Source organism: Abramis brama, assembly GCF_963993115.1.
Source record: "Abramis brama genome assembly, chromosome: 6".
Taxonomy (NCBI): Eukaryota; Metazoa; Chordata; class Actinopteri; order Cypriniformes; family Leuciscidae; genus Abramis; species Abramis brama.
This window is the reverse complement of record NC_139968.1, coordinates 26536416-26679423: the sequence shown is the minus strand read 5'-3', so window position 1 is coordinate 26679423 and position 143008 is coordinate 26536416. Positions and strand designations below refer to the sequence as shown.

Below are 143008 nucleotides of genomic sequence, written 5' to 3'. Positions count from 1 at the left end.
TGAATTGGGACGCAGCACCAAAAGGAAAAAAATGGACAGTAGCCTTTTGATATAGCGGCCCTTGTGGCAACAATGAGAATGCAATAACTACTTGCATTGCATAATGAATTGTACTCTGAAATATTTTTGGATGCAATTAAGCTTGAAATATAGCTTTGCGTTTGCGTAGAGTATGTTACGGGCATAGCAGAAACAAAACAGAAGTTTATAAGAACTGACCTGCTCTCAAAGGTGACCTCCGTAGAAAAACTGGAATCAACTTGAGTTTTAACCTGCAAAAAAGGATTTGTTTTTGCTGGCACCACAAAATTAATTAATTAATTAATTGAGCTGTAACACAAACCCACCTGTGGGATGACCTCACAGGCTGAGCTGTAAACATCATAGCATCTCTGGGTAAGTGTAGAATCCACAGGAGTTAATATCTCTTTGGTAATAAAAGCTTTTTCTATAGTTATATCTGAAAGGGAGATGGAAAGCAAAAAGTTATTCTTGTCACGTAAGTTTTATTCACACAGTAAACAAATTCGATGTGGTGATGATGAAAATGAATAGTGATGATTTGATTTGTTTGTTTGTTCAGTCAATATATGGTGTATCATCATTGGTTGATACGGTAATGATGCAAGTGTCATCAAACAAAATATTAAATAAAAAAATGTAATCACACACAAAAAAAGACTACAGTAGTCTTAGAAGTCAGTAGACTACTGTAGTCTTATTCTAGACTACAATTTTATTCCATATATACACACACACGTTTAAATCATATTTTAGAGAGTGCATAACACTGAATATTTAGAAGTCGTCGGCAGAAATGGAAAGTATCAAAATCACCCGAGGCTGTTGCTTAGTAACTAACACTCTAGAGACAAATATGGAGATCATATGCTTTATCAATCAGGCCCAATCGGTATTAGAGCAACAACTGCAAATTAACCACCACAAAATCAACGTTTAGGCTAGTTTGAAACTGCAAAGCAAAGAAAATGGATGCCCATTTTATTGATTTAAAGCAAAGTTATGAGAAAAATCTGGGAGGAATGCTGATGAAATTAGATTTTATTTTTTGCAGAAATTGGCACACCAAATCTCCAAAACATAATTATGACCGGCAGAGCTGTCTGCAAGTCAGGAGTAACTGAACAGAAATGTAAATTAAATAAGATTTAGATCACTTGTGCAAAGAAAACTGGGCAAAGAAAAAAAAATTAGATTCAGATTGATCATTTGCAATCATTACGTAATGAAGAAACCATGTAAATGCAGATTAATAACAAACAGCTGAAATATTAAAAAGTATAATAATGTTGTAGGAAATTTGTGATGCCAAAACAGAGAAATAATGTCTCATGATGTTCAACGTCAGTTTTACATAATGTCATGCAATCAGAGGGACGTTTTTTATTTTTAAAGGTGAAGTGTGTAATTTTTTCATGTCACTACTATCTCCTCTCACATCTTTATACGCATTTAAAACAAGTTTGGGCCGGGACTACTTGTTAATCTGACCAATGACAGATGGGAGTGTTTGAGAATTTAGTTTGAAATGACACACTTCACTTTTAACTCTATGTTTGTGTTTCCCCCCCTCGTCCCAGCAGCGCGATACATACATGATTACCTTGACTGGAGCAGGTGGAACGGGACAGAGAGGGGGAGGAAGAGGAGGGTGGCGCGAGAGAGGACGAGGAGGACTGTGGCCCGCCGGCGGCCTGCCCCGGGACGTCACTCACCTGACAACAATAACATCAGGCTTTGCTTTAGCGGAAAGCACAACCAAGACCAATGGAGGTCAATGTAAAGGGTGCGAGCAATCATAAACGTCTTAACGTTTTACAACATGTCCAAACCAGAACGACAAGCGATACATCGCATTCATGTTAATCTGAGTTTTTGAGTAGCTCCACCCACACAGAAATCTCACTGGTCCAAATCCTGCTCCATATCAAACATCAAATATCTTCTGATCTCGAAACATGAAGGCCTCAGAATAATACTGAGTTCATGTTATTTCGGAAATACCGTAATTACATTTTTTCAGGTTTAATTTTCTAAAAGCTCTTGATTTTTTTTGACGAAATATAAAAACAACCAAAACTGCAGCCGTTCAACAGAAAAAGATAGTCAGAGGGGACACATTTTACATGCTATTTTATTATAGACAAATTTCCCTGATGTACTTTCTAAGTTCTTAAATTTAAAGAAAACAAATGTAATATTTAAATAGTTTAAAACAATATTTAAATTATTACAATTATTTAAAATTATATTTAAATTGTTTAAATTAAATTATTTTAAACAAATAAAATAAATCCTGAGACACAGAACTGCCAATTCTTTACAAACTGAACAGCTCTAATGTAATTTTAATGTCATTAAAATTACGGTAATTCCGAGACATGAGCGCAACATAATATTACAATAGCATATGCAAAAGTAGATGCATTGACAACAACCACATTTATTTCATGTCTTTATAATATAGCAGGACTGCAGTCAAGTCTAGTGGAGATGATATCCAGTCACTATCAGAGTCTGGCCAGGCGGAGGCGCCACAACTCGTGTCATTCTCTTCACTGGATAATTTGTGTTATGCAATAGATGCTGACACAAAAATGCATCAATGCGAGCATATAAAGCCAGACACTGAATCATCTTTTTCTTGAATTCTCATGAATGGATATCAAGGTTTAGCCCGATTCACACCTAAAAAGATTGTTTGAGAATAATAATGTGTCACACTCAGTTGAAAGAAAGCCATCAGCACACGCCTTAAACAGTAATTACATCAGAAAACCCTTAATCTGGCAGATGAAACAGTGGTTTGCATAAGAGCCTATTACATAACCGTTTTATTTAGGAAAGCTTTTAGTTTTTTAAACATCTTTCAATGTTTTTATTATGTTTTGTAAAATGTTCCTAATGAACAACATCAAAACCATCTATTAATAATAAAGGCCAATAGTAATAATAATAATTGTATAATTATAATGAGGATAATAAAAATAACATTATTTATTATTATACTTAAAAAGTACTAAAAAAGGAATTTTCCTACTAAACAAAACTAAAGCAAAACAGTCTAATAATAAATATCAAAATAATAATAAGGTAAATAGTAATAAATTATAATGGTATAATTATTATTATTATTATTATTATAATGAAAAAAGTACTAAAAGGAATATTACTACTAAACAAAATCAAAACAGTCTAATAAATGTTAAAATAAAAATAAATAATAATGTAATATAATAAAATTAACAATAAATAATTATTATCATCATGAAATAGTATTAAAATTAATTTCCCTATTAAACAAAAGCAAAACAGTCTAATAATAAATGTTAAAATAATATTAATGTTAAATAATAATAATAATGTATAAGACAATGAGTAGAGCAAAACAGTCTAATAATACATGTTAATAATAATAATAATAATGTTAAATAAATATAAATGTTATAATAATAATAAATAATAATTATTATTATTATTATTATGATGATTATGAAATAGTGCTTTTCCTACTAAAAAGCAAAACATTTAAATAATAATTAACTTTAAAAGTAAATAATAATGTTGATAATAATAATCTGTTTAATTAATATTTGCATACAAAACAAGTATAAAATACCTTTTTGTCACTGTTTGCCATTCGGTCTTTGGCCACTTTGGCTTTCTGAATGGCTTTCAGCACCTCCACGGTGTCGAGCTCTTTCTCTGTGGTGGTCGTACCGTCCAAACACACCTGCGCGACAAACGTGAATTACATTTCTCTATCCTTTAAAAACAAATGTCCTGAAAACCACCTCATTAATGTAATATGACACTCTTCCTTCAAAGCGTAACAATGATGAGGAGCTCCATACCTCAGAGGCCCTGTCGCAGAACTGGGCCAGAACTTTAGTCCTGTAATCTGGGATGATGCACATGGGGTTTTCAGCTAGAGTCAGTTTCTCCAGACAGGGAAGAGTGCTGATGTGTTTAATTTCATCCAGCTATGCAAAACAAGAAAGAGAGAATTATATCGAGCAAATAATTGCGTCAACAAAATTAAATTTCACGAAAGTCAGTGCAAATAATAAACTACCTGAGCTAATTTATTCCTGTTTAAGTCCAAATTAACCAAGGAGTAAAGTTTACTGAGACCGGAGAGCGTCTCCAGCTGATTCCCAGCCAGATTCAAAGTCTTGACATTCCCGAGTTTAGTGTGAATGCACTCCAGGACGGTGAGTTTGTTGAAGGACAGATCCAGGTGAACCAGGTTGTACAAATGCTGCATTGAAAAATGTAGAAATAAATACATAGGCTTATTTAAACCACACTATCTTTGCATATTAAGACATTATTTTGAGACAACACACCTGGAGGTTTTCCACGAGAGACAACTCATTATGGCTGAGGTCAAGAAATTCCACTTCAGGAATCAGTTTCTACAACAACAATAAAGACCAGGAAAAGCACAACTTTTATAATCAACAAGGAAATAACTGGTATTTATTTCATATAAGGTAAGCCAGCTCACCACAGACTCATCGATGCAGCGTATGAAGTTTCGGCTCATGTCCAGAGTGGTGAGCATCTTCCACGTGGGAATGATCGCCGTCACGGGACAGTCCGTATCCACACCCTCAGGTTCCCAATGCGCAAATTCAGACGCTTCAGGAACTAAGATTTCCTGTCGGAGGAGGAGCGTACATTGTCATTCGCACAACTTTCAGTGGCAGTGAACAGGTTGAGAAGCTTGGTTGGTTTTGAGACATTTTTTGGTCTTTTAAAAAAGCAAAACAATTAAGTCAAAAACTAAAAACGTTGCAACCTTTAAACGTAGGGGTGGGCGATATGACCAAATTCTTTTTTTCATGATACGAGACATTTTATTTGATGATAACGATATATATCACGATATGTTATCTCATTTCTGTTATTAAAAATAAGGAAAAAAGAAGCAAATTACAAACATTAGGACAAATACAATATAAAAAATAAAAAAAATTTAAATTAAGTTTTTCAGGTACAATAGGTTAATGTAATTATACTGATACACATCCAGTTTACACCCTACAGTTTACTTTCACTTAAAGGGATAGTTCACCCAAAAATCTCACCCTGAACCCATCCTAGGTGTATATGACATTCTTCTTTCAGACAAATACAATCGGAGTTATTAAAGAATGTCCTGGCTCTTCCAAGCCTTATACTGGGAGTGAACAGATATTTTTTTGAAAGTCCATTAAAGCGCATCCAACCGTGATATGTCATACATCTAGGATGGCTTCAGGGTGAGTAAATCATGGGCTAATTTTCATTTTTGGGTGAACTATCCCTTCGTTTACATGAAAACTCCACACAATGGTCATTTTGACATAATTGCGTGTGTATTCGACCAATCAAGTGCAGTAAGATGTGAAAGAGAACTGAATTACCGATCGCATGCTGAGAGACGGGGGTTTCTGTGCATCAAGTTCTTTTTCACTGCTTATTGTGCTTTATAACACTTTTTAACATCGAGCACGTCCCAAGTTCACAATCGCCTTCTGAGAGAGGCAGCTTTCTGTGCACGCACCGCACAAAGTTCCTTTTCAGGATATACTGCGCTTAGAACTCTTTTTAACATCAAGCACGACCTGCTTTTTATATTCTCATTCATGCTTTTCATCGCTCTGAAGTGCCAGTAGTGCTATGTATTTGCATACCGCGATACACAATATAGCAAAATCTCTAACGATAGACATTTTATACCATGGAAGTGATATCGCCATACCGCCCAGCCCTATTTTATCGGACCCTAAAACCATCCATTTTTGTTATTAGAGAAGCTCTACTGCATTTTGAGATTCCAAAACCTAAGTTATAATCTAACGCAACGACAGAAGCATCTAAAGTACCGTCATACTGCTGGCTGAGAGGTGTATGCTGAGCGTGGCCAGCGTGGGCTTGAGGGAAGGCAGACCTTTTAACTGTCCGGCATCGCAATCACTGATCTGAAAATAAAATAGAAAAAAAAAAAGTGTTAGAAACATCATCCATCGCAGACTCTCGATTTAACACAAAACGCAAACTTGAGTGTCTTCACCTCGATCTGGAGCAGCGCCTTAAAGATGGACAGGTCAAACGGAAGGCTCTGCTCCTCAATGTTACTCGTCCCCACCGCTTTTTTCATTCCAGGGACCTGCGTTTGAAGATTTTATGTATAGCTTTTAGTTATTCTTGTAATGTGCAAAAACCAATACGGCGATTTGATATATTTATACAGTTAGATGATTTAACGTAACATTTCTTTACTTGAAACAAAATGACATGCCCAAGTGTGCGCACACCTCCTGAAAAGTGAAGCCAAACCCTTTCGATCGCCCTCTGGTGGCTGGCTGCAGTACAGGTCATAAGCCTGTTCATTTTCCTCTCCATGTGTTCAAATGGGACACGAGCCACACTAAAAAAATCCCATTACACTTCAAATCATTTTTTTCTCTCATTTTAGGTAGTTCTTATCACACTGGCGTATGTTCAAGTGTTTGTTTTTCCAATAAGTTTGGTTTTAGTTAGTTATTTGAAGCTATAAAAATGCAGTGTGGGCGGACCTTAATAGTGCAGGGCTCTGAATGACATAATCGGCAATGACCATTTCTGGGATATTTTGGCTTCATTTTTCTAGAGTGGAAGGAAGCAGAGATGGTCTGTTTTTATAGTCTATGGTCATGCATGATTAGGACACGCTGTTAGTGAAGATTCAGCACACACAGGCCTCAAAATAATATGGAATTCCTGCTATTTCAGAAACACTGTAAAATTTAAATTTTTGTCTAATAAAATAAATAAAATCTCTTTTCCTCACTTTTCCTAATTGAAAGTGATAAAATAACCCAAACTGCAGTGGTGCAACAGTTCAATCAAGTCAGAAATTTATATATTATTATTCATATTATTTTATCATTTTAAATCATATATATATATTAAAAAAATAAATAAATAAATAAGTCAACAAAGCACTGAAACGTTATAATGTACGTAAAATACATGTTCATAAAAAGATGGATAATTTTAATATTTAAACCTGTTACAATCAAAGAGTAAACAAAAAATATGGACAATAATTTAAGTATAAGCATAAACACAATAATTATCTGTATTGGAGATTTAATAACATTTTTAAATAATAATAATAATAATAATAATAAAAGAAGTACACTATATATTATACAAACACGCATGCACACACACACACATATTTTATATATATGCTGCGCATGTATAAAATGTAATCAATAATAATAATAAATGTGTGTATACTGTATATAAAATTTATATAATAAATTTATCAGCGAATCCATACTGACATATCGGGTACCAAGGAATCATACTTTCAGTAAAGTGACAGACTCAGACCTTGAGGTACTTGAGGCGGCAGGTGAAGTCCAGGATGTGCCCGAGGTCGGCCTTGGCGTCTCCGTTGGCACAGGTGGGCTTGGCGAGTTTCAGCTGCTGCGTGACGGCGTACAGCTGGAGGGGTCTGAGAAAAAACACCTGGCCCGCTGCCAACAACTGCTCACCTGGGAGAAGAGACACAACCACCATATTTCATAGAGAATACTGGAATGCATACATGATGATAAAACTGATCATATTATGTGTAAATAAATATTTTAAAATGGGATTTGTTGAACATGCAAAAATATTTTAGTCATTTATCAGCTACTATGCGCCAATATAGTCTCTTTTTTTTGCATTTCTTCATCATCGGTAGAAAATATGTAATATGATAATAAGGTTTTATCTTTTCCAATTAAAAAGCCTTTTTTTCTATACCAGGTTGCAAGACTATAGATGTCGAATGCAAAAGTCTAATTCGGAGCTTTATTATAAAATTACAGATTTTAAATACTGCCAGTTATATCAGTTATCAGTCAATACATTTAATTCTGTACATTTCAAGCATGTAATAACTGGCTATTGAAATAAAGTAACAGACCGTTATGAAAGAGCTCTTCAGCCAGGGCAGCAGCGATTCCATTGATTTCCTGAAAATAAGGAAGTTTTTGTCAAAACTGGAAATCTAATGTCACGTCATTGAGCTTTAATGACTGGCATATGCTTCTCCAACTCATTTCCTGAAAGATCTCGCCGGAGGAATGCAGAAACCACTTCAATTTCCTCCTTACAGCTTTTTTTTTTTTCTTCTAAATATTCTGAGAAAATGCCTTGAAACACTTTTGTGTGCACAAATAAGGGTTATTATAGTTAACTAAAAAAAAAAAAAAAAAAAAAATACATTACATTAAATAAAATGAACGGTATCTGAAATTAAAATAAAAAAAACCTTTAACTTACTTTATTTCAGCTATTTGCCAAGGCAACATTTTTAATTTTTATTTAGTTTGATATTCTAAATTGATATACTAAAACAACATAATATAAAACTGAAATAAAAATTATATAAAAGGCTAATAAAAATGACAAAACAACACAAGATTACTAAAACTTCAACTAAAATTAAAAGGAAAACAGAAAATATAAAAATAAAACCTATTTTAAAAAATATTAATAACTATAATATTATCTGAACTCAACAGTATGGAAGCTTGTTTCCGTCACAGAATCAAATTTTTGCAGGATATAAACTGGCAATTCTGAAAAAAGTCAGAATTGTGAGATAATTCTGACTTTTTTCTCGCAATTGCGAGTTTATATGGTGCAATTATGGCTTTTTTTCTCAGAATTGTTAGATATAAAGACACAATTATAAGAAAAAAAGTCATAATTGTGAGATAAGCTGCAATTAGCCTACCCTTTTAATAATCTGTTTATATCTCACAATTCTGAGACAAAAGTAAAAATAATGAGATATAAACTCAGAACTGCAAGATATTTCAGAACTGCCAGTTTATATCCCGCAATTCTGACTTTTTTCTCTCAGAATTGTGAGATATCAACAAAAAAACTAAATTGTGAGATATAAACTTTTTTTATTTTTTCATTCCATAAAGGAAAACAAGCTTCCATAGAACGATGCTAAAATAACTCAGGCACAAATCCAACAAAAGTGCCAATCGAGAACAAATGCATTTCTCCTGTGCAAAACAACTCAGTCCGGTCATATGCCTCTCCCAGACAAAAGCCGCTCAGAGATCAATATCAATACCACTACTGTCAGCGGGAAAACATCGCTTAAGGCCAGATAACAGGCCCTGCTGTTCTGAGAACCATTTACGGCTGAGATGAGAGAATGCAGAGACTGATCTTTACTGGATGTGAAGGCAACAGAGCAAGAGTTGCATGCAATTGTTTCGGATGGATTACACACAAACTCCAGTTAATATGTAACTGGCATGTGACAGATATGAAGCACAGGAATCTTCTGTTTACAGTCTTGTAATTACATGAGCGCAATCTCTCGCTTCTTATCAAACACAAAGCACATAAAAACTTACATATAAGTGAAAATGCAAGAAGTTAGACAGGACTTTGGGAGTTGCCGCAGGGAATCTGCTGAGGAGTGTTTGGAGATAAACTTCCAGCTCCTTTTGTCGCTTCTCAACGAGGCTTTTGGAGTTTTTGCCGATTATCTTCTTGGGCGGCAGCAGATGTTTATCGATCTTCTTCTCCACAGTGAGCTGAGGTCAACAACATTTAATCAGTTTTATCAGTCACTCCTGTGAACTATGAGCACAATGTCAATATCTGAGGTCTGATCTATGGTTTTAGGAACGTGCCTGCGGAACTCACTTTTTCGTGCAAATCGTGAAAGTCGCTGTAACGATGTTTGACAGTCCAACTGTGATCTCCAACATTCACCTCTATAATGTAAACCTGAGGGGGTTTAGAAAATACATTTGTATTTGTTTTACATAAAATGAAATTGTTAATTAATATTGCTCATTAATGCGTTTTAAACACTGCAAACCAACCAACGCCTCTCCAGTTTGTCAAAGACTCATAATAACTCATATTGTATTTTATGCAAATGAGCATGCAAATCCTTAAAGTGGCCTTTGACACTGTACGAACCGCTATTTTTATTAATTATCAACATTCCTATTAACAATTAAACACAGGATTCCACTAAACACTGATCAATTACTCCTTTAGTCCTATAATGACATCTTATGCAAATCATTAAATGTTAATTATAAATAACATCCGCTCTTACGCAACACACATTGTTTTCTTAAACGCCTGTTGTATTTTATACGTTACACAAATCCTACTTTAATCTAATCTAAATATACTTATATCCAACAAAACTAACAATATAAATCATTTTCACTTATTTCATTCGCAAATCGTCATCATAAACATGAATATGCACTGAACAGCCGACCCAAATAAAACCCGTCAGACTGACCGTGTAATTGTCCACCAGCTCGGATCCCACGATGCGGACGCGTTTCTCCGGGCTTTGCTCTGACAGATGCGGCGCGTCCATCTTCACTTCAGCCCCAGTTTGAGCGCGGCGCGATGAAAAATGCAAGCCTAGCTGTCATGTAGCGCCTCCATCTTTGTTGTGGTTTAACCGAAACAAAGCTCCTCCTACTCGTATTTCTCACAGGCCGCGGCGCTCACACACAGAGAGAGCTTTATCGCCCCCTATCGCATGAGGCTGTTACTACTAAAATGATGCATTACATCGTCAGCAGAACTCAAATAAATATCAATATGATTTCAGTGATCTTTAGGGTGAATTCAGTGAGATTCCCCTATTTACTTTACGATGTACCCACTAACATATAAAGTAATGGGCTTATATTTAATACATATAATGAACAATTCATTTATGTTTCTTTGTATCTTATTTTATATCAGCGTAAAGTAATATTATGATAGATATTAATATCAAACACTGTACATAAAACATACGGTGATGAGTTGTGTTTCAATAACAATCCCAAAAACCCTGCAATTTCATTATGAACCCCTAGGGGTTTCAGAGACAAGGAATAGGTTGTCAGTGACTTGTCACCAATAATACATAAAAAAAATACATACAATCTAAATAAATAATCATAAAGAACTCCTATAGTATGAATTGTAAGAACTCTGTTACAATTCTGTTAATCGAATAATTTGATTGATTCTTCATATTTATGTATATAAATTAATTTATTTTTTAAAAAAAGGTAAAGTATTATTTTTAATAATATAAAATATAACAATATACAATTTATAATATAATACCTATTAATAGTTTAGCTACCATTATTTCAAGAAAGAAAACTAACACAATCACTGTTGCACAAATTATTTATTATTAATAAAACTTATTATGACATAGGCCTATATAAATACATTTTATTTACTTATTAAAGGTATTCAGCTCACATTTAGAAATCCAGCAACAAAGAAGGACTGGTAAGGCTAAGTTTACTGAGATCCCAAACATTTTTGGTTCCCAGAACGTTCTTATTTGTTCTATCTATCTATCTATCTATCTATCTATCTATCTATCTATCTAAAACAAACTATATTATACTCCTATCTCCGTTTCATTCATCCATCCGGCTGTCTGTCTGTCTGTCTTTTCCCTGAAGTTCACTCACTCACTCGTGTAATCACTGATGCATTGAATGCATTCACTCGTTCATTTATTTATTTATTCATGTCAGGCTGAAGGCAACCATCTTTTTCTCGGTTCGTCGAGCTCGATGTGGGTTTAATACAGAAAATCAGTGCTTTAATCCTCCACTAACGTTTAAGGAAGTGCCTTTTCCTCCTCTTTGTTTGTTATTCAAAGGTTTGACGAGGCTGGTCGAATGGAAGAAAAAAAGTGTGTGTTTGTTTGCGCCGTTAGGTCAGAAACTAAGCATTTTAGTGATTGTCCCTACTACAAAATAGTAAGTAATTGTTCAGGCGGTTCACTCATTTTAGACTCTCGATTAAACAATAAATGCCACATCGATGGAAAATCTTAGTCATATGGATAAATAAACAGAAAATGTGTTCATATGCATACATATAGTGCATTTCTTATCCTAATAAGGAAAACGAGAGTGCGTTTTCGTGAATAGCCTAAAAGAGAACTGAGAAACAAACATAACGACTAAAAAGAGAACTACTCGTTCATACGACAGCCATTAGTTTGTTGTCCTCACATCTTTCACATACATCACGTATACGCTCTCTTTGTCGTTATGACGTTTCTCAACTGATCTAGGGGCAGATTAGCGTTCTTGTCAAGACGCGGATTGACAGCAAAAACTGACCCTGGAACAGCAGCTGCGAAGACGCCCAGGGAAGGAGCAAACCATTCCGATCGCGGAGGGGGAAAATTTTCGGAATACGAAATGACGGCGTTGTCGACACTCTTCACGTAAAAATAGATGTTGTTTTAAAATATTGAAAATAGAAGAATAAATTAGCATATATAGGATGCTGTTAGATAAAATTATAAGCATATTTGAAATAATTTACCTCAAGAAAGAATGAAACGCCCCTATGCCTTCGATGGGGTTTGAAGCGCCCCAACACTATAAATATCACACCAGACGCTGATTTCTGTAGATGTCAACTGTCATTTCGAGACAAGAGCTAGTCAGGTACGGGCAGAAAACGTAGTTTGTTGGCATTTAACCAAAAGTAAAACAAACTACAAACATATTTTTTACACTCTTTAGACATTTAAACAACGAATTTGCTTTTAATCTGAGGCAAAAAAGACACTGGTTACTCGGAAAAGCTGAGGAGGGGTGTGACTGATCTCAGATCAGAGCCACACGCGAGTCAAGCTGCCTATACAGAGGGCACTGCGCCAGGCTATGTGCCATCTAAAGCCAGTGACAAAGAAAAAATCGGAAAAGAAAGTAAAAAGGTAGACGACTGAGGGGGTGATTCGTGTAGAAAGGCACGAGTAACCAAAACCCCTAATCAAGGAGAAGAAACAGCCTTTGTTGCCCTCCAGATTATGTGAGAGCGTCCTACAGCTGATGCTAGACACTGAGAAAATGTGTGGAAGGGGCATGATATGCCAATTGGAGGTCTACGGCAACAGACCTTCCATCAAGGAGACGGAAAAACACAAGAGCGAGTTGAGGAGAAGCAATGGAGGTGGTAAACACAAGTGGCACAAATGGGGAAGGAGGCCAGGAAGAAAGGCGCACTGTCCAGAAATGCGCAGAAATCGTGCGAGACCGTCTCGGTGGTCTACCACTGTGGTCTCATTGCGTCCTGCCAATGTTCAAGGCAACCGAGCACCTGGCATGAGGGCGCCCAGGAACACCAACCAGTTCCTCATGCATGAGAAATATCAGATGATGCATATGCGATCGGACTCAGTTGGCACAGACAGCGGGTCCGACTGCGAAATGGACTTTGCGGATATGGACTCGTACCTTGGTGTGCTGGAAAACGCTAGAGGCGCACTGTTGGACAGTCCAGATCTGCCTTCACCACCCACATTTTACGCACGTCAGATGAAGCAATGCCAGCCGTTTCCCTTCTTCGGCTTCGATCAAGAGGATAGCATGCAGTATTTCCCATCAGAAGACGACGTGATGCAAAGCGAAGGCTTCATGCAAAGGGACTTCAAAGAATTCTGTGACACTGTGGCACCATGTATTTAGACACCTGCCACAGGTAACACGTTTACATCATCACTACGGTGGTTTCTGAACTGTTTTTCACAACTTAATCTGTCGATTGCAATGTGACAAGACATTGTTTTGTTTGTTTGTTCTGTGATGTATTATGACTGGTCTGTTTTGGGGGGGGGAGAAAAGGGTCCAAAGTAGGAGTGAGACCAGCCAGCCAATCACCATCAAGATCATTTGATCACTCATGACAAACATAGCAGCGGTTTGTACTGCAAAACTAAACCCTATGTGAATGTTTTTTTCATAATAAATTGTCATTTTGCTACACATTGTCTATATTTTTTTATTCACTGTTTACATTTTGGATACGTTTTGCTCAATGAATAATAACCTGCAAATATCAGAATGACTTGTCTAAGATGATTATTCACAATTTGCATCGTTTACAGTTGCATTGTTGAAACCGAACAACATTTTACAGAATGGCATTATCCAAATATTTTGGGGTCATGAAAGGAGACGCATGACAGAAATACGATGCCTGCGTAACATTTAAGAAGCACCTTTTCTTCTTTCCAGCACACACATACACACCCTGCTGTACATCAGTACTGGCTCTTGAAGATCTGACACAAGAACAATAGCAATGCTCATGAGACAAGGTGTGTGTGCAAAAGAGCCTCTATATAACCGTATAATCTGCGTCACTAATTGGGTTTCCATCCTGGAGCACACAATGAGACCTATTATCATCTTTAGTCTTGTGTATGTGTTAATAAGGAAATTTAAAGCCTTGCTAGTCAATAAAAATGCAAAAAGGTTCAATAAAAAGGCTCAGATGAAATCTTTCTCATGAATAGACCCCGAGTGTTTTGATCAACAGCGGTTCAGCCCCTTTCCTGCACAGCTTGCCAACTGCATGTCAGATAATTGTGGTGCAACTTCTTCCAGCCAAACCTACAGGATTGTGTGTTCAATCCCCCGACTCCATTTCTAGCCCTTTAACTGCCGATAAAAGAAATAAACACTTCACTAAGATGGGAAAAGAGACTTTCAAATGGATTTTAGGAGTGTTTCGGGTAGTTGACATGGCAGGAGTGTCTTGAGTCTAAAACCATTTTTAAATAAATTATTTTACTTGCAATTTTTATGACCTCATCATTTATACATAATATTTCTTAAAAAAACATAATGTATATTTGGCATAAAGGAAATTGAGGATCATGAAGAGGTTTTTTTTATATTTTGTAATTATTTTCATGACAAACAAATTTTTATCTCATTATCGCATTTTGGATGTTGTAATTTTGCTTTTTTTGGTAATTTAATTTAAATGAAAAATAAATATGCCTACAATGGTTTTATTTCAATTTGCATAAATAAAAGACAGTATAACAAATATTATATCAAAATATATATAAATATTTTTATGTTTCACTAGTATCCATTACTTTATCCATTACAGTAATGAGAATTTGAGGAAATGTGTTTAACTGTCATGAAAATAATGCAAATTTAAAAAAAAAATACTCGGTCCTAAAACAGGCTGCATTTTCCTTAAGCAAAATAGAGAAGCGAAATATAACTTCGTTTTTGTAATGAAATGTGGCATGGGCATGTTTTTGACAGGTATCCACAGATTTACTCTTGTAAATTAATAAAAATGGAAATTTGGTGACCAGTTGCAGCTTCTAAAAATGCACTCTTAAACATTAATATCAATTTGAATCTAAACATTGATGCAAGAAAACTTTCTCAAGGCATTAAATAAAACTTTTAAATCTATTTTTCTATTCAAACACACACACATTAACCAACTAGTTCGAGATTAAAAATGCCTTATGCCAGGAACAAGATTTCAGGGGCGTTCATGTTGAATGAGGCAAAGCTGCGCCCTTTGACCAGAGCTTAAGGTGTTCAGATCAAATGTGTCTTGTGGTTCATCAAGGTTGGCTGAGGAGTTAATCAGTAAACAAAGTGGTTTAACATCCAACTCATTTTGTCAAATAAATATGATATAACATTTAGAGGATGCTCCCACACTGTAAACGGACAGGTTACATGCCTCGGCAGTGTCTTGCATAATCTTTATAATTTGTGTATAATTGTTATGACCTCATATTGGTTTTATGACCTCATACTGATTCAGAACCTACATGGAATACTTTTAAAAGTTAATGAAAAAAGATTCTTTCAGGCCATAAACATTCTGTCAATGCCATTTTAGATAACCGTTCTGAAAAGGAAGTATAGAATTCTGATACACTCTGAAATAAGGAAGATTCTGATCTGATTCAGAAGATCTTGATCATGTGATAATGAGATAGGAGGAGGAGGGGAAGACGGGATGACGACTGCTAAAAGTCAAGCAGAGCTAGAACTTTAGTAAACATACGTGATGTCAAACCTGGCCCTCCATGCATGCCTTGTTCTCCTTTTCTTTATCTTTCATAAAAGTATTTAATATTCATATAGTGAAATACCTAATAAAGTAAAAAATTACCCTTACCATAATACCTGCTTCTCTATTGTGCCAGATTTCTCACATTATAAAAAAAAAGCCTTTGTAAACTTAGGAAACTTTGTAAAAATCTTTTATCAACTTTATTTTTTAAAGTGCCATTATTATGCTATTTGAAAGGTTCCTAATTTTGTTTTTATGGTCTCCTTCAAAAGGTTTACATGCATCAAAGGTCAAAAAACACTTTAATTTTCTCATAATATACATTGCAGCATGCACCTCACGTCTGAAAACGGTTAGTTGTCTCTAAACCCCTCCTCCCGAAAACCTACTCTACTCTGATTGGTCAGATGGCCCAGTCTTTTGTGATTGGTCTACTCTTCTCTGATTGGTCAGATGGCCCAGTCTGTTGTGATTGGTCTACTCTTCTCTGATTGGTCAGATGGCCCAGTCTTTTGTGATTGGTCTACTCTTCTCTGATTGGTCAGATGGCCCAGTCTGTTGTGATTGGTCTACTCTTCTCTGATTGGTCAGATGGCCCAGTCTGTTGCGATTGGTCTACTCTTCTCTGATTGGTCAGATGGCCCAGTCTTTTGTGATTGGTCTACTCTTCTCTGATTGGTCAGATGGCCCAGTCTGTTGTGATTGGTCTACTCTGCTCTGATTGGTCAGATGGCCCAGTCTTTTGTGATTAGTCTACTCTTCTCTGATTGGTCAGATGGCCCAGGCTGTTGTGATTGGTCTACTCTTCTCTGATTGGTCAGATGGCCCAGTCTGTTGTGATTGGTCTACTCTGCTCTGATTGGTCAGACGGCCCAGTCTGTTGTGATTCGTCGACCGCTTGCAGCAGGAGTCGGAAACTAAACGCCATTATATATCTGAATTTCAGCTCCGGATCTTCCTCAGCAATTGTACACATTGAACAGTAACGATGGCATCGTTCTTTCCATATCAATTGCAGCTTAAATTCTCCTAATTTTGAAGTGCAGCAAAGTGGATTCGCAGCACTGAAAACAGCGTCTTCTCGACATGTTGACAACACAAATCAAACTCCTCCTGGCCTCAGCTACAACTACAGAGTTTGAGGACGGGTCAAAGTAGATGTTGTTCATGGGCAAGCAAATGAAAACCAAAGGCTGGCATTATTAAAAAAATTAAATATTATTACGTACATTATTATGTACGTAATAGGTATGTAACAGGAACTGAGACTGGAATTGCTGATGACTCATTTCAGCAGTTCAGAATCGATTCTTTCTTTTAGAAGACAATAACTTGTCTTTGATCTTTAAAACTTTGCAGAACTTTTATATTCACAAACAGCTTTACACACTGCATCATTCGCTTCCAGTTCTGTTAGCTATACAAAAACAGTCCTTTATGCTGCTTGATATTGCAAAATGGTATTTGTTATCATATTATTTAATCCTTTGTCGTAATTATAAACATACTGGTTTGTAGTGCAAACAGTTTAACTGCACTTGGCATGTCTCATTGAAATCTATATAGCCTAAGTTTATCTGAAATTTGTCACTGGCAAAATATATCGTTTGTGTTTAAAATCATTGGGGCAAAAAACATTAAAAGCAAAATAAGCAAATACAAATTGTACTTTGGTTGCTATTGTTAATTATAGATCATTCCATCAGCGGTTTGGACAGGGGAATGCAAAAAAATCTGTACAGGCAAATACTACAGTGAAAACTGAAAAACTTTACATGGATTCTTACATTAAAAATAAATATGCGCTATACCTTTAAATGTCCAAGAGCCCGATAACAGTTGAGGGCTGGTGTGGATGTGTGTGTTTTGTGGGGGATGGGTTCCTCTCAAAGGCCTTTGCAATAGAAACAAATCTGTGACCCATGTTGAAAACTTTAGGTGCAAGTGGCGCACAATAATGCCCACTGTAAAAAACTATGTTCTTATTTACTATTTTGTCTTGTTTTTCTATTGCACTTATCTAAAAAAAGATATGACATCTTGAGAAGAAACATTACTTAAGAAATAAGTCTTGTTTTCTGAAAAATGTATGAAAACATTAACTAATTAGACTGAAAATATACTGAGTTAGAAAATCCTTTTTTGCAGTGTCCTTTTCTTATGACATGTCATGACATGCAAGACCAAGAAGGCATGTCAGCTTGACTCACAACTGTTTGACCTGCTCAGCAAGTTATCAATACTTCACACAACTAGCATATTGTCAGGTTGTGGAGTGTTTTAACCACACCAAAAGTTGTCAGCCTGAAACATCCTGTGTGCACAAAGCACTTTAGCAAGAAGGTTAGCAAGTTTAGCTACAGTAGCTAGACTTATTTTCTAGAGTAAATGATTATATGGTTGTGTAGAGATGAAAAGTTCTTGATTTAAGCAATAAGGTACATATTTATGGATAAAGAGTGTAGCTAGCAACTCTTTTAGCTGTGATTATGCTCACATATAGCATAGCCTCAAATGCTATAGTGCTAACGGCTAAAAATGTATCTCGAATGCACTGTGGTCACACTAAGATAGAAGTGTCTGTCAAATACATGTATGTAGTTGTAAATGTGGACTATTTTAGCTCAACAACGTCCACGCAGCGCAAACCAAGATCTGATTTTCTAAAATAGCAACAAATGCAGCATTGAGCAAACAGCAGATAAGGTGAAGGCACGACCCACAGACTGTGAATGCGAGTCCGTTCCCTTCCCCCGCTGCTAAAGAGACTGCGAGCAGGATTATTCAGCGAGATAATTATATAAGAGAGCACTCAATCCCAATCGACTCTCTCCCTCCCGCTGACTAGCTCTCTTCCTCTCGCACGTAGCTTAATCTCCTAACAGGCCCAAAGGCTGCACTTCATGTTTTACGCCCCCTCCTTTTCCCTCTATATCCTCTCCTCTCCTTCACAGATGTCTCTAACAATAAAGGGCCTCCTACATCTAATATAGAGCAAAGCATGCACCACAAACAGCCCTGTTTCATGCGGATGATCGTCTCTGTCAGCCTGAAGTGGTTTGAGCACTGGGGTTTGTTTGATCAACCTGTTTTTGTCAAAAATGCAGCAGCTTTTGAAAGCAAAATGTGTTTTTTCACTGTCAAAGATGAAGAAATTGTTGACCTTTGGGCATCCTCTCGGTTTAGGATGAATACTGATTAAGAAATATACGACTTCTGATAAAACATGTATCCAAGAACATATCCTTTATACATTACATCAGGACTGGTTTTCCTGATTCATCATTACTTTTACACTCCAAGAAAAAAATCCGTGGAAAAAACGTCCTGTCAGAAAATTACCATCTAGTTCTTTATGGACATTTCCTTCAACCTTAAAACCCAGTGCAATGCACAAATCAATATACCAATAAAACACCTGTGAAAAAATCAATACAGAAAATTCCTTCATTATAACTGTACCTGGGTTGTATTTTTTACAAACATTTTTAGAATGTATACTATTTTTGTATTTTTTTGAGTTAGCTTTTACTTTCATATTTTCAGTTTTCATTTTAATTGTAATTAAATGTGTTTGTCATTTTATTACTTTTTTATTTCAGTTTTAGTAATATTAACTAAACTTCTAATTCATTTCAGTTAGCCTAATTGCCAAGGCAACATTTCTAATTTTCTTTAAGTTCAAGTTTTTCCTTTTTCATTATTTTATTGTATTAAATTTTATTTAAATAGAATTTTTATTTTATTTCAGTCAACGAAACAATCAGTAACAATGCCCTGAAGGCAACACTGCCATTTTGGATTCTCCCTCAGTGATTTTCTTCCCAGCTGCAGTTGACGTCATTTTATGGATATTGTGATTCTCACTTCTATAAATGAACCGCTAAGATTCTTAGGAAACAATCTGACGGCATGAACGGAATGTTAGGTGAATCCTCAATATTTTCAGGTGTTTTCCTATAGACAGTGTTAATTGAAGCATCACTGGTTCTCATATTTAGTTTGATTTACTCTAAACCATATCTAGATATAACTGTAGTGCACATTACTGCTTACTAACTGGTTTTAATGTGAATAGTTTCACTATAGGTGTTTGTGTGGTTCCTGGATATTTTAGGCATTTTCTAAATGACTCATCTGTAATTTCTTCCACAGGAAACAGATGCTTCATGATGATCATCGTAATTATTTAAAGTCAAACAAAAGAGTAAAAATTATGATGGTGTCTGCACAGTAAATTGGCATAAATTTAAGTGCATTTTAAATGCTCACAAACCAGCTGCTTAAAACGTGTACAGTAAAAGTTTACAACCCACACATAACCTAAGACTGAAGTTTTAAAGTAACATTTTCAGCTTTTCTGTTAGTGTGCAACAAGTTCCAGCGCACAGCGACACACCCCTTAACTAACTATAAGCCCTTGAGTAAATAAACCTCAGCTTGCAGCAACAAGCATATTGGAATGCTGCTAATTTTAGTGCCAGTCGACACCACCCACTTTCCCTCTTTTTATACATTTCCCCCCATATTTAATTTTTGTGCCAAAATGGTTTGTGTAAAACTAAGGAGGGTTGAGAGAGAGAGAGATTTTGATTTCTCTCAGTGCATAAACAGACTCTGTGTACATTCTTGCTGTCACACACTAACATGATTAGCTACAGCAACAGCCAATCAGAGAGCAAGTAGCCTTTGAAATGGCCGTTGAAGATATTAGCCCCATCCTATCATGGAAGACGCTGATGTTATCTGAGCCCCTACGCTGGTTGTGAACAGTAATAGTTATAGATCCAAACAAGTCCTCTTTGAGAAGTTGGTGGGCAGGACAGGGTGGGATTTGAGGAACAGAGGGAGGAGTGTTTGGGGGGAAAACACACAAGACCTTAAAGTATGGAAAAGTACAGACTTTTGAGAGTTTTTTCTCAGAGTAAATGCAATCTCAGAGGATCATTGCAAAGTCTTGCGCAAAAGCATCTGTTGCTGCAGGCTAACATACTTTCATTCCAGCAAGGCTAAAGCTAACATTTTAGGGGGTTTACCTGTAAGAAACTCAAACATCTACTTAATTTCATGTTTATATAAAACATAAAGTCAAAAGCAGCTCAATGTATGTGTAAAACCTCTCAGTTTACACTTGCAGGCATGTGTGTCTGTGTGTCATTTGGGGGAAGGGCTGTTATTCTAGTCAGGCACAGGCTAGTCACGTGACAGTCTTTTTGAGCTGGCTAGCGCACTGTAACCGTGGAAGTTATTCTCACTATGATTGGAATTTACAAAGTAAAGTGTAAATATTTCAAACCATCGCGCATTCTGGTTCCTTCCCACTCAGAAATAAGCCTCCCTTTGTAATAAAAACCTCCAGCATTCATTCATATCAGTCAAACAGCTTGCTAATCTTTTCTAACAGAAGTTAACTGGTGTGAAAACAAGAAAGAGACTTTAAAATGAACTTGACTGTGTTGAATTAATGTTTAAATGGAGAATGAATAGGCTAAGAGTTGTTGGTTTACCACCCCTTCATTCACATTGTATTAGCATTTACAGTTAGCAACCCAAAGTGCCTGGGACTATAAATGTGAGATCAGATCTTAAAAATATAGAACCAAAAAATGTTTATAGCCTGATGTCACTGGAGAATGATTTTAACTTACACAAAGAACTGTATTTGCTAGCTCTTTAGAAAACCATATAGGCAGGCTACTGCTGCTTTAAAGGACACATAAACCAAAATGCTAATCAGAGGAACCTGTATGTGACATCAAGAGCTTGACAATCTCCACAGAATCATATAGCAACTCAAGAACCTTATATTTTCATACAGTCATGAATGATTTTTCAGATCATGTGTTTTGTTGACGGATGTGCTACTTTATAACGGGTTAAAAAAAATTCCAACAAACATATATTGAAGGATGAAATCAAGCAATAATTAGACACCAGAAAATCACAGACTTTTTGTGGGCTCTTTTGAAACACACTGGCGACATCATGCTAACTAGCACATTCAACATCTTTCAACATGCTAAAAATCACTCAAACATCAGTAACACTTTACACAGGTCCCATTTTCTAGCATTAGTTAATGCATTAACTAACATAAAATAACAATGAGCAGTATATTTTTAGCATTTATGAACCTTTGTTAATAATAGGTAACAAACTCTGGATTAAAGTGTTAGTAAATTGAGATTACCATTAACTAAGATTAATAATACAAAAATTAACCATGGTTTTACTACATATAAAACCAAAAAAACATGGTTATTGTAGTTAAACCATGGTAACGACAAATTAACCAGGTTCACTAACCATAGTTTAACCATGGTTTTTGTAGTAAAACTGTGGATAAACAAATGGTAAACAGTCAAAAAAACATCAACTAAGATTAATAATACAAAAATTTACCATGGTTTTAATACAAATAAAAACAAAAAAACATGGTTACTACTATAAAACCATGGTTATTTTTTCTAAATATTACTCATTCTTAGTTTATTTAACTAATGATAATAATATGAAAGCTTTTGGTAAAGTTTTACCAAAACATCTTGGCGTCATGACAGTACCACTTTATTTTCTCTAGAAAGTCCCCAAGTTAATACGTGTTATAAAGATTGATGGCCAAAAAAAGGACATATAAGTTCTTAAGCAAAACAAAATGGCAGTTTCAGGGGACTTATGTCACTGCAGAACAGCTGCTCCATTCCTTCATGAGCTATAGACACCAGCTGTGATGTCACAGTGAAATTGGAAACCGCAGCGTCCTGTTTATGCACTGAACACAGTGTTCACGTCTATAGTTCAGACCTGCGGATGTGCCGAAATTCCTATAGAGATCAAAACCACTGTCAATCAAACACAAAGTCAATGGAACAATGATATTCGTGAATACACACTCACTAGCAGGACAGAGCCAAACGGTTCCTCTAGATTTATTAAGGGTTTCATCAGCAGACGAAAATAAGAGTGTGAGATGTTTGCACTTCAACGTTTCATTCTTGGCCTTCGCACAGACTGACGTTAAACACCTTCCAGTGCCAACTGACCTGAACTTGTGTAACTAAAGAGTGTGACATGCTATAATTCACCCACAAACACTATTCTAATTTAAATGAACTGCAATAAAGCAAAAAGTGATTACAAACGGAAAAAAGAGACCGTTTACAACACCTATAGTTATATATATATATTACTTGTACACATATGCAAAGTTTAACCCAAATTATTACGATTAAAGAATCCTTTAATCAAATAAAGAAATCTTAAAGGCCCTTTTGCACAAGTTAGTGGAAACTGCTTGAGTCTGCAGATAAGGGTAAGAATAAACACTAGGGGTCAAATATCACTATCATTAGCCAAAATGGTAACTAAGACAAGGCCGAAGAGTTTTCTCAGTCACCTTCACACATACAAACAGGCCTTTTCCCCCACATGTAAAATGCAGCTAATGAACAATACTTCCTGAGAAACTAGATGCAAGAATGCCTTTAACCACAAAAAAGTTTCCTATCATTTCATTAAACATTTGTATGATCTTCAGGGCAGAGCGTACAAAATGATCTTGCGGCACGAGCAAACATGAAAAGCACAAAAGTTGTTTTTTGACAAAACAACTCCGTGGGCTGATTCTGCGGTTTGGAGAAAGTGAGTGAGGAATGAAAACAAACACTGAAGCCTGCTTCATGAACGTATCATCACACCACCCTCTAGTGGTGCAAACCAACATTTATTCAATCGAAAACATGTTTCAATCGTACAAAGGGAATATGCATTAGATGCTGTTAATCTGAAGAATAAATTACAGCTTTTAAACAGAATATGAATGGGTGCAACAACGTCTTTGAAAACCTGTTTTCCGTAAGAATTGTTCAGGTCTTCAGCGACGGCCTCTGCCGTCTTTTGGCATCTCTGTGTTTCTTGCGACACTCCTGTTGGGGGGGAAAAACAGCTGTAACTTCATGTCATAAATAAAAACCGCTCAACAAATATCAGTACTTTCAAATGTCAAACAACCATTTTAAAATATGGTAAACTAGGAGCCCACACTCTTTTTCAAGCTAAGAGACTGCACATAAAATGTTGCATTTTAATAATATGCACATATTATTAATAATAACAATATGTACATACTATATTCTAATGCATTTTAATGTCATTTACATGTGCATTTACATTTTACTTAACATAGTTTAATGTGGGAGGGACAAGGACACATTTAGCTTTGTTTGAAGTGAAATAAAAAATGTATATTATTAATTTTTTCCATATGAATCACTTATACAAATCAAGTACATCTCTGAGTGACGTCCTCTTCTCTTCCCAGGCTTCCCTCTGGTCTCCAAGTTTTCCACTTCTATAGAACATTCCCGGCCCCTCTGATGAAAAAATAAAAAAAGTTTTGCACAAAAGGTACATCGATTTAAAAAAAACATAAAAACCCATTTTAATTTACCCCCACACACACAGGCATGAATAATCCATCAAATATGCTGTTGTTATAGTTGTTAAATGTTAATATAATATAGCTGTTAATGTTTAATTGATCATGAACATCTTAAGTTGTCAGGATTATAAATGAACCCTTTAATAAAGAAAAACAGTTTAATTCTCACCTTTTAACCGTTCGTCATCTTGATGGAAAAAGAAAAACCTCTTTTTTGATGGTGTTGGTTCTCTGCACAAAATATAAATGAAAGTTCAAAACTTTAATCAAAAATATCGATATTTTGTATCGATATACTGTATGAAAACCTTAGCTTTTTTCTTGTTTGATTAGAGACCTTGAAAGAGAGCGAGATCTTCTATATTTGTACTTCATTTAATGTTTAAGTATTTGATGTTGTAGTTCTACAAGGCAAATATTTGAAAAGATTAACAAACAGATACAAATTTTAATCATAATATAATTACTCAGTGATTTTGCTGGAAGCGGATTGGTCCTCCTCAACCTCATCCATGCCTTCCTCGTCTGAACTGCTATCCTGGAAACGAGGGTCCACTTGCCAAGAGAACTTGGCTCCTTTTAACTTCTCTATTTTGTACTCGTCTGATTGGCCAGAAAATAGTCATTTTATACTTGAACATGAAACTGTTAAATGTTGTATAATGTAAAAGTGATTCCAGAACAATAAAAAAGAAGCTGCATAAATAAACACAAACAGCAATCCTGAACGAAAACGATTGATAAACCAATGTTTTCGCAAAATCCAATAATCTAGCGATAATAAAACTAGATGAAACGATGTAAATGATCAATGCACCTGTCTTAGTCGCCGTCTCCGCAGCGGCGTCCTCGCCAAAGAAGGAGAACTTGAATCCGCCTGATGTGTCTTCATAGGCTTCAACATTAGAAGTGAAGGAAACTTCCATTGGCGTCATTATATCTTCAGTCTCTTCTGCCTCTTTGTCCCATGAAACCGTCTCCTTCTCCTCCAGGTTTTCTTTGGACATCCCGAAGACCTCCTTCAAATCCGCCGCCACCTCAAAGTAAATGTCCTTAGACACCTCAGGGAGTTTTTCAGCCTCTTCACGTTTCTTTCGTCTTGCCGCTTTGCTGTACGACCCCAAAAACGCAAATGTTAAATGACGCCTTGAGGAGCAAAGTTAACTAAAATAGTGTTCATAATATAATACCTTTCTTTCTTCGGCTGCTCGATCTTGGACTCAAAAGCGGCGTGTTCCTCTTGTGTTGGGTCGTAATGCAGGCTCGAAACATCTCTGCAAAGACAAACAAGGTACATAAACTCTTTAAAAAACATTTGAAGAAAAAAATGTGTGCAGAAATAACATCTGAATACAGTCATACTTGAATGTCTTGCTCTTTTTGGTGTTTTGCGGTTGTATGCTTGTGTTTAAAATGCTCTGGAGGATGTCTAGACTTTTCTTTTTCTCTTCAAGAAGTTCTTTTTCTGCATCTTTTTCTGGAGCCGTGGCATCTGAAGTTTAACAGATTGAAACCGTTGAATAATTCTTGCATCAACCACATTTAGGTCCAAGAACATACTCAAATAAATCACAAATCACAAGTTACCTTTTTCTTCAGTCTCATCGTCGCTTTCCAGAAATCTCGAATCGATCTGGAATCTCGAATCTGTTCCGAATCTAGCCTGCAGCTTCATGAGCTGAAAACAAATGAAGAAAGATGAATGAGAATTCAAACGAACTAAACAAAATCTCTCTATCCTGAAAGAGAGTCTTAATCCAAACCTTCTGTCCAGCTTTGCCCTCAAACTGAGGCTTTATCTGGAAACGATCATCCTCAGCACCATCATCCTCATCTTCACTGTTAAACAGCTTGTTGCAACCTGGCTTTTTGTTCTCCTGAAGAATTATGATGAAAATAAACACAAAGAGCATGAAGAACAACTCAAAGAGTTCAACTTCTAATTGCAATCTTGGTCCATATTTGCCTTTTCTTTTGATGTGGACGCTTGTTGATCATCGGGTTCAGAATCATCCTCAAAAAGGCTTTTTTTCTGGCTTGTTGGTTGCTCTTCTGATTTGTTTGTGGTTTTGTCCTCTTCTTCATCAGAATCAAACACAATGTGTTTGCCTTTGTTCGCTTCCACCTTGTCCTGAAAAAGATCATGTTAGAGTAAGTGGCACTAAAAGACAAGTTTTCAAAGAAAATGACTTTAAAATTAGGGATGCAATGATATTAATATTCAGGCCAGTCAAACATTTATGAAATCAATTAACAAAAAAGTACAAAAGCTAAAAACAAAAGAAAAAAAATCTGCACACTACTGAAGCTTGAAAAACACTTTTTTTTTTTTCTCACACAACTTTCCAGTCAAACAATGTTTGTAAGCTGATGAAGGTCATGTGATCAAAAAATCTTTAATTTTTTTACAATTATTATAATGTTTCGCAAACTTTAATACTGAGCAGGAATTCTCTTTTTTTCTTCTGTATAATTAATTCATGAATATTGTAAAATAAGAAATGGCCAATATTAAAATGACATACTATTTTGTGTGAATAAATTAAAATAAAAGACTAAAAATTAAAATGAATCATTTTAAAATTTACATGTGAATTTAGACATCACAACATTATAATGTACAATATGAAAAATGAAAAAGAGAGAGAGGGGAGGGGATAGCCACAGGGCTATCTGCAAAATTAAAAAATAAAATAAAATCTAAAATAGACCAATAACCAATATGGTACAGATGCATAGGGAATTCCTTAAAATTCTGCCTTTTCCTCATATAAACCATATTCAGACGATGTAAGTACAGAGTACAAGCTGTATGGACTAGTTTTATACAATAGTTCTACTCACCACGCTGGAAAGAGCCCCCTGAATGAGTTTCTTCTGCTGTTCGGTCTCTTTCTGTCGTTGCTCCAGCGCTGCAAGACGTTTCTGGTTGTCCTTCTGTTGTTTCTGAGCATCTATGACAGTTGCGTGAAGAACTGTTGGATGCGGCTCAACTTTCTCCTGAACTTTCTTTGAAACGACTGGTTTGGAATCCTTTGGCTGAGGTCTGGACTTCTCCTCATCATCACTAGTCTCCGATTCCTCACTAGAAGAGTCACTACTGCAGGATCTGGAGGGATTCGTCTTCTTGGGCTTGATGTTTGAGTTAACCGTCTTCAGTTTGGTTTCAGGGTTGGTTCTTATTGATGGTGTCACTGAGGACGTTTTAGAAGTGATGACTTCAGACCTATCTTCATTATCTTCCTCCTCGCTGCTCTCTGAGTCACTACTGGAGGATCTGGAGGGATTCGTCTTCTTGGGTTTGACTGGGGTGTTTGAGTTGTTAGAGCTAACAGTCTTCAGTTTGGTTTCAGGGATGGTACCTACCGACTGTGTCACTGGAGATTTTAAGGTGACGACTTCAGCACTTTCGCCGTCTTCTTCGCTGGTTTCCGATTCTTCACTAGAAGAATCATCTTCTGATGATTGGTTCTCAAGTTTCTTTGAGGTTGATTGTACCTTTAAATTGGACAGCTTTTGTTGAGATGGACGGGTTGAAGACTGTGGTTGACTCGCATCTTCTGAAACGCTCCGTTCTTTCAGGTCTTTCTTTTCGTAATTCAGGTCTTGTTTGAGTCTTTTAGGAGATTCACAGTCAATACTCTGAGCGACTCTTTTCAAGATGGGCTCTGGACCTCCAAAGAGATCCTTTGTTCCAATGAAAGCTGGAAGAGATACTTTGGTCACCGGATTCTTACTTTCTTTGTCAGGGGTGTAGCCTTTAAAAAGCGAATCTAGAATATCTTCAGGGTTAATACCTCTTCTTTTGAGTGGTGCACTTGGGGTCTTGATTTCTTCTTTGGGTTCTTCTACACTTTCATCATCTGAAATCACCTCTGTGTTTTTAGCTAGCTGCTCCAAGTCTGCTAGGGAGAGCTCTAAGCGGCAGCATTTCCCCATCATGGCTTCATATTCAGAATCTATGCTAACATCATCATCAGATACCTCGTCGCTACCACCGTCAGATTCAGACGAAGATTTGTTTTTACTGGATTTTGTTGGGGAATCTTGGTCAACTTGTGTTTTTTGGGTCTTTCTCTGGGTTAGTATTTCATCAGTGTCCGCTGAATCGTAATCCTCATCCTCTTTTGAAGTAGTTAGTAGCGATTTTTCACCATCTTGTTCCGCTGTGCCCCAGAAAGCATTAGATTTAACAACAAAATCATCTCCCACCACCTCCAGGTTGTCATCGTCATCCTCTGCAGAGGTTTGTTTTGGGTTCCTCGAATGTTCTTGAGAAACCAACATCCTGATTTCATCTTCAGAGTCAGCATCACTGTTCAAAACACAAACTGGCTTTTTAACAACAGGTCTTTGTTTTCCTGAGAGTCCGTTTTGTTGGATCACCGCTTTTTTCTCGTTTCCAATGGCAGCCGCATTAATTCTATTGCTCTGAGCCACATTGCTAAGAAATGAACTCAAGTCTACTTTAGATCTTTTGGGACACGGTTTCTGCTTTGGAAACTCTCCTCTCCTTTTCTTACTGATTTCATCATCTCCACCTTCCATCTCCCATGTCAGCTTGGACACTGATGTGACGTCGTCCGCAGTCTCCAGTCTCTTTATGTTATGGCAGTGTTTGGATGGATCATACTTGAAGATGTACTCAAGAGTTAAGGGAAGATTATGAACTATTCGGAAACCATGACATTTTGTTCTGTATTATGATCCCAGATCTACAACTTTGAAAAAAGATGACACTGCACTAAAAAAACAAAACAATATGAGCAGACAAGAAAAAGTGAAGATGACATAAAAAAAGAAAAAAAAAGAAATCCACTTTTCAATGCAAAAATGTAGCTTGGAAATTGCAGCTGCTGTTTATAGATTATGGACTTCAAAAAAAGTTTTTAGCAACCAAAACAAGCAACAAGCAAAAGGGCACTTCTACACATGCAAGCATATCTGCAGTTTTTAAGTAAATCTTCCTTAAAACCAATAGAATAGTAACACAAAGGATATTTTGCTTTTTCCTTTACATTTGAGATTCAGGACAGGAAGGACCCTTCCAAATTTACTCACAACCCAATCCTGGAAGAGTGGAGAAACACAAAACCAATGTTAAATCAGCATCAGGACATTTTTACAACTTGACGAATGTTCCTAGCTAAAGAAAATTATGGACACAGACCTTATGCCCAGGAATTTCTGTCCCTGGAACAGCAGCTTTCATGTGGAAATTTTCAACACCGGCTGCTTTAAGTGAGTCTACTAATTTATCCTGAGGGATGATCTTTGGGGTATTGGTCTTTTCAACCATTTGCTGTCGTTCTTCAGCAAGTCTGACAAAAGAAAAGTAGATTTAAAGTCTATGATTGGATCATTATTGCATTGATTATTATGTTTCTAGCATGTTTTATGTTTGGCATCAGTTCTTCCAACCTTAAGTGACAGAGTGTGTAGCTTTTAATTTCTTAAACAACCATGTAGGAAGACATGTCATGGCCATATTCCAGGATGACAATGTCAAGATTCATCAGGCTCAAATTGTGAAAGAATGGTTTGAAGAGAGCATGAAGAATAATTTTCACACATGAAATGGCATCTCTGAGTCCAGACCTTAAATGCTGTAATGTTATTTCCATCAAGAGGTGCATCAGTTTTTGGTCAAGATCTTGAATTTACAATGCAAGAGTCCAGCACTCTGTAAAGTCTCCTCCAGCACATCCCAAAGGCTTTCAAAGAATTTAAGGTCTAGACTCAATTCATGTGTGAAAGTGATTCTTCACGCGCCCTCCCAACCATTCTTTCACAAATTGAGCCTGATGCATCTTGACATTGTCATCTTGGAATATGGCCATGATGTGTCTTCCTACATGGTTGTTTAAGAAACTAAAAGCTACACACTCCATCAATTATAGTTAGAAGAGCTGTTGCCAAACATATAACATGCCAGAAACTGCAATAATGATCCAATCATAGACTCTTAAGCATCTGCCTATTTTTACCTATGGCAGTGTATAACAATTCACAAATATATATCAGCCAAATTTACACACACACACTTACGTATGTAGAAAACTTTCCTTTGCCAGCTGAATGAGCAAAGTTCCACCTTTCCATGTGGATTTATTTAAGACACCTATACCTGTATAAAAAACAAATGCACAGATTGAATTACTGCATGACACAGCAACACTCTTTAAGTAAAATTGAATGTTAAATAAATGCATGTACATCTTTTGTATTCAGCATCTGTGATGTTTATGTTGATGTAGCCAAATGTCTTCAGAGGAGATCCTGCAAACAGATCACAAAGATAATGCACAAATCCTGAATAATATTGAATGGGTACCCAGTGAATGTAAAAAAAAAGAAGAAAGAAATTCAAAATCAGTTAATTTGGTTTTCATCATAATTCCTACCTTGCTCATCTTTCCTTCTGATAATTTCCACATCTGACACATCCCCAAATTTTCCAAATCTGTCTTTGAGGTCCTTCTCAGACACTGTGTGGCCGAGACCTCCGATGTACAACCGCTTCATGGCCAGATGTCACGCAACCAAACCCTTCTGTATACCATCAAAACACACATAACTAAACATACAGAAGTCTCCATCCCAGGCAGACTTTAAAAGATACATGCATAGTATACAGTTGTTACAATCTACAAGACTTGACCGTAACAAAGCTTCAATTTCATATAATCATTGTGGGGAAAAACTCAAATGTGCGGCTTGCAGAGCATGCTGGGAGGCAAAAGAACAACCTGGAGGATTTTTGTCAGGAACAATGAACAGCTTTACTGCACACAATTACAATTATCACAAAATGTTACAAATAATAATTGTTGCTCAAGGAGGCATAACAAAACTCCTTCCCACTTTAAAGATTCTATAATTACAATTATTCAATATTATGAATAAATTATTCAATATATCATTTTTATATAATATCCACCTTGCAAGGGTATAACTTAGGAATATAACTAAATGTATATCAGTATCAAATTTACTATTTGCCTTGAACACAAACGTAAGCAGAATCTTTTTCAATAAAAATAAAATATTTGAACTGCATTGCAAAAAAATAATAAAAAATACAACTACAACAATTTTCAAATTATGTAAATTATGTTTAAAAACATGAGACACATGGACATATGATTATTACAGAAGTACAAACTGTATGATCTTAACTTCCCCAATGCCATACTTTAACATACATAGTTAAAGAGTTCCTAAAATATTCCCCGAGGAAGAATATAGTATTAATGTAAACTCAAAACACACTTACGATCATGCCAAAGATTCACATGTACATTTTGATGTTACACTCTAACTGTTCCGCTGTGACACCATGGACGTTTCTTCGGTTCCGTTTAGGAATGTAACGCAACGTTATGGAAAGTTCCATTTGCAAAATATACTCACCGAGTAAAGATTATCAGTATTACACAAATGTCCAATTTCTCCTATACAGAATGAATTACACGCAGTAATAAATGGGTTTATAAGAAAGTAACCTCATAATAATACTATTTAGATGAACATGCAAATGTTTGAGGCTGTTTTTGGACATGGTTCACCCATCCAGTTCTCATTTGGTATGTTCCGCATTGACGCGGGATATAGTTGAATCCGTCAGAATCATAAAGTCTAAGTCGAGCTGTTTACCTTCAGGATTATATTAAAGTAAGTTTATTCCTTTAAACATTCGGTTTTAAGATTGATATAAGTTCTACATGAGGTATTAAGTCCATATAAGGCATAACAAACAGATTTGTACCGTAACTTTTTATTTTATTATTATTATTTTTACGTCAGTGAAATCTCTTCTGATTGATGGTTAACGTTAACGTTATGCTTTATTGTCAAATCGAGCTCCTGTCATCTGATTTACAACAAAACATCGTTATGAAACTATATAAATGTTTATAATTAACATATAGATAGCTGTAGGATTATTTGTCCGTTTGTAATTAATTAAAAGCGTTTTTGACTTGAACTGCTGTGAAATTACTTTCCGTATTTTATGTATTTTGTTGAAATATGTTATTAATATTAATTAGATAAATTAAATTCCAAGGTTTGTGTCTTGAGCTGATTAATTATAACCTTTGCATCATATTAAAAATACTGGTATGCAAATGTTTACATAATGTCATTATATAAATGATGACCTTATTGTGTATCATAATTACTCTCTCTTTCTCTCTATGTATTTTCATAAATTCCTTTTTAGTAGATTGAGGAAGATCATGGAGCAGAAATATGAGGAAGAGATCCAGATGCTCCAGCAGGAAATTGAAATGCTGGAGGCTGAACAGGAGGAGACTTTACGGTCCATTTTCATACAGCATGGAGATCGACTACAAGAGGAACTGTTAGCACCTTTCTTTGGATTTTGTTTAGTGTCATATAGCAGCGTAAACTGTGAAATGGACAAAAAATAAACACCCTGTCTGCCTGTGGTGTGAAATCTTTGTAGGAGAACCTCAATGAAAATGGTTCACTTGAGGATTTGGACTAAATTAATTACAGTGAAGTTTCAACACTTTTTTTATTTCTCTTTCAGAAAGTCAGTCTGTGAGGAAAGAGGAGGTGGAGGAGCACATAAACGCGCTCTTTCAAAACTCCACACGGAAGTCAGAGAACTGGAGAAAGACCTCAGACGACAGACGGAAATAAACGGGATTGCTCTCAATGAGTGTTTTGTGAAGACGTTACACAAAAGTGAGATTAACTTGTCAGACCTGCAGGCATATTTAGAAGTTTTGCTCTTAAATACAAAAATAATTTATTACAATTTTATAATTTTAATTTATAAAAAAGCAATTAAGTGTTATTAACTTCTGTTGTCTCTTCAGGTGAAAGAAAACTTGTACAGCAGCTCAGACTTGCAGGTCACTGCAGCGTACTGTTGTTCCAGGTCGAATTAGCTGTGACTGAGATTCAGGTACAAAGAAATCACTAAGTATTTATGCCTGCACTTTAGCACAAGTATTATTTATTCAAATGAATATACCCTTTCAAAATGCACGCAAAATGAATAACTCTTCACAAAGCAGGGTATTTGAAATCCTCCGGTCAGATGAGTGTATAATGATTGCATACTTTAGGACTTGAGACATGCACAGCCCTCCATCCGTTTGAAAATCGTTAGTGATCATTTGTTTAATATACATAACACTTACGAAGTACATTTTAAAATGCTGTAGATCAGTTACTATTTGGTATTATTCTCTAATTATTAGTGGTGCTTCCTAAAGCTCATACTTATGGTTAAAGATTTAAACAAACCCCTAATCATAAGTATTTCACACGTCTGTATGATGCCTCAAATCATGTTGCTTGTTAAAAAGTGAGGTAAGTGATCAGCATCATAACTTTTTGTATTGGCAAGCACCATTACATTTTTTCTTCAGAAAACGTGGTTAAATACTGAGATTCTCACATAACACCTTACAAACATTTAAACTCCATCCACTTCATGGTTAGATTATTACAACCAGTGATGAACTCTGTACCTTTTTCTTTTCTTTTACTCAACACTAGAGGGCAGCTTGCCTCCATTTTGACCATGACTTTATTTCAACATCAGAGATTTATGCAGTAGGTCTTAAAATGTCTCTTATGGATTAGACTCAGCATTTAAAGTTTTAGTAGTTCTTCTTGCTTGCTTCGCTGAAATCTTCATTACAAGCATAAATACATCTCTTTGAGGCACAGCAAACATTTACACTGGCGCATTAAATCATTTAGAACAGAATTGTTGGTTGGTGATTGATGGCACTCTTAAAAATTGTGATTTTAAACTGGCAGCCTGTGGGAAGATCAAGATCAAGATGTGTCTCTGAAGATGGTGGTTTTATTTGTGTTTGAACTAAATATGAGTCTCAGTAAAATTTAAGTTTTATTTAAATTTCATCCTTACCATGAGAATAGTGGAGAATAAATTTGACCCGTTGTTTAAAGCATTAAAAGATGTGAGAGCAGATTTGCGTTACAGTCTTCACAACAAAAAAGATTTTTCCAGGAGAGAGTCACGGAAATCCCAATAGCCTTCAGTCTCATGACAGGTAAATGAATAAATGCGTAAACGCAGACCAAGTGAAGGCTAAAGAGATTATTTATGATCTTGTTTAACTCTCAGTATCTTTTTACAGGAGGATGATGCTCTTCTCAGGAGAGTTACAGAGCTCAATATTGTTGTGGATGGTGTTGAATTTAAAGATTTCTCTGCGTTTGTGTCCAGGTAAAGTGATGATTAGTAAATGCTTAAAGACACAATATGTACGATTTTTGGATTAAAATATTTATTAATATTTATTATATTAATATAATATATTTTAACCAGTGTAACGGCCTATGTAATTGCTTTACCTGTCAGTGACGTCATATCGATCTAGATTACTGCAGTGTGTGAGTAACGTAACATAACTGTCAACACACTCAAATGTATTTTTAGGATGATTGTTCTGACGCTGCGTTACCTCGCAATTTTAATTAGTCAAATAAAGTGACTGCATGAGTAGAAATTCAGCACTTGTGTCAGTTTTATTAGAGTGAAATAAAATAATGTGAATTTCAAGTTCAGGGAAGAAGGAAACGGGAACCGGCTAACGTTTAACGTAACTTTAATCGTAAAATAAACATAAACAACCAAAGGAAAGGAGCGGCAGCAGCCGTCAGCGGCACATAAGCATAATTAAAGCTCCGGAGCTCCTCATGGGACTCGAGACCAGTGTGTCGCTCTGGTGTCTCATTAGCATTCGTTCTGCTCCCACAGACTCTGCCTCGCCCTGCTTCATACCTTTGTAACGTTAATAAAACTTTACTCGGATTGGTTTACATCGGCTGTTGAGGTGAAGATAACAACTCCCATGATTCCACGCTCATTCACGGTGTCATCAAGCTACGCTTTTTGTTATTGCTTTTAATAAGCAAACCTCTAGCGGCGAAACCTACATATTGTGCCTTTAATATCTTTGGTGTGTTTGTATTTTACTTAATGTAATCATTTTTATCATTTGTTTTTAAAGGTAAGCGGATTCCATGGATCATTTTTACCCTTCACACAATGTTGGATCTTGCTTGTTTGCATGATTGAATCAACAGAAATCCCATTTGGAGAAAATTCAAGTTGCATAATAGGTTACACAACATAAAACCTACAGTGTAAGTAAACATCAGACAAGTGAATTCCCAGACATCATAGAAGAGCGTTCTGCTTCATGTTAGTCTTGTAAAAAGATACAAATCCAAACAAAACTCCATACAAGGGAAATAAATGTATCCAGGTGGCTCATTAGCCGGATGCTGAGTGAACACTGACCAGCTGTTGTTAACACAATGCGGGACAGTTACCGGTCCGCAGAGATCTGATTTTCTCATTTAGGACTGATTGACAAGTGTTGCAAGATCAGGTTTGGTCCCGCCTCCGGCAGATTGACTGACGGCGATGTACTCTTGAGAATCTTACATATGAGCCACATAACCACAAAGATATTCCATCATTAAACAAATAAGGGCATTGTTTATGTGTTTGAGGGGTTTTTGTTATAAACCCCTGAAGGATCAGCTGAAGGATTTGTTTATACGTGATCCAGGCCAAATTAACAAATAAACGTCTCTGATCATTAGGTCCGTATGTGTGATAGCTGCATCTTTCTTCCATTATGGAAGATTTCATTTTATTCTGTTCTATTTTATTGTTGAACTTTCTTCTTTGTTCTGTTCTAATCCATTCTATTCTGTACTGTTGTGTTCTGCTGATTCCTTTGTGTTCTATACTTCTTAATTATATTCTGTTGTTTATTTTGTTATATTCTAAATAATGTTTAATATTCTGTTTTATTTTATTGTAGTATATTCTGTTTTTCTCTATTTTGATTTATTCTGTTCTGTTGTTAATACGTTGTTTTTTTCTGCTCTGTTTGGATCTGTTCTATTCTCTTCTCTGCTCTTTATTCTGTTGTATTTTGTTATTTTCTGCTTTGTTCTATTTTCAGTTCTATTAATTTTTTTTCTATTCTGATGTGTTCTGGTCTTTTCTGCTTTGTTCTATTGCATTCTGTTGTGTTCTGTTCTCTTTATGCTCTGTTATGATCTGTTCTGCTCTTTTCAGTTCTATTGTATTTCATTTTCCCGTCCTGCTTTGTTCTATTCTATTGTCTAATCTATAGTCATATCTGTTGCTGTATTCTTTTATGTTCTTTTCTCTTATGCTCTGCTGAATTCCGTTCTTCTGTATTATATTTTCTGTTCTGTTCCATTTCATTCTTTTCTGTTCTTTTTCATTTGTTTTGTTGTTCTATTTTTGTGGTAAAGCTCCTACAGGGCAGCTTCAAGGCAGGATTAGTTTTTATGTTGGTGGATTAATCTCTTTTTCTAAACTGTAGTCGGCTACTCTGCTGGTGCTATAATGATGTTCAGTCATTTGAGTTCAGAGGAACGCTGCACCCAACATAATGATGTGTGGATTTAATGTTTAAAAGTGCTGTGTTGACGGTCCGTAACATGTCCCACTCATTAAACTGTCAGCAAATGGCACCAGCAAGTCAACGGCAGCCAGCAGCACCCCACAGTGTGTTACTGTAAAAAGTGAACATGTGGACCACCTCTGGACTGTGTGAGGCAGGACAGTCTGTACAGACAACTCCACCAAAGACCTGGGAGTGATTGATCTCCTTGGTAAATTTAGTTGGTTTATCTGTTGTTGGCTTTTTAGTGTTAAACATCACTGTGGTCTGAAGTACAGTCCTGTCTTCTATTATTACTTGGACGATTACAGCACAACACTTGCCATTAAACTAACACCTTTTGATGTTGATGTATCCAGCCTTTCACAGAGAATACAGCTGGCATAATTAAAAGGTTAAGTTATTTAGATTATGTGTTGTACAGCATACTTACAAAATACTTGAAAAGAGAGCTGAGGTTTGAACCTGCAGGGAACATTCATGGTTGTGGTCAGTTTTAATAACAAGTTTATCCTTTCATGTCTTATCTGTAGCTTCATGCTACTTGGTAGTTGTTAATTCAAACCCTTTTTTTTTTAAACCAACAACCCTCTGGTTACAACTGTAGATTCATTTATCTTCATAATATTATTTGATAAAAAGGCATTACACTTAAACATTTGAATTACCAATGAATTTGATTCCATTTCAGAGTTTTGTTTTCTAAAGACATGACTATAGGATCTTCTATAGTTGTTCCACTTGGTCACAGGATTTATTTATTTATTATTATTATTACATTTTTTTGGCTGAGATGACAAATTACAGTTTGAAGTAATGCTGCTGTTTTGGCGGCGGTTTGTTTGGGTCCTTTTCTAAAGTGCAGCCAGCCTCCTGGTCGCTGAATGGACATCTGGATCATATTGTCTGGTCTGAGAGTCTGTCCTGGCATGAAAGAGTCGGAAAAATACTGGAGATAATGATTCTCGCATAAGTCTGAGCTGTCTGTGCGTCTCAGGAAGACGCATTTTATAACCATTATGGCCCATGTAAACTAAAAAAGAATTTTTGAGCACTCTTGTGGTCAAGTACATAAGTGGATTCAGGCATGTCTGTGGAGAGGGTTTTAGAGCGCTTCAACTTTATTTTTTTTCTATTATCATTACTGTATCCTCTATAGCTGTGTTTGCTATTGTTGTTTATTCCATTGTTGATGTTTTGATTTTTGACAACTGTGTTAAGTGTGAAGTTTGAAATGAAGCACAACCCACAACCTGATAAACATTATTAATTTGCTAATTTGGAACCTATACAATTAATGTATTACCTATTCTTGTACTTAGTACAAGATTTCATGGCAAAGGGCCTTGGCAGGAAAATGAGAAAAACTAAAGGGACAACTTTAGAGAAATTATCCAAAGGAGCCAAACATTGATTTGCCGTTAATTGGTCTGTAGAGTGATTCTGGCATTCAGTATGTTTAGTCTGTCGAACTTAAAAGGTTAGCATTCTAGGAAAGCTTAAAAATTACTTTTTCAGATTCAAGGTCCCCAATCAACAAATCTGAAGTCGCATATTATGGAAATTGGCCATGGTACAAAATGAGATCTGCTGGCGAGGGTGATTCGTCTGTGGTTTCTTTTGACCAGTGTAAGATGTCAATCAAACCAGTTGTCTGATTAATGTTTATAAACTTTTAGCTAACCCAGATCCAAAAAGTGTAAGGCGTACATTATTTGTCTGGTTTTTAGATATTCTCAGGGAGCTTTTTCTCTAACTCTTGCCATTAAGCTGCTGTCTTTTACTCTTGGAGTGGATCCATTTAGTTTTGAGAGACTTACCATTTTTCCATCACTTATTACAACATCAGCTTTTCACAGACAAGACTCGAGAGTCATGGAAAGTTGTGTCCTGTGCCACAGTTTTTGGGCCCCTGGTAAATCTATGGAAAATCTCAAAATGTCTCGTAACGTCATCTTGTGAAGGGGATTAAACACAAATACACAGTTTATCCTTCTATATTGTATGCTGAACTTTACATCAAGGAGGTCTTTTTCTTGTCAAGTTGTTCATCAAATAGTTTGAATCTTTAATTAGAATGTATAATTTACCAAAGTGAGCATTACAATGTTGGGCATTCTGGGGTATTAATGTTACAATTCTGTCTTGTTTGCAGAGTGGAGGACACAAAAGATCTTCTCTTGTTCTTCAGGACCTTGAGGACGTTCTCTGAGAGATGTGAGGAAAGGCGTCAAACGTTTCAGCACTTTCAGGTAACCAGCAATAGAAGCAGTGAATAAGTTGCTCAATCAACTAGGGATAGACACCAATACTTGAGGACTGAGAAATGACAGCAATGTTTGATCATGAAAGTAATTAAAAACTCCAGTGACAGCTACACAAACTTGTCGAAAGGAAACTCAATTTAAATTTATCTGGTTGTGGGGTCAATTTTTCGATTGATTGTGGCATAGTATTCAGACTTTTGGTGTTGTTATGCCGATAATATAATTTGTATTAATAAAAGTTTGTATTAAATTTAAGCATTTAACATTTTTTGTACTACACTGTAATTGCAGACAGGGTTCCTACGCAGTTTGGAAAAGTATGGAATTTGATTTGAGTAATTTCAAGGTTTGGATAAATATGGAAAAAAGAAAACAGTATACAAAAATAGTTGTGTTTCAACTATAGCCTCTATTCTTTTTTTCAAAAATATAAAATTAAAATTTCTAAAAATGTATGTATCATACAAGCAGAGTGTTTTCACAGCAATAACAAAGTTCTCCACTTTTATTACTCTTCTTGTGATGCTTTCTTTTGTACTCTGCTGTCTCTAATGTGTACAGGTTTATCTCATAAGACTTTCTTAATGATAAAGATTGCTGAGATTGCTGAATGCCAGATTGGGAACAAATTCCAAGACTCGATGGCAGTGAAAGTTTGGGAATGAAGCCTCTGAGGCAGTATGAAAAACATTCCATTATTTGCTGGGACCATTGTGCTATAATGGCTGCCAATTTGGCAAGTAAAATGGAACAATATTACCCCACTTTTTCCAGAGCTTTCTTTGTGCACAATCTTTGGGTTTGATTGATTTGAAGTTTGCAGACAGTTTTTTTGAGCTGCACATTTTTTTGCTTTAACTGCAGTCTGGCATATCTGTTATAAAAGATTAAAGCAAACTAGTCACAAGTTTTTAGAAAAAAAGTGTATTTGAACAACTAAAGTGAACATATGTTGATTTCATACAATGTTTTACTGTACAGTCTATTCATGTTTAATTCACACATAGGTAGTAATTACAAATTTAGCATATAAATAATATTCAAACAATAAATGAAAAGGTCAGTTGAGAAAGACCTGCGTCTTGGAACTTGGTATGGGTTCCTCGCCCCCTAATTAACTTAGCAGGCATCTTAATTTCAGCCAAAGTAAGACTTTTTAACAGTACTAGAAAGTGTCTGAAATTCACAGAGTTCTGAGGAATACTAGAAGCTTGACTGCTGCTTTTCATGATCTCACATTTTACTAAGCAGTAGCCTCCTCCAGTGGTTATTTACAAGGGATATAAAGTTATTATTTCAAAGACTTGAGTTTCAAGGTTCATCTACAAAGTCAATATCAAGAGGAAATCTTAAGTGTTTGGGCAGCTGTTACATAATTAGATATATAGTACAGATTCTCATGGTATTAACCTTTTGTACACTCAATTGTGCACAGGCACCAGGAGATTGAATGACTTTTCCTTCTCGGTTTTAGTCATCATCATTGGCTATCCAAGGACTTCTCGCAGCGTTGTACCTTTGATTCGGTTTTCATTGGTATCGCCCAATTGGCAGAGACTGCAGGCATATGAAACTGTTGGGGTACTGGCTGAGGATGACAGGATTTCCATCCATACGGATCTCGTTCATGTTGGGGCGGATGTAGTAGGTGTCGTTAGCTTTGCAGAAGGTGTCCACAGTCACAGATGTAATGTTATTGTTCTGTAAACAAAGCAACAGAAAAGGCAACAGTTCTTTCAAGACATTGTGGAGTTTTGTCATTTTTTAACCAAAAAAAATTGTTTTTTATGATTTGTGTGCAGAAGACTTGTTAGCATGCAAAACATGTTAAACTTTATTACCTGAAGGTGAAGTGTGCGGACAGTCTCTGGAACGAGAGGAACGGCCTCCAGTTCGTTGTGAGCAAGATACAGATGTATTAATTTGTTTAATTTCTGGAAGCAAAGAAGATCAAATGTTTTGTTTAGAAGTTGAGTGCAAAATGGTAAAACTAACAGATATGGCTGTTTTTGTCTTGCTCCAAGTAACTTGGTTGGGTATTTTTTTTAGAAATTAGTTTATCCCTTTATGGAAGACATTTCAGAATATTTAGAAAAGTGGCAAACACAAAAACAAAAGGTTGTATGTTGGTAGTTTTCAAACTGGTAGTTTACGAGCTAGTTTGGAACAATGTTGAACATGTAATTGAAATAGGCTTATGTAATTCGTGGCTCTTTACCTTGAAAGCATTTGCCTTGATTCCTTTGGTTCTCAGCTTGTTGTGATTAGCGTTAAATGAGATTAATTTTGTTGGTAGCATTGGTAGCTTTACCAGCTGGTTTTCGCCTAGCGAGAGTTCTTCAAGCATGGTGAGCTTAGCAAACGCACCATCTTCAATCTCAGAAATGATGTTTCCAGTGAAGTCGATTCTCTTTAGAGTCACTACAGTATATGAATGGAAATGGAAAGAAGAGCATTAAATTAATAACTTGAGTGTTAAGCATCACGTTAGACACCTTGAAAATTTGACTCTGAAATGAGAGTTTTTGCGTACTTGCTGCAATTTTTGTTTTTTAAAATCTTTTTTTCTTTTCTTTTTTTTTTTTTTTTTTCTGTGGAAAGTCATCCTATTAATGAGGGTTTAATTAGCTTCCACTATGCTTATCCTATATATGTAACAAATTATCTTCAAAACTTTGGAAATAGAGGATTGCAGGATTAGCAAAAGTGGTTTTCTGGTGATTTTGGTTTATGGGCTGATATTATAGTGTTTTGAAAGCCTTTTATGCATGGGGTCCCAAAAGCGCTTTAAACACTGACTACTCCCTTTAGCTAACTTTTTTTTATACCCATGATGCACTGCTGCAAACAGAGAAGTTTACCACATGTCCAAGTTTTTTGTCAATACACATTCTTTGCAGAACATTGTGGTTCAGAAATGTGATCGATGTCTTTATGCAACGGAAGAGCTTACAATCTCTTGCGATCACATTGCGGTTCATTTATCATGTCCCTTTGGAAATCTTTTTGGATGAAATGGACTCATTTCTGAAAAGCAGCTGTTTGTCTCCTGCTCTGGGTTATCCCTTATCCTGTCCAGAAGAATTGTATTTGTTCTCCCATTAGTAAAAGGCTTTTAAAGAGAATGCCAGAGCAAGTCAAGTCAGGAAGAACTCACCGATATCTCCGAAATCTTTGGCTGTTATCTTTTTTATCTTGTTGTACCGAGCGTAGAGGTAGTTTGTCTCCTTGGGCAGAGCAGGCACTGATGTCATATCTGGGTCGACCTCCTCACAGTAGACAGATCCAGTTAGACACACACACAGTAGACAAGTCGGAAGGTCTGGAACATGTACAAGTTTTTATTCAAAACAGGCAAGTTAATGAAACTGGATGGGCACACATTGCTTCTTTCCTTTACCACTTCCCACTCACACAGACATAGCTCATGAACAAATATACCTACATTAAGGGCTTTTGCGAGCAACATGTGGTCTTTTTAAAAAGAGCCTATTACTCATTCCTTTCAGACAGTTGACCAGGATTCAATCATTCATTACCTGAAGGGTCTCCCACAGGCTGCATCGGACTGGAGTCATCTGGGGTGTCGGCTGTCGCTCTCTGTAAAATGGCTTTATTGGTTGGTACATTTGGTTGTTTGACAGATTTCACATTCAGGTTAAACAGCAGTAATTAATGTCTTTAGATAATACATGTTTTTAGGAGCTTCCCAGCCTTTGCGTTTGATTTTAAAGGAAAAATTGGCTCAAAAATGAGTTTTGTTGTCATATCATTCCAAACCTGTATATCTTTCTTTTGTAGAACACAAAAGGAGAAATTCCTGTGCATTCAGTTACAATGAAGGGTAACTATACTAGTTAGTCCATATGACTTTATTCCACGTCAAAATCTCGACAAAATCAGGCTATTTTTTTAAAGCGCACTTGTCACCACCCACTGATGTAACGGTGTAATTTATACAATCTTTGTTTGAGGCATACTTTCAAAAGGTGAGTTACTCTATTTTGATCGCTACCATTGACATCAGTGTTTATATACGAACTATAAACCCAGTACTTCTGTGATCACTTGAATTATTGTAACACAGAAATAATGATACTGTGTGGTTGAAAAGACTGTTTATGAAGCTGTTTCATAACTAAACATGACAACTGCTTTCTCTGGGTCAGCGTCAGCAGAAACGCAGATTTGAATGTTCTTGTCAAAGGTTTAATAGACATAGCCTAATTGTTGTCATTTAGGAATAAGATCGCGTGGGTGTTGGAATCGAGATTGCGATCTTGTAACGATTAACTGTGCAGCTCTACGTGAGGATAAGTAAATGATGACAACTTAATTTTGGGTAAACCTCTCCTTTTACATTCATGGCTTTTTTGGATGATGCTCTTGGATACGAGTGTCTGTCTGGACCTGTTTGCCCTCGGGTGCCTGTTAAATCACCATGACAGTGTCTGACCCCATGTGTTAGCGTGAAGCTGTGGGTGGGAGAATGGAGCCTGAAGGAACTCCTCCAGAACAGATTGCTGACTAATCAGAAAGCTTCCACACAGTGCCGGGCAGCTGTTGAGACCATCTCTGACTCGGAGCGAACTCTCAGCTAATCATTTTATTTATTTATTTGAACAAAACTGACTGGTTTTAAAACCATCAGTGTATGGAAGTAATCTGACTTAATGGAAATTTAACAGATGAATCCATGTAAATGTGTGGTATAATTTAGTTAATCTAAATAAAATAAAAAACATTTTAAAAGTGACTTAGCTTAATGGAAAGGTGAATAAAAGTGTAATTTTAAATTGTTAGTTACATAGTAGAATATTAATTAAAGCAAAAATAATAATTGATTTTTGATAAGTGCTGTAAATTCATTAATCTTAATTAGTGATCTGTTGTATATATATATATTGGTTAGTTTATTTAAATAGTGTTTAAATTATTATGTATTAATTTTATATTTATATCATGTGATATATTTATATTTGTGATATAGCTCAAGAATGTATGTATATATACAGTGATCTGTTAATCAGTTGTATAAATATATTGGGCAGCTTAAAACATTTATTATAGGTGAAACATTTATTGTAGCTAATATTTAATTATATTATTTATACTAGTTTATATTTAATATATCGCATTACATTTAATGTGTGCTATATGGCTTAAATGTATAATGATTCAGTGGGAATGAGCAAACTCATTTAAACTGAACAAATAAAATGCATATATAAAGTGGACAAGCAGTAGACAAAAGCAAACCCATCTCTAAATATTCTGTTCTGTCAGCCTATGCAGAACATAATGATAAATCATAAAATAAAAACACACAGTTTACCTTATTCCTCTGTGCTCTTATATCGATTCCCTCAGTAAGTGCTACATCCTCCAGCCTGTGATGCCTGTGATTGTGGTAGTGTGCACCAGATGCTGAGAGCACCCATGATGCCAATATGACTGCTGAAATGAGCATTCTCAGCCTTGTCCCCATTGTATCTGAAGACTGGGATGTGTTCTGCCACGTTAAAGAGCAGAAGCGCAGTGCAGGCAGTGTTTGGCTATTTTCTTGGTGCCTGTGAGTAAAATGTGATCTGTCAAATCAGGATTTTAAGCCCCACCACAGGCTGCCAGAGGAGATCCTTAAGTGGGAGTTTATGGAACAGACCTTAACCCTTCGCATTCCCATCTGTGCTGGTCGGACCACTGTGTCGCCTGCAGGGTTTGGCCATGTTTGTGGTCTGCTGAAAAAAAAAAAAAAACTTTGTAAAAGAGAGCAGAAGGCAATGAAAAGGAATGTTAGTTTTTACTTTGGAGATTTGTTGCTTTGTAATTAGTAATATTGAGGCTTGTTTGGCTCTTCTTAGCTCTGTACCTAATTAATCTTTACATTTCTCAGAGAAGCAAGAAAATGGGAGGACAATGGTAACACAAAAATGTGTCAATTTCCAAATTCTTTGATTATAGTTGTGCATTCTCAATAGCTTTGCTACATTGTTCATTTTTATTTTGCTTGATATGGGATCTTAAGACTTGTCTATTTCGATAGCATTTTACAGTCAATTTGTCAGAAAAAAAAGAGTAGCTTAATTAGATTTGCAGGAATTTGCAACAAGACAATAGGGGAACATTAGGATAGATCTGCTGTGCGTCTCAACTGTGATTGAACGTCTGTTTTGTATAGTTTACAGGTTTGCCTAAATACATTTAATTAAAAACATAAAATAGATTAGAGAAACAGAGCTCCTCTATAAAACAGACACTTGAAGATCAAGGTGAAGAAAAACATGTTTAATAGGAAACATGTGACTGTTTTACACCCTAAGACAAGACGCAAGGCGCCTTGGCCCTTCGAAATAAACATATATGGAAATTGAGAGAAAGAGATGGAAATTGAGAAGGAATAACATGACAGGTGTGTTAGCAATTATACCAACCTGTAAAAGTTTACTGTACGGGGAAAAAGGGCCAAATACTTAGAAATGTTTTCACAGTGCTGATCCTCTGTGGTACATTTCTCCGTCAGGGTGTTTTTTTCACCACATGATTCAAACCCCTCCACACTAAGAACTGGAGTGTAAGAATGTGCAAAACTACATGTTTTCATTATTGATTGGTCAGTGGGTTGTGAACAGTAGTCGGTCATGGAAGCTCTGTATAATTAGTAAAGATTGACCAATAATTTATTTGACCAATGATTTTGATTAATAATAACTTATGATATTTACACTTAATCAGTTTTTGTTTTTTTAATATCTATCATCTACCAATAAATGCCACCATCTGGCGAGACTTTAAAGTATAGCTCCCAAAAATGGCATTACAGGTGGAGCTAAAAGTATTGGCAGTTGCATACATTTTGTACATGGACACATACATGGACACTCTTTGTTTCAATCAGAATGAAATCATTCTGATTAATGAATCTGAACACAGTGTTTATATGAATGCTGAGGTGATCGGGTTGATTTGTGCATTTTTGTCACCAACTTCTAATCGGAATTGATCTTTTGACATGCACACACTGCTTGAATATACACAAGTTTCCCGCTGTCTGCACATACTAGCATCCTCCTACCATTTCTTCTTTTCTTTGTTTTAAAGGTACACTGTGTAGGAATTTCTCCCATCTTAGCGGTGAAATTGCATTTTGCATTCAAACGAATAGTGCTTTCTAGCGCCTCGCTTTTTCAAATGCGTGTTGCAACTAAGGTAACAGTTATGTACCAAGAAGCTATGACAACATGTCTTCCAACAGCACTTCATCGAGTTTTTTAAAATTTAATTTAGTTAATTTAAATGTTTTGCTTTTTTGGCGACGAGGATTCCTTCTCCTGTGGCTCGGCATAAGTATGATCCTGCATTATGAAGTACCGTGCAGTGTAGCCTTTCAAATTTGCCGGGGCAGTGACAAGCGCCTCTCACTGATCTCCTTGTCCGTTTCAGCTGGTTTCAGTCACGTGACGCTGGCTCTGAACGAAAACGCGTTGTGGAAACGCGTTGAGGTAGGCTAGTGCTTTTTGTCCCTCTCTGCTATTATAGTTTTTCGAAATGGCAGAACGACATGGAAGCCTCCTTGGACTTACCCGTCCAATGTAAATAAAGATAAGAAATTCTTCGCTTACGAGGATAAGTCAGATCATTGGCAGAGGTAATTTTACACCAATGAGGACATATTTATGAATAAAGACATATTTTATGTATTTTAGCTAATAAAATACTTATAATAACTACACAGTGTACTTAATTATCTATTACGGGTCCTGATTTGGAGACAACAGGTACATGAAGCTCTGTGTTGTGCTGCTTATATTTATCAAGCAGTAAAAAGCCTGTTTCCACGGCCAAAACAAGGCATCAAAGGCATCTGTGGATGAGAGTCCGAAGCAAGGACTGGTGGAACGTTGTCCTGCACCACTTCACAGACGATGAGTGAAAGGAGAATTTAAAATGACACTACAGTCATGACACTTCAACAACAACAGCTCGTTCTGTGCGTCATACGCCATTACGGCATTTCTACGTCATTGCACATGCACCAAACTTTCCAGTTTCAGTTTTCAATCTACAGTATGTTACCACCCCTTTCAAACCAAATGAAATTTCAATTGGATTTAGCCAATTCATTCCTATTGACGTGGTTATATGTGACTTTTTTTATTCCGACTGTGCTACTAATCCGGTTACAAACGGATTATTAGGGTCCATGTTAACGCATCTTATGGTATGCTGGAAAACAATGATAAGCATTTCATAAGTTTTAAGGCTTTTATTGGCAAAAACATTAAATATATGCATATAGTCAATATTTAAAGTGTTGACTCTTCTTCTTCATAACCTCTGCAATTCACTCGGGCATGCTGGATTTCAGCTTCTGGGCCAAATCCTGATTAATGGCAATCCAATCAGTCTGCTCTTATAATCCACTCAGAATGATGGAGTGATTTTATGTTTGGTCAATGCTGGTCATTTTGTGCCAGGGTCGAAAAACAATGAAATTTGGGTTTTTGTAATAATTATTGTGTATAATTATAAACAGTTATTTTAAATGCATCTGATCTGTATTGTTTTCCTTTTTTGTTGCTTTTTGCTTCATGCTGGATCCTACCCTTTTCAGCTTCAAAAGCATCTTACAGTAATTTCATCAGAAAAAGACTAGCTTTGTTGTTTATTATATTTACATGCATTACAGCGCAATGTACTAATGTAGATACATGCTTTTTACTGTATTAATGGAGAGAAAAGTGGCATTGTGCAAAACAAAGCAAACTTTGAATCAGAACTTTCCGTACATAGCAATTCCGATTTTGGACACATTTTATGCTGATTAAGATGCATCAGAGCATACACATGCATACAGAAAATCAAATAGAACATTCAAGCAGCAAGGAATGTAATGTTCAAAGTTACTAATATATGTATGTTTAATAATATTTAAATCATAAATCCTGTTTTATTCTTATACTTTGAATAATGAATAGTTTGGTTTGTTGAACTATGTATGACGCATCTCAAAAATCTATGTCGATAGCCTTGTTGCTCCAGGCCTTTTTGGTTTTTCATATTTTTTTGGTTCAGAGTCATCTTCATCATCCTTCCTTTGGTTTCCATAAAATATCAGCATCAGCCTTGGGAAACATCTGTAAGCATAGTAGTCCAATGGTCCTCTTAGCTTATTGTTGTCGAGCCGCATGAAGGTCAGCATGTTAGGGTTGCCAAGATCCAGTGATGGACACATTAGAGAGACATTCAGATCTGCAAAGAGACCAAGTAATTTTAGCATATGTCGTTAGATTGATACTTGATAAAGGGTTGGAGAACACTGCAGTGGAGCAGTTCAATAAATTTCTAATGTGTTTTTTGAATAGCTTTTTTTTTGTTTAAATAAAGTAAGGGTATGACCATCATGCTTTATTCTACATTTGTACCTTTAGATTTTAACCTACCTTTAAAGTCATTGTGATTTAGATACAGATGTTCCAAGGTCCTGGGAACAAAAAACGGTTTGGAGAGCTGGTTATGGCCCAAATGGAGCTCCATCAGTTTGGACAAGTTGAAGGCAATGTATGCAACGGATTTGAGTTTATTGTGTGACATGCGTAGGGACAAGAGATTGGGAGTCTTCTTAAAGTAGCCCTCGGGTATGGTGGATATTAAGTTGTTTTCCAGCGATATCTGCTGAATCGATTCTGGAAGGTCTGTTGGCATGGACTTGAGCTTATTGTTGCACATGTTGATTTGCACGAGGCTCTTCATGCCAGATAGGATCTTTCCTTTAATACCGGCATCTGTTAGTCTGTTGCTGCACAAATCCAGCACTGTAAGTTTTGTAAGCTTTTGTGTAGCTTCAGCCGGTATCTTTGAAATTTTATTGAAGCCCAAATTAAGTATTTTAAGAGCTTTTGGCAAAGGAGAAGGAACGTCTTCCAGATTATTATGCTCAAGGTGTAACTGAATGAGTTCTTTGAGTATATTGAAGACATCTTTATCCACCTTAGATGACTGGAGCTTATTGTAGCTGAGGTTGATTTCCCTCAGAGACGTGGCATTAATGAAAGGCTTTGAAGTTATCTCTTCTATGTCATTATGCTGAATGTACAAGTGGCGGACATGTCTTGGGATGTTGGGAATCGCCTTGAGTTTTCGGTGGTCGCAATACATGGCAAATGGATAGGATGAGGGGCAGAAACATTCACTGGCACATCCGTACGAATACATTATTTGGGCATCGTAATCTGGTTGTTGAGTTACAGATTGTCGAGGAACTTCCGGCGAGGAGTTGTCATCTATGTCGTAATCGATATAGTCAAGCTCTTGAGAAAGTACCAGAGCTCCAGAGAGCAAATGCAGACATAGTATTTTCAAGATCCGTGACGATTTCATGGTTTAGTTTGCTTTTCCCTGCTATCTGTTTGGAACGGTGAAAATTAGAAAAAGGTTATTAGGACTTTGATTGTACTGAAATAATCAATATAATAATGATCATCATCAATAATATCTTACAATAATATTTAAGTGTGCTAGGTTCCACAAAAAACAGTGTGAATAGAAAGTGACATAAAATAGACCGCAATGAGATTTTGAGACAGAGTTAAACAAGAACTGGGTTTTTATTCACTTTTTTGATCTTCTTAAAGCGGTTTGGTACTTTTCCAGAAGACTAAACAAACACCCCTAATTGCACATACTTTGGGCAATATGACATTTTTCTGTAAATGTTGATATTTGTTTAGTGTTCTCTTCTGTTGTGATGTCTGGGATGAATTATCTCAGCAGGGGTTTTACTGTGCGTGTTGAAGGTAAAGCCTATGACTCAGTTGTTGACCTAGTATTAATTGGTATTTATGTTGTTGTTTTTTAAACTTCTAAACACAACCATTTTGGAAAGGCAAACACTCCCTTGTAATTTAGGAAAGAACTCTTCTTGGATTTTTGTTTATATTTGGTGTAATATTCTCCTACACTAAAAATATCTAGTTTGGTCATAGTACTAATATGAGCTGGCAAAGCAGCTAGATAAAGTGATCCAAAAAATACAGCGAGTAGTTAATCTAATTTAACTACTGTAACTGCTCAGTACGACAGTCTCTCTCAAGTAATTTTCTTGTCTCCTGCAGAACTTTGACGTGTTGGTATGTTGGCTATGATTTTAATGTTGCTCAGTTAAATAATGACTTATTCTGTAAATTTGAAGCTCTTTTTCATTAATCAATCATAGAAATATTTTTCATAGTTGATTCAAACCACATGTGGAGGAATGTTTTAATTTTAATTGGCCCTTTAACTTGTTTGTCTTGATAAGCACATTTTAAAATTCAGAAAATATTGTTTTAATTCCTTAACTGCGGATACTAAATTTTAGATATAAAAAGGTTTTAGAAGCATTGCCATTAAGTCTTGTGACCTGACTTTTGCATGTGGGTTGCTAAAATGTAAGAGGAATAGGAATATACCTCTTTTTATTGTCATGCTCAAAGCAGTTCTTTTTGGAGACATCAATGTGAATAATGTATATGCTTGCAAAAAATCGCACACAAATTAGTACAAAATGATTTCATTACGAAGCAGTATATATTGTACTATCTTTAAAATCATGATATCATACCTGTGGGGTCGTTTTTCTCTCTGTGGGAGGCCGAGTGAAATCGTGAACACCGAGTGCCCAAGATGAAACACAGCAGCCCCTTCAGCTTGGACGATGTTGCCTAAAGCAGGGAAATGTTTTTTCTCCTGGGACGAGCGTGAAAGATTACTTCTGTGGTTTCCCCCACAGCAGCATTAGCCGTTTTGGGAGAGATTGTGATCTGCCTCTTTTCCGTGGAAATGATTCTGGAAGCGTTTGGTTGCATGTGTTCGGTGACCTCAGTAAAGCCTCTTGGTCTCATCTGATTCTTCTTTTCCCCTTTTGTTGAGTTGAGGTGAGGTTGAAGTTTCCAGACATAGTTCTGGAAGGAATGGCCTAGTATCCAGTCCACATTATTGTATGTGGACAGTAAAAAATTTAACCCACAAAATTAAGGCCAGACTCATAACAGGTGTTGCACTAGTGCAGCTAATGTTGTGCAAAAAGATTTAAAGCTATTGAAGGGAGTGGATTCTTTAGCCCGGCTTCCAGAAAGAAAATGAAATATTGACGTTTTGTTTGAGAAAGGTCTTCAACATATGTTAAAACATATATCTGTTCTTCTAGCTCACCATGATGACTATAGGTCACAAGGGTCATTGCACCAACAGTTTAGGTGACCATTTCTTAGTTAAAGCATTTACTTTACTGTTCTATATTACATTGTCCTCTCATTGAGAGAAAGAACATGTTATCTGGATGTTTCGGGAAGAGTCTCCTGTTTATCGTTAGAGCCTGACCAAATCCAACCTTGAAGAAGCTGTGTGTGTGTGTTAGCATTCTTGGTTAAAGGTTAAGGAACAGGTTAAGTGGCATTATTGGAGATTGACTGACTTGTTTTCTTGGACATGCTGGCGCCTAGACACACAGTCTTGTGACCTCAGAGGGCCACTCGTAACTAACTCAGGGTCCTGGTGGCAGCCGTACAGACTGGAGAAGTGCTACTGCCTATCAGTCCATGTGTGGACATTTACTATGTTTATCTATTTCTTAGCCAATCAGAATCATTCAACCTGAAGTAATGACGTTGCTTACACCTTGGTGAAGCTGACTTCTGCCTGATGAAACTGCTAACTATCTTAAGTCAAATTTTTCTTTACTTTATTATAATTCTGACTCTTGTCTTAAATTGACTGCACTTCTAACTCTTGGTGTTAATTAATCATGTCTGGTCCTTGGGTCTTTAACCCTCTGGGGTCTGAGCTGTTTTCTGGGCCCTGGAGGTGTTCTGACATGCTCTGACATTTGTTGTTATTTCTGTTACTTGTGACATTTTCATGGCTAAAGTCTAATTACACTGTATTCAGCACAAACTCTGCTACAATAATATATCAGCAGCATGTATGTAAAAGTTTGTAGTTTTGAGATAATGACATTTATGCGTGGTTTGTGAAAATACAAAAAAAAAATCTCACTGAAATAAGGCCATGAAACCCATACTGATTATTTCTTCACAAGCATTTTGAAAATTGTATGACACAGCCTAGAATATTTGCTCTAAAACTATGTTAAAATCACCCTGACTGCTCATTCAGATAAGACAATATATTGATTTAAAAAATTTACGACGTGTTTTGTGTGAGAACGCTTTATGCGGGAGGTCATTAATATGTAAGCTTTTCACACCTGAGAAAGACAAAGACCCTCCCCTAACGGCCCTATTAGGAGCTATCAGGCCCTGTCATTCTGAACAACCTTGCACAATGAATGAGGAGATTTAAAAAAAGAATGGCTTTTAAATTGTTTGGATTTATTTACAACACAACATAATCCAAAGATACACAACAAATGCCAAAAAAGCACTTATTGAAAACAATGATCCAAAGACAGAGACCTTTGTGCCATTCCTAAAAACATTGTACATACCTTTCATTTCCAAGGTGTTTGATTTTCACTTTACTATGTTCATGTACAGAGACTCATGCGAATGTTGAAGTCAGCAGGACTCAGTGGCATCTGGGCCCTGAAAAAAAAAAGTGAACATACTGATATCAAGAGAAAGGCCTGCACGATTTTGGGAATACATTTTAGAATTTTTCTGGTTAAAATTGCTTTTTAAAATTCACAGAATACACACACACACACACACAAATGTTTCCAACAATATATAATATAATGAACACCAGGTTTGTTGTGCCTTGTAGGCATAAGCTATGTGCAGTGCTGGATAAAATAATAATAACAATAACCTATAGCAGTATAAATCTTCCAAAAGATTTCAGTAACAACTAAGCTAGAGAAAAATATATTGATTATCATGTTACTTCAAATGTTTCCATTCGTTATGATGATATGAAATGAGATAATAGTAAAAACATGAAGCCGTTTGGTGCGTTTTGCTTTTCAAACGCGATCGCGATCCAAAATATGATACATTAAAACGCGATCGCGCTGCAAAATATGATACATTCAAACACGATCACGATCCAAAATATGATACATTCAAACGCGATCGCGCTCAAATATAAAACATTATGGTTACCATATACATATCTACGTTTGAGCAGATATCCACAAACACAGTAACAGTAAACACGGGTCTAAATATTATAATATTCACCATATATCTAGCAACAGTTCAACTGCAATGTGAAATTTATGCAACAATAACAAACTAATATGTAAGAATTTCTTACCTTACATCTTTCTTGTCTTCAAATCGCGTTCTTATTCTTCTGAGGTAAATCCAATGTAAGCTCAGGTGCGTCTTTCAAACTCGAAAAGCAGAGACTTGTGAAGTGTTTTGGTGTTTTGTTTTTGAGGTAATGATCGCGTTCCATGTGGAGATTTGCATGTGAATCTCTTTTGCGCTTGTGGGCGTGGTCAAATTAAAAATAATTAGGAAGCGTTTGAGAAGCTGGACATCTTGTTGGTTTTATACAAATTACATAAACAGAGAATATTTGTTTTCAGTTTGAATCCGATCATTTAAAAGTACACACTTAAATGTTTATAAAGGTATATGGCTCATAAATGTGTGACAAGTATTCGCTGAGTTTTGTTTCAGTTTATAGACGTGCTCAAGAAAAAAAAGTTCACCGTGACGGAGGGGCAGAACGCACACCCTGTTTATTTTCTTTATCTTACAAAAGCACAATGTTTTGATTTGATTGTAAGTGGACACATACAAAAGTAGAAATATCACAGATTCTTTTTTTATATTTCTTTTTTCTGTATGACCATAAATGACGGAGTAATTTAAGTTTATAGTGCTACAATGTGGAGAAAATCCAGCAAAACGCGCCCGCGCGTTTGCCGACCTCAGAGGGTTAACTGTAAATTCCCTAACACTATATGCTAATAAAATACTACTCATATTTTTATTATATTATATTTTATTAGAATTAAATGTATACTATTCTATATATGTACAGTAAATTAAAACAAAACTTCAGCCAGTGTTCATCCAAAGTTTTGTTTAGTGAGAAGGAAGATTACAGTTGGCAAATTTAAATGGCTAAAATGCATTGCAACAATTAAGTGGGTTCAATTTAATTGGTTTAGACATTTCTAGCTCACTATATGGAGGCCTTTTTCCAGTGCTTGTACTGTATCAGAGTAAAACCACAGACGGTCTCTCATGACCCGTCTACTGAGTGTCGTTTTTTTTGTTTTTAATTTTTTTCAGAGTTGGCTAGACAGACCCCTCAGCACTCATTCTGTCAACTGGAAGATTTGTTTTTGCTGCTGCCCACATGGCAGACGCTGAGAAGTCTCCGCAGCATGAACACTACTGCGGGTTGAGAAAAAAACCCCGTCAAGATTGTGATCCCAAGAGGTTCTTTTGGGGCATTTTTTTGTAAGGAAGGGGGTGAAAACTTGGCAAGCCGTATTTTTTGGTCTTTGATAAATTTCAGCCTGTTTTTTTTTGTGATGGATATTTGACATTACAATAATATTTAGGCTTGGGAAAGATGAGCAGTTGCATGCAATCTGCACATGAGCAATGCTCTTTAATAATAATAACATTAAGAGGACCATCGCTTCTGGGGAACATGCAAATACCCATATGCTTTGCATTTTAATTCTCACACTTTGTGCTTTCACAACTGGGAAACACAAATGAACGTTTGTAGTCCCATTTGAATTTTGCATGCGATATGCTTCGATACTCATTTATCATGATGACAGTTAGTTTATTGTACAGTGCTTCTTAAAGATCAATTAGATGACCAATTATTTACATTCAAAGTAAGCTTATACAGTTAGGGGAGTGAAGAAAGAGAGACTGTGTTTATTGTCTTAGGTTTGACATTGTGAATATGAAATAGTTTTTCCAGTTAAAGGTTTAACTGTTGACCAACACAAAAGTCTTGGTGTAAACACCATTGATCTACAATTTTAATCTTTAAAAAAATAAATGAATAAAAAATTAATCCACAAACGTGTGTCTGAACAAAACAGTGTTTTAGAGACTTTATTGAAAATGTTCCGGGAAGGGAAGTGGTCTGGTTGCTCTCTTGAAAGTAGCTGATAAAAACAAGCTGGGTGGTTGTTTTCTGTCTTAGTTCAAAGGTATGTACTTTGGAGGGAAATTGGATGGGGAAAATTATGAGGTGTGTGCTGTGCAAGAAAGATTTAAGCTAGACCTAGAATCAGTTTTTCATAGCTCTGCTCTCAAATTTTACACACGTTTACTTATTTGGATTCGCAAGAGTTAAACCGAATGTTCTGTTTGTGATCCAAGAGACCCGAAGGCCATTTAATGGCTAAAAAAAAAACTGAAATTAACCAGACGCATAAAGGTACATTAATATCTGATCATTTCAGATATTTAATAAAGATTGATTCGTCATACAAGTGAAAAAAATACTGTGCAGGATTGTTCACATATAAGCGTTTACACTGAATATGAGAAGGAAACGTATTGGTGTATCTTTAAACAATTTTATTTCTGTGTCCGAATCCCTCAGGTGTTTTCTGGGGCTCAAAGATCCTAAATGATCCAAACCTGTTGTGAGTTTTTTGGAGACGCCGGTATGCAAGACGTGGCAGAAGCAGATCAGGCCAACCTGAAGATTTGTTCCATATGTTTCCTGAGCAGAGCCTCTCTCTCTAGCCACCACCCCTCTGTGTTGTTTTTTCCCCCCATTTAACCCATTCAGACCCAAATTATATTACAGGGACACAAAATGAGCTGATTGATCGAAATCTAGCTGTGTTGCTGTTGTAAACAATGAGACCCACTATCCACAAATTTTACAATACATATTAAATAATATAACTTTTGTAAAATTACTTTATCGCTCCACTTGTCTGTGCATCAGAGGTGGGGATTTTTTTTACACTGTTACACCAGTAGGTGGCAGCAAGTGACTGTCTTTATGAGTGAGTTGTACATTTACAATTGAGCTACAGTGGATTTCTGTGTAATTAAGCTACCGCTTTAATCTCTCTTTAATCTCACTGTGCGGAATAGAATAACTGATACGGAGTGGTAGGATACTACCACTTGGGTTGCATTTGCTGCGCATCCTCTTTGTCTTTTGGAGCCATGCACAAACCAGAGTCCAATTGTAGTCTGATGAAAGTGTATACATTCTATGCGAAGCCAAGCTGCAATCAAAAATGGGGAAAAAGTGAAGTGAAAGTGACGGCCAAGTATGGTAACCCATACTTGGAATTTGTCCTCTGCATTTAACCCAAGTTAGTGCACAGACATTAGAAGTAGTGAGTAGGTAACAGACACACACACTGCAAACCGTGGACACACAGACCTGGAGCAGTGGGCAGCCATTTTTGCTATGATGCCTCAGTCATTTCCTACTGGTATTGAGAATTGAACCTGAATTGGATGAGTATCTTGTAAAAAGTAGTAAAATAGCAGTAAAGCAGCATTCAGTTAACCAAAAATGGGGAAAAAGTTTTCAGTGTGCAAGAATATGCTTTGGAATGGCTGTTACTTGGAAAGTTCAAATTTATTTGAATGGCATACAATACTGTTATAATGAATTCACCTGATTTAAAAACAAAACAAAAACATGACCATTGCCTATTAAACACAAAATCCTCTATCTGCATGGATGGCAACTACTGTACTTATGTCCTGAAGAACAGGTCCAATCCTACACTGAAGTCTCCATCTGCTGGTATTTTGTTTTATTGCAGGACAGATGTACACATTCTGAATCCAACGAGATTTACTCTTTAATTTTTCTAAAGAAACAACAATATCTGAATTGGAAACGAATAACACAGCACCGCTGACTAAGAAAACACTGGTTGCAATTACAGTTAACTGTTGTGTAAACTGTAACCAACCAGGTGGTCCATACAGATAAATTTTTCAGTATTTCTGTGACCTGACAAGAATGTCCTAGTCCAATATTTTGGAGAAAACACTGGCAATGAATAAAACGTTATATAATGAAAATTTAGCATGCAATATAATTTTTTGTTATCACTAAAATGATTAATAAGCACCAATGTGTAATGCCCATTCTCTAAAATACAAGTAGAACAATGAACGAACTGGCCTTCTGAATTTTATTAATTTTTCTTTGAGTCTAGACAGTCGTTCCTTTTAAGCTAAAACTTATTTGTTGACCTTCAAATTTACAAATTTAATTAGCACCTGATCTTAAAAAAACTGTTCTCTGGCTTTTATAAAGTCGAAAAGATTTCAATGTAAACATTAACTATGAAAACCTATGTAACTATTGCACACATTGTAGTTGATTCTATCTTTACTGGAATTCAAAGTCTTCGAAATCCTCTCTAAATTCAAGTAGTGAGTCTTTAGCCTCTGCGGATGCTCTTGGATTTTGGATAAGTTATGTCCTGTACATCACCATGAGGACATGAAATGGTAATTTATAAAATTAGAATGAAGTTCATGACTATAATTCTGCCCTCCAGTGGCAAGATGGTACGCGTTGGTACCGTTTCGCTCACTTTCTGTTGTTACCCAGTTGCACCGAGTTGTGGCTGGATACGCACCGAAAAGTGGGTGGCTGAATCTCCCAGTATTTCACTGGGTTTGCATATAAACTGATCCTAGTGTAGAGGACTTTCTTAACCCGGGTTCTCGAAGGGCAAAAGTCATTTACTCCAACGTAAGTGATGCTGTTGGAGTGCAAGTACATCACCTAAAAAAAGAAACAAAGTGGATCAGATCTCTATACACATCATGTCTTATTCATGTGTCTATTGCATGTGTATTTGTGTTTTACCTGCAAATATTTCAGGTTGTTTAAGCCTGGAGGAACTTTCTTCAGTTTATTGTTGTCCAAATGAATTTCTCTGACTTTGGGAATGCCAGCGAAACTTCCATTCTCCACATACTTGATTTGATTGAAGTCAAGCCACAACCTGTGAAAGACAAGTTAATGTTGTGTTCTGTTTTCATCCACACGAGGGAGTTGGTTTACCTTACCTCTGTAGACTTTTTAATCTCAAAAAATCCTCTGACTCCACTTTGGCGATCTTGTTGTAGTCCAAGTGAAGTTCGGTCAGGGAGGATGGGAGATCTGTGGTATTTAGATTAATAAAAATCTATATTATTAGACTTATGTGCTTAGTCAAATTTATAAGCACTTTGTTTTTCGAGACCCATGTCATCTTTTAGACTTTCTTTCAGGTGTGATAGTCTCTTGACTTGCATAAATTTTTTTATAATTCTCACCTTTAGGAACAGCTGTAAGCTTTGCTTCAGCTATTCTCAAGTAGAGAGTCGCCATGTCGTCAAAAGCTCCGGCTTCAATCCCGCTGTTTGCAATTGGATTTGCACTCAGTTCTAGAGATGCAAGAAAAGGGAACATCTTGTTTTTTTTTCCTTCTAAATAAGCATTCATTTACATATATGCATTTGGCAGAAAAATGTGATACAAAGACTCATGGATCACACCTTGTTGGGTTTGAACCAGCAACCTTTTGGTTGCCAGCCCCATTTCTAACTACAACACCACAGTATCAACATAATTCTCAGTTGTTTCTGCCAAATTTATTGAGATTAAATCTGTAAATGCAGATCTTAATATAGACACTATGGAGGCAGAGTTTTTTTTTAAACTGTACATTACCTGAGAACCATGGAGGTCAGTTGATTGAAGTGAGCTTGTTGTGTCAGATACAAATAGTGTAAGATCATGTATCTGATTATATAACAAGGTTTAATGAGGTCATGATGGAGAGAACAGGGGAATGGAATCGGGAAATGATACAAGTCATACAGCTCAACGTGTTGAAGCAAGTGTACTAACTGCTTAAGCATGACCGTGTTTATTTAAGAACATCACTTAGGAGACCTACCTAAAACATTTAAGCTTTGCATTCCCCTAAATGCTCCTTTCGGAAGTCTGCTGATCTTGTTATCATGCAGTCGTAATGCCTGAATATTCTTGGGAAGATTCTCTGGGACTTGTGTCAGCAAGTTGTATGACAGGTGAAGAATCTTGAGTTTGTCCATGTTGCGAAAGGCCTTTGGGTGAATTTTTGATATCTGGTTGTTGAGCAGAAACAGGGCCTGCAAATACAGAAGGGGAAATAATAAAGGTACAGTGTCCATGGCTCTAGATAGTCATTACAATTATTGATCACAGTTCACTTTTAAAAATGCCATTTTACAGCTTCCATACATTTTTGTGAAATTTTGGAAAGCTAAATTGAACTTTGTGTTGTTGGTTTCAAGATCTGGGCTGTTTCCATTTTTTTATGCCCTTGCAAGTTTATTCCCTTTCTTGCACTGCAAGAACTTTTAACCATTTTACCACTAATCATGAGCAAATATTTACCACAAGTATGAAACTGTCCACAGTAGATGCAAAATCAATCACACTCAAGTATGTGTCCAGAATTCCACATAATTCTGCTACCACTGCATGTCTCCAGATGTCCTTGTGTAAACCCAGTATAAAAACACAACTCTTAAAATGCCCTAAAAGCATTTAAGGGGGTGAGTTTACTACTTACATAGAGATTATCCAAGCCTTTGAAATCGTCTTCCTTGATTTCCGTGATGTCATTGTTTTGGAGATCGACGAGCAACGTGTTTTTAGGAATGTCCTTTGGCACCTTGGTCAGACCTGTGAAGACAACAGAGATGTGAGATTTTATAGACTAGAATGTAGAGATGTTCAAAGCCGCACATTTTAATGGGGTGGCTTGAAAGACTAGTTGACAAATGAGTCTTAAAGAAACCCTATATAATTATTACCCCGATCAGTTTCAGTCATTCAATAACAGCTTGATGGTGTTACACAACAGAATGATGCATTTTTAGAAATGACAGGCGGCTTTATGCGTGTGCTCCTGGGATGAGCGCACAGAAAACCGTCTCTCAGAGAGAGCGCAAGGACTACTGAATTCTTTAAAATCACTTGAATGTTTAAATTGACAAGTCGTGCATATAAAAAACTTTAGTAAAGTATTGTATCGCACCGCGCAGCTCTCTTGTACAGATGATGTGGTGCTGTGAAGCCATGCACGCATTTTGAAAGAGAGAGAAGCGGTACCGTTGAATCACTCTCGCTGTTTGTGAAATTATGTCTCGCATAAAGTTTTCAAATTACTGATTTGATCTGATAATCTGCGTGGATTAATTTGCTCATTCAACCAACGAGCTAATTGAATAAATGTTTGTGGGAATTTCCTGCATTATAAATGTGAAACCTGCAGGAATGAGTAATATTATATGCAATTCCTGCAATCCCACGCCGAAATTCAAGCCCTGGAAATAGTTGTTTAAAGTAGTTTAATGCAGTGCTTACCCTGATCTGAGCACTGGAGAACTTTCTTTGAGCACCGACACCCTTCGGGACAGTCCGAAACAAAGTTATCATCATAATCGTTGTAATCGTTGTCATCGTTGTCGTCGTCGTCGTCATCATCATCATCATAATCACCCGCATCTTGTTGCATGATGTCATGATGCTTGACGAAATCCATGACATTGATAGGCATGTATGGTTTTGCGTGACATAACGTCAGTAGGGTGAGTAGTAAAAGTACCTTCATGGTGCAGCTTTTGTTTGGATCTTTAGTCATGAATGGTTAGCCCTGTGAACATGAACACAAGCAGTTGTTTAACCTGTACTTTGTTGAACATGTTACATTGCTTTGTGTTATAACACATAGAATTGTTTCACAGAATGAAAGAGAAAATCATATGAATTGGATCCCAAGGATCCTGATTGGTTTATTAGTTGGCATCACAATGAAATGAGCCAATGGGAACTGATCACAGGTTAAAGAGACATTGTTATTGAATGACTTTCACAGCACTTTACGGTAAAATACAGATGCTCCTGAAATATCACGACTCTCAATATTTTTGTGATGATCTGATTTATTTTGTTTTTGCTTTTCTTTACCTGCACAAATTTTTGATTCAATTCAGTAGCATTAATGAAATAATTGTGAGAAGAAAAGGTTAATGGTTGCTGTAATTGTTTGTGTATGAAGTTAAAATGAACCAGCTGTACTAAGCAATTGTTTATGGAGCAATCTTGTTTATGGAAGCCTTAGTCATCATCGTATGAGAAGGTGGCTCACAGTTTATAGACCTTTAAGAGTTGTTAATGGTGCCCTTTTTTTCTGACGCTACCCACATGACATTTAATGGTAAATCTAAATCATCATTTGGAATTATTGTATTTTGTTTGATTTTTGCAAAAACGTTAAATTTAAATCGAGCTGTTAAGAATTCACCTGCTGTAAGTTATAAATATTACAACTTTAATATTTATGTTTTAAAACAATTTAAAATACCTGCGTAGAGAAATATGCTTTGTTATTAGACTGCTCAGCATCACAAATGATGAAGAATTTATCTGTAAATGTTTCACCACGGCACTTTTAAATTAATTTATTCTCTCCCAATTAATATAATGAAATGTTGTCTGGTTTATTTAGCTGTTCGTTTGAATTCATATGTAAGAAATAGAGCTTCACACAAACTTACTATGGTGGAATCAATTATCTCAAGTCTAGGGACAGATGAAGACAACATACCTGATGAATCTGTGTAATCCTTGTTCAAGTAAGCCTCCAGGGATGAGATCAATATTGCCGCCTGGATTTGTTGAGACACAGGTCCTTAAATGCAGCATGCACGGAAGCCCGAAAGGTGGAGATCACGCTCGTCAAAGCATGAGATTCTTGAATGAATGGGGATGGAAAAGATACTGCTGGTTCAAGGAGCAGATTCGGAATAAGGGGTAGGAACTGCACGCAGCTCTGCTGGATGCTTAACTAGCACTGAACACTCATTGTTACCAGCCGTATGTTTCTCATCAGCACTTGAAACTTGGCCAATTTTGTGTGCCTAAATTTTCAATGGCCAGTCTGGGATACTCTCATTCTTTACATTGCCAATGGGTGGTCTCTACTTATCTGACTTTTGACGTATTTAAATATTTCAGAGTGCACAAATTATTGCATATTGCATCATTTGTAGGGCTATTTCTGGGCTTCTATTTTTAGATCAAACACTAATTTTTGTAATGTAACGACTGACTGATAGTGATATGATATAGATAAAATAGCTTTTATATACACTTTATATTGGAAAATATAAATAAAAAAACTCAAATTGATAGACATTTGCAAATCTTTCTGCTTCACCCAAATCAGAACATTTAGAATTATTTATTTGACATTCGCTAGAACTGGCATCAATTTACTAATAAAGTCATTGACTTTAGTCAAGTAAATGCATGTTTCGTGAATAAATCATTTTTCGAATGAATTCATGGGACAAAATATGGTAAGTCCCAATCCATGGGGGACCTTTAATCTAAAACTAAATGTTGGATGATAACTTTTCCAGACTTTACAGTGCTGTTTGCTTACAGCAGCACAAAACGCGACCCCTCTCTATTCACAGGGCAGTACTGGTGGCGCCACATATGCTTGGGTTTGGCTGGGGGTTTTGAGATGATGGAAGTTCCTATGTCTCATGGTTTCTCCGTTCATTCTCCTGGGTCTCACTGGCCAGCATTCCTTCCGAAATGATAACCAACCTCAAACCAATAAAGGTTTGTGGTATGTCGAGTTGGTGCCGTAAATTAAAAGGATGTAGATACTATTACAGACACAACATAAGGGTGAACTGGTTGAGGAAAGGTAGAAATGTGTAGATGTGCTTAGATTATTCAGAAAGTACCAGTAATTTCCCTCAACCATTTTCGAATTCTTTTGTATTTCACACCTTCAATCTTATTTGTTGTAATGTTGTGACATGCAGAACCATGTTGGAAATGTCTCGACCTTGCAAACACTTGCGCAGCCTTGAGATATATTGGCATTTTTCCACAGCTTTGCTTGTCCTCTAAATATAGAGCAAGATTTAACTGTACCCAGACACAAGGAGGGGGTGGTTCAGCTGTTGATTATCCCCCCCCCCCCCCCCAAAATAAAAGTAAGTAAAAGCCATGTGACTAGTATGTGAGTCACTGAATCATGGAAAACTTCATGGAAAGCTTCTGAGATGATCCCCCTTCCAGGCATTTTTTTGTTGTTTATTCTTTCCTCTCATTTTAGTTGTAGTCTGAAATCAGTGAAACCCCAATTCAACCTCAGAGGCATTTCTCCAGTAATCGTCCACATTTCTCTGGCTATGATGTAGTGGGAACTCGGAACCTTAGAGGAATCTTAGAAGGAGCGGAAGACTATGATGTCATAGTCAGATCATTTACAGGGGTCATTAATGTGCTTCAGTCTGCAGCAATTCCATTAGCAGAACTTCTGTCGAACGTTTATAGATCGCAGATGTTTTTATACTGAGGTATTTTAGGAAAGAAGTACAATAGACATTTTAGGAAATATTTTTATGTGATAGCTTAATTCATCTCACACTTTTGGATAAAATGAATGTAAAATACATAGGAAAATGTGTTTTTATTGAAGCTGTATTGATTTTCCCACTGAATTCTAAACTAAGCAAATACAAATCTGTGCTCACTTAAATGACTTGAATCATGTAGATATCTTTCAATTATGCATCACAGTTCTCTCAGTAGTAAACGTCCTTATTGGTCCTGTCTTAGTAGAAAAATGCATTTATGTAAGCAGGTTGATTTTGGCTGCCTTTTTTTATAAACACTTAAGAAAAGCCATGCATCCTGTTTTTCTTCACTACGACAGACAAACTTAATACTGTTATGACAAGAATAAGATACATCTCAACATAGAATACAAAGTTATATTCTGCTACTTTTTTCCTCTTGAAGTATTGTACAGCTGATCCATGCATCCTACAAAGACACGTCTAGACAGGCGCGAACAACGGCAGCATTCTGCCATGATCCTTGAGGCTGTGAACATGTCTCATCTTACCTTGACTAATAAATGGAAGCTTAAAAAAAAAAAAAAAACAAGACAGAAAATAAACATACCAAACAGAGATTCAATGCAAGAATTGTCTCTGTTAGCAATTTTTGGGGTAAAAAGAAAAAAATTATATTTTCATGATAACTGTACGTTTCACAGGAATCAAATTAGTTTTATGTTTACGGCCTTTAGTGGTTTATAATAATAGTAGACAAGATTACAGTTACTTAATCCTCTGAGGCTTTAAAACAACACTTGAGTAGGAGCGGACGCAGGAGAAAGCCGTGGGTGGGATTTTCCGTGGGTCAAGGAAATTGTTCTCGAGGCGAAGGGCAACTAGATGAGAGTCATCGTCATTCAAGGGGTCGCAGATGGCGTCTTCTGAAACATGCCTGTTGGAGGAAGAATTTAACATAATCTAAGTACATAAGTTCTCCATATGTTGCAAAAAATCATTTTGGCAATATGTCTGGAATAATATTTTTTTTAATATCTTTCATACATAAATTTATCTTGTTTTTGTTGTGTATGTATGTGTCCCAGGAAATTATGACAAACTAGACATGTTCATCTTTGCAGGAGGCTAGCACTGTACCTTATTTTGTTGTTGTTAAGTCGTAGGAAATGTAACGCTGTCATCTCATTAATTCCCATTGGAATAGACGTAAGTTGGTTATGGTCTAGACAGAGTTCAGTCATAGTGTTGAAGGTGCCAAAAAATGACTCTGGCTCCACGGCGTCACCGTCCAGCTTGTTGTAAGAGAGGTAGAGGTACTCAAGGCCAGGCTCCATGTGTGCGAACACGTATCCTGGAATGCGTTCAATCTGATTCCCGACCAAAACCAGATGAACCAGTGACTTTGGCAGGAAGGATGGAACCAGGTAGAAGTTGTTGTGCGAGAGATCTATAGATTCCAGGTTCCTTTTAGATACAGCGGGAAAAGTAGAATTAGAGTTCATGTGTTTAAAAAACCCAGAAAAGGTTTTTCACTTCTAGATACTTTTCCATTTTTCAGTTAGGAAAGGATTATTGCACAAAACTGTTTTCGCCACTTTAGCATGCAATATTTCAGTGCAAAAGCGTATTAACTAACCACCCACAATCCAGTGTAACCAGAGGCTAAATGTGCTAAAACTTCTGCAGTTTCAATTTACTCTGCAAATTAGTTATTAATATGCAAATTAGGCTTATAATAGAACAACAGTATTTGCCTAAATATTGGTTTGATTGTTAACCTTGTTGAAGACACACACCTGTGATTGATCCAGGTGAAAGGTGCAATGCTTGACTCATCTAATTTATTATGTCGTAGCACAATGACGTTGATGTTTGTGGTGTGGTTGAATGCTGTTTCAGAGATGTCTTCAATAAGATTGTTCTCAAGGTACAACTCCTAAACGTCAAAGAGAATATGAAGTAACTTTGCTTCATTGAATAAATAAACAGAAACAGTTGTTACTTGACAATGCAATTAAGTTTGACTTGAGCAGCTTTGAATTACTCTGTGTTAAAGTGTTGGTTTTGGTTTGCCTTAATTGCTGTTTTAGTGCCACTGGTTTTCCACAGGTACTGTAGAACAAATGCTGATTTGTAGCCCACAAATGTATGTGCAATTAAATGAACAAAGTTGTTTGACTAAGTCATGGTTTCTATATTTCTTGATGTTCCTTGACTGCAGAATAGTTCTCCATTTTCAAAACTTACCAGTAGAGATGCAGGTAGGCCCTGAGGAATGGTACGGAAATGGTTTCTGCTTAGCCGAAGGTAAGTCAGCTCTTTGAGGGGCTTAAAGGCCTGTGGATTCACATGACCTTCACTGAGCAAGTTCCCTTCCATTTCCAAAGTAACCAGACTGCTGAGACCTTCCAGGAATTATGAAGCAGTTTGTGAAAATATTGTGTTTTCTTTGTACAACATTAGGTAAGGAACATTTCATGCTAGTATTAGCTGATTAAATGTTAGCCTTTTATAGATGTTCTAATTATGCTGACCTTTATACATGGCAATTCTGCGTAACTGTTTTACCTTCAAAGCTGTTTTCCTCAATTTCTTTTAGATTGTTCTCATTTATCTTAAGCTCCTGGAGTGTTGATGGGAGCTCAGAGGGAATTTGTTCCAGAAGGTTTCCATCCATATACAGGCGAGACAGGAATTTAAGACCCTTAAAAGACAGTTACATAAAAATCACGTCATTAATCTTTAGGTGCGAAAAAATAAAGGTTCGAAAACTTTCGAAATCCTTCAGTGAAAGTTTTCTACTTTGGTTTTCTCGCAGTGCTTTGGATACTTATTAGTTATGCTGACGTGTATGTTTTTGTTTGACGCATGTTTTCTAACTAAACAACCAGTTGTTTGGACTCCATATGCCATATCGCTATCATATACGTTATTTCTGATTGTAACACCAAACTTTCTGATGAATTGACACAGTCTGGATACTGTATATATACTATATAGTATATACAAACTTCACTATTTGTTTCAGATGATGGGCATATTTCTACTGGTTAGAACCCAGTGAAAATAGGAAAGACTAGCGTAGCATACCCTCTGTTGTTTCACTTGAACATGTGCCATGGAATTTTGTTTTTATTTGAAAGGCTGTGCAAAAAAAGCATGGCTACAAGTGTCAAGTACAAGTGGGTATAGTGTTTGTATAAGAGCAAGATTTGTGAAACTTCTGTAAAAGCCATATGGTAATGAGCAGAGCAAAATATTGGAGAAAAGTGTAGTTCAGCACTGTCAGGTTTGCAGATTTTATTGTTTTTGCACGGCTTTAAACCGTTATGGAAGAAACATTTGCTTCTCTAATTCAACTGAAGTTCAGCTGGAAGACATGAAGAAATGTTCATATAAATTTCTGAACAAGAGGCAGTAATGGAAAGGAACATTATCTCAATTGCCAGAATGCTGTATGATCCTAAAAAAACGATATATGTACATGTCAGTCTGACTCAGCAAATTTACACTCATGGGTCGGTTTTCATGTCAACAGTCCGATTATTTACACTTTTTTATTTTCTGTCTCTCTCTACATTAAGCAGACTTTTAAGATTCCAACAACATTATGTGAGATTAGCCATTTCTTTGCAGCCTTGGTCAAATGCCTTGCAGAATGTCAAGATCACATTATTGGCAACAGACAGGGCTTATTTGGTCTGATGCAACTAAATGACGTTAACATGCACAATATTTGCACAATTTTTTTGAACCACAGCTATTCAGTCGTTAACATGTGAAACATGAACGTTTTGTCATCCAAACAATTGCAAATATGGCAAGGCAAGAAAATTGTAGTTTGATTTTTTCAGAGATCAAAATGTTTTTCTCACCAAAAGGAAAAGATTGTGTTTATTGCTGATGCAGGAAACATTTATTTTGAACTTACTTTAAAAGCTTGTGGGTCAATGCCAGAGGACAAGATCTTGTTTTTCCCCAGGTCAATCCATTCTAGGTTGGGAATGCCATTGAATGCTCCAGCAGGGATGGTTTTGATTTCATTGCCTGTAATTTTATAATGCATGACAAGTTATCAAAATCAGCCTCACTGGGATCTGTATACATGGACTGTGTAAACACTGGCATATGTACTGATTTAGGCTTAATTTCTTGCATGTGTCTTAGGTAATGATCTTAGTTCAATTTCAGTGCCTGTATCTCGTTACGACCTGTACAGGGGTTATGCGGAGATGTGGCCTTCCTCACCCTGTAGGCTGAGTGATTTGAGCTCAGGAATGGACAGTGGAGGAATACCCGTCAGTTTAGCATTTTCACAGGAGATAGTGACATCAGAGATCGAACAACCTTGTGGCAGCGATGTGGTTACCATCTCAGACTCCTCCTCGACTACTTCTGGTTCCTCTTCGCCTGGTTCAGTGTCCTCCTCGTCTGGTTCGGTTGGCTCTTGGAGAGCTAAGAGAGGAGGACCTGCTGCTCTCGTTGGTGGCACGGGTGGCATTTGAAAAACGTCTCCCCTCAGCCAGACCTCGTCCTCGTCTTCAGTGGCCTCGTCCCCACGGAGTCCTTCCTGGGCACGTTCGGCTGCCTCCTCCAGAGCTCTCATCATCTCTTTTTGCTCCATCTCTAGCCTTCGAGCCCTGTCCTCCTCGGCCTTCCGCTGTTCTTCCATCCTTCTCTTCCTCTCCTCTGCCGCCGCTCTCTCCTCTTCCTCCTCTCGTAGCCTCCTTTGCTCCTCCTCTTTTTCTCTGGCTTCTTTTAACTTTCTCTGTCTCTTGGCGTCCTCTTTTTTCTGCTTCTTTCTCTGCTTGCGATCAGCATCTTTTTTGCGAATTCGTTCTTGTTCATCCTTTTTTTGTCTGTCTTTCTGGCTTTGTGATATTCCGGTATAGGGCTCGGTGAGATCGGTGGGGACGGGAGAGTCACCTGAATACTCCGGGGCGTCGACAACTGAGACCATGCCAACAGTTAATTTATAAGACAAGGAAAGATCAAACACAACAATTAATATATAAAATATGCTGGCAGGCAGTGCTAATGCCATGCTTTATTCAAACCTGGGTCAATGCAAATTGGGCAGCACTCTCCGATTCGTTGAAATTTGAGTTGGCACTGTAGGGCGGGACACAGTATTTGGTCGCAGACCACCTCGCCGCTGGAACACAGGCAATTCACGCATGGCTTCGGCGACCACACCGTTTTATCATACATGGTGATGCCACGAAATACACAGTGCTCGGATTTTCCTGGAATAATTATACAAACAAGAAAGAAACATAGAAATGTGATTGATTGCCAAATGTTGCAGTGAAATAATTGCAAAGAATCAGTTCAAAACAATGAATCTCTAATGAATCAGTCTGATTCATTTTAATTTTGGTTTTTCTAGGGTAACTTGAAAATGCTCAAGGATGTCACTTTTATGTTGATTTGATTATTTATTTATTTAAAATGTGATTTAATAAAAATATAATTCACTTGAAATGATTGGCAACAGAAGCCACATTATGCATGTACAGGGCTGTTAGACGATTTTGGATGCTAACACGCCTGTTGAGGCCCATCTGGCCCAATGTTTTCATCCAATGCATATAATCTGGATGTAAAATGGCTATATATAGCAGTCTATCGCAACACTGTTTTCCACATGGCAAATGGCTATCTACATTCTCATGTACAGAGATCTTCGCAGTTTAAAATGGTGCACACATGCTAGCAATACAGTACTAAAATGTGTCTACTGGGAAGTAGTGTTTTTTTCTGTAGTTTTAATGGAGTCTTACTGACCATATTTGCGCTGTTTACATTTTTTTTTACAGATGTTATTGAGATTAATGCTCAAGGCACTTACAATGTGTGTTGGTGGTATTATCTACGCTTTTACTTCTAAGGCGCAAACAGATGTTTGTGTTTGCGAATTGCAGGGTCACACGGTCACGTGTTGCCAGTGTATAATCATGTGGTCAGTGTTCAGTCCTGACCATTACCACCCTGGGCAAAATGGTCATGTACTAAACCATGTAAACTAACCACTCTGTTTTTTTATTCTTGTTTTTTTTTTTATGGCTTTTTTGAACCTCACAACATTAACTATATAAAAAAATAATCATATTTAAATGTTTTAACGTAGCCATCTGGTTACTTTTATTCGCTTACCATAAACCTGGCGCAATTTCATGATTAGCCAAGTTTATGGTTTGTTTATGAACAGTAAAAGTTGGCATCAGCTATTGTCAAAGTTAAGTTATATACAGCACATCTGTATATGAGTAAAACAACTGTCTTAATTATCTAATTTAAATGGCGAGTAGTTTATAGCTTGACAAACTACAGTCTCAAAGTAGCTTTCCCAACACTGACCTGAAGTCGCTCCGTAGTCTGGCTTTGGCTCTTTTGTGTTCTTGTGAGATTCAATAAAAATAGATCCATCTTGTCCATTGCTTTCTGACAATCTTCCCTGCTGCAAGGTGGTAATAGACGTCTGTTTTCTTGCTCGTTTTGGTCCAACACCTCGTCTTCTACCTCGTGCCAAGGGATGACTCTGATCTTTTGCGAGGCTGAAGGTCATGCAGACGAAGAGTGACAGTGCCAGAATCAGTTTTAGCCTCATAGCTGAAACCTGTGGGATGAAACACAGAGGCATCTCAGCCCTACGTGTTCCTCATATAACTCTGTTAATGTATACTGTCTGCGTACACATTTCCATAATGATAAGTTACGGCATTACAGGTGATCCAGCCTCTAAAAGTTTGACCCTGGAAAGCCAGACAGCTTTGAAGGAATAGTAGCCTTTAACACCTTTACTGTAAAAGAGTAAAACTGTTATTTAGGTGTGTGATGAGTGGTGTTTAGAGAACTGCAAGGGGTTTTAAGTATTATGTTCAAATGTAACAATCATAGCACAGATTTTAAGTAAGAACAGACTTGGTCTCGATGACACTCATACTCTCAGGTTGTAGTTATGGGAAGTACGACTCGTTTACGCAAACTGGTTCTTTCAATAAATTTGTATAAATTATGTCATCACGTTAGTGGCTCCAGATCGTCCAATGTGCCATATTAAATTATCTAAAATGTTCCAGTAAAGCCATATGTGCGCACATATTGCAATTTATTATGATTTTCAAGTTTTATTAATAGTTTTTATGGTCAGTTCAATCAGTTCAGTTTGTTGCAGCCTCAATTCAGCTCATAAAAATGGTCTTTTAGAACCTAAATAGGATTCACATGAAATACACACACACACACACGTTTATATAGAGAGAGGGGGTAATTGCTAGTAAATTTCACAAATAATTACAAAGAAATAACTAGTAACTATTTTTTTCTGTATATATGTATGTGTGTGTGTGTGTGTGTGTGTGTGTGTGTGTGTGTGTGTATATGTAAAATTATTAGCAGAATGGTAATGGAATGGTTATTGGTTTAAGTTTAAATTTAAATTATTAGAGGAATGGAAACTCTTTACACTTTAAACCGAGTAGCAATTAACAATTTCGGCATGGCGAACAAATTATTCGTTTAAAATTGATTAATTGAGTTGTTGCGTCATTTCAAAAGACTAAAACTACCATTTTATTAATAGTGATTATGGTTAATTCAGTCACCTTCTTTTTTTACTGATTTTTTTATTTATTTTTACAAATCGGTCACTTGCATGTCTCAAAGTTCGAAGTGCTTGAAGAAGAAAAGCCAAGCCAGAAAAGGAAAAGATGACAACACAGATTACCCAGACTTACAGTAATAGGAAACAAGAATAAAATCAACAGCTGAGCACTGCTGATATGTGTGCAGAGGGCGTCTAAACATCAATCCAACCCTCAGGCAAAGTCATACGGTTAGCATTAAATCAGAGCTGTGGTGAGATGGAGGAAAAAAAGAAATGTAGACGAGAGGGAAAAGTGTTTTAATTAAGCTCTTTAGGATGACCAGGCTCAGATGGAAAGAATCTATAAAACCTACAGCTTAGACAGAGAACGAAAGGGGCGAAATATACTTCCATGAGTAAAAACATCCCGGAGGGGCGTGCATGTTACTGGGTCCCCCTCTCAGCGCTGTAATGAAAACCAGGTACAGTAAAGCTATATGTTTTTTTACAGTCCTGCAGCTGTCTTTGTGCTTCAGCGATGAGACAGACCTATTTCACAAGACGTTTGTCGTCACTCCAGATGCAAACATCTCAATGTTTAGTGGAGATGTTCCAATCCGCATGCAAAGAAAAGTTTTCATCTATAAACCCATTTAAATGTGACATGCACCCCGCAGACGGAAGAAGAAAAACAATTAGTGTTCTACAAAAAGTGTTTTACGACATTACTGAGGGTGAGAGCTGAAAGAGAGGAGAGAGTCGTTTGTACGTTACCACTGGTTTCGGGCGGTTTTGTGAGGCCAAATATTTCCGCTCTTTCCCCAAAAGCTGTGGGATTTGCCAGCAACGCAAGAAGTGTGTGTGCGTCTGCTCCGCAGCAAGAAGGCTGATAAATGTCAAAAACAGACAGGGGCTGCTCTAGCGTTTAGTCGGGACTCGCTCGGGCAGAACTTCTCCAGTTCTGTCTCTGAAAGATTCAGCAAAATGAGGGTCGTGACAAGATACTGCCTCTCTCAGGCGAAAGAACTTGGTGATTTTGTGTGTCCTAATTACTAGGCTAGGACGGGTACTGTACTCAAACAGAGAGGTGGCATCTGGCTTGTCATTAGCACCTCTGTAAAAGCTTTGAGTGAGTGCAGAAAATGGGCGAAACATTTTAGCTTGAATGAGCTGATCAGAGGGAGTCTGGACTGGTTTTCAGGCGTCTTTGGACGGGTTTTCAAGCTGTATTGGTCGACCCCCTACTGCCCAATGAGACCGTCCCATCTCACATTTCAGAGGGTGGGCACACTGAGCTGAACAAAGATCTCAACTTTCCTTCCAGTTTTGTACACGGAGGGTCGTGGTCAAGCAGTTGTGTGCTATAATTAGATTGGAGCTTAAACATATATCACATCTAATGTCCATTATTTCATTTATATGCCTCAAAAGAAGGATATATTTAGACAATTAGTATCTTTAGAGTGTATGATAAAGATTAATCTGGCTGTGATTCACACTAGAAGGTGTTATCAAATATTTTAGACCAAATTTGGCCAGATTGTTTGTATATCTTTTGTCTGCCAATGAAAATATTTCCAAGGGAAGCAAATCAAGCTTTGCGTGTCACTAACTAACTGTTGTATAATAAGATTAATGAATATAAAATGTATTTGGCAGACTGTGTTCTGGACTACTTAGTGTAGTTGCACTGTTAGAAATATTAAACTCTCACAACAGGTACACCATTGTTCTTTATAAATCATTTTAGTCATGTCACAACATTTTATATTCAAGATCTTTTGACTTTAAACAAATATAATGCAGTTTTATGCAGTAAAGGTTTATTCTCTGTAGGCAAATAGATATATCTAAATATATCTTAAGACATTATTTTTTGTCATTATTTTACTAATTTATCACAATAACATTATATATTTTAAATCTTTTGACAGTAAACAAAGATAATGCAATTTTATACAGTAAAAAATCCTATTTGTTTGCTGTGTTTAGGTTCATCTGTAGACAAATTAATAATCAATCTTTTGTACACATCTTGTGTAGTTTAATAGCAATTCATTGTGAAGATGATGCCTGAAGATTTGGACAATCAGACAGCTGATTAATTTTGATCTGATGTTTATGAATTAAACAGTTGACATTTATGAAAAAGGTTGTGCAAAAACTCTTTATTCTTCGACATTTTTGTATGCCTTTAAATGAGTGGAAATTACACCGTACTTTGTGCTAACAAACTAGCAGATAGACTTTAACAAAGAGCAGAGTTTGAGACATTATGCCAGAGCTTTCAGAATAAAACAATCTTCAGAAATGCATTGCAGATAGGATTTTTTTTTTTTTTTTTTGGTCATCTCATGAGAATCTAAATTGAAAACATATCCAACCATAGATTGAAGCTGATATCACTCTTACATGATCAAATGCTTTGTCGTTCCTTGCAACATCTCATCCAAAAGATTAGGGTTAAAAGGGATCTAAGAGATCTGTAAAAGTATGTGGGATCATTTCGAACAATATACAAATGTGATTTTACAGTATAGTCCTCGTAGATGAGTTTTAAGAGATGTAGATCAAAAGAGTGTTTAACTGTAGTGTGAAATTAACGGTGTAATATGTTTCAGCACTTTAGGATGTTTTGACTTGCCATCAGGTAATGGCCGGAGATTTGTGACTCAACCAACTGGAATGAACAGCTGCGACTGTTCACTGTTCATAACAACTCTGCATGTACTTTCTTTATACATGCTCCTGGTCTTAATTGTGAATTATTCATTGGCATTCATGATTCCAAAAGAAAAATATCATCTTTAATACTTTTTTAATCAAAATAAAGTCACTTGCTCCACCTCTGAAATGGCTTTTGTTTTCAGCTTACGTCAAACAAGTACTCTTATTTTTCAAGTCCATCCCTTGAAAATATCTATCCTACAGAAACCACTTTTCGGCATCAAGTCCCTCCCTTCATTTTCTTTCAATATCCTGTTTCATCATGGAAGTAAAATGGTGTGTGAATGCTACTTCATGTTGGATTCCTCATGCATTGCCGACTTACTGTTCACATCTTAAGTTATGAGGGTTGGACATTCTTCTAGTTCTGTCTGGATGTTGACTCAACCAACATGGCGCTCTTTTCTTGAAGCAGCTCACTAGAGGATGTTGAATTTAGGGTGTCTTTAAAAAAAAAATCCCTCTTTCCACAAGATAATTCCATTGGTTTGAATGGTCTGTATAATGTCACGGACCATTTGAAATGTACTTTGAGACCCAGAAGAGTCTTTCACACACATGCCTAGCACCATGATAATGAGGTTGGACTGTATTTTTCGCATTCAGATGTATTTTTCCACTGTGGTAATGTCGGTTTGCTTCAGCATCTGGTTCACTGTATTTCCTTATGGAACTTTTAACATAATGGAATATTTTATGTTGTGCCAGAGAGCTTAAGTACTCAGCAGTGGCATGTTGTGTAGTCAGCGGTTTTATGTTTCTTTCCTTTTAGCTGGGTACCTCACAATCGCCCTGGAGGCACTCAGATTAACGTTTCAGTCTTGGGTCATCCACTCTTAACAAACCTTGGTGGAAATTAAATAATGTTTTGTGTTTCTGAAACTAAACCTGCTGAAAAAAATAACCTGCAAGAATCTCACAATGAAGGTCTCAGATGGAATCCCAAAATTTCAGATTTTCTGATTTCTCAGCTCAATTTTTTTTAAAACATTTAATGGGTAGAAGATCCCCAACATCCAGTAAAAGTATTGGCTTCTGAACAAGCCCAGAGACTCTGGTTGCTCTGTCTGGTGTTTTAATAACTGTTGACAGGGATCCGTGGGGAGCATAACATGTCGTTTCAGGATCAGACAATAGAGGTATAGAGTTCAAATAATGGTTGGGTTGTTTAAAAGGATGCTAAATTAATAGCTTAGTTCAAGGAAGCCTTGAAGCCTTTGGCCAGACCTGTGTCACATTTACCGAAAACAGTGATGTCTTTTTAAATAATCGTTGAACTTTTTAAGTTGACAGCTAGACTGCAATTTCTTCATGAAGTTATTAAAATATTTATGGGGAGGTAAAAGTCTTGGCAAATTCAATGATGATATTCTAGTTAAACACTAGTTTACCAAACAGATTCAAAATCTTTAATGTAAGAAATAAAATTTATAAGAAAAACATTTGCATAGTAAGATTTGTAAAAGCATACACCAATTTGTAAGTTTTAAAAAATATTTAATTTTATCATATATTTAATCATTATTTATTTCATAATTTTAATGTTTTCCATAAGTCCATTAAATCTTTAAACTCCATATTTTAACTAAATAGATTTGATTTTAAAGTTGGTTTTAAAGTTTGTTATCAGTGATTTGCAAAGAAAGGGTGCAATGAATTACATAACTCATTGACTGACCAAAGTCAATGTGTACGTGTAAAAATAAACATTTGCAAAAATTGTAAATAGCTCACTTTGAGAACGTAACAGTGTTTAGTCTCTTCACAGTCTTCACAATCACGAATTTAGACAGGTTTCAAGATACTTGTTAGAGAAAGTCTTAGTGTTTACCAGAGGAAACATCAAGTTAATGGTGTAAATGACAGCATTTCCCAACTGTGTAATGTGGGAATTGGGAAAAAAGATTCTGGAAAGTTTTGATGTCTAATGGGAAAGTCTGATGGATTTGTTTAAGGGATTTGTGATGCGGTTGTTGCGCTAGGCTGGTTATGGGAATTATCATGTGTTTTTAATGAGCTAGTTGAAATACGGCCAAATGAGGGGTTAAATTTAAAAGTAGTTTAATAAGATGTCTTAATTACTTATTAAAGCAGTTTCTCCATGTGTTTTAATACATAATTAAGTGTAAGGCTATAATTTCAAACTGTATTTAGTGGTTTCTGCAAAAGACAGAGAGATGGAAACATTCTTCTTTTATTTTATTATTTACTGTCAGCATTAAATGGTTCTGTGTATTCGATTTTCTCTTCTGTGGTTCAGAGTCCTGAAGGCATGACTATTAAATGTCTTCAACTGACTCTATTTATTAAAAAACACTTGGAATATTAAAGGGATAGTTAACCTAAGAGAAAAATGTTGTTATTCGCTCACCCTCATTTAATTCCAAACATGTATAACTTCATTCTGTGGAATATTCTAGACTCTTTTTTTTTATTTTATTGAGTACGATCTTTGCAATGCATCAGTGGATCCAGTTTACAAAACTGGTCTGAATGATTCGTTAATGAATTAGGCTGATCCGGTTCTCAAGTTACCGTCTCAATGATCCAGTCACAACAGTTAACAGCTCCCTGCAGTGAAAAATTATCAATGAATAATATTTTTCGCTGTCTTTTACTAACAAAAGGGTCATATGCAGGGCTTGACCTTAACTTTTTTGCTCACCATCCACTCTGGCTAGTGGTTTTCCAAAGTTACTAGCCACTCAGCATTTTGATATCAATACCATGGGGAAAAACTGCCATATATACGTATATTTTTTATATTATCTCATAATTTGGCAGCAGGTATATTAGGCTGCTGTCACTTTAAGACATGACGCATGGATCCATTATACTGTTACACATCCATTTCTTTCTCAACTGTTCACATAAAACATAACTGATTGTGTTTACATGAATACTTGCCAAGTCTGGCATTTTGACATCATTTTTTGTGTATTTGACCGTTTAAGCGCAATAAGCAGCGAAAAAGAACTCAATTTAGAGGCGGGTTTGTGTGTCACCAGCTGTCGGAGAGAGAGTGAGAAAGCAGAGCTGGTATTGTGTCTCTGAGGAAAATTAGCATTGGAACCGTTTCAGATATTTCAGGATCGATGTGTGTTGGTATGATATGCATTTGGTGAGTTGGCGGGTGTTAATGTCAAGTCCTGATCATATGACTTCAGAAGACTTTGAATAATCGTAGGGACTAATTTTGTGGTGCTTTTTGGTCATTTTAGAGCCTGAAAGACCTAGTCCTATATTTGAATATTTGATTAAACAGTAGTCAGGACATTCTTGAAAATTTACATTTTGTGTTGCAAACAAGCAAGAAAAAAGGCCAAACTGGTTTGGGGAGTAAATAATAACAGTTTTGGGCGATCTATTTAATTAAAATTCATCATTTTGTCCTCAAAGCAGAAAGTCTCAGACTGTGACGTGATGTAATCTTGCCTTGTTATGGAGCAAATGCCGTAATTCAACTTACAATTACGTAATCCTTTAATATGTAAATTTCTTTGTATTTTGTTCGCATCCGTTTTGTTATCAGCCAGTGTTTTGGAACCAGATTGCTGTGGGTCAGATGGAATCTGTCAGGACTTTTAATTCCTTTAACACATGAGTGGTTTTTTTGGCAGGACAAGTACCCAGACGTGGTCAGCCTTCCAGAGGGATGCAGATCGGAGCTCATGATTATACGAAGTCCTCAACTTCCCGGGTAGGTTGCATCAGCTGAGAAAATTAAATGGAAACTCCGTAACTTTAGCTGTTTGCCTTCCGTTAGCGGCATCAAGCGCCTACAAGGTTCATGTACATGTATATGGTTACCATGACTGATATCTCCAGATTACATGCTTGAAACATGGTAAAATCAATGGCTTTATGTTTTTCAGGATCTCCGTGACCATATTCTGGAAGATTGATGTGTCTAAGGAAGGAGTGGTAAAACCAACGCTTGAGCTCTTGCTGAAAATGCCAGATCAGGGTAAGACAAGTGAAATATAGATGAAGGGATAATGTTGTGTCAGGGTTGACTATCTGAATTGATATTATTCTGCTTATTAAACAGATTTAAAGTCTTTAAAGGCCATTTTTACTAGTTTAAAACTAGCCATTTTGATTATCATCAAGATGTCTCCAATAAGCTATTCTAACTTGCATTTTTGGAGCAAAAAAAGAAACTTGGAAATACTCATGGACAACGGTCAAATAAACATTTCTGCGGTTGTTATACAAAAGTATTTGATTGCTACATGGTGCAGTGGATCAGAATCAACTATTTTCTTATTTTATACTTGTACAATAATAAATTCCTACTAAAATGTTTTATTTTGTTTTCATCTGAACAGCTCGAGAGTTGGACACCAAAAAAGTGATGGAAAACGGCTCGGATTACTTTCAGAGCCTGCTGCGGATTCTCGGGGTGGAAGCGTCAATTGAAGCCTTGATAAGAACCGTGTGTTTGTGAGAAGTCATAAAACACAAGCCAACATTCATGTCATCAGAACTTCATATCTAATCATTTTATTTGATATAAACACCTGTACAATCACCCGTTAGGAACTACATATTGATGCCATCTGTAAGTGTCAATCATTTTTACGCATGATATGCCCACACTGTATGGAAATATACATCATTAGACGAGCTAGAAAAATAAATAATTTTAAATACAAAATGTCTGACAGCAAAATCCACTTTGTATTTTCAAATAGTTACATTTTAACATTAGATTCCATCACAGAAACTGTGATATTCCTGCTTAATAACAGAATTAATGTCCATTCCTACTTACATAGTGATTATAGATCTTTATTTCATTAGAGTAACACAATATCACCACCTCAACTCATAATATCTCTGGTTCATTGGTTCATAAGGGGAAAGATGGTGTTAAAACTAAGGCAAAAACAGCAATGTCTGGTGTGGAGAAACTGCACTTAATCAGATACATCATAACACATTAAAACTGAGCAACATGACAGTCAAACAAACGCCATTGGTTGGACAACGAAAGCGTGTTCGCTCACAGGTAAGGCGTATAATACTTCTCTTGACACCAGTTCACATTAAGACAAAAGGGAGTGTCAACACAGTTTGGCAATGTTGAATGTTCATCCATGTAAAATTCAAACACTATTCACCAGATGAGAACTGCATTGAAGGCTTTGAGTTGAGCAAGCCGACGCAGTCAACATCACAGTAAAAGAGGTAAACGGAAGCATGAGTATCACTCACACCACAGTATTTTGTAACAGTAATATATCCCATGACAAGAAAATGGCAACCTTGAGGTGCCATCTTTAGTGTTGAAGTCACACAGTAAAATTTGCATTAACCGTCATTGGTTTTTCGGTAAAAGCCGCTAAACTTGCACACAATGTTAAATCAACACTGCCATTTCTGTGGCACAATATACTGCTATGCTGAAAAACTGCTGGATCAACTTACTTCTGTATTGTGCTAACAATAAATGCCATGCTGTCCATCTTTGGCCGACTTAAGAAATTCGTCTTGCTCTGCAAACAATTACAGCCAATAAAACGCAGGCCAAATGTAGCTGTAGTAGCGTTTAAGCTGCTGGGAATGAATTCCTCTAGTTGTTTTCTAGTCTGCAATTTCAGAACAGATGACTAAGTGTATTAATGTCGAACTCAAAGACAGAGCAGTTGTAGATGGACAGGCACAGTTGATTTTGCATTTTACAGCAGTTTTTCGGGGGGCGTTTGAGATGATAGACTAGCTTTAAAGAAGTAGATTATCCAAAAATGAAAATTCAATCATTATTTACACACCTTCATGTCGGTATATTCAGGTTTTTCCACATATTTGAAGGTCCAATAAAAAGCACCATAAATGTAGTCCATATAACTTAAATTTTAAGTGTGTTCTTCACTCAAAACTGAAGTAGTTATTCACTGATGATCTTGCGTTCAAAAATGTTGTTCATTCATTCACTTACTACATGCTCAACACCCAGCAGCGTTTTGTCCAATTCGGACAAAATGCCTGGTTAGAATGAACTGCCAAGCTACATACAAATTCTTCAGCCATTTTGATTAGATTTGCAATTACATGATGGTGAGTAAACAATGGCTAAATGTTTATGTAGTGCAAACTATTCTTTAATAAGACACTTCGATTTGTATGTGGCGGTAGACGGTTACTCCAGGCAAGCGTGCGTTATAAAAATACACTTTCATTAGAGAGTAATATCATTAGACTTATCTTCAAATTCATAAAATCTAATTATGGATAGTGACAGTGTTAGCGCAACCTCATTCGCTAGCATGCAACAGGTCTGTGCTTGTCAGTATAACTTCTGCTACTGTAGCTCACCGTGGGTCAGTGGTTTGAGGAGCTCTATGGATATAGTCTTGCTAAAAACTCAAGTACTCGTCTGCTTTTGAACTCCAGACTGCCTGTACAGCGACTGCTGACACGGCCAAGTTGATGCATGGTAAAACGTTCATTAGGGAAAATCGCTGTAAGCCACTTTTTGGCACTTGGAAACCACAGTAGCGCTGCTGTGTGAGAGAAACACCCAACAGCACTGCACAAAAACACACACGCACACACAACCTCCTTGTCCTCCCTTTTTATAGCCAATGACTGACTCGTTCAGGTATTCTGTGCTTTAGGAGACCAGCCCCAGTAAGAACATCACCCTCTAAAAAGAAAAACAAAAAGTCGTCCCAGCAACAGCTCACAAATGCCGCCGTCGCTGCCAACTTCACGTCGCAGAACACGCTGGGAGGGCAAACTGCTAGACAGACTAGCAAACAAACATAACAAAACTATATCACTATCTCAATTTCACTTCTACGCATTTCCCAAGCAGCACTTGTGTAGGTGTCTCATACAGCATGGAAGAGCAGCGTGCACTCCTGCCTTTCCTTATAGAGGCTGGAGGGGGGCGGAGCTTGCGTGCTCCGCAGGTAGTAGTTGACGATTTTGGTGTCCAGCTTGTACTGGTGAGGGATGCCTTCGTACGGTTTGGGGTCCAGATCCAGGATGGAGACGGAATACGTAAAACGAGGCTTCTCCAAATTCAACTGGTGTCTGTAAACACAAAGCAAATGGAAGGTTAAAATGACCGCAAACATCAAGGTGAATCTTTAATTCAAAAGTAAAAACAAACTTACTCCTCGTCTTCTTCGCAAGGTGCAAACGTGATCATGATTGAGCAGTCTTTGGCGGTCATTGCAACTCTATACTGATGAACCTGGAAAGATGCAAGGAGAAATTAAAATCTGGATTGTACCTCTGAGAATGAATCTCTTTTGTCCCAAAATATTAGTTTTATATACAAATAAACCTGTATTTTAATTCAATACCAAAAACTTTTCTTTTTTTTTTAAATGCCCAATTTTGGGGTGAAATACAACCTGTGAATGTCTTATGAGATTCACACCTAAACTGAAGCATCACATGCTCACAGTCTTACCTTCCCAACTGCATATTCTACAGAGCCGTCATCCTCAGTAGGACAGTTTTTAACTGTGTCCATGAAACTCTCATTATAAGGCCCATCTATCTGTAGTCGGTTTCTGGGGATACAAACAAGTGTTGATTAGATATTTAAGTGCTTTTAAGCATGTTTATTCATAAAGATGATGTGCATGGTGCATGCTTTGCATGGAAATCACCAATGACCACACTGCACAGGACCACCATGTGGCCACAGTGCCTCATTACTAGATAAAAGTACCACATCCACACAGTCTTTTGCACCACCTAGTGTTTTCATCATAATGTCTTCCAGGAGACCGCAATAAGACTTAAAATTGTTTGAAAATAAAGTATATTAATACTTATAATAGTAAAACAAGTTGCGATTCAGATACTGTACTGCATTTTTACATAAAATTATGCCAGTACAGGTGAACACTGCACAGATAAGGTATGGCCTGAAATATCCGCCCGATAGAAACTTTGCTCAGCAAGAACAAACCATTCTTGCACAGGAATATTGATCTGATAGATCAGTAACGAAGCACTCAATATCCCAGCTTAAACATTCACCTTTCTTTCGGGAACTCCTCTAGATACTGCTCTACACGTTTGTACAGAGGGTAGATTCCTTCAATATCCAGGTTATCCAGCATCTGTACTTGGAGGATTTTTGAAAGGACGCTGTCTTTAGGGAGGCCATGGTTACCTGTGAAGATATGAAAATGAGCTCAACGTGTACTCCTGGACTTGCATAACACATTTATGATTACCGTCATATATATGCAGCAATAATCCGGTCTTTTACACGCCCCTTAATGTGTCTTTTAAAATGCACAATACATTTCGTTCCAGTTATATCGTGACTCAACAGTAAAGTGATTTCTGTTGGAACTAATATGAGAGTTTAACAATATTTTGGCCAAACAAATCATCATTTGCCCATCCAAATATTCATTAGTTAGCAGTTGGTAAAGGCCTCACCGTTGCGGAGCAGGTCTCTTGGGAAGGGACTGGCTTCACAGTGTGGCCTGCTTTCGGACAGGTGCATCTTCCTGGGCTCCCCCGAGCGATTCGAGTCCCCGCCGCTGAGCAGGGAGGAGCAGATCACCTGAATGAACTCGTTGAGGACGGCTTTGCCAGGCTGGTGGCCGTTATGGAGGCCGTTACTATGGGGGAAATAAGGCCAAAGGTGCTGAATGAGATCATTCAAGTCGGGTTGCTGCTTGGCGTCGTCTTTACAGCTAAATATCAACTCTCCGCCCTGAAAAAAAGATGGGAGAAACAATTAGTTAATGCAACTTTTCTTTTATAACCCTTTTCTAAGGAATTAGACCAATATACAAACAGTAGCTATATTTAATGATGTTCTTTTTTTCCTTTTCTTTTTTTTAAACCCCCGCTTAAGCTGGTTTGCTGGTCTTATGTGGTTTAAGCTAGTCGCACATCTGGACCTATATTTGACCCTGGACCACAAAACCAGTCACATGGGTAAATTGTTTGAAATTGAGATTTATACATCATATGAAAGTTGAATAAATAAGCTTTCCAATGATGTATGGTTTGTTAGGATAGGACAATATTTGGCCGAGATACAACTATTTGAAAATCTGGAATCTGAGGGTGCAAAAAAATCGAAACATTGAGAAAATCGCCTTTAAAGTTGTTCAGTTATGTTGCCGATTGTGCTGCATTCACTCACAGAAATAAATGTTTTATATATTTACAGTAGGAAATTTGCAATATATCTTCATGGAACACAATCTTTACTTAATATCCTAATGATTTTTGGCATAAAAGAAAAATCTATAATTTTGACCCATACAATATATTTTTGCCTATTGCCACAAATATACCAGTGCAACTTGTGACTGGTTTTGTTATCCAGGGTCACATGATGATCAGCAAGCTAATTTTCCAGTTAAAAAGTGGCTAAATTTCATCTAAAACAACTCGTCTCACAGCCAAATCTGGCTAAGACCAGTAAACCAGTTTAAGCTGTTTTTAGTAGAACTACTTCCAAGTTCCAGGATAACTTAAGATTTACTCAGTAATAAAACTGAGACCTACTGCAAATCAGTATGCATGACATCATCGCTGACTGTTACTTTTCAAATGCTGAACATTCTATAAATGGAAGTCGGAGGATATTTTTGCAGTGTTTCATCAGCAGAACAATCCAAAAACAAATTAAATAACAGTTCAACCCACCGAAGAAATTCCCGTTAAAAATCAAAGATAGAACTGATGTGAATAAGGTCTATAGACAGCAGGCTGAAATGAACTACAAAATAAAGTTTGTTTGGAGACGTTAAACGGTTCGAGAATGAATCAATTACAGAAGTTTATATTTACCTTAAAGATTTTCAAGTTGTTTTGTGGTTCCTCTAACAGATTCTTCAATGCAACGTACATTCGCTGTTTGCTCCTGGAATACAAGTTATTCAATAGCATTCAGGTTAGTAAAATAACATTCATTTTTGCAAACAATGAAGGAAAGTTTAGGGAGAAAAAAATGATTTGCCATGACAAGAATTAACATGTTAAGGGATTATATGGATTGTCACATCTGATTCTAAACCTTCTGTTTTCTTTAGCATCAAGTAGCATTATAAAGGCTTCATGCATGATGGGTTATAGGGCTGGTTTCACATTGGAAAGGCGAGTCACAAAAAAAAAAAAAAAAGGTGAATGTGGTCTTTCTCAGTGGAAAATTCTGTTTTAACAAAGATCAGTTGGCTTGGTGAATCTCTTTGCCGCAGTCAGTTAGATTTGTTAACAACGCTGGTTAAAGGTCGTACCATCATCGAAAGATATAAATCCAGATCTGATTTCCTGCACTGAGTGACTTGAGCGGTGACTCACCCTGAAAAGAGATCCAGGGGGCAATATCTGCTCAATCGCTTCCACTTCCCATTGGCTAACTGTAAGAGAATAATGTTAGGAATTTTATTGTAAACTTTGCTAACAGTGTTTCGATCAAGTAAACCAACTTCAGTGACAGTCACTCGATACACTCTCCAGTTTCCGTTTCACCTCTACTTTGGGACTGAAACTGATTTTTGTACATCTTCTCCAGCCAAACCCCCAAAGGACTGATTGTATGATAGCGTACAGTACAAACAGACAGCAGGATGTTTACACTACACTGAACCATCCTCTTTTTTGTTGTTAAAGCAGAAGTTCACGTTTAGAAATCTGGCTACACTTCAATGAACCATGAGTTACTTTCGTAACAACGAGGCCTTTGAAAGATTCTTGATTGGTACTTACCTTGTAATGCTGATGCATGCAGAATCTGCAAACTTTGCGTTTGCTTTCCTTAGTTATGTGTCTTGAAAAGGGTAGAAATCCACATTTTGGCTGGAAGGGAAAAAGTTAAAATATGTAGTTATTTCTCTGCCTCTCGAGTTACACAATGAAGTTTTGTGAACAAGCTTAATGCGAAGAAGGTTTTGTTGTTTTTATGAACACACAAACGAGCCTTTCAGATCGGATTCACGCCACCTTCCCCTGTTTGTTTGACTGACCATGTGATTAAATTCCACACAAATAGATTCAATGAGTCATTCAGCTACTGTGGTTTACTTCCCCAGGAACGGACTTTATAATAAACTGACCCCTAAAAAACTAGTTCTTGTTTTATATGAGATTCAAAGCTTTCAATTTAAAAACACAGAGTTTCTCCACCCTAATGGCATGAAGATATAGAAAACCCCATCAACTGTCAGCAAGTTCAGTGACCGGAAGTGACAAGTCATGCGTCACTAAATCAACACATTAAAGGCGAGGTTTTTGGCTCACTTTTGCGTACACTCTTGAAATGTGATTATTTTCGAAATGTGGGTATAAAAATTATATCACTGTCATTTTGAGTGCAAATTCCCCCTTGAAGTAAACACAAACATAACGGTAGTGACGTGTTGTGGCTATGCCAAGCTGAAAGTGGAGTTCACCTTGATTTCAACGCATATTGGAGGTCTGTGGTCTCTGAGGTGGTGGAGGGGGAGTTGGGTCAGGTTAGGAAGGCATAAACCACACCCGCTGAATGTGTCCATGACCTTGTCACAGCGCAGTTCTGCATGAAGGAAAGATCACAACACCGTTACGCAACATCAAATCCAGTCTACAAAAGTGACTGCATCTCACATGCACATGTTTGCAATGAAGAACAAACTACATTTTTTAGTGGGTGAAACTCCGGAAAACATTCAAGCCGGATTTTACAACAAAAGTTAGAAAATTATGCTTATTTTAGGACGTTATCTGCATTGCAATTAAGCATATTTTCCTCTAAACTATCATTACCGTAATCAATGGACCAAATTTTTTTACTTTGAAGTATACAGTAATGCCCATTAATCTCAAGGATTTTGCAATTAAAATACAACAAATACTAACAAAGTATAAATACAAAATGTTGGTTTTAGGGGGACATTACAGCAATGACACTGTTTTTTTGCATTACGGGAATGAAAAATGGAGGAAATGTGTGTAATTGTTATAAAAATACAAAACATTTTTTTTTTTTTTTTTTTTTATGTATTATTTTTTGTGGAAATGTGATAAGAATGTGTTCCGGATCGATTTTATAATATTCACCAAATGTTTAAAAGGAAAAAAATTAAAGTTTGGTCATTCGTACCAGGTCGTTCCTGTTGGACCTTCAGCGACAGCTGTCTCACAAAGTCCAGCGGTAGTTTGACAACCTCCTGTAATCAAACCATTATTTTCATCTTATTCGCTAGGTCACGGCTTGTGTTAAAGCAACATGATGTATTGATGTACACAAACTTCTTGAACTGCAACTTACTCCACTGTGAACGTATTTCTCCCCCAACAAAGGCTTCATGACATATTTACTATAATCTACAATGTTGAGGATGTGTCGAAAAGCTTGTTCTGCAGTCTGTTAGGAAAGAAGTAGGACAAATGAGCTGATACTACACTGTACGACAATGCAAACAGACCAAGACCAAACACTTTTTGCATATTTACATTGTTGCAGATGCCCTTTGTACCAAAAGAGAGACTTTACTTCCAATACGGTGCAAGAAAACACACACAACTATTGTAAACTCAAATGTGACTATTTACAAGTTTTATGAACAATTTACCAACACATTTATATTGTACGAAAAGGCAATACTACGGTGGCAGAGAGAGCTCAACGCACTGCAACTGAATGAGTATTTGCAGCACATTTCTGTATTTGATTGTGTTGTGAGTATTCACAGTGTGTTTCTGTATTTGGTTAAGTTGGCGTTTCTGTATTTTGGTTGTGTTGTGAGTATTCACAGTGCGTTTCTGTATTTGGTTGCGTTGTGAGTATTTGTCAAAATTGACAAATTGATGTTTTCTTAATTTTCTGGTGTTTTTTCTATTTGCAAGTGTTTTCTTCAGTTTCAATGCATGGAGCTCTCTCGGCCACCATAAAATTCTGCTTTATGGTGCATATTAGAGAAGTTTGGGAAGTACTACTGTTTAGTAATATCAATTTGGGGAAGTGTTACCTGTCGTGTATGTGCGGAGTCTTCAGAGGGAAACTTTAACAGACGGAGAACTCGACAGTGCTGTAAGGAGAAGTAACGTGTTTGAAAACAAATTTTGCATTCAACTCATTTCACACAGACTTTGGCCACTGTAAGTATTCTAGTGAACAACCTGGCAAATTTTAGGTTGTAAAAAAAGAAGGGAATGCTATGAAACAGGTTTGCCTGTGACTGTACAAATACTCCATCCACTCATTATGTTTTTCCCAGAATGCACTTATACATAAAAAAGGTCCACAAAGGTAAAGGTGACATCATCGCATTGACGATAAACTCACTGCCTGGCGGTTTGTTTTATGGACTGATGTAACTGATGGTCACTTAAACGCAAATGCAGTTTCTAAACACACTTGCTCAACGACGTTACAAAACCTACTTCTGCCTCACAAAATGTCAGACTTAAAAAGATAATGTTCATTAAGAAATTATGTATAATTCACTTCAAAATTAAAAGAAAAATAAATTATAGTCAATTAAAAACTAAATATGCACCAATGAAAATAATCCTATCCAGACAATTATTTTTTGTAATAATGACTATTATTAAAATGAGTATTATAATTAAAATCTCATTACAGCTATGAGAATTTCTTCTATTCTAATGAGAATTTTTGAGGGGAAAGGTATTTAATTGTCATGAAATTAATGTCATATAATGAAAAACATATTCATGAACCAAACCATTGTTTGTTTGTTTTGTTTTTTTTCCTGAAATTTACCCCAAAATGTTGTTTAAACCACATATCTTATTTCAATGTGCAACTGAGATGCCTTTAAAAATCTTAATAATCTCACTCAACCTTTCAGACAAGATGATGCGGTTCAGCTCCCATTCCAAGAATTTAAAACAGGCCAGCCAACGTGACAAAAAAACCACACAAGAGTGTGGGGACATGAAAGAATGTCTGTAAACAGCAAATAGATACGGACAAGCCCTTGCAGGAGTATACTCCAGGAGAACTTGGAAATCTGCATCAAAGCGTCACACGTTTTCTCCACACCCAGTTTGTCATGATTGCAATAACATATTGGCCAATGTTGTCTCGGGCTGCTGCCTGTGATTGGATACACACTCGTGTTGTAATCTGTAATACAAATCCAACCAGTTTATGACTCTCGAACGTTTGATCCAGTTGTTTTTCAGTTTATTTGTCGTATGAGGGTACAGACGCACAAATGAGCTGGAAAATCAGGCAAAGGTTAAGCTGTTCCCGTTTTGCAGGAACATATCCTTGATCTTAACAAAACAGGGCCTTGATATTGCAATCCTAGTGAAAAAAGGAGTCAACTACATGCTAAATAGAACTGATAAATGAATAATTTGCATAAAGTTTCCATAACTTTTTCCTTAGTCATATTAAGACAAATCTCAAATACAGTTGATTTAATTAATTTCAATCCGTTGTTCAAATAAAGAGGGTTCTGATTGTTACATGCAATAACCCAAGTGATATCTTACTTAAAACAATATAACATTGCTGAAACTTCATGTGGCGAGATCTTTTTAATCTTTAAATGTACTTTGGCCAATGTCTAAATACAGAAAAGTGATCAACATCAACATTCCCACCCATCCTAATCAATATTCATACCCATCATCCTGGTTTAAAATCGGCCTAGACCCTCATTATCTTTCACTTTAAACTGTTAAAGGTTTCCTATCTGAACTTTGAATCTTGGATGGGGAAAATATTAATTGTTTATTATCTCATCTCTAATTCTTCCCATTTAAGAGCCATGTCAGATGCACAAAAGCACCCTCACACTATCAGATCACCACTGACCATTCCTTCAACCGGCCACAGCATTATGTGTCCTACATTAAATGTGCCACTGAAAGGGGTTTAATAAACTTTATATCTCATAAAGTGGGTGTGGCATTGATAACACACGTGTCACATGTTGTACATTCACTTTATCAATGAATCCTGATTTAGCCTGCTAGGTGGCTTTAGCTTTAAACCCCTGACAAGACCCCTTTAGTATAAAGAAAGAGTTAATTTCCGTCTAATGGTGGCGTAAAAGTGCCAAACTTAAAGTCTAGGTCCTTTCCAAACAGTTTGAATTGATTTTCCATTGACTGAATCAGATTTGATCGAGTTTATATGAATCTTGGCTAAGCTAAAAGCTAGTAACTATTGAACACCAACCTGCAAATGAGACACGACCAGGCTTTTGTTCCCCTCCCCGTGATATTTCCAGTCGTTTTCGTCCATTTTATCCAGTTCCATAACCCAGAAGAACCGTAAACTAGTGGAGTTTTGGCGCAGATTTGATACTCTGGGCGAGATGATCGGGGTCAGGCGCAAAACTTCTGGTGGATCTGCGTCTGACACACCGACGGGTGTGTAGCGCTACTACCGCTTTTGCGAGGACACGCCTCCTCCGCGCTCTCATTGGCCAGGCGCAGAGGTTGAGGGTTGTTCATTGGCCAAAAGTGTTTGACATTGTTAAATGCATGCGCTGATTGGATGCTAAAAATGACAATCAAATGTTCGCCCGCCTTCAATGCAATTTATGGACTGTATCTATAAAATGATGTCATGAACGCATGACTTTTTTCTTTCTTTCTGTTTGAAACAGAAAAACAAGTGAAAAATCACAAAAGGCTCAATGAAGTTTATAAATAATGCAAGTATGTAATATATACAGTGTGTGTGTATATATATATATTATAAATATAATTTTTGAATTGCATAATTTGCATATGTTTTAAGCAGTTGGACATTCAGGGGGTTCTGTTTTGTATAGAATTAGAAAATATCTAATTGATTTAAAAAAAAAAAAAAAAAAACAATACTAAAACAATGATATGTGAGACACTTTTGAAGGTTGAGGTTTGTCTAGTCATACCATTAAAACATTTTTAAATAATTAAGCAGTCACTAACTGTTACTAATTTAGTTACACATTCTTTTAAATTTAAGTCAACTATGAAAGAAATTTTGGAATGTATCTTTTAAATATTTAAAATACACACAAAATGAAAGAAATGTCCTTTAAGATCACCCATATAGTTTTACCCCAGAACAAAATTATATCAATATTATTGATGCCATTTTTGTATTTTGTGACTTAATCGAGATTATTCTCGAAATGTATTTATCAAGTAATTTTGTTCAGAATTCTTTTCATTAACTGAAGAACATCTTTTTTTCAACTTTGCTTTTAATATGTAATGCAATGGCTTCTATTATATATAAATGTATTGAATGGCAGTTGTTGAACTAGCTATTTCCTACAGGCAAATTCCAAATAAACAAATATAAGTTTAGGAAGAGTAAATCATTACATCAACATGATAAGGAAAGAAGGATTAGTTTATGTAGTTACATGGAATAACCACAAAAGACTTTTCTTTTCTTTTTTTAGAAATTCATAGAAAACCTTTTTAATAGAAATTTAAAAAAACATATTCAACATGACTGTACAGGGAGCTTAAAACATACATTTAATCAAAATACATTTGTTTTCACCATGAGGTCAATAGGATGAAGATTTCACCATTGATAAAAAAAAAAAAACAAGATTTAAAAAGAAATCAAATGTGAGCAATGCCTGATTTAATGCTCACACACAGCTCATTAGACAGAATCATTCTTCAGCTGGAGCAAGTCATCATGCCGAAGGATTTGGACGGACTCGACTGTCCGATTCTCAGTTTGTCTTTGCAGCTGTCCTTCTGATTTTTGTCTGGCGGTGGCGTGGACTCGTAGAGGACACATATGGACCCGTCCTCTCCAATCCGGTAGGACACTTCATACGGGTCAACCCACATGGTGAGTTCACTTGGCAGCAGTGAAAAGAGTCGCTCTTTTGTGAGTCCGATCGTACAAGCCGCTTTGCCTATCAAAGGGTCCATCTTGTGGTTGATCCGGATGCACCTGTAACCCGAACCTCGGCAAGGTGCGTTTGGGAACCAATGGTGCTGATAATGATCTACAATGAAAGAACAAAGTTAGGCCTTGGCACAATAAAACACGGCCTTTGATTAGCATTACTTGGGCTTGGTGCTTTGTTAAGGCAGATTGGGGGTTAAAATGGTTTAAGTTTCAATGAATGGACTTTGGTGCTGCAATAAACTGAATCTGATCTTCAGCTGGTTTTGTTTGTAACAATAAACAATGTTCATTTTTATTACAATGTATATAATTTGATCTATGGTTTACTTGAATTCACTTTAAACAATAGAAAGATCATGTCCAATCCTGTCTTACCCCCTAAAGATTCTTCCAAAGAGAATCTGAATTGTTGCAGCTGTTCTTCTGAAAGCAGTCCCGTTCCCCTCAACAGACGTGTGACAAAGTTAGCAGCAGTAGATACCTCAGTTTTCATCATGTAGTTTTTGCATGAGCTGAAAGGGAAAACGAGGTAAAACTGTGATACACCGTCAAACGTGAGCACTAACGAGTTTTTTAAGATCAATCAGCTCGAGTACATCTGAACTCAACAGGCCTGGGCATATTCCTTTGTTCAAAACAACACGAAAAATCGCGCCTTAAACGCTACTGACCTGCTCCAGTGAATCGGTATACGGATACAGAGAGTTTCCACAGCTGTTGCGAGCGTTTTTATTAACGAAGATGTAAAAACGGGCAAATAATTTTCTCTTTTTGACCGCGAACTTCCTCCTTCGGTGGTTGTACGAGTACGTGCAGCTCCAGTTCTGCGCTCAGATGGTAAACACTCTGCAGCCACGCGCCTCCGCCAATCAGAGAGCGGGCTCGAGGTGACGTCACAAACGAGCTATTTCCATAAACAGACGGTGTATCACGTAATGTATCAAACTAGCAAATTATAGTTGTTACTATGAGTACTTTCATATTCTTATTCATAATGTATGGTACATGTAATTTATTAAATGCGTTATTTAATTATTTTTCCCTCTGTGTCTCTCAGTGATTTGTATTCGTATAACAATTTCACGTACACAACTTGAATGCATGTATTGTGAAGGTTTTATGATAAAATAAAAAAAACGTCTTTACTCTTCACACAGATAAAATGATGCTTGGTAGTTTTTTAGTAGCTTCAGTTTTGTTGCAGTCCACAACTTTAAAGCAACAAAAACGATTTGTGTCCATGTTAATGTTTTAACGTTTAATAGTAACAGTGTTTTGCAGTACATGGTGCTAAAACAACTTTTATGAGAACTTGATTTACGTTTTGTCTACGAACATTAAAAAGGGAAACAAACGTTTCCCAACGCAACGTCATACACGTTAAGATAACTTTTAATTTACTTGTTTTAAAAATAAAACTTATTTTATTACGTGTTTTCTAAATGGGGGGGGGGGGGGGATCATATCGTTCATAACGCGTTTGTGCATATGTCTCATTAACGTCTCCGTAGTACGTTCTTTGGTCAATGGACCAATCATAGCGCACCGTAAGACACTTGGGCCACGCTTTAGCCAATCAGGTGAGGTTTTACTACCGCATGCGCTTTCGTCTGGACGCATGATCCTCCTCCACACCGAATGAGAGGCACAGCTTAGAAATGCTTTCAGCTTCACAAGTTTTCTATTATTTTGTTTATTTAGTCATTTAGGTTTATGTTAACAGTTCGGAGTAGCTCTTTATTTATGTTTTGTCCAGCATGGTGTGTGTTTGACGAGTCGTAGCAGGTCAATGCAGGAGTCTGAGAGGGACACTGAAGCAGGTAACTGATAAACCTGAGCACTTTACCACAGTTTTACCATAATAAACCCAGTATGTGACTCTACAAGACTATTGCATGTAGGTTAGGTATTATTTTCCGCCTTTGGATTGGATTATTTACTCTGAACATATAGTATTTACGATTATAAATTACATTCAACTGTTTTTTTTTGTTTGCACTACTGACATTAATGACATTTTACAACGTGCACAAACTGTTATATCGTAAAAGCCTACTTTGCCGTCCAAATTGAATAGTGTGTGTATTATATATATATATACTATATATATACACAGTCCTGTCAAAAGTTTAGACGCCTACTGATTTTTTTATTATTTTTTATTGTTTTCTTCATTGATCATCAATGAATATTAATTATTATTTGATTTCCCAAAAGCACCTCATTGTCATGGACTTCCCACCAAGCAAGAGACTGAAAGGTCATCAGGTGTCAGCCGGACCCGACCCGTTTGATGATGACATTGATTTCACCCAGGATGACCTGGACCAGATTGACATCATCGCGTCCCAGGCCGTCACAGGAGACGTCCAGAACAGTGGGTCAAAGAGAACGTTTGGTTCTGTGTTCGCTTGCGCTGATGAGCAAAGCAAAGCATCTGTGCGATCAGGCCGAAAAACATTTGCCATCGGAGACGGCAGCAGCAGTAGCGCATATAACAATAAAGAACCTCCAAGAAAAGATGTGTTTGGTTAGTATAAGATGTTTTGGACACACATTCCACAAGTCTTTTGTTTCCCAAACACTCCCTCTGTCTGCTTTTGGATTGAGAACTTTTTCCCACATTTCTTTGCATAGCTCATTTTTGCATCATATTATGGTCTCTGGATATGTTATTTTTTTTGGATACATATTTTGTGTTTCACAGAGCAGATTTATACTAATAACAACAACAGCTAATGATAATGTATTATTATAATTACTAATTAATTAATTAATAAGATTTAATTTAATACAACAATCTAATACTATAATATATAATGATATTTAGAGTTTTTATTATAAAAATAATTAAATTAAATTATTTGAAATCAAATTTATTAAAGGGATAGTTCACCCAAAAATGAAAATTCTGTTAGTAATTCCTCACCCTCATGTTGTTCCAACCCCGTAAGACTTTCGTTCATCTTCGGAACACAAATTAAGATATTTTTGATTAAATCTGAGAGCTGGATCACTCCTCCATAGGCTTCTAAGGGATTGAAACTTGCTGGCCCAGAAAAGTTATTAAAGACATCGTTAACATAGTCCAAGTGACTACAGTGACTCAATCTTAAGTTTATAAAGCGACGAGAATACTTTTTGTGCGCAAAAACAACAAAAATAACGACTTTATTCCACTATTCATTTCCTTCTCTCTGGGCCTCGAGTCTTTTCACGTAGTGTTTTAGCGTAGCGCTTCTGTGTTATATTAATATATAGGATTTTTACACAATGCAAAAATTAACTAGGCAAAATACTGTGAGACTTCAAAAATAATATTATAATAACACTTTTAATAAGATTAATATAATGCTCATTTAATTTATAACCAAACAAAATCTTTTTTTTTTTTTATACAATGCAAACATTAACTTTAACAATGCAGTAGACTATTGAGACTATATCAATAATAATAATGTTAATAATACTCATTCAATTTAATAACAAAAAAACTCATTATGTAATATTGGATTTTTTACAAAGCAAAAATTTATTAAATTAAACAAGTATTATTAAATCTTATTATCATATCAATGATAATAATTATCATTACTGAATATTTATTTACAAATATAACATAATACAAATATTTTAAAAAAAATTTCATAAATATATTTATGTTAATTATTATAAAATTAAATGAAGTGTTATTATATTATTTTTAAATATTTTATGACTCTTATTCACACAGTTCTTTGCACGGCTTTTAATAATAAATATATAATTAAATGTTTCATGTAATTTTTGCATTATATGAACTTTGGATGGGATCTAGAAATGTAACCAGTTTGTGTCTCACACAGCAGAGGGTCATTCCAGTAAAGATGGAGAAGATCTGCACTACAAGCAATTAGAGGAACAGCAAGCAGACCTGAAGAAAAAGGTGTGTTCTTCGTTCGGTCGGTTTGTTATGGTTAATAGAAAATCACTTTATTTGCTCTCAAAAAGTCCCCTTTTTTCCTGAACTCCACTTTTTAGACAAGGCTTCTTACACCAGAAGATACATCATTTAGTTTCTCCTGATTAAACCAGTTCTCATGTGTCTGCATTTCTGTTCACACTCAGCTGAAGGAGGTAGAGGAGGAGATCCTGATGAAGAACGGAGAGATCCGAGTCTTACGGGACTCCCTGAAACTGGCCAATCAGGAGAAGGAACAGCAGCGGCAGACCCAACTCGCCCTGGAGAAAGAGAAAGCTCAGGCTCAGAGCGAACGGGAGAAGGAGCTGTCCAGGAAGGTACGGCACACAAGCTTGACTGACGTCCCGATGAAACGTTTCGTACGAACTCACGGAAATGCTGGATTTACCGCAGGTGCAGTCGCTACAGTCGGAGTTGCACTTTAAAGAAGCCGAGATGAATGAAATGAGAGGGAAACTTCGGAGCGTGGAGCGTGGAGGAAAGCAGCCCGGCACACCTGCGCGAAACACGTAAATACAACTTTGATTTTTGTGTGTCTTCTTCCAGAGGAATTGGTAATGAGAAACAATTGCTCTGTTGTCTGCACTGTTACAGCTTTTGGTCAGCATTTCTTTCTTTTTTCCTTTTCTTTGTTCACATAAGCATGTCTCTTTGCATGCACTCCACTCCAGTGTATCATATGTTATACTGGATTTTTTGTTATTAAATTAAATTAAATTGGTAACACTTTATAATAAGGTCCCATTTGTTAAAGGGATACTTCACCGATTAGCATTGAGCTTTGTATCAGTAGAAACCCGGTAGTATTTTCGAATGACCGTGCTTCCCTCCCTCATGTTCCCGCTGAGACGAGAGATTTCTGTATTGTGTGTCTGGAAAAAAAACTCAGATGACGCAAAAATCGTCATTTAGCGTCATCTGAGGCTCTTTTGTCCAGAGGCGAGAGACTACAGCCAGTAGGAGGAGCTCGTCCCGCATGTCTTCAACCCGCCCATAGGGGGATCTGACGATAAAACGGTGTCTTTTCAGTTTCGAGTCAACTAGTAGCCTAGTTGTATAATTTCTTCCGATACTGCCCTCTGTAACCGGTAGGCGTGGCTTGGGAGTGGCCTCGTAGGGCAGCGAATCAAGTGCATTCTGGGAGTTGTTGTTCCCCTCTTTGGTGCGGATCTTTTGGGCAGGTGTAAATACAGCAATCGCACTCGGGTGCGGACCAAACAACCGAACCGAGACTCAGCTGAAGAGGTGCTCTCAGTCCGGTTCCAAACCAACTCTGGTACGGTTCATTTTAGGGTGTGAACATGAACCGACCCAACTGCAACATTTTTCACAGGGTCAGAGGTCAAGCATTCTCTCGGTTATGTCATAGTTGAGAAAGAAACCATATGTTTGTCATTTTTTTCCGGGTTTTTTTTCCGTGCATTTGGTCTTAAAAGTGACAGCAGACACCTAATATTCTTACTGTTGTCTGTGTCATTAATGTTAATAAAACAACAAAATACAGCTTTAACAAAGATTAACCTATATTTAATTTCTACAGTGAACAAATAGTGTTATTTTACATTTATGCCTAATTATTAATTTCTGTACCTGAATACTACTGTTAGACTTTGTAACTTTATTTAGTATTAATCTCTGCTTGTAATTTGTGTATTTGTTCTTATTTTATTACTGAGTGTTCACTTGTCTTTAATAATGTTTGAACAGTTAAGAGCATGCTCTTAATGGTTAGAATGTTACCTGAAAACTGCTCTAGACAAATAGTTGATTTGTGTTTTGTTTTTTGTCGTGTTAACACAGTATTCACTCTCCTGCGAGTCGAGCGTTCGTGACTAAGGAGAACTTTGCAGCCGAGCTCTCCAAGAGAACGTCTCCTATCAAAAAAGACCATCTATTAGAGGGTATGGATTATTTCACATTTTATGCACATTTCCTTTCCTGAGGTCTTTCCATTGTCGTTCAATCCTCAACATTTTCAAACTCTTATCAGATGGGAAACCAGCGCAGCCCAAACGTTTCCTCACAGAGGAGCCGCAGTCAGACCAAACCCTCAGATCTGACCATCAACAGGAAGGTAACGGCTGATCAAATCTCTAGCGTTTATCTTCAGTCTGTTCTCTCGGTGTGTTTGCTGTGAGTTTGTGTTTGTGATGCTGTAGGCTGTGTGTTGTTGAACCTACTGCTGCAACAACCGTTGGATCCGAGCACTTTGGGTCTGTGTCACCTGCTGTCCATCAGTCCTGCCGCTCTACCGAACGTCCTGTCACAGAACGGCTACGTCAGCTCGTGAGTATCAACAAGACATCCCATACAACACACTTAACACTGTCTCCATGTGTTTGTGTGTCTGAAATGTCCTGAAACCTGAGAAATATACTGTAAACATTGGCTTTTACTACATACAACTGTTTGTTTTGGGAAATCGTTGGCCCACTTTCACAACATTAATCATAAAGAATGGAAATTTCCATTGCAACATTTGTAGATGTTGGTATATTCCATTGGAACATTTGAACAATGTCAACATTGGAAACGTTGATCTAATAGATATTTTTAAGTCGCATGATCAGACATATTTTCGGTTCATAAAGCACACTATACAGTTCACACTAATACTTCACTTCACGTTCATTCCAGAGAAAAAAAAAGTACATCATGACATTTGCAGGTTTGCCTGGATTTTATTTATTTATTGCATTTTTAAAACAGAACTTATTAAAATAGTATACAGTAAAATATTATTTGTTGTATTTTATTATTTATTAAACAAAATATTATACAATGTTGTATTTATAAAAAAAAGAATATATATATATATATATATATATATATATATTCGTTTTTACATCTTGACATGCTTTTCTATTCTGAAACATTATTAAAACAGTATTATTTGTTGTATATTATTATTGATCATTAAATTATTATAGATTAATGTATTCATAATACTATATAGAATAAAGAATATTGTGTAATGTATCATCTTATCATTAATCATAATTTTTTTTACATCATGACAATTTTTTTATTTTTCATTATTTATTATTAAATTAAATAAAAAGTATAATGCATTTTAAAAACATTATAATAATGTTGTATTGTATTGTTCATTAGTAAATTAAACATGATAGAATATTGTATTAATTACAACAATAACAATTATATTGTATTAATCAATAATAATAATTATTATTATTATTCATATTTACACCATGACATTTGCTTTTTTATTTTAAAACATAATTGTTAAAATATTATTTGTTGTATTTTAGTATTTATTATGAAATAAAATATTATAGAATAATGTATTATTAGTAATAATAATAATAATTATAAATTATAAATTTTTTGAAAGTAGGGGGAAATTATGAAAAAAAATATTATTTTTTATGGAGAAAAACTTTTTTTTTTTTTTGGCCTGAAACTTGTGGAAATTTGATAGTTATTTGTGGAAATAGCATGCATGTATGATAAAATAACTATTAGCGTTATGTCTTTTAAGTATTAGTAACTGTTTGTTAAATGTTTACTATTGCATCTTTAATTATCAGTGTAAAAAGTTTGGACTGTTGTGATTTGTTTTCCCCCTTTACTTCAGGGGATCACTGACGACTTCCAGCTCGTCCTCAACAGAATTCCGATCGATTCATCGTCCTCAAACTCGATTCCAGCAGCTGCAGAGTCTCGCTATGTCCGCTCTCACCACATTAACTCTCCAGCCCTCCACGAGTGTCCCACGTAACCCAGATGCTGCTCTCCAAACCTGCCCGGCCGCGGTGCACTTCCTCCCCCTGCTCACCTTCCACATCAGCACGTACTGTCAGTCGCTGGAGTCCGTCGAGAGCTCTGCGAAAGCCTCGCTCCATGGCAGCTCCCTGTCGGGATCTTCCGACTCCAGCCTGGCCTCGAGTCTGGAGGAATCTCTCGGCGGTCAGGAGGAGTTCGCCCTGGCAGCCATGCAAGCTCTCTATCACATAGTGTGCTACAGCTGTGAGGCTTTGGAGATGGTTCTGTGCCATCAGGACGGAGAGATTTGCCTTAACCGGCCGCAGTGTTCGAAGAATCCCCTCAGCGCCTCTGAGAATCTCACCGAGGAGGTGCAAACCCAACTGCCTCTTCTCAGAAGACTCCTACAGTTGGCCGATCCAGCGTTCATTACCGCCGCTGGCCAGAGGGAGGTGCTAGTGAACACTAGTTTGAAGACTCTTAGCATGCTGGCCGAGAGAGCACAGGAGAACCAGCTCTTGAGGTATAGTACATGTGTCTACATGAGTGTCATGTTCTTTTCCCATTTCATAGTCTGATTCTGCCACTTACTTTACATTTAGATGACTGAAAGTGGAAAGAAATACTGTGGCAACATCTTAACCCTGTAAAGCCTGACATATGAAATCATGGTCACACTTTAGAGAATTGGACACTTTAGTCCAATTCTCACTATTAACTAACTACTAACTATGACTTTTGCCTCCAAAAAAGTCATAATTACTGTTTATTAATAGTTAGTTAGCTAGTTAAGTTTAGGTATTGTGTAGGATTAAGGGATGTAGAATATGCTCATACAGAAAAAGGGCTGGTTCATACAGAACACATTTTTGCTGTTAGGCTGTGTTTCCACCGAACGTTTTTTTCCCCAGGGCTAGCATATTTTTCCAGTTGTTTTAAATGGGAGCGCCTCGTTTTTAAAAGCGGCAGCAGTGTGACTAGGAGATGAGCGTCTATTTAACACAGAGTGCTAAGCGGTGGACTAGTATTTCATTTCACAGATCTGTTTCTGTATTGTTTCTATATAAAAATTACCATTGTAAAAGCAGGATGTGGTGGTTGGTCGGTGTGGTATTTGTCCCGCCCCTCCTCTACTGTGATTGGACGGCTGGGTAAAAAGTGACAGTGTCCACACTATACAGAACACTTCATATACATTCCAGGACTCTTTTTTTTTTTTAAAGACGTAGTTTTTTTAAACGATGAGCGCTGCATTTTACCTAAAGTTGAACATTCTTCAACTTTCGGCAACCGGTAAAAAATGCTTCGCGCTCAGCGTGAAATACACGTTCAGCTCCTCGTCACGCTGCTGGCGCTTTAAAAAGCGGCACTCCCATTAAAAACAATTGGAAAAATACGCTAGCCGTGGAGCAAAAAAAAAAAAAAGTGCAAGGTCTAGAAAAGCGTTTTTTTATAAGTTGAACTTATTTTAACTAAGATGCTGCAAAAGACGCAAGACGAGAGCGCAACGGTTTAAGACATCCGTCAAGCACGTGTTTGCGATGCACATTGTATGAATGCACTAAGGCATTAAAGGAACACTCCACCGTTTTTTGAAATAGGGCTTATTCACCATATCTGCCTAGGAAATCGCCTAGTGTTAATCTGCATCGCTATTTGTACTCGTTGTGAATACGCAGGCCACAAGAAGTAATTAGGTGTTTGTTTGTTTTTTTATATCACTTTTACTCAGGACATGCTAGCTGGCAACAAAGGATTCCATTCATTGTGCTAAGCTAAGCTAGCGCCGACTCTGTCAAACTAAAACAATGCATGCACTGAGACAAAAATGCATTTGCCCACCTATCTAAATGTAGGAAAGAAGGTGAATAAGCCCTATTTCAAAAAACGGTGGAGTGTTCCTTTAATATGTGCTTCATAAGTACTAATAAACAGCCAATATCCTACTAATATGCATGCTAATGAGCAACTAGTTAATAGTGAGAACTGGACCCTAAACTAAAGTGTTACTGGAATCATAGAACAATCTGCTTTAAAAAAAAACGTTTTATCAAAACTTTAGACAGACTAAACAAAAGTTTGCATGCAGAGTTTTTTTGTTGTTTGTTTTTTGAGAAAAAAAATCACCTCAACTTTATCCTGACTGAGCAAAAATATGCAGTTTGGTGGAAGTTTCTGATATTTATATGACCAGAGAGTAAAATGACATAGCTTTTAATGTAAATAAGCATATTATTATAATCATCCTCATGTACTTTTATTTACCAATTAAACTGTTGTCTGATTTCTCAAATGTAGACTCCGGGTTGTCATGTCGAGTCAAGTGTTGTCCAGATGCATCACTCTGGAGACGTCCTACAGAATAGTCCTTCTGTCTGTGAGATTTCTGTCGTTTATCATCTATAATGAAGAGATGGCCACAAAAATCTGCTCGCATGAATGTAAGTGTGTCTTTCTGCATTTCATAAAGTGTCTTTTTGTTGGCTTGAGTTAACACAAACCCTCTGTCTTCCCTCAGATCCATGTCTTTTTCTCAAAATATTCCAGTACGTCACCTCTAGACCGCAGAAATCCGCCTCAGAAGATATGTGGAGTCGTTTTGAACTTGAGGTGAGTTATCTTGCAGTACTTTGTTTTGAAATGCATTGTATTAAACTGTAATTTTAAAAATCCGATTCCTCTGTCAACAGGTCATCCGGTTTTTAACCAAACTGTTCACACAGAAGGCAGAAACATGGACAGCTTTTTGCGAATCATCCTGCCAGTGTATTAATGAGGTTTGATTCAGACAAACACTAAAACTTTTCACCCTCCATATCCATGGTTCGAATTACGTGGGAGCCAGTGGGAGCTGAGCTCCCATAGAGAGAGGATGAGCTCCCATGAAAGCAGTAAAATCATACACCTGTGGGGGTCTCTAAAAATCATCAGCACCATTATTTTAAATTACAAATAAAGCACTTTTTCCTTCAGACTACTGTAGCATAACTTAAAAGATAGGACAAGATGCCAAACACATGGATCTCGCGGGATCTCGGATCGTCATCACACTACGGTACATCCTTATGCTTAAATCAAGTGATAAAAGTGCCGCTGCGATCATTGGCGCAGATACTGTGTTTGTTTGTGGCTCGCGCACAGTCTTCACTCGGGCGCGCTTCAATCCGTTGTGGAGACTCTCTATTCGTTCCAGTAAAATTACAAAACAAAATGCACACAAACGTGTCTCTGCCTGATATAGAACCACTTATAAACATAATCGGATTTGATGAAAAAAAAAAAAAAACTTATGAGAGTGCGGATTCGAACCCAGAACCTCTGACGCGTTTGGCAAGCGTTCTACCACTGGACCACTTAAGCACACGGTCAAATATGTCGGATTAAATTCTCACAACTAACAGCATATATTAGACCTCATTAAACAACAAATTAAACCAAATGTAGACTATTTAAATTGAATTGTGTTACCAACGCTTTTTTTTTATTAAATTTGTATTATATTTACAAATTTTTATATTACATTATTAAGCTACCGCGCCTGCTCATAAGCTACTTTTTTTCCCTTTTTTTAAAGAGACCCCCACAAAGATGAAATCATAATTCGAACCCTGTCCATATCTGTTAGTTTTGAAGCAAAACCAACAAAGAATATAATTGACAAAATTGGACAAAATGACTACAGAAGCACAATGGAAATGATCATTGTTCTTGACTCTTTCATAACTGTAGAGTAAAATGCAACAAAATGGTCTGGTACTGACCATACTGTATTTTATTCATCTTCAGGTGGTGCGGACGATCGTTCTGCTTTTACACAGGCAGTGGCTGAAAACAAAAGGCAGAGGAAGTCACACGCTGAGGAACCGGACCTGGACGAGTCCTGGATTACAGGTACTGCGAGAAGCTCTGATGTTACTGCACTGGCTGCTGTTGAAGGACTCGTCCTTTTCCGAACACTGTCTGGACGTCCTGCACATGTACGATCAGGTGATTCCCGCCATCAGAGACACGTTCCGTCTGGTCCCAGATCTTTCCGAGAGCGAAGGTGGGTTCAGTAAGTTGATAGTAATTAATGTCAACATCATTTTGATTGGCTAACTCACTTCTGAGTAGCATCAGATGTATAACATTTACTGTCCTTAAAGATATTTGTTTTAAAATGAGTCCACTGTGATGCATTAAATGGTATTATATTGTTGTTTCACTCCAGAACTGGCTCTGGAGGAGATCTGCAGATCTGAAACGGAGTACGTTGAAGACATGGATATGGAGACGGGGTCATAATGATCTAATATAAAGTCAAGTTTTGTAATGAAAAATGTTGATCGTGTCCCCTCAGAAACATTCTGTTTGTCTCTTGTCCTCAGATTTTGTCATTCTTTTTAAGACTGAGCACTAATGACCTGAATTAAAGAATTAATTCTATGTCACTGAGGTATTTTTAATTCTTTATGAATTACAGTTTTTATAAACCGAGTCAAAATAATTTTGTGATAATTAACAAGTGACAATTGCTATAAATAGAGTAATATTTATTGGGGCTTTAATTATTTTGCTTTAATGACCAGCTTACATTATCTTGCTTAAGCGGCTACTCGCTCAAAAAAATAGTTAGGCTGATATGTAATTTTGATTTGAGTTAAAGGGATCTTCTCCCAAATATTTTGTCATTACTTACTCACCCTCAAGTTGTTCCAAACCTTTATGAGTTTCTTCTGTTGAACACAAAGGAAGATATTTTAAAGACTGCTGGTAACCAGTTGACACGCATTGACTTCCGTAGTAGGATTTTTTTTTTTTTTTTAATGGGTCCGTCAACTGTCTGGTTATCAACATTGTTTTAAATATCTTATTGTGTTTAACAGAAGAAATAAATCATACAGGTTTGGAACAACATGAGGGTAAGTATATACCCTCAATTTTTGGGGGAACTATTCCTTTAAAATAATAATCTCGGTTGTATAATCCCCATATTTACGACAGGAAAAAAGTAGTAGCCTACATTATAATAATGTACAAAACAATTGGGATAGCAAAAAAAATAACACAACAATATTACAGTAACGTAATGTGAGGTAGCCTAAGTTACACTGTCGACAATGCTCAAAATGGCGACAGTTTGTAAAACGAGAGCGCGAGTTCACGTAGCGGCGGTTTTAGTTAACTCGGATTTGCGTTGTTATTGACGACGGCGAATATGAGGAAATATCTCACAGCTGATTCAGAGACTTGCATGATAAAATAAGACACAAATATCTGTTAACAGTATGTGACAAAGTATTTCCAGATGTTATGTACGACATGGAATGTATGTACTTTCCCATCACGACTGTATTTTTTGCGGGTCGCTTAAACTGACAACATATGACATGAGTGAGCTCACTTCCTATACACCATTTAACTACATGAGGAAATATCTCAGCTGATTCAGAGACCTGCATAATAAAATAAGACTAACGGTATGTGACAAAGTATTTCTAGATGTTATATGTACTTTCTAATCAAGACCAGTGTGTATTTTTAGCATGTTGCTTAAATGTAAGTTTTTAATTGGCATCAACACGTGAGTGAGCTCACTTCCTGTATATCATTTAACTTGCCCTGTGTAGGTTTTGAAACATGGAAAATATTACTAAAATGAGAGAAATAATGTTTGTAGGCAGAGAATTTGACTTTAAAAGTGATTCCAGTTCAATTTATTTTTATTTGCAGTTGCAAACATGGAGATGCTTAAGTAAACATTTAAACATTAAACACTAATTATCTGAACATAAATTGTTAATAAACCATGAACAAGCATTCCAAAAACATGACCCGACACACACACACCCAGCAGGAATCAATGGAAGATTGTACAGAGAGGGATAATCAAATATTGAGCTTACATCATAACCCCGGAAAAGCCTGTTGCAAGAATTTCCAGATAACTAGACACGCCAGTCAAACAACATCTTAAATTTCACCCTCTTTCTGACCTTAAGTGCCTTTTATTGTCTAAAAAAAAATAATTTCACACTATTTAAATTTATGGCAAAGTCATTTGGCTCAAGGAAAGAGGAAAGGGAAATTTATAAAATGTGTTGACTCCTTCATGAATGCAGAATTTCTGCAACATACAGAACCCAAGTTCCATAAAATTATTCGAACACACTGAGAATGTAGTAGTTAAAGTGTCAACGTGTAATTTGCTGCATAAATAAGGCATTTTCTGGATCTGTGCATGAGAACACTGTTACAAACATTCACAGATGCTTAAACCTGAATGGTACAAAAATTGTGAAAACATCTAAACAGCATGCTGCCGGGATTCCAATTCACCAACTGATAAAATGTCAGTATTTCGTGCAAATTCCCAGGATAAAATGAATCTGACGATCTTAAAGGTGTGTAACGGCATTTCAAGATGAAAAACAAAGATATTCCCTTTTGCACAAACAAACAAAGTGAAAAAGTAATATGGCTTGGAGTCACAGAAGGTAAAATATATATTTATATAAAATGAAGTGTAAAAGGCGAGTGTAAGGAAAACAATGCTGGCACGCAAGAAGACTTTAAAGCAATCCTGATAAACACCGATCATTTTATTCCCGACCCTTGGAATATGCTGTCCACAGTAGCCGTACAATGCACAATTGTAGGAGACCAGGTCATGGAATTGCATAAGCATCAACAATCCAGCTTGTGGTTTAGTAAGCGGTCTTTGGTGGCTCCACGTAGGCGGGGTTGTAAGCTGGTTGAGTCGAGCTGTAGTTTGCCGGTGCAGTCGGTTGAGCGAAACCAGGCTGAGCTGGTGGTTGTATGGGGTACGCGGCCTGTCCACCGTCATACGCAGCCTGGCTGTAGGGAGCAGGATATCCTGGGCCTCCTGCCAACACAAACACAATTACAGTTCCTCTTTGAGTCACTGAGACACTGTTGGCACTTTTTTTAATGCAAATTAATTGTAGCAAGCTAATTTAACCCTAACTTGTTGGGGCTGAGTAAATACATACTGTTCAAAAGTTTGGAGTCTGTAAGATATAAATAATTAGTACTTTTATTCAGCAAGGGTGTATTAAATTGATCAAAAGTGACAATTAAATGCTGTCCTTTTGAACTTTCTATTCATCTTAGAATCCTGGAGAAAAAGGAAAAAAAAACTGTACCACAGCTTCCACAATATAATAAGCAGCATTTTCAACATTGATGATAATTAATGTTTCTTGATCAAATCATCATGTTAGAATAATATGAGAAATCTTAAATATGTGCTCTGAAATGGATTAAAAATACGTTTTCTTTAATTCAACCAGCCGTTGTAGCCAAATAGATTAAAACAATCTTTAATGCAAGAACTAAAAGTAAACAGTTTAAGTTGCAGGTTAACCACCACAGCCAATTAATGTATAAATTAAAGTGCTCTATATTTAATTATTTCTGTCTTAAAATGCATTAAAATAACATTTATTGGGGTTTCTTTAAAGGTAGCGTGTTTTTTCAGGAACTAGTGATGACATCATAAGAGGAACTCGCAACCCATACTCTGCTAGATTCTTACTGTATTATGGCTATTTGGAGAACGACTGAGGATGTGGGAAACCATCAAATTCTTTATGGACCACAGCCCTACAATTTTTAACCGGTCAGGCGTGAGAGAGGGGAGGAAATTGCCAGGACCCATGGCACTCAAAAGAGTTATTAATGCTTGGTGTGAGGAGAATGAGTGTTGGCCAGGTGTCCTGGTGAGTAGCTACGTTAGAGCTAGTCTAGGCTAGCCTGGTGCAAACTTAACCCGGATAATATAAGGGAACAAGCCAGTCTTTTCAAAAGTTTGCCATCATGTAGAATAGCAAGGAGGGACAACGACTGAAGACATTATTTACATACATGGTGTCAGTCCAAATCAGAGCTGTAGAGATGCACACACTGCACAGGCACCAATCGCTAGTCTCATCGACGCCTCAAACGTCATGTAATACCCTTCCTCAATCCACGCTATTTCTTACGATTTAATTAGCGATGTTTATTGTCAGAAAAGAAAAAGAGAGATCGATGTCCCCATCACTGTGTTTGTGTGGGCTATGCCACCCAATTGAATCAGCAGTGGAGAGTATGTGCTGCCGTGAGATGAACGTGTTTTGGAGTTTAGTGGAACAGCTCGACCTGCGACCGGCTGATCTGACGTGCCTGAACCCGGTGCTTATTCTCATTTCATCTCATTTCAGGCAGGATCACGGTCCCCTTGAAGTCAGCACACACGAGTATGTTTACAGTTGAGTTCAGTTACCTGTAACTCTACTAGTGAGTTCCTCTTATGACGTCACGCCCCATCTAGTGGAAGGGAGCGGGAGCGGTTAAAACCACTGTTAAAAGTATCAACTTTTCATATTATATTCAGCATTTTGGTACAAAAAACAATGGTGGGCGGTTCTTATCTTTATGTTTAATAAACACATTGCATTATTTTCGTGAAAAATTTAACCTGCAATTTACACTTTAAACAAAGTTATAACCTAAAACTAATCTGTTTTAACAGCAATAATTACCAACAATTTATTTTCCCTAAAACACCTTTTGAGTGAAAATGCAAACAGATAATTCTGAATCGATTCACTAAAACATTCTGAACTAATGCAAAGTAATAAATCATTTTTGCTACAGACGCTTTTAAACATAAGCCTTGCCTTTCACACTCATGACTCACACCAGTCATGAGACAAGACAAGACAGGATTGCAAAAACTACACATGATGAAAAGCGTGGGCTGAAACTTCACCTGTGGTGAGAACATGAAACAACTTTTACTTCCTTTTTTAAAACAAATTTTGTGGTTGAGCACCTCATTGTGCTTTTCCTCATTGTGTTGAATCTTTGTAAAACTATGTAATGATGCATAAAAAAAAGCATAATAAAATTTCGACATTCACAACATTTACCAGCAAAATCATCATGAATATTCATACTTGTCGCCCAGCCCTACAACTTTTGCTGTTCAAGCTCATTATCTTACCAGCCTCCTGATATGGGGGAGGGGGTCCCGCTACGTATGGCGGTCCCTGATATGGTGCAGTGGGCATAGGCTGCCCTCCATATCCTGGTGCCCCGCTGTACCCAAACTGAGGTGGTTTTACGGGCTGGTACGGAGGGTACTGGCTTCCGTGGACAACAGGCTGCTGAGGGTACTGTGTGGATACCACTGTAGTTGTTGTTGTTGCTCCCATAACAGCTGTTGAACAAATCAAAGGAAAAACAACATGAATAATAGATAATAGTTGATGGATGACTCACCATATTATATATATATATATATATATATATATATATATATAGGTCTGTAACAACTTCTCTGGAACCTTTCTGTCCTAATTATTATAAATGTGGGTCTCAAAGCCAACTTTGAAACACTATTTTATTTTTAAACTAAATAAGGACAGCCTGATAATGTCTGCAACTGCAATCACAGCTGCAATTCATTTCTGGTGCGGTTAAATGGCGAAATTTAAGATGCACCAGATAGCAACTTCTTGTTGTGTCTTAATCAGTAGACGGCCGTTTAAAACCTCAGCAATATATATGTATATATTGACTAAGACGATTAATCAACCAACCATTTGTTTTAAATATATATTGTGTAAATATGTTTTTCAGTTTCTACAATTTGGCATGCAAATCATTTGACATCATTTAATTGCATTACCTAAATATCATAATTATGTGGGCAACCCTGCTCTACAGATATTACCATCGACCACATCAGCTAAATGGTAAATTATATCTCTATTATGAACAAATAACCCTGAATAATATGCTGACAGAAAATAAAACCAATCCAACCTATGAAGAATAGGTCCTCCCGACAACATACTTCAAGCCTGTTAACTAAAACCCTAAAAGTTAAACATTAACTGAAATAAAATAACATTTATAACACTTTTTTCCAGCTAGTTGCCAAGGCAACATTTTCATTGTACTAAAATAACTAAAACTTAAATAAAAATTAATAAAAATAAACTATATAGACATATTTATCAAATAAACTAATAATAACAAAAACACAGCAAAATTACTAAAACCTTAAAAATCCAATAAATAAAATAAAAGTGTCGGCGCCAATAGCCCCATAGTTAAGCTTTACTGTCAAAATCTCTACTGTCCTATCAAATAAAGGCACAAAAAGACCAAAAACATAACTTGCAAAAATAAATAAATAAATAAATAAAATAAAAGTATCTGTTAAGGTCTAATTCTGTTTTGGTATCGGTTTCATTCATTGCATGTTCCAGTTTGTCCGCGTTTGTTTCCATAGTTACTCGTGAGTTTCACACCTGTTCTTAGTTCCGTTGACTATTCTGTCTGTATTTAAGCACTAAAGCCTCGTTCAGACTGTCAAACTAAATCTGGTTCCTGTGCATATCCGATTGAAATCCAATCAGATTTAGCAAGTATGAACGTAAAAAAAAAAAATCGAATGAAATGCGAACTTTACAAATCCGTTTCGAGCTACATTCATGTGGTTTGAAATCCTATTCAAATCGCATTTCTGGAAATCTGTTTCAGTCTGACCACTCTAGCAGAATATGACAATATAACGGAGACATGTTTTGAGACCGGCACAGACAGCAGCACAGAATAAAGCCACACTCCTGGTGCACTCAAAAATTTTAATTCAGGAGAGCTATGGTTTTTAGGTGCACTGTCGCTTTAAGAAGGGTACTAGCCTACATTCCCAGTTCCCAGAAAGGGAAGCCAAATCTATACTTTTGAAACAAATGTTATGAACATGACACTGCAGCTGTCTTATGTGTGTCTTGTGACAATGGTTCATCTCCTTCTATTACACATGGGCGCTCACTCTTCCTGTATGTGGTTGCAGTGGACACAGTGAGTCAGACTGGGTGGGGAATCACAGAGTGTTATTCAGTTTTTCCACTCTCAAAAGTCACATTCCAGCACTTGTTTCACAGGCTACAAGGTCAGAGAAAGTCTAAACTTGTCGAAAAAAAAGTTTTAAAACATTTCTGCCATTTTTACACACAAAAACACATCCAGGTCGTCCATATTTTGGCCCAAAATTAAATAAAAGACTTAGAATGAAATTAATATATTTAGCATAAAAAACCTCCTCATTATTATAATACATCTACACTTTGACTTTTGTTTTTTCTATATTATTATATTTATATATTATAACAGATTATTTAATAAAAACAGTATTTTTTATTAAAAAAGGTTATATTATTATAGTCTAACTAGTATAGTACACTAGACTAATATAAAATAACAGACTATATTATGATCGTGATTTTTTTTAAACTGTATTTCAGTAAAAATCATACTGTAGTACATTCATTTAAATTAGCATAAAAAGGCCAATTCAACAACAACTACCATGATGTATAAACTTTATGGACATAATGTTACAATGAATATGTCATTAATGAGTTTCAGTTTGAGAAATTGGCAAAAAAAAATTTACTGGCTTCACATTTGAATGTGGAATATGATGTCCATCAAAATATTTGGCAAGAAAGACATATCTCAAATTGGAAACATGAACAAGAATGGATACAATTATTAAAAAACATGCAAGTGTAGACACTTACGTCTGGGTTTTCTGCACATTTTGTAGATGCAGCAGCAGGGACAGACGCAGCAGACGATGAACATAATGATGAGGACCACAAGCCCAGCTACTGTCACGCCGACAGCGACATAGGTACTGTCGTTGCTATAGACATAGGAACTATTGTATAAAAAATTGTCACATAAGAAACACACTTTATTGTCACACCTTGTTTGGGGATGCTAATGGCACAGAAAGAGTTGTAAATGTGAAGCTGGTGTGCTGATATCAGAATAAAACTATGAAAACCATTATTTTTCATGAGACAAATAAGACTGCTTACAAAATGCAGTCATCTTGTTTATCCTCGGATAACTTAAAGATTGGATTGGAGCAGCAGTATCTGTCATTACACGACCCACAACAGAATTGAAAAATCCCGCAATCAATGGACGGCTTCCACGCACCACTGCTGGTGAAGTAGCCCTGGCAGTCATCATCAGCTAGACAAAGCAAAAAGATGAGAAAAAATAAGACATATTGGCCAAAAGTATCTTAAGGAATAGTTGAAAACCTTACAGAAAAGAAAACCTTGCTATCTTTTACTCAACCTCAGGTCGCTCAAAACCAAGTAGTTCTGCGCGGATTTGAGCGCTACGGCAAAAGCAACTAAAGCTACTGAATGCCTTCAGAAGACTTATATAAGGTCTATTTTATGTCTTTTTTAGAGTTTGAATAATAGGGATGTTTTGACCCAATCTCAAAAATCGGTATGGGGGCCGATTAAGCTGCTTCTTTTTTTTTTAACTGATCGATATTGGCTATCCTAAGCCCGATCCTTTATTTTACGCCAGCTGTCACGCAGTAGGTGGCGCTATGCACCTTCAAGCGGGTTTGCCAACCGCCATCAAAAGGAAAAGAAGCTCAAATATGCACTTGAGAACCAATGAGGTCTGTTCTAGCACCTCACACACACAATACGCATATTTGATGCGCACTTTTGTAACGAATCATTCTAAAGTTATTTATTTACTGTTTAGTTTTATCTGCCGTCATACTGCCTGAGACTTTATTGCCATAACACGTTGCCATGAGTTTCATCTTGCTTCGCACTTGACTGACACTGCAAGCTTCATGCTTTCTAACCTTTACTCCACTTTTTTTTTTGTTGCAATTATTATGCTTATTGTATAGATAAAATATAACTATATATCTGTAGTCCCATATTCATACGTGTGACCACTCATAACAGATGTTTACATCTACCACTGTCTTTATAATGTATGTGTGTGTGTGTAATGTATATATAAATAAAATCAATATACACACACAGACACACATTTGAGCCCCTGACAAACTCTCTGTCCACATTGGATTGATTTCAATAACTTTAATGTACTTGAGTGTCCACCAAGCACTGGGAAAATAAGTATCGGATCGGGACATGTTGGAAACATGTTGATCAAACATTCAACACACAAAATAGTTCCAAAATATTAGATAATTAGGCTAGGTTAAAAAATAACATCTTTATTTACTATAGACAATATTTGCGGAAGCAAAAAAAGGAAAACAACAACCACAAGTAGCCAACACTTGAAACCATTAAAAAACATGACGGGAAAAATCACACGTAACGTGACACATCAAAAAGATAACTTTACATGATTCAGTTTCAAGATACATCGCGATAAATCATAGAATTAAAGTTTTGACATATCATGTCGTTTGTTTGTCTGTCAGGGTTGATCCTGCTGTAACGTATACCTGACAGACATCGATTTACCCGGACAAACCGTCGACAAGAACAAAGATTAAAGGTTAATAAGAAGCCTTTTCGTTAGGTATTTTATACACTCACCGACTGTCGCCGTGAATATTCCCGAAAACAGGAGCAGAAGAACCGAGACGGTGGACGCCATTCTCCTTCAATAGCGTGTTTAGTGCGGATGTTGTAATTTGAGAAGACGCCTACAGCCCTCGATCCTGTCTTGCGGAAAGGCAGGGAAAAAGCCTAGTCCAGCCAAACTTTCAGGTTTAACTCTAAACCAGGAGACTGCTGACGTCTAGACTATAAACACGGGGTAAAAGATTAACGTTTTCCTGAAAACCATAGCCTAACGTTACACAACACATCACGCATAGACGATGTTGGACCCACAACAATGGGAATCAATGGCCGAATAACGGACCGGATTTGTGTCACAACGTGGGTCTCATAATCCATAAAATGCCCCTCCCAAACGGGATCCTTTTTGTATAAAACGAAAACGAAACTAGTTGGGGCCTAAATCTCTTATGTTTATATATATTTTACCCCACTATTTATTTTCTTTATTTGATATTTCAGGACTATTTCAAAGCAGCGTTACAGTGATAAATAAATGATGCGTTTCGGCTGAAGTCAGTTCAGTGTTGATTCAGATCCGCAGTAATCATCAATTATTAAATGAGTTCATTTAATCTGTAAAGCAGTTCTGTAAAAAAATGATGTCATCGTCCAGCTCAGTTACAGCAGCGTCAGTATTCAGATTAATATCATTGTTGAATATTAAGTGTTTGCTGACCCTCCTTCCAAACATTGCGATTGCTTACAAATTGTAGTCCATACAGATTCCAAATTACATGACAAAAAATTTTGTTAGTAAGGTAATCCATTGCATTACACATATTAGGTGATATAATTAGATTAATTTTTGCCTCATTTATCACATTAAATTGAATAGGATAATATTGTACCATATTGATATTTATAATGTAATATAATCTAATTAAAAGTACTTTTTTTTGGAATCTGATTATGTAATTGGTTACTACCCAGCACTGATGCCAAACTTTAAAACTTAAGTTACAGAAGGAAAGATGTCCCTACTTCTTTGCCTTAAAGTCCACATGAAATCAAAATTGACCATATTTACTTTGTTTGCCTAAATTGATCGTTTTGTGGTGAACAATTCATCCATGCAAGTCAATCCACACAAAAAAAAATTTGGCTTCATAATATTTAATCAAAATCTGAAAATGCCCCTCCCCTCTGCATTGGAGGACCTTCCCTGATGACGTGACGGCTTGGTTTGAGCGAGAGATGAAGAGGAGGAGCGCTAGAGTAAAACCCTGCCCTCTGTTCAATATTCCTTTTCACTGGGAAATACGTCACAACACTGGAGAAAAGTCGTTTGCAACTTCCGGTTCACGCGGACTTTAAAGGAGAACTCCGGTCAATTTTAACATTGAGCTCTTTTTTTTTTTTTTTGTAAATTTGTAGTGCTGTCAGTACAGAGAACAACGACAAAAATCGGTGTTGCCTACACCGTGTTATCCTCTTTTTAAAATTTGCACCCTGTTGACTTCAATGGGGCAAGTTTTAAACCTGCTTTTAGCCTTGTAATGACACATCAAGGATGTTAAGAGGCTAAAAGCAGGTTTAAATATTGCCCCATTTAAGTCAACATGGTGCAAATTTTAAAAAGAGGATAACACGGTGTAGTAATTTTTCAAAATAAATTTCTCAAAATAAACAGGAAAAAAAGCTAGTTGCAGGATTTATTGAATATCAAAAGGCATACAAAAACAGGAACACAGGGAGGAATAACATACTCAATATATTTTAATATATTCAGTATATTTTAATATATTCAGCATCACATTCAAAACAGTAAAAAAAAAAATCTTGCTGCTAATCTGTAAAAAATAAGGTTATTTTTATTTCACCAGTATGGGGTCCCATAAATATTCAAGAGGTGTAACTTCACCAAACATTGCATAGAAGTCCAAAATCTTTAGGTGTATTTTTCTCCAGCAGGTTTGCTGTCCGCTGTCAACTTTGAGGTTGACATTTTTTATGTTCTCCTGTAGCCTGGCAAGCCAGACCTACATCAAGATGTTAGGTCTGGCAACTCACCATAGACACGGCTCAATCCGAGGGGCGGGATAAACGGCTGTCTTTCAAATTCCCTCTGCACGCAATAGGACAGCGCTTTAACCAACCAGAGCGTTTTCCCAACAGCGGGGCTAGTTGATAGATTCAACTTTTGCCATATCTGGCCGGCAAAACTACGACCACATCTTCCTTTTTTTAAGAATGACTTAAGTGCCGTTCTTTGCTCTTTTCTCAAAGAAAAACTTAACTCCAAGTCCTCCAGAGTCGCGGACAAAGCCGATTCGAAAGACTGTTCTCCAGCAGCCGCCATTCTTTGTTTTCATGTAGCAGGAACCGACGCAACTCTGTCGTCATTATGTTAAGCCCGCCCCGCCTACTCTATACACGACATGATTGGCCTGACCAAATTTAGGTTTTTGCAGCTAGAAGGTCTATGGAGAGTTGCTAGACTACCCTGGCTGCAAAATACATTTTGCTGCCGCTAGGGTGCGTCTAGATTTCTAGGCTAGTTCTCCTGTAGAACTCCCTTTTAAGTTCCCTTTTTAAATTCCCTTTTTTTTAAGAGACAGTAAGATATTTATTTCAACAATCAAGCTTTTCACATTTCTAACACATATAGAAATATGTAAATATAAAACAGCAGTTAAACATTTACAAAATCTATAACAGCTAAAAAAAATAGGCTCCATCTCAAAAAACAATGTAATCTGAAACAATATAATCTGAAAAAAAGGAACTGTGAAAGACTGTACAAAAACATGTGGTTTTCTAATGCTTTAACAAAGGTTCCTTTAATAAAATACCTTTTCAACAGGTCGAAACAGCAAGTCAGTGAGACTCGAGACAAAATTATGGAAATTCAGCATCACTCATTGTAATTCAAATGCAAACCCTCAAATGAAAAACTCAAAATGGAAAACATTGACACTTTCTTAAAATAGAATCACAGATCCTGATAGAAAAATGGACTAAACTACAACTTAAAAATGACCACGTTTTATTTTAGATTTTAATTTTTTTTAGTATATCAAATTGTATCAAAAGATATACAATATATTACACAGTTCATTATTAGTATAATACTAGAATAATTAACATTAAAACTAGTGTAGAAACAATCTACACTCGTAAATCGCTAGTAAAACTTTCACAATTAATTACAAAGAAATGTCAAATAGAGTTAAACTGGAAATTTTGACAATTAGAAGATGGTATTTTCTTTTAAAACTTACTCCAATAATCTTTATTTTATTTACAACTTAATAAAAAATCTTTACTTTTATAGTGTGTCGCACGCAGAGCGAAACCTAAACTGAAAGGACTGATTGAAAATAAAACAGAAATAACTCTGACTATAACACATCCACTAGTCTTGTATAATCTGCATCATATCCGGGGCATTCTTACTGCCGAGTGAAAGTGCGTCAACAAACCTAAACAATCCAACAGTGACTGATGTGACAGACGCTTGTGGTTTAGTATCCGGTATTTGGTGGCTGCATGTAGGCAGGGTTATAGGCTGGCTGATTGAATGTCTCTGGGGGCGGATAAGCACTACCGGGCTGGGCAGGGGGCATCATGGGATACGTGGCCTGACTTCCGTCATATGGAGCCTGAACACTGGGATATCCAGGGCTTGCTGGAAATGCAAAAAGACACTAATTATTTTCAAGGAAAATATCAGTACATGATCTCAATCTACTAGGTAGGGGTTGCACGACTACTGATTTCTCCCAGTCAAAACAATAGTTAGTTGAGTACCTGTGGTAAAAAAAAGACAAAAACAAGTGCTAACAAGGGTTTCAGAAGGGTGCTTGCGGACAACCCCTTTGCTGCCGATATGCGCCTTTGATGCACACTTTTGCCGAGTCCGCACTGAAGTGAGCTCCACAGAAGACAGTCATAGCGGTTTTACGTTGCAAAAGTGCAAACTCGTAGGAAGGGTGTTAAGGGTGCCATTTTGGACAGGGCCATTATAAACTTAGCTTCCGCATCTTTGATGTCAAACAATATGTGGATATTAATGAAATTCATTTTTACAGTTAGCCTAGGGGTATTATACAACATTCGCATCCTCATATAACATTTCACAGGACTACAACAGTAAAAACAATAACTACTCGAATCATTTCGATTTTTACTTGAATGGTTCAATATAGTTTATATTAGAATAAGACAAAATGCATGTAGTCTATTTTCTGTCATCGACCTCCTGCCACAAACTGGCTGCGTCTGAAATCGCATACTAGGTACTTATTTTGAATAAAAGTATGTTCTGTATCGTATGAATTTGTGTAGCTATGAATGTAATCCGGACGTACTACATTCGCCATGTTGTCATTATGCAGTCGTGGCCTAATGGTTAGAGAGTCAGACATGTAACCTGAAGTTGCGGGATCGAGTCTCAATACCAGCAGGAAATGACTGAAGTGCCCTTGAGCGAGGCACCTAACCCCCAATCGCTCCCCGGCTGCTCTGGGTGTGTGTGTCCACAGTTTGCAGTGTGTGTGTGTTTACTACTCACTACTCCTAATGTGTGTGCACTAACTTGGATAGGTTAAATGGAGAGGACATATTCTGAGTATGGGTCTCATACTTCACATGTCACTTTCACTCACTTCATTATCATGTGATCTACCGTTCACAAATCCTCTCCCCTGGTCTCATGGGATAGTAAACTGTCCATCATACATACTCGACATACTTTTTTTGTCAAATACTGTTTTCCGCCTGCTATTTAAGTATGAGATTTCAGACACAGTAACTCTCTTTGAGCATTCGCATTCATGGCTTGCTGGTTTGCTTTTAGTGAATAAAAACAAGCGCGTCGTTATGGTTATTGTCCGCTCAAGTTTTCGATAGCTTCTGTTCAGTGAATGCCATCTCTAGTACAGGGGTGCAAACTCAGCTCTATGCTGCGTGGACGCCATGTCGTAATGAACATAAATAAAGTTCTGTATGCTTTCGAATCTCGCTGTATTTGGATGTCATACACCGATCGGTCTGCACAGCGGCACTTCAAGTCAAACACACACCTTAAATCTGCGGTGGTCAGGAGGTACAGCGGCCACATGCTACAACTCGTAGCTCTGAGAAAATGACCAGTTTACACGTTGTAATTACAAGTTCTACATGTACGTGAAGGCTTTTTATAGTTCAGAATCATTACGGTAATTACGACATGGCGTGAACGCACCTTTAGCTTCAACCCTTCAGGCTAATTTTGAAAACTACAGGTATGTGTGTGTTGGAGCAGGGTTGGAAGTTTTTCTCCCCTGCTGCTAGGTCTTCTCACCGGCTATGTGGTATGGGGGTGGGGGTCCAGGTGCGTATGGCTGTCCGTGATATGGTCCCGTCTGCATAGGCTGAGCGCCGTAGCCCGGTTGGGTCGGCACAGGCTGGTATGGTGGATACTGAGCTGGCTGCATGACAGGCTGCTGCTGCTGCTGAATGCTTTGCGTATTCATGACTGTGGTTATGTGTGTTCCTGACACAGCTGTGGGAAAAACAAGACAGAAAAAAATATATAATTCTTATCATTTTACTGCCAGCCTAAATAATGTAACATTGTAACGTTCTATTGACACTAAAACACTTACATCTCTGTGTTCTGCACATTTTATAGATACAGCAGCTACAGCATAAGACAAAGAACGCAGCGGATGCGACCAGACTCAAAATTGTCCTTGAAAGAATGGCCTGGGCACTGTTTTGGCTGCTGGACAGACTATGACAAAATATGAAGCAACAAGCATTAAAAATCTTTGAAATCGTATTTATATTACATTAAATATTACATTAAAATTCCCTTCTACACTCTCTATAAGCAACTTAGCTCACAATACTTTTGAGATACAAAGTTATTATATATAAAAAAATGAGTGCGTTTAATGTGCGCACTAGTTATGTGCATTTGAATCAAAAAAAAAATATATATATATATATATATATTTTTTTTTTTTCTTTCAACTAAAACATTTGTTTTTATAACAAACAGTTTTTATTTGGTCCGGCCTTTTCTTGCCTTGGACACCCTGTTAATCCCCTCAACAAAAAATGTGTAATATTGCATCATGCTTCTTCTCTCTTGCCTCATTCGTCTTTTAATTGACTTTATAAATGTGAACGCAACAAGCTTTCGCAGCCAAACGTTACGTTCTTTGTTCTTTTATTATCAAGCAAAGCATTTTCCCACCTTGCACTACACAAAGTGGCTGTTAAAATTGTATCGTGTATGGCAAGCCGTTTTAACTTTTATTCATTTCCAGGATATGAATCCTTGATATCAACAATTAAATTTTCACTAGTTAAAATTATAATTCTTGATATCAGGAATAATGTTTCTACTAGTAACAATGGCAATTTTTGACATCAGGAATTACATTTCAACTAGTAACAATGCTAATTCTTGATATCAGAATTTACATTTTCACTAGTTAAAATGATAATTCTTGATATTAACAATTGAATTTCAACTAGTAAAAACTATAATTCTTGATATTAACAATTTATATCCTGGGAATGGCAATAGGCAAGCCGATTTGACTTTTAATCATTCGCAGGATATGAATTCTTGATATCAACAACTAAATTTTCACTAGTTAAAATGATTTTTATTGATATCAGGAATTAGATTTCTACTAGTAACAATGGCTATTTTTGATATCAGGAATTACATTTCCACTAGTAACAATGCTAATTCTTGATATCAGAATTTACATTTTCACTAGTTAAAATGATAATTCTTGATATCAACAACTGAATTTCAACTAGTAAAAACTATAATTGTTGATATCTGTAATTGTATTTTCACTAGTGAAATGTCACCATAGGCTGCCATTCAAAATCAATTGTTGATATCAAGAATTGATTTCTTACTAGTTAAAATTCCAGTTTCACATATCAGAAATACAATTCTTACTAGTAAAAACCTTTATTTTTGATATCAAGAATTCAATTGTCACTAGTTGAAATGTCTATTCTTGATATCAACAATTGAATTGCTACTAGTAACAATGTTCATTTTTGATATCAATAATTCCATTTTCACTAGTGACAATGTTAATTTCTGATATCATGAATGTGATTGTTACTAGTAAGAAAGCCATTTTAGAGATCTGAAATTATATTGATATCAGAAATACATTTTCAGATATCAAAAATTAACATTGTTACTAGTAGCAATTCAATTGTTGATATCAAGAATAGACCTTTCAACTAGTGACAATTGAGTTATTGATATCAGGAATTTGCATTTTTACTAGTAACAATGTAATTCTTGATATCAACAATTAAATTCTTGATATCAACAATTCAATTCTTGATATCAACAATTCAATTCTTGATATCAACAATTCAATTCTTGATATCAACAATTCAATTCTTGATATCAACAATTGATTTTGAATGGCAGCCTATGGTGACATTTCACTAGTGAAAATATAATTCTTGATATCAAAAATGTAATTGTTGATATCAAGAATTAAATTGTTGATATCAACAATTACATTTTTGATATCAAGAATTATATTGTTGATATCAAGAATTGAATTGTTGATATCAAGAATTAAATTGTTGATATCAAGAGAATTGAATTGTTGATATCAAGAATTAAATTCTTGATATCAAGAATTCATATCCTACATGTGTTTTAAATGTTAAAAGGGCGACAAAACTATTACAGATATCAAAAATTGATTTCTTACTGGTTAAAATTCTGAATACACATATCAGAAATACAATTCTTACTAGTAAAAACCTTTATTTTTGATATCAAGAATTCAATTGTCACTAGTTGAAATGTCTATTCTTGATATCAACAATTGAATTGCTACTAGTAACAATGTTCATTTTTGATATCAATAATTCCATTTTCACTAGTGACAATGTTAATTTCTGATATCATGAATGTGATTGTTACTAGTAAGAAAGCCATTTTAGAGATCTGAAATAATATTGATGTCAGAAATACATTTTCAGATATCAAAAATTAACATTGTTACTAGTAGCAATTAAATTGTTGATATCAAGAATAGACATTTCAACTAGTGACAATTGAATTATTGATATCAGTAATTGCCATTTTTACTAGTAACAATGTAATTCTTGATATCAACAATTATATTTCTACTAGTAAGAAATCAATTCTTGATATCAACAATTGATTTTGAATGGCAGCCTATGGTGACATTTCACTAGTGAAAATACAATTGTTGATATCAAGAATTCAATTGTTGATATCAAGAATTATATTTTTGATATCAAGAATTAAATTGTTGATATCAAGAATTCAATTGTTGATATCAAGAATTACATTTTTGATATCAAGAATTACATTTTTGATATCAAAAAATGTAATTGTTGATATCAAAAATGTAATTCTTGATATCAACAATTCATATCCCGGAAATGAATAAAAGTTAAAACGGCTTGCCATAATCGTGTCAATCTGTGGGAATTCCTCTGTAGGAAACGATGGGTGGAGCTACACACGGAGAGACAAAGCCTCAAGTAACACACATCGCAAAAACATTACAAAAAAGTTAATTTGATTAGGTTGCAGGTTTGAGATTAACCTCGACAATTAGATACACACCAAATATTTCAGAAAGAAATCGGACTTTGTTCACTGATTTATCAGTTAGGCTAACAGTTACAGATCATGAGGGAGAAATGAAAAGCATAGCTGACCCAAAACATGAAATCAAATTTTCTCTCCTTTTGTGGAAAAGGACTTTTGGGTCTAAAAGACATTTGAATTAAGACAGAATAGAATTAAAATGTCTTACACATTGCACACGTCTTGATCGGTTAACCTTGAATCAGAACTGGAGCAGCAGTATCTGTTGTCGCAAGACCCACAGCAGTGCTGCCCGTTCTGGCATTTTGTAAAGGGCTTGTTCTCGTTACTGCTGGTGGTGTAGCTTCTACAGTCACGGTCATCGTCATCCCCAAAACCTTAAAGAACAGGGGAAAGGTGACACATTTTATACAAAACAAACAACCGATAAATTCGAAAGTATCAAAATGTATTTATTTATTGTATGTAAACCGCCCAAAAACAAATTTAAAGTTTTTCTTTAGAACTAACCGACTGTGAATAAACCCGCAAACAGGAAGTTCAGGAACAGAAGAACCGCGACAGTGGAGACCATAGCTCTTCTTCTGATACTATGATACATACAGTCGGCATCTAGTCATAGTTGGGGGCGTGGCGAGGGTGGAGTCGGCGTGGGGGAAAACACTGCGAACATCGTGTGTGTATTTGAATGACAAAAATGTGGTATTGCGAGTCAAGTCAAGTCATCTTCATTTATATAGCGCTTTTAACATTGTAGATTGTTTCAAAGCAGCTTTACAGAGATAAACGTATAATTTAAGATTGTTTTGGCTTTATAGCGGTTCTTTAATAAAGTTATTTTCCAGCTAAAGTTAGTTTTGATTGATTCGCTTCCGTCGCAACAATCAGAATTGGTTCTAGTTATGTGCGTTTGAATCATAGACTGGTTTGAATATATGTGCGCAGGTTTGTAATTCCCTACAAACCAAGCCTAAACAAAGTACTGGTGTTTCCTTATGATTTTGATAGGCTACATAATTTTATTTTATTTTACCAATTCGGGGTAGATACGCAAATTGAGTTTTCCCGACGACGCTTTATCTGTAGAGTGGTAAAGGGATCCTCCTAGTTGGCACTTCAGCACTGCGTTGTCATCGGGTCCAGGCGAAGGTCCTTCATCAGATCTGGATATGGCCTGGATCCGGCAGGCTGCGTGAAAACCTCGGGATAAACAAGACACTAAAATTAGCATAGATGCCATTCTTCTCATGATGTAACGAGTACATCAGGATTTATGGGAAGTGTTCCCGGTTCCAGCTGACCTAATCTATGCAGCCTAACATTGAATTGTATAAGTCTTAAAGTCTATAATGTATTGTGAATGCTAGGTCAAAGAGATGTCTTTAATCTAGCTTTGAACTGACAGAGTGTGTCTGCTTCCCGGACAATGTTAGGAAGATTGTTCCAAAAGGATCTACCGTCAGCAGTCGATTTTGATATTCTAGGTATTATCAACTGGCTGGAATTTTGAGATCGCAATAGACGTGAAAGACTATAATGCGTTAAGTACTGTGGAGCTAAACCATTTAGTGCTTTGTAAGTAATCAGCAATATTTTAAAATTTATGCGATGTTTAATAGGGAGCCAATTTGACAGAACCGGGCTAATATGGTCATACTTCCTGGTTCTGGTAAGAACTCGAGCTGCTGCGTTTTGAACTAGCTGTAGTTTGTTTATTAAGCGTGCAGGGCAACCACCCAGTAGAGCATTACAATAATCTAGCCTTGAGGTCATGGAAACATGAACTAATAGTTCCGCATTTGTCAAAGAGAGCATATGGCGTAATTTAGATATATTTTTAAGATGGAAAAATGCGGTTTTACAGATACTACACATGACTTTCAAATGAAAGATTGGTATCAAAGAGCACACCCAGGTTCCTAACCGACGACGAAAGTGCTAGACAGTATTCTAGATTATTACGTGAGGAAGTTTTTTGTCCAATAATTAGAATCTCTGTTTTTTCAGAATTTAGAAGTAGGAAATTACGAGTCATCCAATTTTTTATATCAACTATACATTCCGTTAATTTTGTGAATTGGTAAGTTTCGTTAGGTTTTGAAGAAATATAGAGCTGAGTATCGTCGGCATAACAGTGAAAGCTAATTCCATGTTTCCTAATGATATTTCCTAATGGTAACATGTACAGAATGAACAGCAACGGTCCTAGTACTGAGCCTTGTGGTACGCCATACTGAACTTGTGATCGATAAGACATCTCTTCATTTACTGCTACAAACTGATAACGGTCAGATAAGTATGATTTAAACCATGCTAGTGCAATTCCACTAATGCCAACATAGTTTTCTAGTCTATTTAAAAGAATGTTGTGATCAATGGTGTCAAATGCAGCACTAAGATCGAGTAACACTAATAAGAGAGATACAACCACGATCGGATGATAAGAGCAAATCATTTGTGACTCTAATGAGAGCAGTCTCGGTACTAGGTAGTCATTGACACCTGCCGACCGGCAATGGTACATTGTAAAATTAACTGCAATAGGTTATGATAGCCCTTATTTATTAAAAACTGACCCAACCAAATGGCCGGAGGTGTCGTTTCCAGACATATTTTGTTATCTGGTTGAATCTCCAAGACATTGCGGCATCTGTAGCGGTAACATTAGCCTATAACTCAATCAACTTATGCTGCATACTATAACTCCATAAAACCTTGTCACTTACCAATTGTACTTATGCTTCACTCCAAACTATTAATACTTTTGTAAAACGGTGATCAGTACGAAGTTGCCGAGGGACTGTGCTAACAGTTATCCCTATAAAGTCCTCTAGTAACTCTCAGACTGCAGTCTACTCCATAGGTTCACGGCTCGCGTCATGAGCCTTCAGCTGATAACGCTAATGTGAATGAGACATCCCTTATGAAAAACAACTATAGGAATCTTGTAGTATTTTGGGACAAAATATTATAGTAATCCTATAGGAATACTATAGTATTTTGGGACATATAGAAGTACTATAGAGGTATCACAGAACATCACATAAGTATTATACACTACTATAGAAATCTTATAGGCTTACTATAGTTCTTTTTCGTAAGGGATGTAGACAAAACTAGCCCACCACTGCCTAATACGAGTTTAACACCCACTACTATTTCACACAGGGATCTACTCACACAGTAATCTCAAAAAAGAAAGCTCAAAAGCCATTTTGTCCTCATTTCCAGTTCTGTGTGTTTATTAGGAAGGATGTAGAACTTCAGTTCATAATTTGTTTGTTTATTGGCGGTATAGAAAACGACACAGCAACTCTTCGGCATGATTGCCCCATGTATTTCAATGAGCGCCAAGCAATGTTTTCCCCCACGGGCTAAATTCACATCATGTGACGGGGCGTTCCCAGACCAATTGTCTGTATCTATGAAGCCTGCAGCACCAAATCCAACTGAGGCTCGTGAATAATAAAGTAAGTGGGCGTATGAGGAACCGATTGGATTCAACAGAGAAAAGTGAAGTCAATTAGAAGCCCTCACTTCCTGATGGCTGACCGTACTGCGCAGACTCAAACTGAGCTTGACGACTTAGATGTGACGTGAGCAACCAGTCTGTCTTCTAGTAGCTGTGCCTGTGCAGAGAGAAATCTGAATCATTCCCTTCCGAAACTTGCAGAGACGGAGAGTGTGAGTAGGAGCTGTCCATGATGAGCTAGGAGCAGGAGAAACTTTTGCTAAGTATTCTGATTAATTATTTTGTCATTTTGCCTCCACGTCCCCCCGATTGCCCGCGAGCTTCTCCTCCTGTCCATATGGTATTTTTCTACTGTGCGACAGAGAGTCGCGTGGTTATGACGCAATCGTTAGCCTATTTTTACAAAAACTGCTTCTACGGGGACATAACGTAAGATACAAGGTTATGGAGCCTTTTATACATTTTCGTGTTTCTTTAGAAATAAATAATGGACAAATGGAGTCTTTAAGCGCCTCAGATGTAAAGTTATTCGCTGTCAAAGTGATGCCAAAATGAATGGGAGTCATTGGAATGCTAACAGCAGGTGATAGTCTGCTAATCAATGGCGGCGCCCGGCGAAGCTTCAGTTTTTCCTGAAAGATTACCCTTGGATTTGATACAGAGTAACGTTCAAAACGTAGGCTAAGATAATTTTTTTAAGAGGGTGTAAATATATTTTCCCCATATGTGATGTTATAATAACTTATTTAACATAAATCCGTTTAGTTTAAGATGTATGCACTTTATTGACCATAAAACAAAAGCGGGGCCATAAAATAATACGTGTCAAAACAATGGGTCTCATCCACCAATAATTGCGTGGATTATTTCGTATTTGTAAACACAGGAGAACTTCTCACGAAAAAAATCTCCCCCTAAATCACTGCACGTAAGTACGCACATGTATTTGTTCTTAATCTCGGTCTAATATTAGAGAATTTGGAGTATTCCAAAAAGCGGCCACGTGCACCAGTCGAACAGTCGAAAGCTGTCGATTTGTTCATGAAAACGTTTGTTTCATTTGTGTGTACACATGCTTAGTGAATGAGACCCACTGAGTCCAAATTCTTAAGTTCTTAAGTGTGAAACAAACAAACAGTGGGCCGTGATTGGAGAAAAAAAAAACACTAACAAAAATTTGTTCTATAGAATGTTTCGCCATCGCCCCTATTAGGTTATTAAAAATATATTTTTGAATGTTCTCTGAACATAAAGGGTTAAAGGGCCCCTATTATGGATTTTTGAAAATGACCTTTCATGTAGACTCTACATTGTAGAGTGTAATATAGCTCTAAGTGAATGAAAACATCCTGCAAAGTTTTAAATCTGAAAGTGCATTGTTTATAAAGTTATTGTCTTTCAAAAGTAAGAGTCGACTCTCTTACACTCTGAGTGTAACGTCAGCGGGTTGAAGAAGAAGACGAAGGTCAAGCGAAGATACAAAATACTCAATATTTATTTCAATAGGCAAAATCCAAACAAACTCGAAACAGTGTGCTAGTGCACAAACAATGACCGACCCCGACATGAAGTGAGAAGGGGAGCTTAAATACAGAGGTGATAATGACACGACAACAGTTGATGGTGATGATGATGGGTGAACACAGGTGAAGAGGATGATGATGATGATGTGCAGGTGAAGGTGATGATGGAGGATTCTGGGAAGTGTAGTGCAGACACAGACAAGGAAGAAGGCGGTGAATGTGACACTGAGTCAATGAAATGAATCGTTTTTCCATAAGCCATAAGCCGTTTCGTTGTGACATCAAGACGAGTCTTTTGAGAATAATTGAAAATGTGGTGATGTGCAAATGTATATTATGAGAAAATTAAACAGTTGTTTGACCTTTGATGCATGTAAACCTGTTGTAGGAGACTCCAAAACAACATTAGGAAACTTTAAAATAGCAAAATAGGGGCACTTCAAAAACGTCTAGCCTATGTATGAATGTTTAAGCAACATTCCATTTTATCATTTTGCAAACATGGGAATGCTTCAGAATGTTCAGAGAACATAAAACAAAACATTATATAAACGTCCAACAAAAAATATTCAAGCGTGGAAAAGGGTCCAGTGTTGATAACAGCCAGTTTTGATAAATATGGTAATAGGCCCTTTTCACACGACGTCACGCAACTTCCGTTCTAAATTCTTCATTGAGCAGTACCTGTTTGCATATTAAGGTAAGTCCCGCCCAACTTACGTTAAGCGGAGGAGTTAGGATAACGGTAGCTGCTAGTTGTTAGCTTTCTCTTCTGCAGTGAAAGTCCATATTCTTGATTAATTTACTGTAATACAGACCTGCAAACTCTTGTTGCAATGATGTTTATTACTGATATTATTACTTAGCTATATATTGTGTATTTTTAGATAAAAGTCAGTAACGCATTCATGGTTAATGTTGTGCCCTTTCACCAAAACATTGCATTGAAATAGTTTTGAATGTAGTTGTCGATGAGGGATTTTCATGTTCTGCTGCGGTTGCAGACTTTGCAGTATCCCACAAAGTTCCATTGTGGTTCAGTGTGTTTCTCAGCCTGATGTGAGTGTGTGTGGCGCCAAACTCTAGTTGACAATCCTAGTTGACGATCTTACATTTAAAAACAGAAGAGGGTTGTTAGGGGACATTAAAGGCTGATAAATATTCTGTGTTATAAGTTAAAAAAAAGTTGGTGTTCAAAGTTCATAGACTTGCTTTAATCCTTAAGTTTGTTCAAATACTCCAAATAAATGTAAAATTGTTGTGAGCAAAGATTTTCATGTTTCTATTATCAGGTTACATTTCATGCGAAAGAGGTTCCTGTGGTACTGAAATGCATGTCATGTACCTGCTCTGCTGGGAAAGCACATTGTGGCATTATTGTTTCAAAGTGCTCACTACTGTACCATGGGCTTCAAGACAGTGCCATTGCCACTGTCATGCACCAGCTCACTGCAGACCTGGCACCGGCCTAGGACACATGTAATACTTTAACATTCATTACATTTAATGATGTTGGACTAGAATTTTGTAATGATTTTTGTCAATTAATAATTTATCATCAATATATTACAGGGAATTGCTCCTGAGGCAACAAATGACATGGTAGTGCGTAAACCAGTACCAAAGACCAAGGATCATGCCCGAACTGGAGTGAAATGTACACTGTACAGAGCATATGGTGGCAAGTCTGAATGAACACATAAACCTTTAGAAGGTTACAATTTTAAATTGAATTTCCAATTTGAGCCCAACTACAAGCAACAATGCCACTTAGAGAGTCTTAAGGTGTCAAGGGAGATGTCTGCTGCAATTGAGGAAGAAACACGACTGCAATCAGAATGCCAGCTGTGGACCCAGGTACGCAAACCCCGACTTTCAGCCAGCAGATTTGGTGAAATATGCCATGTCCGTGGAGAGTCTACTGCAAAATCCTTAGCTGCTCGCATTCTGAGAGGAACTCCTCAGACAGCTGCTATGAAAAGAGGGCTGGACCTGGAACCTGACATATTGAGGCAATATTCAGAGTTTTGTGATGTCTCTGTGACGCAGTGTGGGGTCATCATCCACCCTGATGCACCTCACCTTGCAGCCAGCCCTGATGCTAAAGTCTTCAACCCCAGAGAAACACCGCCATTTGGGTTGGCAGAGGTAAAGAGTTGTGATGTTGAAGATGTTGCTCAAGTCAAACACCTGATCACAGTTCGAGGCCAGGCCTGCCTCAAGAAAAAACACAAATATTATTATCAGGTTCAAGGCCAGCTGGCCTTAAGCGGACTTCAGTGGTGTGATTTTATAACAGATACCCACACTGACTTCACAGTTGAAAGAGTATTTAGGGATGAGGAGATCATCAACTCAATGCGACAGAAGCTGGATTATTTTTATCACAACATCTACATGGATGCATTATTACGTTGAGGCAGAATTTTGCTCAGAACATAAATAGTTCTATGTACATCTGTGATGCATGTAATTCCTGTTGTAAATACTTTTTCAATTTACAACTTCAGTCAATGTTGCATTGTATGTAAATGTATATGGGCTTTATAGTCTGTCATTGCTCACTTTTTGCTTATGTTCCATGGTTGCAAGGAACTGCTTCCAATCTTGTTTGTAGCTTTGAGCTGCTATGGAAGCTTTTTATTAGTTTCATTCACCTCACTTATATGCTATTACCAAATATGTAAATAAAAAATTGACAAGTTTTAAAAATATTGTTGTTCTTTTAATGGTTAAGGTGTAAATGCATTTTACTCTGGATAAACTTTTTACAGAATGCTTCACAACATTGTTTATTAAGAACATAGGTAATAATTACTGGCAGGGTTATAGGCTGGCTGATTGAATGTCTCTGGGGGTGGATAAGCACTACCAGGCTGGGCAGGGGGCATCATGGGATACGTGGCCTGACTTCCGTCATATGGAGCCTGAACACTGGGATATCCAGGGCTTGCTGGAAATGCAAAAAGACACTAATTATTTTCAAGCAAAATATCAGTACATGGTCTCAATCTGTCCAGTACTAGGTAGGGGTTGCACGACTACTGATTTCTCCCAGTCAAAACAACACTGTTAGACTTTTCTGTAATTTCTACAGTTATTTACTTTAAATCACCCAGTATTATACTGCTATTTCTCTTTACAGTAAATAACATTACCATTGCATCATGGGAATTTTATGTGACGTCACACACCACATACAGAGACTTACTGTATTTTTTAAATTTGCAGTATACTACTGTATTTGGCATAACGGCCTCTCTGACTGGCACTATTCCATCATGCTTTTTATTTCCTAATTTTTGCCTTACACCGCGTGTCTACAACGCTATAACAGTCAAAGGCTGTCTATATTGGACACATTGAAGCGACTGGATCTGCAAAATGCAAACCTGTTTGTCCCTTGTCAGAAATTAGCGCGAGCGCTTGGACTCGGAGTACGTCAGAAATAACGCCGCATCACTATATACACTGTCTGGGATTTGTCGTGTCTCGCCGAAGCATCCAGTGTAATATCACTGGGGTCTGACTGTCTTTTGTTGGATCGCGCCGTTCGTGTCCGGCCCGGGGAAGAGGCGGAATTCACTTCACCGAGAGAGAGAGACCAGCAAGAAAGGTAAAAAAAAAAACATTCGGTGTGTGTTGACAGGATTGTGCCCAGTTTAACCTATGTTATAACGTTACTCGTCGTCAACATGGCGGTAACAAACTTTACCACGGTAAACTGCGCTAACGTTTCATTTTACAGACATTGTTAGATTATTGAATTGTTAAAATACGCCAAGGAGCAACGCTTATAGTTTACATTAACATTACATTAACTAATGTGTGTTAGCTAACAAGTTTTATGACTTTAGCGGCCACCTTTCTTTTCCTTTTTTTTAGCATTATTTTGCAAACTATAACATATTAAAGGAATTTAATATTTACTGCAATTTTGTATGTGTTTAAAGGCAACTGCAACAAAGCGCCAATGACGTCTAGCAAGATTCCTGAGGTAAGCCTAAACTGTACTTGAAATAAATAAAAAAATTAATATATTTTGACATAAGTTTGCTAAAATGATTAGCATGTGATAGGCCTAAGTGCTTTGGAGCCACTGGTGCAGGTAGCATACAATATCTTATAAAATCTCTATAAAATTGGCTAACTTTATATCAAATAGGCTAAGTTACCTTTGCATCATGTCTAACATTATATTTATTACACAGCAAATGAACCAATCAGAAGATGGACCATTTTCTATGTTCTATTGCAGTAAAACTCACTAATTCATTCATACCAAATCTAGCATTTTAATAACTCAAGTTCTCAAGTTTATATATATTTTTACATTATTTTGAAATTTTACTAGGCAGAAGATTCTCTACCATTACAGTCCCACCTGACCAGGAAGGTCCTAATATCAGCGCACAGGTGCTACTGTAGGAAGGAGGAATGGGTTGGAGTGGGAATGGGCTAAAACATCGACAGTCACTCTCTCTATGGATCTCAGCATTTTTGGACTGAATTTAGGATATGTAAGTATCAAAATTGAATCTGTCAATTTCATTTAGTTCATCTGAAATGTTTGCAAATGCTATTGACAAAAAAGTTGTTTACAAATATATATTCTTAAGTTTTGTGGATAAGCATACAGACTAGAGAACATTCTGATGTTGTCAGTCAAGTTCTGAACAGGAACCAATCTTTGGAGAAGTTCATATTCACAAAGGTGGACAAAAACATTGTGTTGACATTTTTTAAAGATTATTTTGATGATGACTTTTACTCCTATGCTGTGGAAAAGATGGAGGAGTAGACAGCCAGACATTTATAATAATAAGAAATGTTTCTTGAGCATCAAAGAGACTTATTTCAAAAATATTTAAAAGACACTTAAATATTTATTTTGGCCACCAGTGTACATGAATCCAACAAATTTTTTGGAAATAAGTGAAATTATTTTGAAGGTGTGTTATGTGTCATGTATTGTGAAAAGAACTGTGTTTTGCCCTGTGTTGGACATTTTCTTTTTGACTGCTTAAAAATGTATTTATATTCTGCAGTTTTATGAATGTAATGGTTGATATTTCATTATAATAATTGTATAAGCTAAACAACCAATGCCTCTACAATCATTTTGTCAAATGCTAACGTTTTGTTTAGGATTTTATGTACTTTTTTTAACAATGTGTACAGTGAAGGACAGCACATAATGTGTTAATTTAACATGTTTACACATCTTTGTGCTAACAAAACCCTACACTCACCCATTAATGTGTAAAAATGTAACACATCATTCCCAGCATTGGCAGACTGTTTATTTTGTGATGTATATGAAATGTTTTAAATAAAAATAAAAAATCTATTTTGTTATAATTTTGTCTAATTGATTTGAATGTCAGTAGTACTTATATAGGATACAAATAAAATTAATTATATATCAAAATTATAAAATCTAATTTATATTTAGTACAAATAAAAATAATAACAGTAGTGTACTGATTAGCTTGTTTTTTACAGCAATGCACTGTATACTGAAATACGGTTAGGTACTGTAAATCTAAGTTACTGTAAAAAAAAAACTTGAAAAGTCTAACAGTGAATAGTTACTTGAGTACCTGTGGTAAAAAAAGACAAAAACAAGTGTTTATTAACTGACAGACCAACAATTATGTCTGTCTTGTATTGTAAAAAGATGCCACACTTCATTTGCACTTACGGTCTTGTGGACTTATAATGACTGCCACAAGTGCTCAATCCAGATAGCCATAATGTCCCATTTGTCATTTTAGGTTTCAGAAGGGTGCTTGCGAACAACCCCTTTGCTGACGATATGCGCCTTTGATGCACACTTTTGCTGAGTCCGCACTGAAGTGAGCTCCACAGAAGACAGTCATAGCGGTGTTACGTCACAAAAGTGCGAACTCGTAGGAAGACAGCGAGTGTTAAGGGTGCCATTTTGGACAGGGCCATTATAAACTTAGCTTCCGCATATTTGATGTCAAACAATATGTGCATATTAATGAAATTCATTTTTACAGTTAGCCTAGGGGTATTATACAACATTCGCATCCTCATATAACATTTCACAGGACTACAACAGTAAAAACAATAACTACTCGCATCATTTCGATTTGTACTCAAATGGTTCAATATAGTTTATAATAGAATAAGACAAAATGCATTTAGTCTATTTGCTGTCATCGACCTCCTGCCACAAACTGGCTGCGTCTGAAATCGCATACTAGGTACCTATTTTGAATAAGTACCTATAAAAGTAGAGTTTGAATATGTGTAGCTATGAATGTAATCCGGACGTACTACATTCGCCATGTTGTCATTATGCAGTCGTGGCCTAATGGTTAGAGAGTCAGACATGTAACCAATACCAGCAGGAAATGACTGAATTGTCCTTGAGTGAGGCACCTAACCCCCAATCGCTCCCCTGGCGCAACAGCAAAAATGGCTGCTCTGGGTGTGTGTGTCCACAGTTTGCAGTGTGTGTTTACTACTCACTACTCCTAATGTGTGTGCACTAACTTGGATTGGGTTAAATGGAGAGGACATATTCTGAGTATGGGTCTCATACTTCACATGTCACTTTCACTCACTTCATTATCATATGATCTACCGTTCACAAATCCTCTCCCGTGGCCTCATGGGATAGTAAAGTGTCCATCGTATTCACACTTCAGAATCTCACTAGAAGTAGTAGGTCATCCGGGTACATTTTGCCTACTCTTTTATGAGTACTGTGAATTCGTACATACTTCTTTTGTCGAATACTGTTTTTCCGCCTGCTATTTAAGTATGAGATTTCAGACACAGTAACTCTCTTTGAGCATTCGCATTCATGGCTTGCTGGTTTGCTTTTAGTGAATAAAAACAAGCGCGTCGTTATGGTTATTGTCCGCTCAAGTTCTCGATAGCTTCTGTTTGAAGTATTCAACTACCCAACCAACCAGTGAATGCCATCTCTAGTACACGGGTGCAAACTCAGCTCTATGCTACGTGGACGCCATGTCGTAATGAACATAAATAAAGCTCTGTATGCTTTCAAATCTCACTGTATTTGGATGTCATACAATCGGCCTGCACAGCGCCACTTTAAGACAAACACACCTTAAATCTGCGGTGGTCAGGAGGTACAGCGGCCACATGCTACAAGTCGTAGCTCTGAGAAAATGACCAGTTTACATGTTGTAATTACAAGTTCTACATGTACGTGAAGGGTTTTTACAGTTCAGAATCATTACGGTAATTACGACATGTCGTGAACGCACCTTTAGCTTCAACCCTTCTGGCTAATTTTGAAAACTACAGGTATGTGTGTGTTGGAGCAGGGTTGGAAGTTTTTCTCCCCTGCTGCTAGGTCTTCTCACCGGCAATGTGGTATGGGGGTGGGGGTCCAGGTGCGTATGGCTGTCCGTGATATGGTCCCGTCTGCATAGGCTGAGCGCCGTAGCCCGGTTGGGTCGGCACAGGCTGGTATGGTGGATACTGAGCTGGCTGCATGACAGGCTGCTGCTGCTGCTGCTGAATGCTTTGCGTATTCATGACTGTGGTTATGTGTGTTCCTGACACAGCTGTGGGAAAAACAAGACAGAAAAAAATATATAATTCTTATCATTTTACTACCAGCCTAAATAATGTAACATTGTAATGTTCTATTGACGCTTAACACTTACGTCTGGGTGTTCTGCACATTTTATAGATACAGCAGCAGCAGCATAAGAAGAAGAACGCAGCGCATACGACCAGAATCCAAACTATTCCTGAAACAATGTCGTGGCCACTGTTTTGGCTGCTGGACAGACTATGACAAAATATGAAGCAACAAGCATTATAAATCTCTAAAATCGTATTTATATATTATAGTTTTATTTATTTATTTGATAATAATTATTTTTTCAACTAAAACATTTGTTTATATAACAAACAGTTTTTCTTTGGTCCCGCCTTTTCTTGCCTTGGACATCCTGTTAATCCCCTCAACAAATTTTTTATTCTTCTATCTCTTGCCTCATTCGTCTTTCAATTGACTTTATATATGTGAACGCTACAGCTTTCGCAGCCAAAAACTTTTCATTCTTTGTTCTATAAATATCAAGAAAGCATTTCCCACCTTGCACTACACAAAGTGGCTGTTAAAATTGCATCGTGTCAATCTGTGGGATGCATCTTGCAAACTGCTGTTTATTAAAAACGACCACAACCTCTGTAGGAAACGATGGGTGGAGCGACACACGGAGAGACAAAGAAGTAACACACTTCGCAAAAACAAAAAAATTAATTTGATTAGGTTGCAGGTTTGAGATTAACCTGGACAATTGGACAACACACCAAATATTTCAGTAGAAATCGGACTTTACAGTTCACTTATTTATCACTAGTTAGGCTAACAGTTACAGATCATGAGGGAGAAATGAACATGAACATGACAATCAAATTTTCTCTCCTTTTGTGGAAAAGGACTTTTGGGTCTAAAAGACATTTGAATTAAGACAGAATCGATTAAAATGTCTTACACGTTGCACACGTCTTGATCGGTTAACTTAAAATAAGTATTGGAGCAGCAGTATCTGTTATTACAGGTCCCACAGCAGTGCTGGCCATACTGGCATCTTATAAAAGGCTTGTTCTCGTTACTGCCGGTGGTGTAGCTTCTACAGTCATGGTCATCCTCATCCCCAAAACCTTAAAGAACAGGGGAAATGTGACACATTTTATACTAAACAAACAACCGATAAATTCTAAAGTATCAGAATGTATTTATTTAGTGTCTGTAACCCGCCCAAAAACAAGTTTAAAGTGTTTCTTTAGAACTTACCGACTGTGAATAAACCCGCAGACAGGAACAGAAGAACCGCGACGGTGGAGGCCATAGCTCTTCTGCTGATGAAGCCTGCAGCACCAAATCCAACTGAGGGTCGTGAATAATGAAGTAGGTGGGCGTATGAGGAACCGATAGACTTCAACTGCAATGGTTAAATGGTTAAACGAAAGCGAAAGAAACTTTCTTGAATGTGTAAATATGAAAATCCACAAAGAATTTAAATTAATCTTTTTTTTTCTTTTTTTTCCACATTTAAGAACAGAAATGTTATATGAAAAATGATTCGAATTAATACGTCTAATTTGGAGCGCCTTATGTAGATCCAGTGTCTGATTTGATACAGAGTAACGCTCAAAACGTAGGCTAAGATATTTTTTTTAATAAACTAGGGTGCATATTTCCCCATACTGGGAGATGTTATAATAAACTTATTTAACATAAATCCGTTTAGTTTAAGATGTATGCACTTTACTGACCATAAAACAAAAGCAGGCCCATAAAATAATACGTGTCAAAACAATGGGTCTCATCCACCAATAATTGCGTGGATTATTTCGTATTTGTAAACACAGGAGAACTTCTCACGAAAAAATATCCCCCTAAATCACTGCACGTAAGTACGCACATGTATTTGTTCTTAATCTCGGTCTAATGTTAGAGAATTTGGAGTATTCCAAAAAGCGGCCAAGTGCACGAGTTTTTATTTTATTTTATTTTTATTTGCATAAAACACGTCCGATCTTTCTATAAGGGTTTTCTCGTCAAACAGTCGAAAGCTGTCGATTTGTTCGTGAAAACGTTCGTTTCATTTGTGCGCTTGAATGAGACCCACTGAGTCCAAATTCTTAAGTTAAATTAAAGTGAAACAAACAAACAGTGGGCCGTGATTGGAGAAAGAAAGAAAAAAAAACACTAACAAAAATTTGTTCTATAGAATGTTTCGCCATCGTCCCTATTAGGTTATAAAACATATTTTTGAATGTTCTCTGAACATAAAGGGTTAAAGGGCCCCTTTTTTTGGAGTTTTGAAAATTACCTTTCATGTAGAATGTAAATAATATAGCTCTAAGTGAATGAAAAGTTTAAAATCTGCAAAGTTTTAAATCTGAAAGTGCATTGTTTATAAAGTTATTGTCTTTCAAAAGTAAGAGTCGACACTGAGTCAATGAAATGAATCGTTTTTCCATAAGCCATAAGCCGTTTCGTTGTGACGTCAAGACGAGTCTTTTGAGAATAATTGAAAATGTGGTGATGTGCAAATGTATATTATGAGAAAATTAAACAGTTGTTTGACCTTTGATGCATGTAAACCTGTTGTAGGAGACTCCAAAACAACATTAGGAAACTTTAAAATAGCAAAATAGAGGCACTTCAAAAACGTCTAGCCTATGTATGAATGTTTAGGCAACATTCCATTTTATCATTTTGCAAACATGGGAATGCTTCAGAATGTTCAGAGAACATAAAACAAAACATTAGATAAACGTCCAACAAAAAATATTCAAGCGTGGAAAAGGGTCCAGTGTTGATAACAGCTGGTTTTGATAAATATGGTAATTCTACCTAAGCACCGCCTGGCCAAAGGGAACAGGGTACCCTGGACCTGCTGGAAAAAGCAAATAACTTATTTTTGATTGTTCATTAATTAAAGATAGGATCTTTTTTGTCTCTTCATTTTTAAAATTTAAAGTTTCTTGTTTTGAGTGTTCGGCATTATTCTGGCTGATTGGAAAGCTATTCTCCTGGCCAATTGTTGCCACAATCCCGTTCTCAAGAACTCACACACATTTACGCAACACAGACAGCATTGCGGGCATTTCTGCACAAAACAGAAAAAGAAGCAATTGAGATGTTTTTTTTCTTTGCTACTTCCGCTCACAGCATGGCTCTTTTGTTGCATTTATTGATTTGACTGCACTGACACTATTGGATTGGAACAAAACTTAAACTGAATTGAGCTGGATGATGCCACCACTGTTTTCTGCAGAGCTGCTTTATAGCTGTTTTGAATAAATTTTATAATTGAAGAATTTTTCAGTTATTGAACTGAACTGAATCAACATTGAACTGATTTACATGACAACAATGTACTAAAAACAGAAAAGGTTTTCCTTTGCATTTTTTGCGTACAAACGACAACATTGTCAAAACGATCCCTGTTCACACGGATCTGCGAAAACGACTAACGCTGTATTATTCATGCCTGGCCAGTAGTTGGCGATGTGTAGCTAGCTTCGAATTTTGACTTTGAACTCCCGTTTTTGCGGTAGCTCTGTATATTTTTATGGCATCGCTGTCGAAGAGTAAGTAGCTGGTGAAGTGGATTTACATATTGAAGAGTTAAATAAAGTTATCATGAGCATTGCAAAGTTTGAAGCGGACAACATAGCAAATGTCAGGAAGATTTTAAAACGAGCGGTTCATTCATAAATCCGTGAATAGTGAATCAGCCACCTACGACACCAAAGGCGGCTATCTCACGAATCACACTTGCTAATAAATTTAAGTTCTGTTACTATTATATAAAAGTAAATATGATGAACAAGACCCACTTTGATTTTCCCCACTGACTGAAGAAGCCTGCCATATGTCACCACAGAGACATTTTGAGTGAACATTATGAGGTCAAAGAAATTTAATAAAGTGAGACATAGCCTACACTATAAAAAATTGTTCTCTCAACTTAACTTATCGAGTTATCTTTTTGCTTTTATTTAAGTTGTATGTACTTAGAATATTAAGTATTTCAACTTACAGAGTTTTGTTGGCATAATTAAATAATTGACCCAACTACTTTTTTCAAGTAAACTGGATTTACATTTTTTTGTTGAAATATTATAAAACGTACTTTCAAGTTGTCTGTACTAAATACATATAAACGACTTTGTCAACTGTTTCCCTTACAAATGAACAAATTTAAAGGTCAAAACAGTAAAATATCCAAGAGTTTCAATAGCCAGTGTTTAACATTTACATAAACAGGAAAAAAAGCAGGTCTCTTTTTGTCTAATAAAATTGCTCAGTGTTTAAAGGTGACAATGTACTTAAAACAATGAAAAATAATCAAAATGGAAGTTACATTTGGTACTTCACAGAGACTTCTTAGAACGACGACTTCTTCCAATACGAGGGCTACATCACTGCAGTCGCACGTAACCGCCACTCTTTGGGAAAAGAGGAGGAATCAGTTGCAGGAATAACTGATTTATTGAATATCAAAAGGCATACAAACACAGGGAGGAACAATATACTCAATATATTTGAATAGTATATATCTCAGTATATCTAAATATATTCAGCATCATATTCAAAACAGTAAAAAAAACACTCTTTACTAATCTGTAAAAATCAGGTTAAAAAGTACATACACAGAATTAAACAAATATTTAAATACATGAAAAATACTCTATAACAAGTAGATGAATACAAGCACTACAGATTGTTTGTTTTTTGTTTCACCAGTAGGGGGTCCCATAAACATTCAAGTGGTGCAACTTCACCAAACATTGCATAAAAAACAGTTTATGTCCAAATATGTTTGGGTCCAAATCTTCTCAGGTTTGCTGTCCATTGTCGACTTTGTTGAGTTTGACCATTTTGATGTTCTCCTGTAGACCTTTCTTTAAATTCCCTTTTTTTTAAAGAGACAGTAAGATATTTATTTTAACAATCAAGCTTTTCACATTTCTCACAAATATAGAAATATATAAATACAAAACAGCAGTTAAACGTTTACAAAATCTATAACAGCTAAAAAAAAAAAAATAGGCTCCATTTAAAAAACAATGTAACCCGAAACAATATAATCTGAAAAAGAACATTGAAAGACCGTACAAAAAAGAAGTGGTTTCCTAATGCTGTAACAAAGGTTCCTTTAATAAAATACCTTTTCAACAGGTCAAAACAACAAGCCGGTGAGACTTGTGACAAAATTATGGAGATTCAGCATCACTCATTGTAATTAAAATGTGACTGCATTTTAGATCCATAAAGGAAAGAATTTAAAATGGAAAACATTGACGCTTTTTTAACCCTTTCATGCATAGAGGTCACTACAGTGGACAGGTATTAAAAAAAAGCATTTTCTTGAATTTTCACAGGTTTTGATGGCAATATGGCCAATGGTCAGTCAGAAATACCAAGTTGCTCCGAAATATCCACCCATTCCTTCTATCCTAGGAGACTCTTGTAGGTAAAAGTTTTGATTTTAGATTGGGAGAAAATCCTGATTAATCATCTGTCCACTATAGTGGACCTCGTGCATAAATATATTTCAGCTACAATTCATACTTATACTGTGAATGTTGTTTTTGAAAATACTGAATCTGCAGTAACTTTTTTCGGCTGTAAAAAAAATGTATTTGTATTAATAGAAAGTAATTTTCATTGACATCAAAAAAGGTAATGTGATTACACAATGTATGTGAATTGTGATGCATTACTTGTTAGATCAAAAAGTAATCTGATTTTGTAATGCACGTTACTTGTAATTAATGATTTTACTTGTTAGATCAAAAAGTAATCTATTTACTTAACGCATGTTGCTTGGAATGCCCCCAACAATGCTCATTTCAGATGAGACTGAAAAAACCTTAATCGCTAGGTTTTCTCAGAAGAGGGCTTGCCTTTGCAATATTTCGCATTTATATTTGTTTTATATATTTTATAGGTTTCACATGATTTGATATAATTTTATTGATTGGTTTGTTAAATACACACACTATATCTGTTTGATTATTGTATGATTATATATGTTTAATACAGTATCTCTTCAGTTTAAACCATAAACGCATGCTGTCCACTCAAGTGGACATCTGAAAATCTCTTTGAAAAATGTGTAAAAAATAAAATAAAAAAATTCAAATCTTGTTTTTCATGCCCTAAGAGCAATAAAAAAAATCCTGACTGAGGTTATCATAATTCATGCATGAAAGGGTTAAAATAAAATCACAGATCCTGCTGGTTGAAATATAAATATTGAAGACATTCATGTTTCTGTGCTGTTAACGAAAACGAAAATACAAAAGCAAAATTGCAAAAAAAACCTAAAACTACAACTTAAAATTTACCACGTTTTATTTTAGATTTTAGTTTTTTTTGTATATCAAATTGTATCAAAAGATATGCAATTTATTATACAGTTCAATATTAGTATAATACTAGAATAATTAACACTGAAAGCTAAAACTATTGTAAAAAAAAAAATTTACACTCGTAAATCGCCAGTAAAACTTTCACAATTAATTACAAAGAAATGTCAAATAGAGTTAAACTTGAAATTTTTAAAAGTAGAAAGTTTTGAATGGTATTTTCTTTTAAAACTTAGTTCTATAATCTTTGTTTTATTAAAATCTTTACTTTTACAGTGTGTCGCACGCAGAGCGAAACCTAAACTTAAAGGACTGATTGAAAATAAAACAGAAATAACTCTGACTATGACACATCCACTAGTCTTATATAATCTGCATCGAATGCGGGACATTCTTACTGTTGAGTGAAAGTGCGTCAACAAACCTAAACAATCCAACAGTGACTGATGTGACAGACGCTTGTGGTTTAGTATCCGGTATTTGGTGGCTGCATGTAGGCAGGGTTATAGGCTGGCTGATTGAATGTCTCTGGGGGCGGATAAGCACTACCGGGCTGGGCAGGGGGCATCATGGGATACGTGGCCTGACTTCCGTCATATGGAGCCTGAACACTGGGATATCCAGGGCTTGCTGGAAATGCAAAAATACACTAATTATTTTCAAGCAAAATATCAGTACATGATCTCAATCTGTCAAGTACTAGGTAGGGGTTGCACGACTACTGATTTCTCCCAGTCAAAACAATAGTTACTTGAGTACCTGTGGTAAAAAAAAGACAAAAACAAGTGTTTATTAACTGACAGACCAACAATTATGTCTGTCTTGTATTGTAAAAAGATGCCACACTTCATTTGCACTTGCGGTCTTGTGGACTTATAATGACTGCCACAAGTGCTCAATCCAGATAGCCATAATGTCCCATTTGTCATTTTCAGTTTCAGAAGGGTGCTTGCGAACACCCCCTTTGCTGACGATATGCGCCTTTGATGCACACTTTTGCTGAGTCCGCACTGAAGTGAGCTCCACAGAAGACAGTCATAGCGGTTTTACGTCGCAAAAGTGCAAACTCGTAGGAAGACTGCAAGTGAATAAAAATGATGTTTATTCAGCCAGCGCACATACCTGTATTTACATCCTGTTTTCGGTCGAAGTCCATAGTAATCGATTGTCGAGTTCACGCGCGTGATCATAGGTACTAAACCAATGCGCGTGAACTCGACAATCGATTACTATGGACTTCGACCGAAAACAGGATGTAAATACAGGTATGAGCGCTGGCTGAATAAACATCATTTTTATTCATATCTTTCACATCTACTGCAGTCAGACTGACCTGTGTTCACTCCGAAGGAATCACTCACATGACCTGTGCACTTGTAATGACACATCAAGGATGTTAAGAGGCTAAAAGCAGGTTTAAAACGTGCCCCATTGAAGTCAACAGGGTGCAAATTTTAAAAAGAGGATAACACGGTGTAGGCAACACCGATTTTTGTCATTTTTCTCTGTATTGACAGCACTCCAAATGTACAAAAAAATTAGCTCAATGTTAAAATTGACCGGAGTTCTCCTTTAAGGGTGCCATTTTGGACAGGGCCATTATAAACTTAGCTTCCGCGTCTTTGATGTCAAACAATATGTGCATACATACAGTGAGGAAAATAAGTATTTGAACACCCTGCTATTTTGCAAGTTCTCCCACTTGGAAATCATGGAGGGGTCTGAAAATGTCATAGGTGCATGTCCACTGTGAGAGACATAATCTAAAAAAAAAAATCCAGAAATCACAATGTATGATTTTTTAACTATTTATTTGTATGATACAGCTGCAAATAAGTATTTGAACACCTGTCTATCAGCTAGAATTCTGACCCTCAAAGACCTGTTAGTCTGCCTTTAAAATGTCCACCTCCACTCCATTTATTATCCTAAATTAGATGCACCTGTTTGAGGTCGTTAGCTGCATAAAGACACCTGTCCACCCCATACAATCAGTAAGAATCCAACTACTAACATGGCCAAGACCAAAGAGCTGTCCAAAGACACTAGAGACAAAATTGTACACCTCCACAAGGCTGGAAAGGGCTATGGGGAAATTGCCAAGCAGCTTGGTGAAAAAAGGTCCACTATTGGAGCAATCATTAGAAAATGGAAGAAGCTAAACATGACTGTCAATCTCCCTTGGACTGGGGCTCCATGCAAGATCTCACCTCGTGGGGTCTCAGTGATCCTAAGAAAGGTGAGAAATCAGCCCAGAACTACACGGGAGGAACTGGTCAATGACCTGAAGCTGGGACCACCGTTTCCAAGGTTACTGTTGGTAATACACTAAGACGTCATGGTTTGAAATCATGCATGGCACGGAAGGTTCCCCTGCTTAAACCAGCACATGTCAAGGCCCGTCTTAAGTCTGCCAATGACCATTTGGATGATCCAGAGGAGTCATGGGAGAAAGTCATGTGGTCAGATGAGACCAAAATAGAACTTTTTGGTCATAATTCCACTAAATGTGTTTGGAGGAAGAAGAATGATGAGTACCATCCCAAGAACACCATCCCTACTGTGAAGCATGGGGGTGGTAGCATCATGCTTTTGGGGTGTTTTTCTGCACATGGGACAGGGCGACTGCACTGTATTAAGGAGAGGATGACCGGGGCCATGTATTGCGAGATTTTGGGGAACAACCTCCTTCCCTCAGTTAGAGCATTGAAGATGGGTCAAGGCTGGGTCTTCCAACATGACAATGACCCGAAGCACACAGCCAGGATAACCAAGGAGTGGCTCTGTAAGAAGCATATCAAGGTTCTGGCATGGCCTAGCCAGTCTCCAGACCTAAACCCAATAGAGAATCTTTGGAGGGAGCTCAAACTCCGTGTTTCTCAGCGACAGCCCAGAAACCTGACTGATCTAGAGAAGATCTGTGTGGAGCAGTGTGTGCAAACCTGGTGAAAAACTACAGGAAACGTTTGACCTCTGTAATTGCAAACAAAGGCTACTGTACCAAATATTAACATTGATTTTCTCAGGTGTTCAAATACTTATTTGCAGCTGTATCATACAAATAAATAGTTAAAAAATCATACATTGTGATTTCTGGATTTTTTTTTATAGATTATGTCTCTCACAGTGGACATGCACCTACGATGACAATTTCAGACCCCTCCATGATTTCTAAGTGGGAGAACTTGCAAAATAGCAGGGTGTTCAAATACTTATTTTCCTCACTGTATATTAATGAAATTCATTTTTACAGTTAGCCTAGGGGTATTATACAACATTCGCATCCTCATATAACATTTCACAGGACTACAACAGTAAAAACAATACCTACTCGCATCATTTCGATTTGTACTCATATGGTTCAATATACTTTATAATAGAATAAATTTGCTGTCATCGACCTCCTGCCACAAACTGGCTGCGTCTGAAATCGCATACTAGGTACTTATTTTGAATATGTACCTATAAAAGTATGTTCTGTATAGTATGAATATGTGTAGTATGAATGTAATCTGGACGTACTACATTCGTCATGTTGTCATTATGCAGTCGTGGCCTAATGGTTAGAAAGTCAGACATATAACCTGAAGTTGCGGGTTCGAGTCTCAATACCAGCAGGAAATGACTGAAGTGCCCTTGAGTGAGGCACCTAACCCCCAATCGCTCCCCGGGCACAACAGCAAAAATGGCTGCTCTGGGTGTGTTTGTGTGTTTACTACTCACTACTCCTAATGTGTGTGCACTAACTTGGATGGGTTAAATGGAGAGGACATATTCTGAGTATGGGTCTCATACTTCACGTGTCACTTTCACTCACTTCAT

The 143008-nt window shown here is 36.7% G+C and overlaps 12 protein-coding genes and 1 long non-coding RNA gene across 15 annotated transcripts in view; 3 read left to right on the top strand and 10 right to left on the bottom strand.

The window, feature by feature from the left end:
* nisch (nischarin) overlaps positions 1 to 10536 on the bottom strand; it is an 18898-nt gene extending 8362 nt beyond the window's left edge. The window contains exons 1-15 of the mRNA XM_084116510.1: positions 10349 to 10536; positions 9730 to 9813; positions 9435 to 9617; positions 7976 to 8024; positions 7393 to 7556; positions 6083 to 6178; positions 5895 to 5990; positions 4532 to 4684; positions 4371 to 4439; positions 4097 to 4282; positions 3876 to 4004; positions 3641 to 3754; positions 1625 to 1736; positions 348 to 460; positions 220 to 272 (exon numbers count right to left, since the gene is read on the bottom strand). Coding sequence (XP_083972636.1) covers positions 220 to 272; positions 348 to 460; positions 1625 to 1736; positions 3641 to 3754; positions 3876 to 4004; positions 4097 to 4282; positions 4371 to 4439; positions 4532 to 4684; positions 5895 to 5990; positions 6083 to 6178; positions 7393 to 7556; positions 7976 to 8024; positions 9435 to 9617; positions 9730 to 9813; positions 10349 to 10429 — 1682 coding nt within the window. The 5' untranslated portion in view covers positions 10430 to 10536. The remainder of the gene's footprint in view (positions 1 to 219; positions 273 to 347; positions 461 to 1624; positions 1737 to 3640; positions 3755 to 3875; positions 4005 to 4096; positions 4283 to 4370; positions 4440 to 4531; positions 4685 to 5894; positions 5991 to 6082; positions 6179 to 7392; positions 7557 to 7975; positions 8025 to 9434; positions 9618 to 9729; positions 9814 to 10348) is intronic.
* Positions 10537 to 23609: 13073 nt separating this feature from the next.
* On the bottom strand, positions 23610 to 31742 carry nol8 (nucleolar protein 8). The gene is made up of 17 exons (XM_084116378.1): positions 31650 to 31742; positions 30778 to 30925; positions 30590 to 30652; positions 30422 to 30500; positions 29544 to 29694; positions 29375 to 29443; positions 27218 to 29014; positions 26340 to 26504; positions 26137 to 26250; positions 25961 to 26051; positions 25736 to 25865; positions 25564 to 25647; positions 25191 to 25483; positions 24841 to 24976; positions 24543 to 24604; positions 24223 to 24305; positions 23610 to 23858 (listed from the first exon to the last, which is right to left on the bottom strand). Exons 2-17 carry the CDS (start codon positions 30896 to 30898, stop codon positions 23799 to 23801), a joined length of 3498 nt encoding a protein of 1165 aa, XP_083972504.1. The 5' UTR covers positions 30899 to 30925; positions 31650 to 31742; the 3' UTR covers positions 23610 to 23798.
* Positions 31743 to 31924: 182 nt separating this feature from the next.
* cenpp (centromere protein P) lies at positions 31925 to 78252 on the top strand. Of its 2 annotated transcripts, none has more exons than XM_084115996.1 (9): positions 31925 to 32047; positions 32601 to 32738; positions 32931 to 33088; positions 33223 to 33311; positions 34522 to 34610; positions 38993 to 39089; positions 77384 to 77463; positions 77639 to 77730; positions 78095 to 78252. In XM_084115996.1, the coding sequence occupies exons 2-9, from the start codon at positions 32614 to 32616 to the stop codon at positions 78211 to 78213; spliced, it is 849 nt and encodes a 282-aa protein (XP_083972122.1). In that variant the 5' UTR covers positions 31925 to 32047; positions 32601 to 32613; the 3' UTR covers positions 78214 to 78252. The 2 variants fall into 2 exon arrangements, with proteins under 2 accessions (XP_083972122.1, XP_083972121.1); XM_084115995.1 differs by having other exon boundaries at positions 31971 to 32047; positions 32598 to 32738.
* ogna (osteoglycin, paralog a) lies at positions 40010 to 44717 on the bottom strand. Its single transcript, XM_084115997.1, has 6 exons — positions 44440 to 44717; positions 42644 to 42704; positions 42262 to 42426; positions 41323 to 41525; positions 40946 to 41038; positions 40010 to 40805 (listed from the first exon to the last, which is right to left on the bottom strand). The coding sequence occupies exons 1-6, from the start codon at positions 44590 to 44592 to the stop codon at positions 40635 to 40637; spliced, it is 846 nt and encodes a 281-aa protein (XP_083972123.1). The 5' UTR covers positions 44593 to 44717; the 3' UTR covers positions 40010 to 40634.
* omd (osteomodulin) lies at positions 47688 to 49481 on the bottom strand (the record flags this gene model as incomplete). The annotated part of the gene is made up of 2 exons (XM_084117591.1): positions 47688 to 48353; positions 48545 to 49481. The coding sequence occupies 2 exons, from the start codon at positions 49479 to 49481 to the stop codon at positions 48118 to 48120; spliced, it is 1173 nt and encodes a 390-aa protein (XP_083973717.1). The 3' UTR covers positions 47688 to 48117.
* aspn (asporin (LRR class 1)) lies at positions 55464 to 62043 on the bottom strand. The gene is made up of 8 exons (XM_084115994.1): positions 61672 to 62043; positions 60429 to 60717; positions 59632 to 59744; positions 58972 to 59185; positions 58346 to 58456; positions 58097 to 58190; positions 57894 to 58032; positions 55464 to 57809 (listed from the first exon to the last, which is right to left on the bottom strand). The coding sequence occupies exons 2-8, from the start codon at positions 60703 to 60705 to the stop codon at positions 57612 to 57614; spliced, it is 1146 nt and encodes a 381-aa protein (XP_083972120.1). The 5' UTR covers positions 60706 to 60717; positions 61672 to 62043; the 3' UTR covers positions 55464 to 57611.
* Positions 63474 to 72154, bottom strand: ecm2 (extracellular matrix protein 2, female organ and adipocyte specific). The gene is made up of 10 exons (XM_084115992.1): positions 71811 to 72154; positions 69809 to 70067; positions 68506 to 68694; positions 67697 to 68398; positions 67380 to 67495; positions 66017 to 66152; positions 65696 to 65853; positions 65245 to 65384; positions 64586 to 64912; positions 63474 to 64382 (listed from the first exon to the last, which is right to left on the bottom strand). Exons 2-10 carry the CDS (start codon positions 70056 to 70058, stop codon positions 64214 to 64216), a joined length of 2187 nt encoding a protein of 728 aa, XP_083972118.1. The 5' UTR covers positions 70059 to 70067; positions 71811 to 72154; the 3' UTR covers positions 63474 to 64213.
* ippk (inositol 1,3,4,5,6-pentakisphosphate 2-kinase) lies at positions 78238 to 89093 on the bottom strand. Its single transcript, XM_084115993.1, has 13 exons — positions 88900 to 89093; positions 86711 to 86770; positions 86011 to 86106; positions 85843 to 85909; positions 85154 to 85275; positions 84471 to 84560; positions 84063 to 84121; positions 83553 to 83625; positions 82182 to 82461; positions 81771 to 81906; positions 81193 to 81295; positions 80891 to 80970; positions 78238 to 80807 (listed from the first exon to the last, which is right to left on the bottom strand). Exons 1-13 carry the CDS (start codon positions 88978 to 88980, stop codon positions 80603 to 80605), a joined length of 1452 nt encoding a protein of 483 aa, XP_083972119.1. The 5' UTR covers positions 88981 to 89093; the 3' UTR covers positions 78238 to 80602.
* Positions 89094 to 89906: 813 nt separating this feature from the next.
* LOC311085507 (protein BTG1) lies at positions 89907 to 91430 on the bottom strand. Its single transcript, XM_084118006.1, has 3 exons — positions 91263 to 91430; positions 90967 to 91103; positions 89907 to 90688 (listed from the first exon to the last, which is right to left on the bottom strand). The coding sequence occupies exons 2-3, from the start codon at positions 91085 to 91087 to the stop codon at positions 90351 to 90353; spliced, it is 459 nt and encodes a 152-aa protein (XP_083974132.1). The 5' UTR covers positions 91088 to 91103; positions 91263 to 91430; the 3' UTR covers positions 89907 to 90350.
* A 743-nt stretch (positions 91431 to 92173) lies between these two features.
* atrip (ATR interacting protein) lies at positions 92174 to 102703 on the top strand. 2 transcript variants are annotated; one of them, XM_084117298.1, is made up of 14 exons: positions 92174 to 92411; positions 92809 to 93121; positions 94437 to 94516; positions 94699 to 94869; positions 94946 to 95061; positions 96353 to 96453; positions 96543 to 96626; positions 96712 to 96838; positions 98151 to 98801; positions 100577 to 100719; positions 100797 to 100888; positions 100969 to 101055; positions 102065 to 102323; positions 102489 to 102703. In XM_084117298.1, the coding sequence occupies exons 2-14, from the start codon at positions 92821 to 92823 to the stop codon at positions 102560 to 102562; spliced, it is 2286 nt and encodes a 761-aa protein (XP_083973424.1). In that variant the 5' UTR covers positions 92174 to 92411; positions 92809 to 92820; the 3' UTR covers positions 102563 to 102703. The 2 variants fall into 2 exon arrangements, with proteins under 2 accessions (XP_083973424.1, XP_083973425.1); XM_084117299.1 differs by having other exon boundaries at positions 92194 to 92411; positions 94440 to 94516.
* Positions 102704 to 103962: 1259 nt separating this feature from the next.
* On the bottom strand, positions 103963 to 120905 carry LOC311085881 (uncharacterized protein). Its single transcript, XM_084118501.1, has 9 exons — positions 120791 to 120905; positions 120489 to 120657; positions 117300 to 117427; positions 116996 to 117196; positions 115181 to 115339; positions 110164 to 110323; positions 109861 to 110000; positions 107268 to 107483; positions 103963 to 105143 (listed from the first exon to the last, which is right to left on the bottom strand). Exons 1-9 carry the CDS (start codon positions 120879 to 120881, stop codon positions 104965 to 104967), a joined length of 1443 nt encoding a protein of 480 aa, XP_083974627.1. The 5' UTR covers positions 120882 to 120905; the 3' UTR covers positions 103963 to 104964.
* A 4324-nt stretch (positions 120906 to 125229) lies between these two features.
* LOC311084950 (protein shisa-4-like) lies at positions 125230 to 139656 on the bottom strand. Its single transcript, XM_084117297.1, has 8 exons — positions 139611 to 139656; positions 137176 to 137261; positions 134091 to 134238; positions 133789 to 133957; positions 132949 to 133076; positions 132643 to 132846; positions 128094 to 128228; positions 125230 to 127488 (listed from the first exon to the last, which is right to left on the bottom strand). Exons 3-8 carry the CDS (start codon positions 134143 to 134145, stop codon positions 127295 to 127297), a joined length of 885 nt encoding a protein of 294 aa, XP_083973423.1. The 5' UTR covers positions 134146 to 134238; positions 137176 to 137261; positions 139611 to 139656; the 3' UTR covers positions 125230 to 127294.
* On the top strand, positions 128797 to 129708 carry LOC311084951. Its single transcript, XR_014606683.1, has 3 exons — positions 128797 to 128891; positions 129229 to 129272; positions 129630 to 129708. It is a non-coding gene; the product is annotated as an uncharacterized lncRNA (long non-coding RNA).
* Positions 139657 to 143008: the final 3352 nt, after the last annotated feature.

Bases quoted from the DNA above. Each gene is read 5' to 3' on its own strand.
- ippk (XM_084115993.1), bottom strand. From the start codon at position 88,980: ATGGAACTGGATAAAATGGACGAAAACGACTGGAAATATCACGGGGAG. The intron at 85,910-86,010 runs GTAAGTTGCAGT...GTTTGATTACAG, and splicing joins AGAAATACGTTCACAGTGGA to GAGGTTGTCAAACTACCGCT. The intron at 85,276-85,842 runs GTACGAATGACC...TCCTTCATGCAG, and splicing joins GGTCCAACAGGAACGACCTG to AACTGCGCTGTGACAAGGTC.
- ogna (XM_084115997.1), bottom strand. From the start codon at position 44,592: ATGGGGACAAGGCTGAGAATGCTCATTTCAGCAGTCATATTGGCATCA. The intron at 41,526-42,261 runs GTGAGTTCTTCC...CATATACTGTAG, and splicing joins CAAAGATTTCGGAGATATCG to TGACTCTAAAGAGAATCGAC. The intron at 41,039-41,322 runs GTAAAGAGCCAC...CTTTGCTTCCAG, and splicing joins TCAAGGCAAATGCTTTCAAG to AAATTAAACAAATTAATACA.
- LOC311085881 (XM_084118501.1), bottom strand. From the start codon at position 120,881: ATGTATCATAGTATCAGAAGAAGAGCTATGGTCTCCACTGTCGCGGTT. The intron at 120,658-120,790 runs GTTAGTTCTAAA...CTGTTCTTTAAG, and splicing joins TGCGGGTTTATTCACAGTCG to GTTTTGGGGATGACGATGAC. The intron at 110,324-115,180 runs ACTAAACCACAA...TGCTTTGTCTAG, and splicing joins GCAGCCACCAAATACCGGAT to CTGATGATGACTGCCAGGGC.
- LOC311085507 (XM_084118006.1), bottom strand. From the start codon at position 91,087: ATGATGAAAACTGAGGTATCTACTGCTGCTAACTTTGTCACACGTCTG. The intron at 90,689-90,966 runs GTAAGACAGGAT...CTTTCATTGTAG, and splicing joins TTTGGAAGAATCTTTAGGGG to ATCATTATCAGCACCATTGG.
- aspn (XM_084115994.1), bottom strand. From the start codon at position 60,705: ATGACTAAAGATCCAAACAAAAGCTGCACCATGAAGGTACTTTTACTA. The intron at 58,191-58,345 runs GTGAGAATTATA...TAAATACCACAG, and splicing joins GCTTACAGCTGTTCCTAAAG to ATCTCCCATCCTCCCTGACC. The intron at 57,810-57,893 runs GTAAAACACAAA...TTCTTTTTTTAG, and splicing joins ACAACCTGAAATATTTGCAG to GTGATGTACTTGCACTCCAA.
- atrip (XM_084117298.1), top strand. From the start codon at position 92,821: ATGGACTTCCCACCAAGCAAGAGACTGAAAGGTCATCAGGTGTCAGCC. The intron at 100,889-100,968 runs GTGAGTTATCTT...CTCTGTCAACAG, and splicing joins GGAGTCGTTTTGAACTTGAG to GTCATCCGGTTTTTAACCAA. The intron at 102,324-102,488 runs GTGGGTTCAGTA...GTTTCACTCCAG, and splicing joins AGATCTTTCCGAGAGCGAAG to AACTGGCTCTGGAGGAGATC.
- ecm2 (XM_084115992.1), bottom strand. From the start codon at position 70,058: ATGAGGCTAAAACTGATTCTGGCACTGTCACTCTTCGTCTGCATGACC. The intron at 68,695-69,808 runs GTCAGTGTTGGG...TAATTATTCCAG, and splicing joins AGACTACGGAGCGACTTCAG to GAAAATCCGAGCACTGTGTA. The intron at 65,854-66,016 runs GTAAAACAGTTA...AATTCCTGGAAG, and splicing joins TGAGGAAAACAGCTTTGAAG to GTCTCAGCAGTCTGGTTACT.
- LOC311084950 (XM_084117297.1), bottom strand. From the start codon at position 134,145: ATGGCCTCCACCGTCGCGGTTCTTCTGTTCCTGTCTGCGGGTTTATTC. The intron at 133,958-134,090 runs GTAAGTTCTAAA...CTGTTCTTTAAG, and splicing joins TGCGGGTTTATTCACAGTCG to GTTTTGGGGATGAGGATGAC. The intron at 133,077-133,788 runs GTAAGACATTTT...ATTTTGTCATAG, and splicing joins GATCAAGACGTGTGCAACGT to TCTGTCCAGCAGCCAAAACA.
- nol8 (XM_084116378.1), bottom strand. From the start codon at position 30,898: ATGAAGCGGTTGTACATCGGAGGTCTCGGCCACACAGTGTCTGAGAAG. The intron at 29,015-29,374 runs ATATCCTTTGTG...ACTCTTGAGTAC, and splicing joins AATGTAAAGGAAAAAGCAAA to ATCTTCAAGTATGATCCATC. The intron at 25,484-25,563 runs GTATTATATTAT...GGGGTCGTACAG, and splicing joins GAGCAGCCGAAGAAAGAAAG to CAAAGCGGCAAGACGAAAGA.
- cenpp (XM_084115996.1), top strand. From the start codon at position 32,614: ATGGAGCAGAAATATGAGGAAGAGATCCAGATGCTCCAGCAGGAAATT. The intron at 33,312-34,521 runs GTACAAAGAAAT...ATCTTTTTACAG, and splicing joins TAGCTGTGACTGAGATTCAG to GAGGATGATGCTCTTCTCAG. The intron at 34,611-38,992 runs GTAAAGTGATGA...TCTTGTTTGCAG, and splicing joins TTCTCTGCGTTTGTGTCCAG to AGTGGAGGACACAAAAGATC.